At 47.4% G+C, this 137,546-nt stretch overlaps 9 protein-coding genes and 1 non-coding gene across 20 annotated transcripts in view; 5 read left to right on the plus strand and 5 right to left on the minus strand.

The window, feature by feature from the left end:
- Pfk (ATP-dependent 6-phosphofructokinase) overlaps positions 1 to 8,075 on the minus strand; it is a 55,564-nt gene extending 47,489 nt beyond the window's left edge. For all 4 annotated transcript variants that reach the window (XM_077702571.1, XM_077702570.1, XM_077702573.1 and 1 more), the window contains exons 1-5: positions 7,777 to 8,075; positions 5,340 to 5,491; positions 3,788 to 3,977; positions 2,613 to 2,778; positions 128 to 172 (exon numbers count right to left, since the gene is read on the minus strand). In XM_077702571.1, coding sequence (XP_077558697.1) covers positions 128 to 172; positions 2,613 to 2,778; positions 3,788 to 3,977; positions 5,340 to 5,491; positions 7,777 to 7,900 — 677 coding nt within the window. In that variant the 5' untranslated portion in view covers positions 7,901 to 8,075. The remainder of the gene's footprint in view (positions 1 to 127; positions 173 to 2,612; positions 2,779 to 3,787; positions 3,978 to 5,339; positions 5,492 to 7,776) is intronic.
- Positions 8,076 to 8,382: 307 nt separating this feature from the next.
- Rpl19 (ribosomal protein L19) lies at positions 8,383 to 11,042 on the plus strand. Its single transcript, XM_077702565.1, has 5 exons — positions 8,383 to 8,500; positions 8,756 to 8,862; positions 9,586 to 9,829; positions 10,200 to 10,310; positions 10,858 to 11,042. Exons 1-5 carry the CDS (start codon positions 8,496 to 8,498, stop codon positions 10,985 to 10,987), a joined length of 597 nt encoding a protein of 198 aa, XP_077558691.1. The 5' UTR covers positions 8,383 to 8,495; the 3' UTR covers positions 10,988 to 11,042.
- Positions 11,043 to 11,183: 141 nt separating this feature from the next.
- LOC144174106 (glycoprotein 3-alpha-L-fucosyltransferase A-like) lies at positions 11,184 to 37,412 on the plus strand. Of its 3 annotated transcripts, none has more exons than XM_077702562.1 (8): positions 11,184 to 13,145; positions 18,142 to 18,380; positions 19,221 to 19,450; positions 21,033 to 21,077; positions 27,547 to 27,832; positions 31,668 to 31,851; positions 33,453 to 33,607; positions 35,502 to 37,412. In XM_077702562.1, the coding sequence occupies exons 2-8, from the start codon at positions 18,169 to 18,171 to the stop codon at positions 35,851 to 35,853; spliced, it is 1,464 nt and encodes a 487-aa protein (XP_077558688.1). In that variant the 5' UTR covers positions 11,184 to 13,145; positions 18,142 to 18,168; the 3' UTR covers positions 35,854 to 37,412. The 3 variants fall into 3 exon arrangements, with proteins under 3 accessions (XP_077558688.1, XP_077558689.1, XP_077558687.1); XM_077702563.1 differs by lacking the exon at positions 11,184 to 13,145 and adding an exon at positions 16,751 to 17,913; XM_077702561.1 differs by lacking the exon at positions 11,184 to 13,145 and having other exon boundaries at positions 16,751 to 18,380.
- Positions 37,413 to 37,862: 450 nt separating this feature from the next.
- On the minus strand, positions 37,863 to 49,369 carry LOC144174107 (glutamine amidotransferase-like class 1 domain-containing protein 1). Its single transcript, XM_077702564.1, has 7 exons — positions 49,145 to 49,369; positions 48,529 to 48,605; positions 47,999 to 48,104; positions 47,114 to 47,221; positions 45,364 to 45,458; positions 43,957 to 44,050; positions 37,863 to 38,631 (listed from the first exon to the last, which is right to left on the minus strand). The coding sequence occupies exons 1-7, from the start codon at positions 49,197 to 49,199 to the stop codon at positions 38,486 to 38,488; spliced, it is 681 nt and encodes a 226-aa protein (XP_077558690.1). The 5' UTR covers positions 49,200 to 49,369; the 3' UTR covers positions 37,863 to 38,485.
- A 2,598-nt stretch (positions 49,370 to 51,967) lies between these two features.
- Positions 51,968 to 55,109, plus strand: LOC144174110 (uncharacterized). 2 transcript variants are annotated; one of them, XM_077702566.1, is made up of 4 exons: positions 51,968 to 52,117; positions 53,540 to 53,624; positions 53,752 to 53,845; positions 54,598 to 55,109. In XM_077702566.1, the coding sequence occupies exons 1-4, from the start codon at positions 52,062 to 52,064 to the stop codon at positions 54,768 to 54,770; spliced, it is 408 nt and encodes a 135-aa protein (XP_077558692.1). In that variant the 5' UTR covers positions 51,968 to 52,061; the 3' UTR covers positions 54,771 to 55,109. The 2 variants fall into 2 exon arrangements, with proteins under 2 accessions (XP_077558692.1, XP_077558693.1); XM_077702567.1 differs by lacking the exon at positions 51,968 to 52,117 and adding an exon at positions 52,129 to 52,273.
- A 5,715-nt stretch (positions 55,110 to 60,824) lies between these two features.
- On the minus strand, positions 60,825 to 66,682 carry LOC144174111 (glycerol-3-phosphate phosphatase-like). Its single transcript, XM_077702568.1, has 8 exons — positions 66,519 to 66,682; positions 66,285 to 66,352; positions 66,129 to 66,221; positions 65,918 to 66,055; positions 65,755 to 65,817; positions 65,206 to 65,356; positions 62,881 to 63,025; positions 60,825 to 61,280 (listed from the first exon to the last, which is right to left on the minus strand). Exons 1-8 carry the CDS (start codon positions 66,610 to 66,612, stop codon positions 61,109 to 61,111), a joined length of 924 nt encoding a protein of 307 aa, XP_077558694.1. The 5' UTR covers positions 66,613 to 66,682; the 3' UTR covers positions 60,825 to 61,108.
- A 3,692-nt stretch (positions 66,683 to 70,374) lies between these two features.
- Positions 70,375 to 85,789, minus strand: LOC144174115 (nucleosome assembly protein 1-like 1-A). Of its 5 annotated transcripts, none has more exons than XM_077702580.1 (13): positions 85,673 to 85,789; positions 84,603 to 84,633; positions 81,398 to 81,492; positions 80,766 to 80,865; positions 79,334 to 79,475; positions 77,030 to 77,119; positions 76,909 to 76,960; positions 76,746 to 76,819; positions 73,518 to 73,589; positions 73,273 to 73,412; positions 71,914 to 72,196; positions 71,291 to 71,389; positions 70,375 to 70,610 (listed from the first exon to the last, which is right to left on the minus strand). In XM_077702580.1, the coding sequence occupies exons 2-13, from the start codon at positions 84,617 to 84,619 to the stop codon at positions 70,566 to 70,568; spliced, it is 1,209 nt and encodes a 402-aa protein (XP_077558706.1). In that variant the 5' UTR covers positions 84,620 to 84,633; positions 85,673 to 85,789; the 3' UTR covers positions 70,375 to 70,565. The 5 variants fall into 5 exon arrangements, with proteins under 5 accessions (XP_077558706.1, XP_077558710.1, XP_077558708.1 ...); XM_077702584.1 differs by having other exon boundaries at positions 70,375 to 70,633; XM_077702582.1 differs by having other exon boundaries at positions 81,422 to 81,492; positions 85,673 to 85,788.
- Positions 85,790 to 86,656: 867 nt separating this feature from the next.
- On the minus strand, positions 86,657 to 107,281 carry Ostdelta (oligosaccharide transferase delta subunit). The gene is made up of 18 exons (XM_077702585.1): positions 107,132 to 107,281; positions 104,322 to 104,521; positions 102,818 to 102,910; positions 102,505 to 102,613; positions 100,988 to 101,051; positions 100,243 to 100,357; positions 99,460 to 99,549; positions 99,024 to 99,131; positions 98,468 to 98,664; positions 98,260 to 98,377; positions 96,970 to 97,061; positions 93,959 to 94,163; positions 92,945 to 93,049; positions 90,741 to 90,824; positions 89,650 to 89,745; positions 88,519 to 88,594; positions 88,295 to 88,442; positions 86,657 to 87,022 (listed from the first exon to the last, which is right to left on the minus strand). Exons 1-17 carry the CDS (start codon positions 107,151 to 107,153, stop codon positions 88,309 to 88,311), a joined length of 1,908 nt encoding a protein of 635 aa, XP_077558711.1. The 5' UTR covers positions 107,154 to 107,281; the 3' UTR covers positions 86,657 to 87,022; positions 88,295 to 88,308.
- Positions 107,282 to 107,356: 75 nt separating this feature from the next.
- On the plus strand, positions 107,357 to 110,701 carry LOC144174117 (protein N-lysine methyltransferase METTL21D-like). Its single transcript, XM_077702586.1, has 4 exons — positions 107,357 to 107,735; positions 108,046 to 108,229; positions 109,270 to 109,389; positions 110,543 to 110,701. The coding sequence occupies exons 1-4, from the start codon at positions 107,503 to 107,505 to the stop codon at positions 110,648 to 110,650; spliced, it is 645 nt and encodes a 214-aa protein (XP_077558712.1). The 5' UTR covers positions 107,357 to 107,502; the 3' UTR covers positions 110,651 to 110,701.
- Trnad-guc (transfer RNA aspartic acid (anticodon GUC)) lies at positions 107,788 to 107,859 on the plus strand. The gene has a single exon. It is a non-coding gene; the product is annotated as a tRNA-Asp (tRNA).
- Positions 110,702 to 137,546: the final 26,845 nt, after the last annotated feature.

Below are 137,546 nucleotides of genomic sequence, written 5' to 3' on the forward strand. Positions count from 1 at the left end.
AGCAAGCTGAACTGGAGACTTTACAGTTCTGCAAACAAAATTTCCATACAGCAAGCACAGAACAGTGACCATAGGTAGTGTTTATGCATATAGCCGTGAAAATGAGAAAATGATCCACAACACTTACCCACAGTGTCGCCCCATAACCTCAAGAATGAAGGTTCGTCGGTGGCTAGACGATAGGAAGAGCAAAATGAGAATTACACACGCTTTACTGAAGCTCAAAAGACACATTGCACAAATGGATTGTAAAAGGCCTTTGTGCTGTTGAGAAAATTATCTCGAAGCATTTGGTACAGTGGTGCAGTTTTTGTGCAGATAAAAGGAAGTTTATCATGAACAAAATCCCAAGGATTGCATAAGAGCTTTAATAAAGATCACAACAAAACAATGCTAAGCAGCTGAAAGTTGTAAGCTAAACAAGAGGTGCTTTACGTGGCTAAGCTTATAAGTATTGACGAACACTTTGGTATAAAAAGACACTCGTAGAATTTGGCTTTCAAACTTTGTAGATTACGCCGCCACGATAACGTTGGCACGTTTATATCTTGAGGCCATTTTGTGCCCGCAGCAGCTTCTAATTATCAACATCCTTTTCAGATGCAGTTTTCTTTATCTACTCAAACAAAAAATGTTAATTTTTCTGAACTTTGTATATATATATATATGTTCCTGATTGCAGGCAAGAAGTTTCAGCCCCCTTAGTTCCATATTGTTTCAACTAGACCCATTTAATCTATTCACACCCTTTGTGAAGATGCACCTGAGGGATGTAGAGTTCTCCATTTTTTTGGGGGCAGTACAGGCTAATCAACTCTACGAAAAGGAGAAAACATGTACGAACTCAGTTAAAATGCCTCCTAGGCTACAATACTTTCTTCCTACATTTCATGGCTCCACAGAATGACCCTATAAAGTTAAAAGAACTAATACAGAAGCACACTTTGGGCCCAAACATTTTTTCTTGCTCTTATAAATAAGTAAAACGTTTGATGCAGATAACTGTGCAGACAACATCTAATCTGATGCAATTACTTCACCCCTGTAATTTGCCATCTTCACTTTTGGTGGCTCCATAATCTAAGGCAGGAGTCGGCAACCTCCTGCAGCCCGCGAGCAATATTATGCGGCCCCTGGAATGGCATCAGAACCCCCCGCTTTCCTCGTCGCTTGCTATGTGAAGGCCAACATGACAGTTTTGACCTCGAATGGGGTTAGACAGGAACAAAGACACATGGCTTCCAGCAGGAGAAGTTCGCTCTTTGCCTGCAAAGACCCCTCCCCCCAATTCGATCTGCCATCCTGCCCCTGCCTTGTTGGGATCAGGCTATAGGTGACTGGTAAAAAGTGCAAAGCCTCGTGGGTACATTGTCTGCTCCCACGGAGCCCCACCACTTCCGGTTCGAGAGCTGTCCTGGCCTCCCGTACGCCGGCGGCTTTCATGCGCGTGTGTGCGTGTTGTTTACTTGTTTACACCGAAAAGAAAACGCTCATGCATCGCGCATTCAATGAATAACAACGATTAATCCTACTAGGGGCTTCCCTGAAAGGTACACACTCTGTGACAAATAAACAGCACACACACACGCGTGTGAAAGCCGCCGGCGTATGGGACGGAGTGAGTGAAGGTCTTTTATTAACACAAGGAGGGCCCAGGGGCCGGAAGGGGGAGAAGGGGGAAAGGGGAGGGAAGAGGTGGTCACGAGGTGATGTTCATTTGAAGATCCTGGAGAGGAATAGTCAGTTCCTGAATGCACACATAGGGGTGGTAGACCCCAGCTAAACTACTCTTGCGAGGCCACTCTCGAGAGCGAAGCGCCCAAGGGCAGCAAGGAAATCGGGGTCGCTGAGTGTCGTGGGGGGTATCTCGCTTGGATTGGGTAGGGCATTCAACAGGATGGGGCGGAAGGATTGGTACGCAGAGCAGTGCCAAATAAGGTGGGTCAGGTTTGCTATTGTAGCTGTCTTGCAATATGGGCAGTAGGGCGGAGGATCGCCGTTCGGGTGGTGCCATTTGCGTGTTATGTGGGGAGTCAATGCAGCGTTCGCGCGAAATTTGTTAATAAAAACTTCGGCAGGACGAGTTAGGGATGGGGCGTTATGCAGGAAACCTACAGGAGTGGCAGCGGCAAGGCGGTTGTGCCTAGCCTGCCGAGCGTGATCCAGCTGTTGCCTGAGGGAGAGCGGGGGAGCAGGGCTGTCAACCAGTGGAGGAGTTACTCGAAGACTCTCCTGCACTGCCTCATGGGCAGCCTGGTTGCCAGAACCCTGAGCCATGTGTCCCGGTATCCACGCAACACGTACAGAGGTACCATTGCGAGCAAGCAGACTAATCATATGTTGTATCTGATGAAACAAAGGGTGATCGGAGAAGGGTTTCGGACGGAAGGAGAAATCTTGAACCGGAAGTGGCGGTAGCAGACGACGTACCGATGAGCCTTTGTGCTTCTCACCGGTCACCTATTCAGCCCTATGCCTGAAAGGGTTGCCAGCCCCTGGTCTAACGCACTGCACCACTGAGCACAAGGACGCTGTGGGGTATCCTGTACATAGCCCAGGGACACTAAGATTCCAAGCGCAGAGCCCCAGTGCCAGCACAACAGCGCGCTGACCTGGACGCAGTGGTGACGATGGCATCGACGGCCTCCATGATGCGGTGCAAGGCCGTGTCCGTGCCGATGGTCATGTCGGTGCCACAGAAGTCATTGTCGATGGAGCCCACCATGCCGACAATGTTCAGGTGGCTGCACTTGTCCTTCTGATCCTGGGTGATCTTTCCTGCACAGGGCAGCAGGGGGAAGGTGGGGGGGGGAAGCATCCCTTATGTGGGACCCTAGAACAAACCAATTGCCTTTGATGCTCTAGTTTGCAACATGCAACTTACCACAGGTAGAAAAAAAAAAAAACAGTTGGCTTTGCTGGCGAGTGGGTGTCATCTTTGCGCCCCGATACCCTATGGACGACATTACACTACATGAAGCTGTCATAGTGTAGTTTTTTTAAGGAGTTCATGAGGACAACATACTTACCTTGATTCCTTTGAACAAATGGGCAGCCCATAATCCCTACAATCCTGTTCGACAGGAAGCACTGCTGCTGTCAATGAGGGACTAGTGCTTAAAGGGCAGATTTCAAACCACCTGCTCGCTGTGCCATAACCCAACATGCCAAGGGCCCTGTGATGTACTTGGGGGAGCCACCAGAAATGGGCTGCCCTGACGCCATTGTAGGGGGTGGGGGGAATATGTTTGAAATTTCTGACCAAACCTAGTAAACGTTAACAGAGCTTTTCATCAAATAATACACAACATCCGTCAAGTAATGGCATAGCAGAGAGGGAGAGAGAGAAACGTTTATTGGCTGAAAAGACTAGCTAGGACTTGGTCCTTGCCAGTCCGAAGTAGTACGTAGGTCTCCTCAGTGGCGATGCTTTCTGATCGTAGTCAAGCCTCTTTTGCACGTGTTCTGGAGTCTAACTTAGACTATGTCATCTGAAGACCTCAAATGGCTCAAGTATTCTCCATTTATCCTTAATCCTGTGTTTTCCAATCGTGACTAATTGCAACACTCAACTACTGGCCCTGCATTAAAATAAACTGTTCCAAGCCTGACAGAAACAACACCCAGCAACAACAGCTACTTTCACTTTTGATGTCACACAAAGCTCAAAACTGCGAGGGTGTAGCGAGCCAGTTATTTGCCCCTCCACCATTTTTTTAAATGGAAATACGTAGTGCACACTGTCAACAGCTGGGGAGAAAAAGTTGGACCTTGCGGACCCCCTCACCCTCCTTGAGCAGCTCCTCAAGCAGGGACGCCCACTCCTGGCGGAAAAGGTTGGCTCCAGTCAGGGAGCCGTCACCGCCAATGATAACCAGGTTGGTGATGCCGTTCTGGATGAGGTTGCAAGCAGCCTTCAGGCGACCCTCTCGCTTGCGAAATTCACTGCAGCGGGCACTGCCAATCACAGTGCCTCCCTGCGTTGTAGGGAATGGAGGGAGTAATAGGCCACACTCAAGGGAGGAGCAGAATCACCCAGTCGCCAGAGTGGAGCTCTGACAGAGAAACGTTGGTTACGACTGCAACACACACACGCAGCTTGTATAATGAGAAAGGTGGTATTCAAACACAATGGCGTCTGTTTTACCCAAGGAAGGCTGGTTTTTGCAGAAAACAAACATACAGAAAGTAGTCTTGCCTGCTGCTCAGACATTGAGGTGTTCAACACAGGAAGCACTTGTCAATCAACATTTCCAAATTGCAGCAAAGAATGCAGTACTATTACTTGCTTTGGAGGAACACACTGCACGTGGCTCTTCAATACAATGGAAACAGCTGTCAAAGGCCCCACCTCATTTGTCTAAGTGGATAGGCAGCAAGTTTATCTTGTTTTTGTAGCCCAGACTTAAAGTTCAATGATGTAATTGCCATATACCCATACAAGTGCATGCTATTTTGACTAGCATGCAAGGAAAGAAACCAATTTGGTGTCACTTTCCTCCCCTTTGCCGGACATTTTGTGGCTGTGCTGCTTCCATTTCAATTGGATGGGATTAGTTCTCATGCTTACATGCCCGTGAACACCTTTCTTGATGCACAGCATAGAGATGGAATAATAAGGATTGAGTGAAGGAAAAAGAAAAAGGAGATGAAGCGAACCCATGCTCTTTGCATCCATAAGCAAAGACACAAACTACCTGGCATCGCAGCAGTGCAAAAAATGCACAACAAATTGAACTACATTCATTTGAACTGCACATACTACATTTTATCCTAATTGCAGCAAGAGAGTGTAATTTCCAGGAGAGACAGTCCAGTCTCTCCAGTAAGAATTTCCAGTCAGGCATTCTCTTCAACAATAACTAATAGTCTAAACTTATGGTACAGAGGTTAATTAGTACTTAGCAATGGTTTTCAACAGGACTCAAATGACAAACATGACTGCTACTGGTGGGTTGCTACGATTGCTACAAGACACAGCAATTCTTGCAGCCCAAAGTAGGCCTTAAAAAAAAATGCACCTGTAAATTTCAGTGCCAGTGCTACGTAGTTTTTGCATGACACGCGGTAAAGTTTCACTAGCTGGATTTTCACACAGCTGCCTCGTTTGTTTTGTGCATTGATAACACATCAACTGCCTGGCAGTGCACACAATCTATGCCTTTGTATCATTCAGTGTATCGTTCGTAACGTTCAGTGTATCATAGTGCACATTTATTGGGCCAACCCGGTGCTGGTCACCCTTGCAAAGACTCTTTTTTCACAGGTCTACTTCTACGTGCTGGTGTTTCTGCAGCACCTAGCAGCCTTTGGATAGCGTGCACGGGGAGGCCGCTTGCCTTGTGGATGATTCCCGAGACGCTGACCCAGGAGGCCTCCTTGATGTACTCGCCCCCGTCCACCATGCCCTGGTAGCCCTCCCGGATGAAGAACACCCGGGCGCCCAGGTACAGGCCCATGCGCACCACAGCACGCACGGCCGCATTCATGCCTGCAGGAGGAACGGGGGGACACGAAGATCAGCAATGGCAGAGGACTGCATGCGCGACACTGAAGATTCCTCCTCTTAATAAGTACACGCAGTACTAATTGACAGAAATATGCATTGCCATTGTTGGATTCTGCCAGGCAAATTATTTTCTAAAGCTGTACAGCCTGGGCGATAGTTAGACCAGCGCTGGTTAATGCTAAATGCAGCTTGGCATCACCCCCCCTCCCCCCAGAAAGGTTTTTTTAAAAGCAAAGCAAATCAAGTAGATAATAAAAAGGAAGCGAATACAAAATTAAATATGAGAAAAATTGGAAGTCCTTATAGCATCCATTACAGCACTATTCAGCTACGCAATGGCAGAATTCGGTAAAAAAGGAGTGGTGTTTTTGAAAAGGCATGGCGCCTTATATTTTTATCAAGAAGAGTGGTATCAAAGTTCTCGCTAGCATAACAGAATGAGGCGCAGGATCCTCATTTGGGATGGCACGCAAACCAAAATCTTTACAAGCCCCCGGCAGCAATGCAAGCAGCACTGAAAAAGGATTCACTATGCATGCCCACAAAACTAAGAGGACAACACACCTATTAAGGCTAACACCTTAACAATAATATGGCCTATTCCCTTTGCAGCAGATGCTGCGAAGCAGTAGCCCAATAACCTTTTTTTTTTTAAAGGAAACACGATTGCTGCACACGAGCAATAAAAAATATGGGGCAGAAAAGCTGTTTAGCTCTATTTAAAATTACAGCAATGACATTTTCTTGTTCCTTTTTTGCTTCAGAGGAAAAAAATCAGGCAGTTTTGTTTGCAACAGCCGTTTGGCCTTGCGGGCCTATGATTGGCAATGACAGCAAGTGAGGCTGTTATTCCTTGCATAGCCACTTCAATAATCAGTGCATCGTATACTGTCTATAAAAATGACCTTGGAGCAAAATAACGTGCCAATGGGACTCTGCCTCGCTCAGCTCTTGGGGCGTATGTCCCCCTGCAGTGGAACTAAGAATGTACAAGTCATACTACTTGATTCTAGTGAATAAAGTGGCCAGAGTACGGCTTTCGAGCGCCTCAGCTCTGCTTTCAACCCGGTAAACAGAAACTGCATATATCCACGAAAGGCCATTAAAGTTCAGCGTTACTTCCTCGTTTGCTCAGAGGTGAACATGCGGCATGTAATGTAATGAATCAAAACCATATCACGAAAAAAATGCATGTGAAAGAGGAAACTGAACTATCATATCATGTGAGAGCTTACTCCGTGCAAGGTTTTCCTTTTTTTTTTTAATTTAAACGAACCCACTGCGATGTGAAAACAGTCACCGTACACTGGAAAAAAAAAAAAAAAGAAGAAGAAAGAACGATGCTCTTTGCCCATTGTGGCGCGATAAGGCAGGGGCGACTGACAGATGCCGCACACAGACGCCAAGAGGACGAAAGCCAAAACGGGACGCCCGACAAATTTGGAAGCGCTGTAGAGTGCCAAAAGGTCACTTGCAAGGTGATTCCTGTCAGTGGGAGGCCGGGTGGCGATTATGGCACAAGTGAGCTCTCCTGGAAGTATTGTAATTGCATTCTTCTGGTGCGACTGACCCCCAGCCTCGAGTCGCGTGTTTACATATGCAACAGGGGGGAGGGGCGCGTCCCAGATAAAACAAAAACTGTGGTGTGTTGCCAAGATTGCGGCCAAGATTGTTGGACTCGCGCGCGTCGTCTGCTAGTGCCGCCCCTTGCTTGTCTCGGACGTTTGTACATCATGTAAAACTAAACTTAATACGCAAGAAATAGAAACGTAACAGCACGCACTGCACACAAGACTTGGAGGTTTAAATATGACGCGAAGGTTTGACCGAGTACCGCGCGGTTTTTCTCTCGGGCAAATAATACAATCGCTGTCAACCCGAGTGTTCTGAGTAGTCATCGGGCTTCTCGAGCGCAAGGACAGGGTCGCGTTGTCAATAAATCGCTACAATTCTGGATGTCTAGCTTCGTCCATTGTGTAAAAACGAATTCTGGCAGGTTACGTCATTTTCACATCTTTCCCAATAAGCGTTTGTAGGGCGAGTTATTGCCCGAATCCTAGCGTGCATCGTCAATGTAACAAAGTACAGCAAATGGCTCCTTCCATGGATTACGTACGCGAGCGCTACGATTAGAGCGCAAATTCGCGCGGTACGCGGCGAGCATCACGTAGCTCAATCGATGGGATTCCATTGTGTAACATTCCAAGCAGGTTCCCTGCAACATCACGTTTTCTATGGAAAAACAGAGTGACAGAAGGCCGAGTTACCTTGCGAGTCACCGCCGCTGGTGAAAACACCGATCACTTTTCCTTTTTGCGATCCTTTGGCCACCCGAGTATCGCGAACGGGGACCGCTGTATCGGCAGAGCAAGTGCTCCCGACCTGGGACATCTTTGCCGGTTATGGGAGCTCTGCCGCTCCTAACTGGCCGGAAGATGCGAGCAACCCGAGACAGGAATACAGGAGAGACGATAGGCAACCGTATTCTTCGCTCGAAATGCCCCCTTCGACCTTCACTACATCGACTACATTCGTTCCTCCGCAGCGGCGACCGCTGCTTTCGGAATCGCTCGCGCGGTGATGATGATACTCGTTGAAGTAATAAACTAAATTTTTTATAATAATAACATTACCATTAGATGTGTTTCAAAAAGTTTTTGCTTTTCACTAAATTTTGAAACTTTGTAAGCCACGTAAAAAAATAACTGGTATTTCTTTTTTGTGAAACTGCAGCATCGTAGCGTAGCGGAGGAATACCAAAAACAGCATTTTGAAGTATTTGGTTTGTTGAATAATTGAAATAAAATCTTGACTTCTCACAAACTGGTTTAGCTAATGGCGTTATTTATTAAGCTTAATACTTGCAGGACTGTTTATAAAGTAACTATGTCACAACAACCTAAGAACTATATCTTGCGCGGAAGCAGAACTTTCCGCTCAAGCCGATGCTCCTTCCTTTTAGGCTACGCGTGGTTCGGCAGAAAGCATGAGGTAACTTGTCTCTGAATTTTGGCATTTGCAACATGTGTTCGCCGTCTCTGATTTACCTACAGTGTGCTTTGTAGTTAATAGTATCATATGTTTCTATTAGCGTTTCGTATAATGGTTTCATCTGAGCTGCCGCTGTTATGTTGCCGCATAGTAGCATGCGCACGATGTGGCACGAGGCCTAGTTGCCAGCCCTTGCTCTGTGATGGTGTCAGTCGAAAACGGGTAACAAGAACGGGCTTCATCCTTTACTTGCAGTACGCTACGCTTACAGAAGCGGCTGGCCGCTGCCGTCCTCAAATGCGGTCGCAAGAAAGTTTGGCTCGACCCCAACGAGACCAATGAGATCGCCAACTCCAATTCCCGTGAGTGCCGGTCTGCCTACTCGCCTTAGCTTTAGTTGCCGCCTCATTCTTAGTATTGCCGGTCATCGTAAAAAATGTCGGGGGTTTAATTTTTACCAGGTTGGGTTGTAACTTTTACCGGCCCTGACGAAGTAGATGCATGATAGGCGGGGGGTGTGCGTTCCCTTTTGTCTGTTACTACAACCATTGGAAAAGTTAGCAGGAGCTGTAGTGCGTACGGCACATGCGGTTGGATAACTTGGTGCTTCACGTGTGGCAGGTGTCACGCGTGCACCGTCGTTCGCTCACCTGGAATCTAGCGCATAAAATATTTCGAAAATTCTGACGAAGAACGGTTCGAACGAATGCGGAAGACTCAAATCCGGTAAAACTTGAGAGAAATGCAACAGTGTGCACTACTTTTGGGCGAAATCTGTGAAGCATTGCACTTGCTAAGACTGTGGACACTGTTGCGACAATGTTGGCACAACCTGTGGGTAGCCACCACGTTGGGTCACTGAGCCCTGCTGAGCCCATTTGCTGTTGCTAAATTTTGGAGCCCAGATGTGCTGACATCATGAGACGTATCATAACGCCGTTGTTTGCTCCAACTCATTTTTTGCATTCTTAATGGTGTTGATAGCATCTTGGGCCCAACCGTCTCAACTGGTTCTTCAATGCAAGCACCTAAAGAAACTCGAGAGGAGCTGGCCGTCCCTTACTAAGTGGAGCAATGCGTTGCAGGCCAGAACATCCGCAAGCTCATCAAGGATGGCCTCATCATCCGCAAGCCTGTGGCCGTGCACTCGCGCGCCCGTGTCCGCAAAAACCAAGAGGCTCGGCGCAAGGGCCGGCACTGCGGCCCCGGCAAGAGGAAGGGTACGGCCAATGCCCGCATGCCTCGCAAGGTCATCTGGATTCGCCGCATGAGGGTCCTCCGACGGCTCTTGAAGAAGTACCGGGAGGCCAAGAAGATTGACAAGCACCTGTGAGTAGCGTTGGGGCAATGAAGTGCACTATCGCAGTGGGTCGTGGGCATTTGAAGCATAAAATGGGCAAACATGTCCAATAGATGTACCATCTGCTAGTAATTGGATAGGTGCAACCACTCATTGTGGTTTGTAAGCTCAAGAAGCGTGGAGCTGTACCACTGTGCCATATTTCCTACAGGTGCTGCAATTTGCCAGATCCTCACAAATGATGCTGCACGTACAAATTGGTTATTTTTAGAAGGGAGGATTTAGGTATTTTAGTCTCGTCTTGCAGAAGCAGGGGGTTGTTGGTGCAATGTGGGCGCTTCTGAGGTGGAGTTGTCCTATTGGAGCTCGAACCAATGGCCTACTGTGTGTTTTGTTCAGGTACCACGACCTGTACCTCAAGGCAAAGGGAAACGTGTTCAAGAACAAGCGTGTCCTCATGGAGTACATCCACAAGAAGAAGGCCGAGAAGACCAGGAATAAGCAGCTCAAGTGGGTCTCCCCTTCCCTTTTTCTCACCTTTCATGGGCCATGCACATTGCTCAGTAATAGTGTGGCTTCGTCCAAGATTTCGTGCCAAACCTTTTATCTCTCTGGGGCCTTTTTTCTTTCAAACTTTCGTCAAATACCTCACTTGACAAATGCAACAGTTCATGGAAAGTTGTGGAAAACTTTCAAGCGTAAATTTTACAAAAGGTAGCCTAAAATAGCGCAGCTTCTCCTCTCTTAGCCTGTTAATAAAGCCATGAGATTCCCTGTCATGCTGGGCTCAGCAGTGAAGAGCTTGTGTGAGCTTGCTGCAGAGCAGGCTGTGTGCATTGTTTTGGGAGTATTTGACCAGGTCTGGCGGTCCAGCCGACAAGCTGAAAAGTTTCTTGTATGCTTTGTTCAGTCAGGGGAAACTAAAGAAGCTCAGGTAAAAGTGGCTGCTTGACGTTCTTTGTTATTATTATTAGCTGGGCTGCCTATTGGAGGGAAAATGCTGTGAAGGTGGCCGACAGTGGCTTACGGCGGTGTGGTCTTCTTTTCGTGCTCACAGCGACCAAGCGGAGGCCAGGAGGCTGAAGGTGCGCGAGGCCCGCAACCGCCGTGCCGAGAGGATACAGCAGAAGAAGGCCGAGATGCTGCTCTCTCTGCAGAAGGAAGAGGCTGCCGCTGCCAAGAAGTGAACGGCGGCTGCTTGCGTGGAGGAAAAATAAATGTGCGGACTCTTCTTCTTCTACACTTCTTCCCCTGTGTCGTGTGGGGCTGCAGCCACATGTTACGTGTGGCTGTTTCGCAACTTCTATACCATTTTCCAGTGCCAGTCCGCTTAAAATGGGCAGGCACACCTCCAAAGATCTGTAGTCAAACTGCGCCCTATACATTCTCGTCATTCGTCGACCCAACCCTCCGCTCCTACTTTTCATATTAAGTCCACGACGATTCCTGTTGCTGCCTGCCTGGTAGCCATGTGCCCACAGCGTAGCCGATGTCAAACGCGTTTTCTCTTCCCTTAGCAAGCTTATGTGCGTGTATAACATGCTGCGAGCGATAAAATGCATCACCACTAGAAAGTAGCTGTAGTCCCACTGATGTAACAAGTTGTCCATTCCTTGAAACTAGGTTTTAAGGTGCCCTTGTCTGGTCAGCAACCTTGTTCAGTGTGTTCATGCAGCATTGCTTTATCTAGTTCTGCTAGGCTTTCCACAGGATTGTGTGTGAAAGGTGACTGTTGTGAAGCAAGTCAAAATATAAGAAGTATCAAAGCGCAGCACAAGATGAGGGACAGACACGCAGAGCGGCTGCTCAGCACGAGGACGCGGGTTCGATTCCCGGCTGTGGCGGCCGCTTTTCTGATGGAGGTGAAAAGCAAAAACGCCCATGTGTGCAAGATTTCGGCGCACGTTAAAGATCCCCAGGTGGTCAAAATTAATCCGGAGCCCTCCACTACGGCACACCTCATCGCCTGCGTTGCGTTGGCACGTTAAACCCTACAATCAGTCGAACACACAGACCGCTCAGAATATAAGCATGGTTATTTTGTTATGATGGATGGGATAACCTACTAAAGTTGCACTGTTACCAAGTAGGATTGATGTGACTTTTTTTGTGGGGCAAAATTTCTTTGCCAGGCAGTGGGGGTGTGGCTCATCTTCAAGTGGAGTAGTTGGTCCTACCCACGGAGTGGTCCTACCAAAGCTGAACAGGTGGTTTAGAATGAAAAGGGGAAAAAAGCTGTGCTTGTAGCTTGGCAGAGTTACTTTTATACTACTATGTACTCTATGTAACTTGGTACCGGCAATGAACAGAATCGCTGTTTTAACGTGAAATGTTAATGGGCTGCTCATTCAGCACTCCCGTAACGACGGCAGCGTCAGCGATACTCTGCAGGGCCACGGAAGCGGTAGGTTGAGGTAACGGGTGCGCGTTGCTGCGGACGCCGTGGTTGCTAGGGCTCGCTCGCTGCACGCTGGGGGTGAGCACGTAATTCGAAATATCATAAATTGGCGTGGCGCTGCTCATGAAGTGACGGGCTATGTTACGTTCAACCTCCCTCCCTCCCTCCGTGTTATTTGCCGACGGTAAAGCTAAAGAAAACACGACTGGCACATTCCCTTTCCTAATTTTGGCATCTAAAACATCGGTCCACCATGCATCGGTCACACCCTGATTAGGTGCAGAGCTTCTTGCCCAATCCTCTGCGCGGGTGTGTGCCGTGTTCTGAGGCAACCAACTTGCGTATGAAAGACTTCATCACTGCGCGGTTGAAGCAAAAGCACAGGCCCACACGTACATCGTACAGTGTACGCGCTCGCATGTAGACATTTCTCAGTCTGTAATAATTTTGCTATGCGATTTCACTCACGCCCCACATTTCGAAAGTGCAAGTGTTGGGTACAGCTAGAGCATTCATGTAGGTAGAGCCGGCTACCGCGCTCGTTAATTAGTTTTGGGGAGCAGTATACGAGCAAGTGGCGAAGGCGGCACGGAAGAGAGCGCTTGCAAATTGACTCTCGGTCAGGCCGACAAGCTTTTTTCACCAACCCCTTTATCCTCCCCCTCGCCACAACTTCCCCTTTCCATCGCGCTGCTTTGACGGCAAGTTCTTAGCCGGCTGCTTAGATGCAAGCTGTTACGAACAGCTCTGTTTTACGCCTCGTTAGCACACATTCATGGCGCCAGTTTCGCGCGTGGCGACAGCTGTTTTACGCGTTTTCTATAGCTCAAAAAGAAAAAAAAAGAACAAGAGCGAGAGAAAGAAGGGGGGGCTCAGCACGCTTGGGGCAGTGAGGCTGGCTGACTTGATGTGCTTCGCGGGTTTCTGACCACTGCCGAGCCGAATGAGTAAGTACGCGTGTATTGTTGCGCCATGGTTAACGAACAGGGCATGATGGGAAGAGCAGGATTTTTTTTTTTTCGCTTGCTGTATACACCCGCATTCGCATATTACACGCACGGTTCCGCAATAACTAGAATACGAGCTTTCGTTTCCGGAAAACAAATGATACAGACGTGCGAAACCTGCGGCGAAAATGTCGTTTTTCCGGGATCAGTAATGGTGACGTGACATAGTATTTTGAGAAACGTAATTATACACCAATCATTCAAATACGCAAGATACCGATACTTGTCCAAGTAAAAAAGAAAAAGAAAGTTGCACAAACGGGGGCAAAAACGACCCCTTTAAAGCTCTGACAATTTGACTCGATGAAAGGATTCCTGCATGTTCCTTAATTAGTGTGAAGTAATTAATATTATATATGAATTCGGAACCAACTGAATGTGTGCTGTAACATCCGAAATTTATAGTTCGTTCAGAAGTGGAGTATGGTTTAGGAATCTGTGTTTCGTGTGTGTTCGTGACATAGTCGTGCCCGTCGCTCGCTGTCATCTACAAAAAAAAAAGCAAGCAGTACAAAAATGGCCGCGTATCTGTCTGCTTCGCTGCTCGTCGAGCGGCGATTGTCTCCTGCCAGCCCGGCCGTGTTAAACCCTTTCCTCTTTCTCCACAATTTTCACGCGTTCGCACCGCCCGTTGGGACCTTTTATTTCCATAGTTCCTGGCACAACTCTAAAATCCCCACTCTTTTTGGTGTGTGTGTGTGTGTTTATCTCACCTCTCTCCAACGCCATTTTTATCGCGTTTTTCAATTTACCACCGCAAAAACCAATTCTACGTCTATTTTCAGTCGAAAGATGGCTGGCTGTATTTTAGGTACTTCTGTTCTGCCTTAAACATGCCTAATGTTTTTGTTTGCCGAACGAACAATGTACGACGCATGCCAACAGTCGTAGTAGTTGTACTTCTTGATCAAGCGTTATGTAAGCTTTTCGCAAGCAACTGAATTCGAAGTCTTCATGCACGTATCAACAAATTATGTTCAAATGCGGCCTATTCCCTCCGCACGTAACACAGAAATGGGCAAAGCACTCCACCACGCACGCGATGCCCTACTGCAACGCTGACACGAAATCGGATCTCGAACACCTACGTGAGCGTATCCCACACTTCGACAAACGTCGCCCAGAAAGCCTACGGAACACCAATCCAGACACTCTACACCACAAGGCATGCCCTGAATTAGACGAAGCGTTATTACGGGGTCTGGATTAAATAGTCTAGCTTGAGGAAAAGCACTAAGGGCAGCACGTACTTTAGCGGCCGGATTTGGACATTACACGAATCGAGGCTATATGTATCTTGCACGCTAGTTTTCATGTCTAAGCAAAAGCGCGACACATTATCTAAGAAAAAAGCGCGACCTCATCGGTAGGTTCAAAATCGGCGATTGGCTGATCCTGTCGCCAAGAAAATGATAAATATCAGCTGGTTACAATGACTGCCGGAAACGTTCAAAGAGAGAATAAAACTTTATTTAGTTTCCAACTGGAATTACTAGGCATCGCGGCTAAAAGCCCCTGTGCAACTTTCAGAAGAAAAAATATTGAAAACATTCGCGCATGGGACATGAACCTGTCATTTTTTGGTCTGATTGGCTGGGGAGCTTGGATTCTGTTTGTAAGAGTATCTAGACGCTTCCATTACTCTTTTGGGTTGCAACTTGCAAGGGAGTCATTAGAGAGTTTTAGCAGGTCCGTTCCGTCGCGTACATAGCTAGCGTGTTGACCGGGACCCGTCTGGGCACTTGGGCATTTGTCACGATAGGGGGATTAGTTCCGCTGGCCTGCCTTCGCCATGCCCGCGCCTCCTCGCCCTTCCGCGCACGCAGGCGCAGACCGGCCCCGGTAAACCCGGTAACAACGTAACGAACGGAACGGACGGACTGTGAAAACTCTCTATTGATCTAACAGGTACTGGTAGTACGCAACCTTCGATGACGCAAAGGTTTTGCGCAACCTGGTCTCTCAGAGGTTTATACCAAAGTAAATCTTAAGGCGTTCTGTTAAAAAAAACTAATTCATTTCCACGTAGACCGGTTGGTAGACCGAAAAGCTCTAATAAGATCTCTGGACGGACGGCACGTGCGTGAAACCAGGCTTCCATTGTGTCAAAGCGGTTCCATTGTGTAAAAATCGCGAAAAAACGGTTCTAGATAATAGATAAGACAGTACACACATAGATCGTGAAGAAGGAGTACAAAGTTTACCTTTATCTCATAAACCACTTATCGGTACACATTTAGATCGTTCGTATACAGATAGTCGCATGGGTTCGTACGTTCTGCGTTTGCGATTTGGGTCTTTGGAGGTCTGACGCATTTTTTTAAGATGAAGTTTATTACAAAAAAGGAGTACAAACATATTAGTATGCAGACGAAGGTCCCAGAGTCAATTGACTGAAAGGGGACCCTCGATTATAAATACAGCAAACGATTTGCGCCAAAGCAGCAAATTGGCGAAATAGCTGAAAAAATGAATATGCAGTATAAAAAACACAAGAAATAAGCATTTTACGTACATACACTCAGAAACATAGCTCTAATTGTAGGTATCTAATATAAAAAGTGGTACATGACACAAAGGAAGCAAAGGCACATGGGAACAGAATAAAACAAAACAAGATCCTAATTACAGCAAAACAAATCCTCTAAGGTTTTTTTTTTCAAAGCAAGCAAAGGATGGGGATGATTTGACAGTTGTAGGCAAATTATTCCAAAATTTAACAGCTGCGAAACAGCCTCAATACCGAGGTGGATGGCACCCTAACCGAGGTTCCTTTACAAACCCTGGTTGCCCAGTTTGCCACCGCAGTGACGCGATCGCCGACCTTCACTACTTGCTGTGGTCGTGCCTCGCCTTGACGCCGACGAGACTGCGGCACCTTGCGGCGACGGGCCTCCGCGTAGACGACGCCTCCGCATACGCCGCATGGATTCATGGGCGCCATCATCGTTCACTCCTTGACTTCATCCGCGAAGCGAACATTTTCATTTTCATGTAATCACCATCAACTCATACCCTCGTATATATGCCCTGTGGCAGTAACGATCGATTGGACGCACTTTCAGCGAAGGTTGGGCTTCTTTAGGAAGTGATGGCGAATTTTAGAGGAAAGTGCACGAGAAAACGAGCTTCTAGCCGCCGAAGTTGTCCGCAACTTCTCGTCTCAATTCCAAACCTCTATTTTGTGAAGTTTCTCCTGCACATAACTTTTTCGTGGATGTGTAACACTACTGACATTCATCATCATCATCAACCTACTTAGGTCCACTGCAGGACGAAGGTCTCTCCCATTGACCACTGCCTAGGCTTTAATCCACTGCGTGCCCGGACCAGATCAGGCATTCCATTATATATCATCTGTTGCCGTTCTGTCCTGCCCGCACGCCCTCCCTGAGGCGGGTTTGTATTTTTCTTCAACCACCCACACAAGAGGTTCCGCCTCATTACTGACTCGCACGTCGCTCTCCGGAAACTGAATGGGATCTTCACGTTCATTAACTCCACGGCAACCAACAGTCTCAACACAGTACGCAAAAGGATACGCAAAAGGAGACCTGGGTACGTTTCTGGAGCAGGGGGCAACCACACGGAGCACAAGGCTGTCCGGGAGCGCCCACTAAATCACTCCATGACTATCGACACCGTTCCAGCACTATCTGACCAACCGAATGCAACTCAACCACACAACAGAAATATACTGAACAAGATCGAGGGAAGACCCCATGGCACGCACAGATTGACCTGGACCCCCCGCCACGAGGGATTGGCGGGGAACGAAGCGGCTAACAGCACTGCCCGAGAATTGACGAACCGGGCGCTTTTGACGTACCGCCGCTTTTCACCCCACTTCCCAACGGCTATGGGGAAAGACTGGAAGCACTCGGGGCAGCCAGGGCACTCTACCCGCCTCCTCACAAAAAGCTAAGCGCAATGGAAGCCACCTCCTGGAGACCGATTCAAACGAATACTTATCCAAACCTCCACAGGTGTAGATAGCCTCATTTACCCCAAAAATACCGACCACAATGTCCAACCTGCAGCAGCACTCCCACACTATACCACATCACATGGAAGTGCAACAGCAATTGGCGTGAAGACACAACACCAGAGAAAAAACTTGAGCTATGGGAGGCAGCCCTGGCCAGCTCGAGCCTTGAAGACCAGCTCCATCTTGTCAACCTGGCCCGGAAGAAGGCCAGACTCAGTGGAGTCCTGGACTAGGGACCCCACCCATCAACGCCACCAAAAGTCTTGTTTTCCAATAAAAGTTTGTTCCTCCTCCTCCTCGATCATTGGGACCATCGGGTGTATTAGGGATAACCACCAGCTATTAGAACAGATCACGGATTTCGCTTTAACAGATGGTATCAATAAGATTGTTTAATGGCTGACCGACGACTCTTTTCCAGCAATAAATGAACACCAGTGGGTTTCCTCAAAGTCATTCAGTCATTCAAACCTTGCTTATTGGTCTATCCCAGGCTGATTGCGTATGTACTTTTCTACGATGAGCATCATCATCATCATCGCTCGTTCCAGCGCGCGCTCGAACGGCTTCATTTTGTTCTTCACACCCCAATTGTACGTATTCTCCGCGCCTCCCCCTGCCTCACCTCGTGGTTTAAGGAAACGAACCGGCCAATTAACCTGCTTCTGAACGGCACTTCACAGCTAGACAAAGCACACCTCGACGGCGTCTCGTGACAGCGTAAGTGTCCCCTCACTTTTTTTTTTTTGTTTGGGCTTTAAGAACACACGCGGGGTGGACAGAGAAATGAAACGTTCTGCCAACGCTTATTAGCAGCCAACAGACTGTCGGTGCATGTCTCTAATGCAAATTTAATTACCCAAGCGCGTACATTTCATTCGCTAGTATCATGCAAAAACGCCGCTAAACGGCGTGCCAAATTTTGAATTGTCTGCTCGCATGCGAAAGGGAGCGAAGGCCACGTTGAACGGCATCATGGTGACGCTGCTGGGCCGAGGGACGCGGTCCGTGCGGGCCCTGCACCGCTACATCGTGGTCGTGGTCGCGGCCAGTTGCGCCACGCTGCTCGCCTTCCAGGTGAAGCTGGCGGTCGATGAGCGCACGCGGCTGCCCCCGTGGAAGCAGCCAGGAGGACGCGAGAGCAGGGCCGAAAGGCACCAGAGGATAATGGAACGCCAGATCTTCAGGTTGGTGCTGCATACAGCGGGACGAAGCTGAGGCACTGCCATTGCAGTGCTTCCACAGTCCACGAAAAGCTATGTACGGGGGAAACCCCGTAGAGCGACATCCAAATAGAATGAGGAACTGGGACGAGTTGTCGACAGCTTTGACTAGTCAAGTAAAGCGCTTTTTAGACGTTGAGAGAGAGAGAGAGAGAGAGAGAGAGAGAGAGAGTAAATATTTTATTCGTCGAGCAGAGAGAAGAAAAGACTCCCAGCCCTTTCAGGAGAAAACAACCCACCGGATGAAATAAACTGACAACTGCCGTCTTTACTTGTGGACAGTACGTGCAAGTTGAAGTTAAAGATGGGGCTTGAGGCACGTTACAGTTTATGGCACCGCAACACCGACTCAACGTCAAAATCGTATCACGTAAGAACAAAGATGTCACTCAGCTTTCTCGACTCTGGGCAAGCAATGAATCAAGCATGCTAACCAGCAATCAAGCACGAAGGCAGACAGGTGACAGGGAGATTCCGGCAGGCTGATGATGAAAACTTTTATTGAGTAGAGTGGATGGTGTTACGGCCGCTCGCCGGTGGGAGGATAGGAATCCTTGCGCTCAAGCCGACAGGCGCGCCCCGGCTGGCAACCAGGCTTCTCTGGTCGTCAATGTTCGGGCTGATCAGCAGGCTGGTCAGCAGGACAGAAACGGAAGTCCTGGAGGTATCCGGTGGAGTCAAGTTTTAGGCGTCTGAGCCGGTGCAAACAGTGAAGTGGGCGATGAACAGGTATAGGGAACGTGCACACATGCGTGATGCTAGGAAACAACCTGCCGCATGGCTGCGGCGCACCTTCGCATGCAGGGACAACGAGGAGGCCGACCACCGGCACGACGAACTCCCTGTTGTTGCAGGCCCGGCGAGCGGCAAGCTGCCGTGGTTCTTCTCCAACGGCACAGAGTGGCCACGGCCGTCCAGCAGACTCTCCAGGCTGCCCAACTTGTGGCCGGACCCGCAGGCGCGCCACGACGACCGCATTGTGGCGCAACTCATGTACCTGCCTCCCGGGTACAAGGGCCAACTCAAGAGCACTAGTGAGTCATAGCCATTGACACCATTTAATTGTTCGCCCGAAGCTCGAGGATCTTGAACAGTAGAATGAGTTTGTGCTGTAGAACACAGTGGTGGTGGCGGTGATTATTAAGAAAGCAGGGAAGAGAAAAAAAACTGGGGATATTGTTGAACTCAACGGGGAGTTCACCCTCATACAACACAGTCCAGGGAAGGGAAGGGGGGTTTCAAAGGATCGGACGAGAGAAAGAGACGGAAGGAGGAGGTGAGTGGGGGACAGTTTATGTCGTGTTCTCGTCCAGGGCTCGACGGCTCACAAACGATGCACTAGTCCTGTCACAACCAGGAAGTTGAGGAGGTGCTAGAAGGCTTCCCGTCGGAAGGCGTCCGGTCCTGTTGGGAACAGGAAGTCTTCCAGCTAGTGGCTTGGTGCACCGAGTCGACAGCCCCCGCCCCCCCCCCCCCCCCTTTCCCTTTCAGCAGTTACACAAACGATGCGAGGAGAGACGAAAACTGAATATGGCCCTGTTAGTTACAGCGTTATTACTCCAGACGGGGAGCTAGAACTGTTGGTAGCGCTCACGACTGCTTCGGAGGAGAATGAAATGACGTTCAAGTGAAATGGAGAAAGGGCCGGCGTATTGGTCATCGTCGTGTTAGGTGCACTGTTCTTTGGTAACGCCATCACAACAGTGAAGCACGCCCAATTTCCCCTTCATTTTCGTGGCGAAAAGCTTCGGTTACACACAATGTGTTGCAGGTGGAAGCATGGTACGTTTTCTTTTCCCTCGGGAAATCACACATCGTCCGATTTATTGCGATTCCTTGTTTGCTTCACTGATTGATTGATCGAGTCATTGACTGACCGTAGCGCACCCTCCTTGCCGTTTGCCGTGCCTCTTTAAACTACAGATGAATCGTCACGTACTTGGAGAAGGCACAAAGCCAAGTGACTAAAGCATAGGCGACGGCTACGGGGTGGGGGTGGGGGGAGTTCGAGAGTGTCAGAAGAGGAGGGTGTCAATCTAATGTCGCACACCAGGACCTTACTCAACTTCCTGGTCGTGACAGGACTAGTGCAGCGTTTGTAGCCGTCGAGCCATGGACTTGACAAACGCGACATAGACTGTCCCCCACCCTCCTCCCGCCCTCCTCTTTCTTCCCTATCTTCCTATTCTTTAAAAACCCACTTCCCTTCCCTGGACTGGGTTGTATGAGGGTGAACTCCCCGTTGGGTTCAAATATCCCCAGTTCTTTACTCTTCCCTTTCTGAAACCACCACCCCCACCACCACCACCAGGATCGCCTTAAAACCTGTTCCAATGGTTTTTCGCAAGGACTGTGCGCTGTCGGGGAGTTAACTTGAAAGAGGAGCGTTTCAAACTCGGCTGTGATGCAATAAAACAAGAACAAAGCATTAAGACGCCGCAGACAAGATCTCCAAGTGTTGTGCCGAGCAGTTGAAGCGTAATGTCGTAGCAATGTCTTAGCTACGTCGCAGCATCGTCGTATTGCATAATCGGATCAGATAACGCCGTTTTTCGCCTTATTCCGCATAGCAAGTGGCAAGTGATGAACTCAGTGGTTATTATTTTTATTTTACAGACACTACTTACACACCGGACAAAAGCATTGCCAATGTTTCGAAAGGTAAGTTCACGTGGTCACTGGCGATAATTGGCTTCGTCCGCATTACGAATGTTTGGAAAGGTACGTCGATGCAGTTAGTGCGCAAATTTTGTAGTGTGAGCTACACTGACCGAGGTTGAGCAGTTTCGCGTGGCTCCTGGCGAGCCGTGCTGCGCATGCGCGAGGAGCAGTGACGTTTCACGGCGTACAGCTGGCGCGACTGGATTGGATTAAATTCGATTGGCTTGAAAATCGTTTTAGCAGTAGTAAGCATGATAATCAGCTAATCCTAGACAACCAGGAAACCTAAGAATAACCAGCTGAACCTTAGCTCACGCTACGTATATCCTGGCATAGCCGAGCTAAGCCACTGCTAATTTATCATCCGGTACTAGTTCTTTCATCATTTGTTTTGTAACTACGTGACCACGCATAGTATCCCATATTGTATCATGTCACACCTTCAGCGGTGAGACGGATATGTCCTGCGGCGTTTTGTAGTTTGGTGCAAAAGAAATAACAGGAATGAGGTGTTTCAACCGCCTACCCAGCTAGGTCAGATCTGCGCGGCATACTTGCAAGAGGCCGCCGTCTCCGTGGCATTACCTAATAATGTGCACACAAGTGAAATGATTCTAAAGCATCGTGCTTTGCAGCAAATATGCTTAATTCAAGTGGGCCACATCCTTTGGGAAATATGCGCAACCTCGGAATATTGTTTTTAACAGCACTGCCCCTAAAATATTCCGAGTTTGGTCAGTTGGTGCATGGTCTTTCTTTAGGAATATACGCATGCATTATGCCAACACAATGCAAAAGTAAATAAAATAGGAAGTACACATTTTGACAAATACAATAATTATTTTTAATCTAACATTCGTTAAGTACTACGCACCGTCACGAATCAGCTGTGATGTGCTGCCTCGTGTTTCCCGAAATACGACGGTCCGTTTGTGGGGCGGAACAGCAATCAAGTAAAGGAAAGTTTGACATCCACCTAAATGCAGCCATACGGCTACAAAGGAAAGCTATACAGCTTTCTCAGAAACTTCGCAGTTGAAGAAAAATTCGTCCTGGTCCAGGATTCGAACCCGGGACAGCTGCTTAACCGGAGCAGACGCTCTACCAACTGAGCTAACCAGGAGGCTAGTCGTTAGTAGCGCGAAAGCGAATTGATCAACAACTCGAAGTGAAGGACAGGTGTTAATCGACCAGATTTTAGGGGAAATCCCCAAGGTGGAGTAAGTTTCTGTAAAGGAAAGTTTGACATCCACCTAAATGCAACCATACGGCTACAGAGGAACGCTATACAGCTTTCTCAGAAACTTCGCAGTTGAAGAAAAATTCGTCCTGGTCCAGGACGAATTTTCCTTTACAGAAACTTACTCCACCTTGGGGATTTCCCCTAAAATCTGGTCGATTAGCAATCAAGTGTAAGGTACCTGTATGTGCTCCCTAAAGTACCTCCTAAGAGAAAATGGTAGCTGGTCCCAGCTGGTTAATGGTTAAGTTCCCAGCTGGGCCCAGGTGGTCTTAGCTGGTCCCAGCTGGAACCAGCTGCTCCCAGCTGGGAATTTAACCATAAACCAGCTGGGACCAGTTACATTTTCTCCTGGGCTGTATGTGCTCCGCTAAGGGAACTATATACGGGAACTCTAATTAAGTGGTTGTTAAAAAAAAAAAGCGGGTAGCTTTTTTCTATACTCGGTTACAACTCAAGAACGGCACCACCTCATGTAGTGTATCACTCCGCCAAAGCGCCGGACCCGTGACGTCAGCGCGCGCGTTTTGAAAGGGGTTTGCTATGAATGCGTGATATCGTCTGCCTTGTCTCACGCAGTTTGTTTGTTGTCACTGGAGTCGTTTATAAGCATATTAAGTCCAAAAAAATCACGGGAACGGCTCACGCCATGTTCAAAATATTCCCAGTAACGCCCTACTTGCGCCGCGCGGAGAAACATCCGGCTAGTGTGATAAGGCACAGCGGCAACTTCTGGAATAACAGATAAGGTGATAGAAACCAAACAAATACCAGAGGACTGGTTAGAAAGTAGGATGAATTTAATATATAAAGGCAGAGGAGACAAAGCCAGTATTGATTCATACAGACCACTAGACCACTCACAGTAACGTCAGTGGTGTATAGATTCGTAATGCAGGCGATAAAATCAGAAATTCAAGCATGGATGGAAGAAAATGAAATACTTGGGGAACTGCAGAATGGATTTAGACAAGACAGGCGACTGGATGACAATCTGTTCGTGATAACGCAATGCATTGAAATTGCGAAAACACAGAAGAGACCACTATGGATTACGTTCTTGGACATTAAAGGGGCATATGACAACGTAAACAGAGAACGGCTGTGGAGAATGCTGAAACTCCAGGGATTAGATGACGAGTTAGTACAGTTCCTTATAGCAATCTATAAAGACAATAGAGTGCACCTTACTTGGGAAGGACAGAAATGCGCCCAGCAGGTCAACATCCATCGGGGACTGAAACAGGGATGCCCTTTGAGCCCAATACTGTTCATGCTTTACATGGCAGGGTTAGAAAAGAAACTGGAAGAAAGTCTAGTAGGGTTTAGCCTAACCCATATGCTGCAAGGCGAAGTGGTACAACAGCATATTCCGGGAATGTTATACGCAGACGACATTGTTCTTTTAGCTGATAACCAAACCGATATGCAGCGGCTAATAAATATTTGCGGCCAGGAAGCCACTGACCTCGGATTAAATTTCAGTGCAGAAAAATCAGGAATAATGGTTTTCAATGACGCTACCACCGACGTAGTGTCTATCCAGCAAGGCGAATTACCTAGAGTGAAGGAATATAAATATTTGGGAGTGTGGATAAACGAAGGGGATAACTACTTAAGTACTCACGAGGAGCAACTTAAGGTTAAGGGAAAGCGAAACGCAGCTATAATGAAGCATAGAGCTCTGTGGGGGTATAACAAATATGAAGTAGTAAGAGGAATGTGGAAAGGAGTAATGGTTCCGGGTCTCACGTTTGCGAATGCTGTACTCTGCTTAAAATCAGACGTTCTATCAGGCCTTGAAGTAAACCAGAGAACGGTAGGACGTTTGGCCTTAGGCGCGCATGGAAAAACAACTAACGAAACAGTTCAGGGAGATATGGGCTGGGCGTCGTTTGAAGTTAGAGAAGCTCAGAGCAAAATATGCTTTGAGATGAGGTTGAGGGCAATGGATCAACGAAGGTGGGCAGCTAAGGTATTTAGGTACCTATACTTGAAAAGCGTGGACACGCAGTGTTTAAGAAGGACTAGAAGGCTAACGATGAAATACGGAAAGAACAGTGGGGAATCCAAAACAGCCAAGGTAACCAAAAAAGAGGCAAGGCAGATTGAAACGAATAAATGGAGAGAAAAAATGGAAGCTAAAACGTCGTTAGAGATGTACAGGGCTGAGAAGATGAACATCAGAAAGGAAAATTTCTACGATAATTCCCAGGGCAGTGCTTTGCTTTTTGAGGCTAGAGCAGGTTGCCTGCGAACTAAGAGTTTTGTGGGGAAGTATTCACAAAATGATGGGGTATGCGCGGTCTGCGGAAAAGAAACAGAAACTATGCGGCACATCGTGTTAGAATGTGAGGGTATCCATCCAAATCTACATGAAGGGAATATTGGGCTTTCAGAAGCCCTAGGATTTAAGGGTATCACAGAGGAAGTTAACTTCAAGGCTGTCGAGGGGACGAAAAGAAGATTAGAATGCTGGTGGACGAAAAGCAGAGAGGGGAATATTGCCTAAGACAGTTACCACCTGTAACAGGAAAAAAAAAGTATTTTGTGCCTAATAAGTTTTTTGTGCCTGCCCTAAGCAGCGCTAGTATTGAACCAAAAGTGTAAAACATAGGTATATTAGTCCTTTTTGGTCAGATGACATGTCATCACCCCGATACAAAGGAGAAACCAATAGAAATCATCATCATCATCATCATCATGGTGCCGAGCCGGAGGCCTCAGCCCATGGAGGAAAGAAAAGGTCCTTCAGCCGCTGCCCGGGAAATCAGGCTTTACCCCGGGCCAAGCGCTGGTCAGCCCGCATTCCAACCACTCTGGGCAGTGGGATCCGGATGGTCAGGGCATTCTCATACAAAGTGATGGATGGTACTGGGCGTGTGGAATTTCGGGCAGTCGTACGGGTATGTCGTAATTGAGGACGGTGTTCCGTGCGTTTGAATCTGGCGCCATAGGTGGAGAGGGTGAGAAGGACAGAGTAGCTTTTGGCGGTAGCGGTACAGCTGGCGGAGCTAGGACGTCTGTGTGTCCAGACAACAAGAGAACAAATGAAGAATTGGCGCAGCTTGCAGTATTGGTGCAAGGCTGGAGAAACAGCCGAGCTGCGCGCGCCCCTCTCCCTTCGTCGGAGACCCGGCTGTTGCGCGTACCCCTTCACTTCCCCCTTGGGCCTGATAAGGTGTCGGCACCCCACGCCAGACAGTTTCGGGCCCTTTTCTCTCCCTCTTGCCCCCTCCCGTAAAACCTCATCGCATCGCATCGCGTACCTCGCATGGATTTCCGAACTGGTCGCTGAAAGTTCTCCTGTCCGCAGCCTCTCACTCTCCCAAAGTGGACCGCGTTAGCATGCGCTTCGCGAACTCGGCGTCTGTAGCGCGCCCCACTCCAGGCGTGAATGACGTGACGTGTCCAGGGCTTCAATCAACCCGAGCTCGACACATGGGGCCCACAGGACATCACCCAGGCCGACCTCCCGATATTCATCGGTGGGCGCACGGCCCACTTTACAAGAAACTGTTGGAATTCATTTCCGAAACTGGACTCTATAGTTTTCTGTAGTGCGCCCGCCTCACGTTGTGTGTCTTTCTTTCTTTCCTTTTTTTTTTGCTTTCCTTCTTTGTTGTTCCCCTGTCCTGTTTTGTCTATTGTTTTCCTGTTACCTATGCCCTGTGGCGAAATGGCGCAAAAAAAAAAAAAAAAACACGCGAGAGATCACGCCACGAACGCTGAGCAGAGTGTTCTCGAAGGTCGAGCTGGCTGACGCCGGTCGCTCCTCATGAGACGCATTCTCACGTGCGCTCGATCGAAGCAAGGCTTTTATAATCTCGTCGAGCGGTTTCGCCGTCGCGGTATTTTCGACCTTCATTTGACCGCAGCTGCGCCGTACCGTTGGCAATGTATCACGTGACCTGCCAGGCCGAACTCCGCCGACGGCCGCGTTCGCCCAATAATAATAATAATAAAAACGCCCGCATTCGCCACTGCCATCTTGAAACATACGCTCTCCGCAGCCGGTTCGGGCCTGATCACGCGACTCGCCGCGTGCATGCGAGCTTGGCCATGAATGAGAGCGAGGCCGGGCCGTGTCTCTGAGCGTTGCACGGAAGCCTAGGCTTTAAATCGGCGTCGCCGGCAAGCGGCGTCTAACGATTCCGCGGATATCGCCTGGCGAGCCGTTCGGCTCGGAAAACGCCGGAAGTAGTACCACAACCGCAAACGAAGCCAGGAAGCAAGGCTTTGGAAGAATAGTATAATAATTACAGCTAAATCAGAGGTTAACAAGGTGTGACCATGACTTAATCAGGCTAAGCCAAGCTTTCGCTTTGCGTATCCAGGGTTAGCTGGGCTAAGCCGCAGCCATTTTTTTTCTGGTAACACTATACGGCAGGGCTAAAAGGTTAAACAGTTCTGCTGTTAAAAATGTGCCTGGATATGTAGTGACAAGTGTTGACAAAAAATTTCAGGTGGAGGTGACCAGCATCATTGGTTTGGCATAGGGGTCAGAGGTCATGCACACACATCTGAAGCGACGACAAAACGTAAAACTGGGCAACTTTGTATGGAAGTCGCCTGGAATAATCTGAAACACAGTACGAGAACGACAAAATGCAGACGAAAGGGAGAAGTGTTATAATATTTAAGAAAAACATGTGCACGCACATGCACACACACTCACTCTTGCACTCTCTCTCTCTGCAGGGATCAGTAATGCGCAAGTGCCAAAGCATAAGAACAACCACATTCAGGAACCAGGAACCTTTTGCCTTTTCGATAACACCCGTATAGAGTTAAACCTGTGTTAGTATTTGAGAATGTGCTGCGCCGAGCTTTGCATTATGACTGCCTCTTTGGATGTTCTCCCAACATCGTCATAACTTATGATGGAGTAGGACTAGCGAAACCTGCCCCTTTCATTACTCGGGGATGGTAGCATTGTTTCCCTTCGAGCAAAGATTGAGTTTTGTTCTTTGGACCACCTTTCAGCTGAAGCTAATTTGCATTTTGCCTTTGTGGTATTTATACCTGAGTGCAAAGTTTATGTGTAGTGAGGGCTAACTGCGTTAACATTTAATTAAAAAGTATCACTGAAGGCTGACAGTTGTAACCAAAATGAGACACTGAAGTGTCCTCATGCCAACAGCTATGCACCAATGGGAATGGGCTGTATATAAACCACTATGGCCTTCCACCCACTGAGCCCCAACAAACATGTGGATGCATATGCAGATGCGGACCTGAAGACAATAGTGCTTCAGGGCAGCTGGTATGACTTCTTTAGTGGCCGCACCCTGTTCCTGCGGGACCGCTGCCCTGTGGACAAGTGCCGCGTGTATCAGGACTCGGGTAGCATCAACATTGCCGACGCTGTAATCTTCAAGGATTCCTTCAACAACAGGATCGGCTTGACGGCTAAGCCCAAAGGACAAGTGTGGATCCTGTACCTGCTCGAGAACCCGCAACACACGCTCGTTGCGGATGACAATAACAACATCGACTGGACTGCCACCTATCGGTATAGACGCATTCATTACGTTTGCACTACTGGCATGCACTTCATGCATCACGGGCACACCTAAGCTTTCTCGTATGATTTCAGAATGCATGAGCATCACTTCTCAAGTTTCTTGGGGGTATTTGGTCGTCCATATCTCTGGGTGGGCATATACGTTGGTGTAGCTGCCAATGGGAACCGGTGAGTGAGCTATGATCATCCTCTGATGGCTGCTGCCATCGTCATTGGCCAGTCCCCTATGGGTACGTGAGAATTGTTGGCTGGTACGCTGATGTCGCAGACAAATGGGAATTGGTGAATCAGCTGCGAACTTGTGATGGCTGCTGGCAAATTCTTCTCAGCGATTGTGTTGTGGCCCAGCGTTAACACCAGTTTACCTTGATATTGGGCCTAACAGCACTCAAGATTACATCAAACTTATTGCACGTCAACCTGCGGCTACCATTTTGACGCGAGGCCTTAAAGCATAAAATTAGGAGTAACGCCAGGCATTACATGTCTAGGCCGCTGCATACATCGTTTGTAGCGACATAACGCATCGGGCCAATGGGAGTTTTGATCACAGGTTTCTGGCTACACATAGCTATTAAAAATTTTGATGATGTGTTCTGGCAGTGGGAATCTCAGACTGTTTTTTTGCCAACTGAACTAAGTAATGTGTGAGTGATGCCCACACATTAAAAGTACTATAGTCATATTGCAACACCATTTGTGTTGCTAAATTCTCGTGATATAAAAGGTGTGAGGGTTTGCGGGAGGGTTTGCGGGAGGGTTTGCGGGAGGGTTTGTACCCCCAAACCCCCACTTGGCTACATCCTGGTGAACAATGAAGGCTTTAAAAAACCGACAGGCTCCATAGCACTCCTATCATGTGTTGCGTTTCAATACCTCATGTTCAAACTGTCTACCTTAAGCCAGCTTGTGTCATCTAGTGATTCGCCAACGAAGCAGCACCCAAACACGTGCACAGCTCCATGTCTTTGTACTCCAGGTTGAGACTAGAGGCACAGGCCTTTTCTTTGTGTTGTACGCCTCAAGTACGTTGCTCCCCAGTAAAAACAAGAAAAAAATCCAACATTTGCCCACACTATTTGCAGCATTTCATCTTAATAAAAACAAATTACGACACAACTACATTGTGTTAGATAACGACAATACCAGCGATTATGAAACTTTATTTTTTGTTCCCCATGTAGAGAAACTTTTGCCTATGAGGTACTGGCAAATTGTTTAATGCGCCGACTTTACTCAGGCAATGAGGTGCACCATAGTGGAGGGCTTTGGATTAATTTTGACCACCTGGGGATCTTTAACGTGCTCCGAAATCTCAAACACACAGGCGCTTTTGCTTTTCGCCTCCATCAGAAAAGCGTGTACTGGTAAAAAGCACATTACCGGGAGAAAGAATCAGCCAAGAAACCACATTACTGTATGGCAAATTAAAATACATCAATTGAGCTAATTACTTGCAGATAGCTGTTGGGTCATCAGAAGCTTGATCCCTTCTCAATTCTGCCAGGGGCATACTGTTATCTCACTCTTGTTGGAAGCCACATGGCAGGCACTCGCTTGCAATAGATATATAAGGTGGGTTCAAAACTACGCAGTGAACTTCTCTAATTTCGCTTTCAACAGTAAGCAGGAGGCTAGAACACAGCAGGTCGAGAAAGATTACAGCAACGTCTCCATTACGTCTCCATCTTGATGTTGATTGGCTAACAGGCCATTCACAGACTACTTGTCCAGCATGTCATGATGCTGAAGCGGCAACAACACTGTGGCTATAAACCCTTGATGCTGATTGGCTAAAAGGCCGGCCCACATGCTGTCCTGTGCTACCAACTAACACCGAGTTCCTCATATATGAGCTCTCAGTGCAAATGCTGATGCCTTAGCACTTGCCCAGTGCAAATACTGATCGTAGACAAATAGTATTCTGATGCTAGGAAACTGTGGGAAGAGTACTGGACTCAAATTTGGCCTTGCCCACAACATATCTATGGCTTCGTAATCTTAGAATGGCAGATTTGGCATGTTTACATGGCGTTATTGCTTTAAAAAAGTTAGCATTAACTGCTCAAAATGTTGCAGGTTCCTCCTGCGTAGAATCATTTGTTGAGGGTGCAATAGTGGCGCCGTCTGCTGCAGCTATAGGCATGCACAATGGTCAGCCAGACACAGGAAAAGTTATGATGGGCTATAACCACACAAATTTTAAGGTTGGACCAACGAAAATCATGACCAAGCAGGTGATGAGACCTTTTGAACAGTACATGGCGATATCTTTTACGGTAAGTAATCGGTGCACAATTTTAGTTGCTACGAGTCGCCGACCATTGGAACAATCAGTTCCGAATGCCCACAAGGTTTCTCACCAGAATGAGCTGCACTGTGTGTTAACGGAATGAGTGGTTAATGGAGTGGTCCTTGATAATACAGTCAAAATTCAATTTAATGGGATCCCGATCTTATGAATTTCCCGATCTAAGGAACACATTCGGATTCCCCCGCAGGTGCCCATACAGCTCAATGCTTTTATGAGCTCGGACTTGCGAAACAGATTCAGTGCCACTCCCGATTTAACGAAGTATTTCAATTTCCACAAGCCCTCAGCATGAGCAAGAAGAAAAAAATCCCGCCCAGTTCCTCGAACAGCTTTGTCAGCCTAACGAAGTGGGAGCAGATCTGGGCTTCCCCGACTACCTGAGCGCCGATGCAGACACAGATGCCGACATGGCGGAGGTTTTAAACGATGAAGAAATCGTACAGTTAGTTTCCGGCACACAAGAGGTGTCAGAGGATGCTGACGACCCGGAAACTGCTGAAGCTCATGTGTGCCCGCTCCAGGATAGGTGATGGGCACTACTGACTTGCTTGCGTGCTACGAAAAAGTCTGTCCACGCAACGCTAACGAAGCGCATGCAGGCAAAAATCACAAGCCTTTTTTTGCCAGGAAATAAATTAGTTTCCCCCAGTACCCCCTGCATTTTATTATTAGTTTTGCCGCGGTCTTCTGGCGCATTGCTAAATTATTGGCAGGTGACTGCAGCGGCGGCCGAAATTACAATGTCATGGTAGCTGCCGGGGTGCACTTCCCTTTAGACAGAATTCATGGGATAAAGTGGTTGTAAAATTACACTCCCGATTTTATGAAGTTGATGATTTAACGAAGTTTTTTGTGGTTTCCGGTGACTGTTCGATTGGGTTTTACCTGTAGTAGCATATGTGAAATGCATACCTACATAAACACCGTTAATGCAAAGAGACTGACCGAATTTATATTCTATAAACAGTACCTACAGTTCCTTCTTTTTTTCTTGTCATGCACCGTGAGATTGTAAACTGGGAGAAGTCAATAATTCGGGCAGGGTGGTGTATAGGTGATGGCAAGTGCAAGCAGAAACTTCTCAGATAAGGCAAATGATCGCTGGCCCTTTCACTATGTAGCTTGCATGTGTACGTTGCTAATCAGTAACTTGAAGGTGCTGCGTGACTGTCAAGACACTGTGGCACATGAACCTGCAAAAGGCCTTCAAAAACATAGTGCACCAGCGACATCTTAGTTTGTTTGTGTAGAAGTACAACTTAGTGTCCTAAATAAAAGTTGAGTATGAAGTAAAAAGGTTCATTTTTTTTTAATGCTGTTTTGGTCCCTCTGCACATGAAAAAATGCAGCGCTCGTTCAAATTTAGTTCAGAGTTTTCGTTTATTTCATCTCTTCATGTGAATGCAAGCAACTGCTCAACTGCTGGTAAACCTTTTCTCATTTTAACTTCAATTGGAAGGAACGACGTGTGTACAAGTTAATTTTCTACATATTCTTGTTGTGCAACAGGAAGGACTCGGACATTGTGACACCGTATGAGAAGTTCGTGCTCTTTGACCCACTGGTAAAAAGTATCAAGCGTGACCGTGATTACGCATCGGGCAAGACCAAGATGGTGGCCTGGTTCGTCTCCAACTGCTACACCACCAACAACCGGCTGCAGTACGGCGAAGAACTTCAGAAGCACGTGCAAGTACGCAGAGCTCACCACAATCTTCCTTTTCGTCCGGGCCATATGTGCATATTTGGGAGCTTTTGCTATGGGAAAGGAAAAACAAGACAACGGGTAGGCAAAACATAAATCTCGAAGTCATATTTACAAGTGCACAAGCGAAAATTTTGCCTCTTTGAAACCCAATTTTCTTGTAGTCTACCTGAAAGAGTTGATGACTGATTGATTGTAGGGTTTAATGCGCCGACGGAACACAGGCGATAAGGCGTGCCGTAGTGGAGGGCTCCGGATTATTTGGACCACCAGGGGGGATCTTTAACGTGCGCCAAAATCTTGTACACACGGGCGTTTCCGCTTTTCACCTCCATCAGAAAAGCAAAGTCTACCTGAAAGGACTAGAAGGCGCAAAACACTGTGCCTGAAATATGCACCAGCTTGGTCTAAACGGCCGGCAAAAATCAGCAATAGGGAAACTGAAAATAAGAAAACACGGCGATTAGGGCCAGTTCTCCAGCTGCTTGGCCGTAACTGGGCTGATTGAGATGTCACTTCCGTTACGCGGCTGTTAGCGCGCTATGCAGGCACATGTGGCACTGTCTGTTACAAAGCAATTTTAAACGTTTGTAATTGCTTAACTAGGCATTTCACAGCCATGTTTCAGCTGCTTTGGTAGTATCTACTGCACACTCGGAATAAATTAGCCATTTTTCGGTCCACTTGGCTTCTTTTTGGATCTTAGTCCTCCTTGTATTTAGGATTAAGATGCTTTATCGTTCCCATTTACGAGCTGTATGCACGTAGCCACAACCTGGGTTCTTGAAGTAATGGTGTTGCAGATAGAATGAGGGTGTTTCCTGGCAGCTGACTGCTCTTGGCAGGTCATGGACACTGGAGCCGCGGCCCAGGGGTTAGAAACAAGGTCTCCCTCACTTTGGGTTTTTACAGCGGCACTGACTGGCCACCCTCCCAAAGTGTACAACACATAAACATACACATAAATACAGTAGAAACTGGAAGGGAACATGGCCGCCTTGATAGTTGAAGTGGTAGAGCATTAGACATACCTGAAGGTTGCAGGTCTGGAGAGAGATAAAGAGAATTATCTAAAGTAGTAAATTATCTAAAATAACTTACTGCTTCATAATTACTGGCACGATGCATACACGAAATCATAGGTTGTTCTGAAACATAAGAATTGTGAAACAGTGTATATCAATATATACTATTCGTCACTTAGTGACACTTAACTTGGTAGTAACAGCTTGTGCATTAGCCGATCAGCCCCTTCGCCAAATACATGATCTGAGCTTTATAGGGTAGCAAGGTATAACATTTATGTTCCAAAGCATTTTCGCATATGACTGAGAGCACGTAGCTGTCGGGGAGAAGCCAGGGGGTAAGAAGGTACATTCTCGACAGACAGGTGGACTTACAGCAAACGGATATGTAGGGATTCGAAACACCTGGTGTTATAAACACTACTGAATACAAAATTTATTTGCGCACAGCTAACAATGGCAGTACCAGAGTTCGCATGTCAGGGCTTTCTGCATACTACTTGATTTCCGCTTGGTCGCAAGTAGGATTCGGCTTTGCTTATAGCAGGCGATGGCATCCCGCAGGTCGACATCTACGGCGATTGTGGGACATTGCAATGTTCGCGATACGAAAGCGAGAAGTGCTACCAGATGCTGGAGAGCGACTACATGTTCTACCTGGCCTTCGAGAATGCCAACTGCAGGGACTATATAACCGAGAAATTCTTCAATGCCCTGCGGTATGTACACCCTTGACATAGTCACGAGCATGCATCAGTTGTTGCGATCTTGCTTAATTATACTTTGTGTTCAAGTATGTTGATTGAAATTCAAAAACCTGATAAAGAAGTCTACTGAATTAGTTTTGTTTAACTCAAATTTAGCAGAAAAATGCTCCCCCCCCCCTTTTTTTTTTCCACTGCTAGAGGCATGGGTGGGGGGTAGGTTAGTGCACTAGCACTGCACATGCAATATCTGCACTTACTCTGTGCACACTTTGTAGTGCAGAAAAAACACAGAAATGTCCATAATCATTTTCGTAACATTGATCCTCTCCAATCCTTTCTTCTGGTTGAGAAGTTTGTAGCCTCCGTGCTGACGATCAAGACGGGTTGGAAAAAAAAAGCACACAGAAGATTATGCAAGCTAATTTCAGAATTTTGGAGTGTGCCTTCCAAATGGCAAAAGCTGAGAAGACATTATTCTCCCGTAAAGGTGTATTAAAATCAGATTCATTAATATGACTTGATCAGTAGTGGAATGTGTGGTTGCTGTCCCAGCTCAATATCTCACCCACATGTGTGTGTGAAAGTGCATATCTTCATTCCTGTTCCGGTTTGATTAATACATGCCACTTTTATGCCTGTCACCGTTTGTCTCTTACGAAAACACTACAGCTAGAACATTATTCACCGAAAAAAAAAAAAGCGAAAACATGTTCAACTAATATTCATTATCAAAAACCAAAAATATACATTCAAAATAAAAAAAAAACAATAGAGGTAGGCCAAATTTTTTCAGAATAATAAGTGAAAATGCTGAACACTTATATTGGATGCTGCAATTATTATATGGTATCTGTCCTCTTATGTTTTTTGTGACTAATAAGATGGAATAATGAAAATAATGAGTGAACACATAACTCGTCCCAGCTGTTCCTCATACAGAAAGAGCTCACATCAACCGTATTTCCCGAGACAACTCTGCTCTGGTCTTTCCATCCACCTCTGCCTCCTATGAGAACAGGAATCGCCGCAAGCCTCGAAAACAGCACGAACTTAGACGCACAAAATGACAGAACACACGACCGATTTCGTCTAACTTCCAACGAATTTTCACCATCAACTCGCACAGACTGGAGCCAGCCAGAAGAATGACCCTGCATGGTCTGTTCTAAAGATCACGGCTGTTATCTTACTGCTACGAGGGGTCATCCACTGTGAGAAGCGGGTAATTTCGACAATTGAGACGTGTGAAAATGTATTTCACCATGTACATGTCTGTTTGGCACCGCGCAAATACAGTAAGAGCTCGTTAATTCGAACTCGAGGGGGACCATAAAATTGTTCGAATTAAGCAGAGTTCGAATTACCGGGTGGGCGCCAGAATGAATGGAACTTGCACCACACGGCGCGGGCAGAACACAAAGAAGCCACCTCTGGACTCGTCATCGTGAATTAGGCGCTACTACACGCTTGTGGCGGGCAATCTCGTAAATAATAACGGCATGCGCCGGAGCACTGCACCCTCTGTAGAAGCAAAATAAGCTGGTGCAAATAAGCTCAGTGCCTGCTGTTTTTCTGTTGCGTTGTTTTGCATCTCTAGTAAATTTGGCTTAATTTGGATTTGCAACACATTGTAATCACTCTGGGCCGACTGCTTCTGCGAGGAGCGATAGAAACCAGGGGATCATAGTTCGAATTAACCGTTCTAGGCACCGATGCGTTCAAATCATCGGCAGTTTTCCCCCATTTAAATACTATACAGAGCTGTGCCGGGACAAGGGCGTAAGTTTGAATTAACCGGAAGTTCGAATGGACCGAGTTCAAATTAATAAGCTTTTAGTGTGCCATATTCTACGCGATAGCATCGAAACCACACTGACCTTTGCCCTTGCTCCTCTAACGCGCACAGCCACAACGTTGTCCCGATAGTGATGGGTGCGCCCCGCGAGGACTACCTGGCCGCGGCACCCTACCACTCGTACATCCACGTGGACGACTTTGCGTCCCCCAAGCACCTGGCCGAGTACCTGCTGCTGCTGCGCCAGAACCGGACGCTGTACAACGAGTACTTCCTCTGGAAGGGCACTGGCGAGTTCATCAACACGTACTTCTGGTGCCGGCTGTGCGCCATGCTCCACGCTCCCCCTCCGCCCTCCAACACCAGTCGCCGTGCTCTGGGGGGAGTCTACAATTGGTGGACAAACAACATGTGCAATAACACGCGCGGCAGCAGAAACTCAACGCATCTCGGCCTCGAATGATGGCATCCTCTCCGCCCCTCCACACATCAGGCTCGCATTGTTTTGCACCCTCAGTTCCCTGCACCCCCGTCTTGTTCCTAACAGTGCCCATTTCTCGTATTTGTTCCGACATGTTTGCTCGTCACAAAAGTCTACTTTTCGTTTGCTCCAATTAAGCAATTAGGCTTCACATAATTTGCTTCGTTGCCTTTGTACTGCGCACTGCTTCACAGCTTGAACTGCCCCCATACTTCCCATTGAATTTACCTTACTTTTTTTTTTCTTTGCAAGAGAGTGCTCTTTGGTTAAAGAGTTATTTTTAAAATGTAGATGCGCGGCCATATCGTGCAGGAAGGGGTGAAGAGACTGGCACTGGGTGCTGCCCCACATCCACTGCTGGAGAAACTCGGTGCCTTATATTGACCGCTCCATCTCTTCGCCTGTTTGCCCTGTATAAGATAATGGCGCAGAAGCAGCGTGATTCGGTTTTTGAATGCTCCAAACGTGTACGAACATTTCATAGACATAAAGAGCCATGTGAATATGCGATGCATGTACCCATTGCAATCTGCACTTAGGGGAGCTGCTTATTATTTATAGCAGGGCACACTGCAATGCCCAGCAAACGGTTTCACTCATAGCCCGCATAGAATGGGAATGCGAGGTTTGACAAAGGCAGCTTCGAAACATGCGCCGACTCTTCATGTATAACACCATCACTTTATGAACAAATATACTGTATTAGATTCCAACTCTCTCTGTGTCAATGTTGAGTTCGCCACAGCAGGAAGACAGATCGACTGACAGCGGACAAGAAATGACAGTTTTGAAGTCTGACTGTGTGTGCAGTCACAGCAATAGTGTATACCTTGAAAATGAATGCAGTTTTTGAAGGGGAGAGTTCATAAATTAGCCACCAAATATGGAAATAGTACGTGCAGCAGTGCCACTGATGCGTGTTCACATGATAACCTTTGACTCATGTAAGCAGCACACACCACTGTTTATGCTTTATAAACATAGCTCGAAGTTCTTGCATGCCAGATGTTTCAGTACTGTAACCAGGTGAGAGGGGAAAAAAAAAAATGTGTGGATCCTTTTAAAATGTTTTAAGTGCGATGAGCATTGTAAGCACTAATTGCCTCTTGCATGAGAAGGCGATAAACAACCTTATTCGCAATAAATGAAGGTATTTTTAGGGGAAAAGTTAAACCTTGACTCAGACTTGAGTAAAAGTGGCCTGTGCCTTTTAGTGTCGCATACCTACTAGACATGGGCCTACCACCAAACATCACTGTAATGGAAGTTTTGGAAAGATAAACTTTAAAAGCATCAATGCAAGGCTAAGGGTGACAGCGATGTATGCCTTCACAAGATAGGTGGGCAAGCTTTAACCGAATATTCCGTGAAATAATGCCTTGTCTTGTCTGAACTGTAAAGATGAACCTATCTCCAAACATAGTTTGGTCTCGTGGGTTTTCGTCTGTACTAAAATGATGTTTTAGTTATGGGGATTAGCCTAGAGCACGAAGCAAGAACATGACACGAGCGGAAATTGCGCTTCTTTGGGCGGCCAGATAACTTCACAAGCACTTCGCCAAGGTAAAAGATAGCACCATCTGTCGCGCAAGAAGAAACTGCGTAGCCCACCCGCGATCGGCATTCCACTATACAGCCCTGGAATGAACCGAGGCTGCTATTATTTCTTCCATCAGATGCCACTACCCTCTCCTTCGCCGTCGCAGCTGCGCAGTTTTGTAGTGCCTGTTGGTTTTCATTGTGGCATTATCTAGTCGCTCCCCCATACCAGCGGCAGTGGGCCGTTTCCCCTACTGCATATTCTTGCTTCGTGGCGTACAGCCACTAGTTTAGCGTATGCTCATTCACAACAAGGAATGCAGATAAAGCTTGGGAGCAGAGGGTGTAGCTCTAAGCTTGAGAGACCAAGGTTTGGGGTAGCCCATGTAGGTGCTCTTTCAATTGTTGGGATCCGCTTACCTGATAAGCAATCAACACACACGTGACACGAGTAGAGTTGTAAAAAATATATTAGTGCATTTTGCATGTACAAATAGTGGGCAGCAGAGGGTCTAAAGAAGCGAACAGAATAAAAGTCGGACACGAGTCACAGGTAGCACTCGTCTCAGAGGCAGAAGGAGGAGACAATGGGCCAATGCAGTTCCTCTACAACTACCAAGAGAGAAGCATGGCTCTACACACGCCTATACTAAAAAAAAAAAAAAAAAAAAAAGGCACATAAGAAGTTCTCTTAAACTTTTATATTTGCATCCCTTCATAGGTTTGCACTTCACATAAAATGCCTTCACACCGGCTCCTATGACAAATTCGCTTGGTGGGACACCTAAGGAGTGACAATCAGATGCATTCCCTGTTGTTCGTACTAGTAGCACCAGTTCTCGTAAAAGCAGAGCATCTGTGATGGAGTAAACAAAAAGCTCGCAAACGGACCTGGTGAATCGAAACCGGCAGGGGCAAAACTTCTGCTTTTTGCCTCTCTCCAACAGCCTGGCGAACCATTTGCGTTCTCTCTCTGGTGACTGTAGAAAACTCAATGGGCAAGATTAGCTTCAGAAGCACGGAGGGGGAAGCAGTGGGCAGTGTGTGGGCAGAGTGTGAAGGACTTTGCCGGTCTTCACTGGTGCCGGTCTTTGCGTGTGGCCGCCTGCTTCTGGTTGCACAGCAGCACCAGGTTCTGCACGGCGGTCAGCGTCGACTGCTCGTTCTGGCCGGTCACCAGGTGACGGTCCACGACGACGTGCACTTCGTCGGGGTCACTCGCTGCAAGTGTGGCAGTGCGTTGCAGTTTGCTACATTCACCAATAATCTTGACCAAACATGCGAACACACTGAATGTGCTGGAATGGAAGCTTCTTTCTGGAGTGAGTAATTTGGTATTACTTCAATCCAATGCAAGCCTTTTGCATTGCAAGTGCAATGCAAAAGGCTAGCGGAAAATGACTAGCTAACACGGACCACAACAAAAAAAGACAAATATTTCTGCAGGTAAATGTGAATTCATCTAAAAATTGGCTAGTGGGGGAACCAAGGTCTGCTTATGTGTTTTGAATGTGAAAGCCTTATGGCAATGGGAATAGATAAATTGGTTGTGAGCCTCTGCAACTGTCATTCTAGCGGCCAATTTATGGCCAATCTCCTTGACAGGGTAGAATGTGACCAGTCCAAGGCCTCAAGCCTGTACAAGGCCTCAAACCTGTACTTCACAGAACCACAGTGAAGTACCATTAGGGGAGGCCATAATACTTTTGCACTATGCCTGGCCATCAAGAACGGAGCACCTCCTGCCACATTTCTCGCAATGCACGGGATGACTACGGTCCTCCACTAAGCTTTTCTTTTCCCCCACGGTGCGAGCGAATGTAAAGACTTAGCTTGCAAGAAACAGCCCAGTGCTGAGGATGCATCTCAGGTGAGGGCTAAAACTCTGCCACGAGTTTCATCTCCCATTCCTATCTTGGCCACTTGGCGTTGACTGCGAACACCTTCGAGCGTCGTCACAACATGTGTTTGGGAGGTCCCACACAAATGGCTGTGTGCACTACTGTTTATTGCGTTCTTTTACCGATGAACTTACTGCGCTGCCGAACGTACAACAGGTGCTTGGTAAATGCGTTGAGAGCTAGCACGGTGGCCCATCCTCTCGGCTGGGCTAGATCAACGTTACTAGAATAAACTCAGTTTCAAAGCTTTGCTGGAGAGCCGCGAGAACTACAGGTGCTGTAGTCGAGTCTTGCGTTACTCTTGATGCGTCGTCTGCTACGGCGGTGGGCCTGCGCAAATGTACCGTGGTGGCTTTCTAGTAGTGCTATTGCTAAACTTAAACATTCATCACCTCTCCAGTCGACAAGCTTAAACATCTTCATCCTTCCAGTCGACGTTCCGTATCATATTTGTGCGCTGCTTAAGTGGATATACATACGGTCGTCTGCATGCATTGACCCGCATGCGTTGCTCATTGATTGGCTAAGAATCGACCGCCGGCCTATATTTGAGCTGTCAGGATTGCGTTTTACATCCGTGTACTGGAGTTTCTAAGCGAGTGAGCATTGTAAGCGTAGTTTTTATAACTACCACACCGTCTTATCTAGAACAAGAACGACCCAACACGTTTGTAAAAGCAGTGCCATTATGCCCATGCAGCAATACGACAGCTTTTGCGAATTTCTGTCAGTGCGAGGTCCCGTTAACCAGCTTCCGATGTAGAGTTCCTAGGATCAACTTTCATGTGTGGCGGGCTGGTCTCACCTCTTCCGGCATTTGTGCTGTTTGTGGTGCATATGAACACTAGATTACCAAAGATGCAAGTTCGCCTTGCAGTTCAGACACTCAGTTCATATGTGACAGACCCACTCGACTTTTGCAAGTTCACGGGAAAGCATCAATCTGCAATTTAAAGGAGCCATGAAGAGAAAATACAACTTCGTTTAATTTGAAAGAACCAGGAATCAGTATCTCACTCAGCTCCATTACAGCCACCAAATATGTTTTTTAACGAAAAAAAAGCAAGAAGTATTTAAAAACTTTCAAATTTCGCGCCACGGTGACGTGTTATGAGCAAGAATGACGTCATATGGGCCAACAATAAAACATAATTTTCAGTGCCTTAAATGCGCGTTAGCATTCAAGTGATGCGGTCAAATGGAACTAGAGGCCCCATTACAGACGTCCAGTTATGTGTCGTCGCGACAGGTGAGTTAGGTGGCCGCCAATCGCACAAACAAGGTTCCGTGACGTCATAGAAAAGTTGCTGGAAATTGGCTAGGGGGTCGCGACTGCTTCACACGTTTTCTTTAATATCTCCGTTATTTATTCGAAGATTGCGATGATATTGGTATCATTGTTATCGGGACTAAGCAGTCTTTCTAACAAACCCAACTTGTATATTCTCTTCATGGCTCCTTTAAAGGTGCACATGCTATGCCTGAATTCACCGCACCAGTCCAAAGCCTCAAACCTCAAGCCTCTGACCACCTTGTTAATGTCCTGAACTCAGCAATCCGTTCAGCTGATCATACAAGGCACCTCAGCAAAAGACGAATGAGGCTTCAAAGAGGACTTTTGAAAAGGCTGAATCGTGCACAACGGGACTCAAGGATGCACAAGGAAAACCAGTGGTTGAGGGCCTCAAGAAAGCTGTATTTCTGGACTCCTTATAGGTATGCACGGTGGCATGGCTCCTTTTGATAGGCTTGTGGCAACAGGGAGGCTGCAGAATTTGCTCATGCACAAGACATCTCAAGACCACCTGGAAAGACTTTTCGGTTGCACAAAAGGAAAGGCTGTCTATCACGACAACCCTACTGCCTGCCAATGGGGCTGCACAAGGCAGTTGTGTACGCAATTGCATATTAGCCGTACACGATTAAATATGAGCGAATACGCATTCAGCCGTTTGTGGGTGTATACGCAAAAAAAAAAAAAAAAAAACATACGATAAAAGAGCAACAAATCACGAGAACTGCTTGATTCATCACAACCCAGGCTATCAGGCAACTATACGAAGGGCGCGCACGCACTTAAAAACCGCAAAAAAATACAAATGCATACTAGCTAGCCAGCTTGCTTCAATGCTGGTTCTCATCTGTCGCTTACAGATTTTAAGAATTAATGTCAGCTGTGTTGTTCACTGTCATGAATGCGAGTTTTAACAGCGAATTAGTTGAGCAAATCATTTGTGTATGGTATCCACAGTTTTTTAAGTACCAAGAAAACGCCGAGCGTTCGTGCATGCGTGCCTGGAGCGCATGTTCGTCAAGCTAAGCATAGCATTTAGGGAGATTGGCCAACAATGGCCACAAAACAACTCTAGCGTTTGCCGTAGTGTGGCAAAACTTGCTTGGAACGAGAAAGACATGTCATAGTGTACGCCCCTTGTTCATTCGTCCTCTTGTGATAGTACGCTTGCTCTCTGCACCATAGAAAAGCCGCGACTTGAATGTCAAAGCTGCTGTAGGTGATCATTAACTCCACATGGCCCGGCCTATACAGATAGTTTGCACGGCCAACAACGAAGAGGCCACTCTGCTTTAAGAGACTCGGCGTGCAAAGCATCCGCTAGCGACGACAAGTCGCGCTTGCAGAGGCGTACGAAAGCGTCGACCAAAACAACAAGCTCACTCTGGCCTTGCTCAACATAAAGTAATTGAAATGCCATACTGGCAACGTCAACCACACACCGCAGCGATGCTAAAACTCAACTTTGTGCCCGTCAATGATCGCCTACAACAGCTTTGCCATTCAAGTCTTGCACGTGAGTGCAAGCTTCCCTGAAATTTTTTTATGGCTGATTTTTTTCGGGGTGTGGTGAAGCCTGATTTTTGTATAGCTTGTATTCAGTGGCAAGATACAAATGCAGGCAACCATGTAAGTGCGCTGTCACTGGTTTCATCCGTGGTATGGCGGTACTTGTCCGTGCTAAGCACGATTTGGGTTGGACGTTCCAAACTCTACCCCACCGAATGCAAAGTAATGCTTGGAGTCCAATGTGAGTGTGATTACACCACTGTTGAGAATCAGGTTGAAACGTAGCAGACGAAGCACACTGGTGTTTTTTTTTCTTCGGCATGTGGGTGCAGTGGCACAAGCCGGCGCCATGTGCGTGGCACATTGTCCATGTCCGTGGCAGATTCCAGTGTTGCCAAGCGAAGAAATTGACAACTGAACTTTTTAATGAATACCGCCTATACAGGTTGGCAATCTTCTTCGACAAAACGTAAATGTGGTTGCCGAGTGGATCGCAGTCTAACAGATGAGGCTCCAACTCACAAAATAATGCTTGTTCAAACACTATTGTCAACACCTCTACTAGTATAAGGTGCTCACTACTATTGCCCTCAAGTGGCACCATGGCCTCAGGTGGCGCCATGGCATCACTGGACACGGTGCCACCTATGAGTTACGTCACTGATAGGACGCCGCATTATGTTGCATCTGCTAGAACACATTTCCTGTGCTTATGCAACCGCGTTTTTTTTTGTTGTGGCCACCGTCTGCCCCCTCCTTGTGGTTTTGATGCAAAGTACACAAAAAAGTGGTCTACAGACCGAACTTTTCCCGGCAAGCAATCAGCAACTCACTTGTCCCGGGCGACACCGCCACGTCTAGGTAGTTGCTACCACTATGACCCACAGCTCGTATGCAGCCAGCTAACGCCAAGGACGATGCAACTTATGGTTGGTGTAACATTTCGTAACAAGTTGCTTTAACAAGTTGCTGTAACATTTCGTGCGCTGCTCTCGATTGACATCCGTCGCGAAAACTTGTGTTGTAAATAGTGTAAAGCATGGGTACTGTTTTTCTATAACGCCTATTTTGTGAAAAGGAGAAAACATGACTACTGTTTTTCTACGACGCTTTTGTATGTCCCGTAAGTGCACTTCTTTGCACATATAGAGGCACTGCTTTCACAAACACGTTGGGTCGTTTTGTTGGAGATACGATGGTGCAATAGTTATAAAAATTACATTAAAAATGCTCATTTGCTTAGAAACACCTCTACACGAAAATTAAATGTGATGTACACAGCTCAAATATAGGCCGAACGTCAATTCTTAGCCAACCAACACATGCAGATCAATGCATTCAGACGAACTTTTGCGGGAACATCAACTGGAAGGGTAATAAATGTTTAAATTTCGCAATAGCCCTACTAGAAAGACACCGCGGCATGCCACCGCCATAGCACACGACGCGCCGAGAGTAGAGCAAGACTTGACTGCAGCGCCGCAACTTCTTGTGACCGCCGTTCGGACCACCCTTATCCACTGGCGAAGATGCAGAGCTCCGAAACTGAGTTTATTCTAGCAACGTAGGACTAGATTTCCACAAGAACCCCACCTACAACATGCTCTTCTCTTGCAGGAAGGAACATCTCCTCAGTACCATTGTGCTTGACATAACGATCGTTACCACTTCCTTACACCTTGGGTACTGTACAAAAGTGCAGAGCCTCCATGTCACCTCACCTGGGAACCTTAGTAATATTCCTCTCCTCCACCTCCAACTTTGTTCTTTTGGCACCTGGCTACTGCTGAGTGAACTAAACAACTGAGAGGCAATCGAGCCATGCGTGTGCACGCTACTCACAGCTGTACAGGGCCCCCCGATCCTTGATGACATCCTCTGGGATTACAGGAAGGTTGGCAAAGTCAGGGCTCCGGGCAAGCTCAAACACGGAAACCTGCATTCAGGCGCATCCACACAACAGCGCATGAAGTGGGATTTGTGTAGCACTACGTCGTATTGCCGTTCTGAAGAGAAGAGAGTGGAAGATGGGGCAAGAGATTGTTAAAAGTGGAAAGATCTACAGAAGTGGGCTCCGCAGACCGTTATTCTATAGACCCTACTCAATGCTGCATAATACCTAGCTAGTAGTTTGAGCCCGGGCAAAAGACACTGAATCCAGGAATTTTGAAATCGGTGTTGTGGTGAACCAGTGGCATTACCCGTCAGAAATTAGTCAGTTCTGGGGGATTTTTTTCGTTCACCAACACTTACAGTGAGAAGTTTCTGTAAACATCCCAGCACTTTTTTTTTCACTTTGTTCCTTTACTTGGGTACACTGCAATCCACTTACAATGAAAGCTCAATAATTCGGATCTCCAGGGAGTAAAAAAAACTACGAATTATCCAAGTGTCGAATTATCGAATGAACAAGAAAAACAGCACATTTGCAATTCTGTTATGTGTACCCCATACTTTGCAAAGAAGTCAGGCGATGATAGTTTGTCATTTGGTGGATAGCTGGGCAGAAAAAAACAAGTTTTAGGACTTGCGACAATTCGTGCAGAGCAAGTGTTGCACGGAGCATCATAGCAGGTTTCTTCCACAACAGAAAGAACATCCGCAGTGGTGTGTAGCCAGTAAACAGCCAGGCACTGCTGGCTTTTTATTGGCTGCGATGTATACTCGCATCGTCCCCACCGCTAGAGGAGGAGAGCGGACGTGGAGCACAGGTAAATTTGTGTCGCAATAATGAAGGTCCATGGCCACGGAGAAATGTACATTTTCCAAGGGAAGGAGTAGGAGTGCCAACTTATTTGAATTTCTGAATTAATTGGGGCAGAATCAAGAAGGTTTTACTCTACAACGATACCAGATATAATAATGTATTGCTTAAAACAATCAAATTTCCTGTTGCCCCGTGTAAAAATAAACCACACATAATGATACAATTTTACAAAAATTTTGCCTGCACATACAGACCTTCCCTACTTTTCTCCCTGGAGGTGCAGCTATTCTTTCTTTTAATGAGAAGAGCAGTGCTGTGTTTAGTGTACTGTATTTCCACATGTTTTCAGCTCATATACTTTCTAATGAAATGAGAGAAATGACATACGTGTGCATCTCCTTTCGGGGAGGGAAAAAAAAAAAGAGACACTGAAAGGGTTAAGAGTGGATGACAATTGTGACATGATCCCAACAACAAATTTGCACAGGAGGCAAGCACGGCATGAGACAATGACCTGGTTAATGCAGACAGCCAGGACTCACAGCGGTTAAGGTGCACCGGCGAAAGCTCCACACCTCGGCATCATCCACCGCCGAGAAAAGGCCAGCGACACCCATTCCAATGGCACAAATTGGCTCTGGCAAGGAAAGAAGGCAAAAGAAAGGGACCAGTTGATGGCTGTAACAGCCGGCTGACCCATGGCAAACTTGGCAGTGAATTGACTGTAAAGAAACAGTGCATTGCTATGTGTGTTTGTACATTTACAGCCTGTGCATGCAAAAATCAGCCATGACTAATAGCAATTGTGGCTGAGGCGTAAGTGGACAAAGAAATTCGAGCTGGTGCTTCCTGCTGATAACAGCTTCGAAGGAAAAAAAATGCGTCCGCGCAAGTGAGGCTTGGGTAGCCTCAAAACGCAGACAGCCACACAAAGAATTTTGCAACATGGGCAGATATGTTTACAGTTTAGCGTTGCTGTATATGTTTAAATGTTGCCTGTGAAACGGACTAAACATTACCCATTTCAAACAAGTTGGGCTGAAGTTTATGCACATTAGTCGCAACAACATTGTAAGTGCCCAAGATTAAGTTTGTTTTTTAGTAGCACACCTGCTAAACCTGCATGCAGAATCCTGAATTTGGGAAACAACCATGAGGAGAATGGGGGTGAGGGGGAACAGAGGAGCATTGGTACCACCTCCCCATCCTCTTTTTCTGTCTGTAGTTCACAAATAACAGCAGACCAATGCAGGTACCCTTGGTATGCAACTCCAAGGCAACACTCATTTTCGCATCAACTTCGCCCACCATGGCTGCTTCAATGCTTGCATGCACAAACTTGTTTGGGTGAAATTCAACAGTAGTGCTCATCAACGCGTGCAGGTACCCAGGCAACACCAACGACATCTCAAGAGGCCTTTCGCATTGTTTTCTAAGCAACCAGAACACTACCCATGTAAGGATTATTTCTTTCTCTGACATTCCAAGGGATGTATTTGTAAAACCGAAAAATACAACACTAGTTTGAACTCACACAAAGTTGAGGGGCACGTAAAATACACAATAGCAATACGGTGACCACTGGAGGCATACGTAGGTGCCCGGTAAGATAGGGATGATGCCCTTTGTAGCAAAATGAGAAGCGGGATCATGATGAGAGGCACCATCATCCCTCCTCCCACCAATGTGATGGAAAAGGCATTCCATTTCGGCCCTCCTCCCGACTGCTGAGAGAAATAGAGTGAGGAGCTTAACTATGAGATGCAGACACACTTCACCCCATCCCTCATTAAAGTAAGAAAAAAAATAAGCCGGCTTTAATGACCTCGCTCTTGATTCAAGATGGAGGTGCACAAAAAAGCAGCAGGGACACTTCCAGCAGTTCTAAACAATTGTTTAACTTGGCAATAAATGGCTGCACATACAGCAAGAAGTCAACATATCTCGCATTATGAGAGTGGGCAGACAGACGTGGACCGGAGCCAAGAAAACGGGAAATGAAACCCGAGTGACAAGCACCACAAATGTTGCCTCCGAACCACAAACAGCTAGCCAACCGCATCCGTCTCAAGATGAACCTGCACTCACCCCCGTAACGCCGCACACCGACTGCAACAACACTGACATCAATCGCCAGCAGTTTTTAAATCTTCGATAACTTCGTACAGCGACGTGTTTTCAACTGCCTCCGTGAAACGCAGCAGACACAACACATGCCATCCGCCAGAGCTTGGCTGTGGCTTTTCAAAGAGAAATGAAGACAGGGGTACGTGCTTCCAGAGTGGTACTCACTCTTCTCCTGAATGAAGTGCCTGAGGATGTGAGCCAGGTCTTTGTTCTCACACAGGTCGTGAGCTGCTCCCGGGCTGTGCGGCAGGATCAGGCATGAGTACCGGTTGGCTGCGTAAAAACCGGCGATAGCATCATCAAACAGGGCGCCTCCTCCTAATTAAATCACGTTTGAGATACAGGCTGAAACGACGATAGCTATGCAATGACAAGGCCTCAACAAGAGCACAAACATTCCTCACTTGCTCCTGAGCTTTCGTCTAGGTGTTTCAGGACTTCATAGGCCCTAACTCGACCAATAATGCCATCCACGACAACTTTTGGGGCCATAACAAAGAACGGAAAGCTGAGCTGGTTGGAGCAGATTGCTACTTAAAGTGTAAAAAGACGTAACGTAAGCAATCATCATTGCGACGCAACAGCTGGTGAAATGCTCTTCAAGTTCAGGCAGTCACGGCATGCACAAAAAGTATTTTGTAAATGACACCCTTAAAATTTCCACTGTGATTTCTTCATTTCATAATATGCACTGTACCGTTCATGCGGCAGTCTTGTGTTACCCAGTGCTCAGACGTATCGAACCACTGACAAAGTAAAGCTGAAGTAGTTTTGGGAGGTTAGAAGTACAGTTTCTTGCAGAGCCTCATATCATCTTCTGTGCAAGCCTTTGGTCTTTGAGTGGGGCTCTTTGATTTAGTTTTGGACTCACGGCGGTCTCCCCAAGAAGCAGTCCAGAATTCATTTTTCCCATAAACCTCTATGGCTTTGGGAAATCCTTGGGCTACCCGCAGTGGGTCCAAGACTAAATCGAAGAGCTCCAGTAGCTCCAAGGCCCGGCCATACCAGCCAAAGGGATTCCAGGGAAAAAATGAGTAAACACTTTCTTACGATCCACGGTTTGAAGACCGATAGGAATTGCAAAGACTTTCGCACGAAAGTCATTCAGCCAGCGTCTGCTTTGTTCATCCTGATTAACAAATTCCAAGGGGCGGCCCTGAAAAAAAGAAAAAAAGTACCACGCACTCTAGCAAATGCATCATTCAGCTCTGCCTATCCCGCAGCATGCAAACACACACTGTACGCGTTTTGTCGAATCCTAAAAGCCAAAAAGTAAGCTAAAACACTGCTCATAGCAAAAAGTAATAGAAAGAAATGAGTACAATTTGTTTGCATCTATCATTGTCTGAAAAACTATTTCATAGATTTGATGCACCCCGAACATTTTTTTTCTCCTTGTCGGTCTGCTGCTAAGGCGTAGGTAAGTTGTGCTGTGTGGTATAACGCCACTGCAATAATGAGGTTAACCGTCAGTGGCGAACTCGTTCGCGCCATGCGCGATGACATCAGTAAACAACGTCCAAAATCAGATAACAGCTGGTTCCTTAAAGGCGCAAAAGATTGCAAGCTCCCGCACTTACCCCTGGCGTTGCTATTTGCACCGTGAATGTGCTGTGCAGCAAGGTGAAAGTCTGAATAAACGACGGTGCTGAGTTTCCTACGGCAAAAAAAGGAAACAGAACCGCAAAGGTGACGACAGTGCCGCAAGCGTGACGGCTGAAATAACGTTTATTTTTTCAAACTATAAACCGCGAGTATAGCAATGCGTTATCTGGCGAAATGCCCGGCATTGCCTCTTGCCCACGCAAATACGCGCAGATAAAAATTTAAACCACAGCGCATGCTGACAGGCGCAGTAGTGCGGCCGCGCGCAAGCAAAAAATAGGTTAGAGTTCACGCCGAGTTCATCGAAGGCGCGTTCAAACTTCGCAGCAGCGATAGCGGCATGACCCGCCATCACATCCGCGCGGAAACTCGGGTGAACCCCAAGTTCGGACGGTTCTGAGCACAAAAACGGTTCGCAATGCCGGCAGTCTGCGAAGCACATACGAATCGAAAGATATCGTCTGCCGTTTTAGGCCTAGGCAGAGAAGCCCACTCCCCCTCTACGCATCGTCGTCTGCCCCCGTTCAAGTAGGCCGCGTCCACGTCAAGGTGAGAAACGTTCGCATCGCGAGGACAAGAACGAGCACTCACCCTCCTTTGAGCCGCTCAAGACGATGAGGCAGCTTAAGCGTGGTGCCGTGGACATGGTGCAGTCCAAGTCATAGTATTTTTGCGGGTAAATGGGAATATGCGCGCCGCAAAAACCGCAAAGCGCGGCTCCGTTGGCGGCGGGTTCAATGCACTCGCTCCCAGGGTTGACGGCAGAGCCAGCGGCGGCACCGGCGCTAACCGCTATCGCAGAACTCCAAGTACTACAATCGCACGTAACGAAAGCGAAGGTTTCCGGCCGCTGACGGAAAATTTTGCAGTGTTCTGCGCACGACTTTTCTGTTTCTATTTTAAAGTGACGCATGATATTCGCATTGTTCGCGTAAGGAAATAAGTGGAATTTTTCAGTCGTGAACAAAAATCAGTTTTAACCATGGAGGAAAAAAAAGCTTAGGAGAGGCCCCCAGCTATCCCCGCGCATTGGCAAAAGTGTGGAGGAAGTCACGTGTTTTCGGCGGCCATTGTAAGTCGCGTTAGCAACGGCGTCCTAGCAACAGCCCGCCCGCCGTTCGCCAGTCATGGAGGAAAGGCAGCGCCTGCCTTGTCGTCCGATTGCGAAGATTGCTGCTTCGCTTTGCTGCGCTGTGGTCTCGCGGAACTCGAAAAGGATGCTGCGAGTTGCGACAGCTGCGCCGATGTGAATATGTCATTTAATTTCTACTTGCAAGTGCACCTTAATAGTACCGCGTCAAGCTATTGCTCCGGTCGCGATCACGACGCGCCTATTGAAGTGCAGATATCGTGAACGCGCCGTCCCGTCGTACGCGCGGACACCCGTCTGGTAGATTTTCGGGAAGTGATACACAGTGTGCAGTACGTAGGCGACTTGCAACCGAACGATTCGCAACTCAATTTTTTGGTTATCGCCGCCGCAATATATAGTTTGCTAGGCCGGCAATGCGCGGCAGTACTTTGCAACTGTTACAAGGTAGATTCCCAGTTGATATAATTCCATCGTCCTATTACCGTAGTAGGTGTCCGTCTGTTGACTGGAAGAGTGCTGGATCTGGAATCTGGATCTTTTTGTGGTCTCGCTCTGGATTTCGCTTTTCAACGCTTCATACTGCGAGGTTAGTGTATGAACGTTTTCAACTGATATCACCTTGAATTTATTGACACTGAGACAAGTTGAAACTTGGCGAAAAAAAGTTTATTGACGCCACCCACCCTGTCATTTTTTTTACTCAATAAAACGTTTTGCCTCCTCCTCCTGCTCCTCCTCCTCCTCCTTCGCAAAAAATTCAATCGAAGGCACGCGAACAACGGTAAAAACATTCCACAATTTTTTAGCGTGAAATCTGCATGAAGTACTGCTTACCTATATATATAGAACGGCCGTTTAATTGACTAGTCATCTCTGGGATTGCCAGTGAAACTGCAACGCAAACTTGGGCACTTTCCAGTCCGGTAGCCGCACGGCGTTCGCCCACTGTTTGCGGCGTTCTCCATCGCTTGATAACCTATAAACGGCGGCGATTGCAAACAAAGGATGAATGCACACCAATGTACAGCAATACTTGTCAGTGGAATGATGCACTAACCGGTGGAAAGTGACGCCCAATTCCTTGGGTACCGATCGCGACTTGCAGCCTGGCACCGAGCATTGCGGCATTGTTAGAGCGAGCTGCTTCGCAAACCTGCTGCGGCCACACTGAAGACGTGTAACAGTGTAACCGCGCGTTTAGGTTCACGGTCACGCGCTGCAAAACGGCCTTCTACCTGCCTATCAGCTGATTTCCGCCGACTCGGCGCTGGCAGATGCAGACGACAAGAGAGGCGATACAGGACGGAGGAGGCGGAGAAGGTGCACCGAGAGAGAGAGGCAAAAGGAGTCCGCCAATGGCATTGAGGGCCAATGGTCCGCCATTCGACTTACAGAAATGGCGTTTCCGGCTGCGCTGGGTGTGACGTCAGGGCCTCTCCTAAGCTTTTCTTTCCTCCATGGTTTTAACGCAGAGTTAGTAGTATAGAGCAACGCGCGATTTTTATAACTGTTATTGTCGTATTTTAATCTTGCGAACGTTGTATTTGCTTCCATAACGCCGCACCCGGATTGCGGGTGTGAACAAGCATAGATTTCCGCAGAATAATAATTTAACCAAACATTTCTCACTTTATTCAAGGACGCCAAAGAGCGCGGGAAAGCGCTCAGGCAACGTGCATGATTTATCTGTGCAGTGTAGCCGAGAGCGATAGGGGTGCTTGGGTCCGTAGGTGGCCGGTAGTTTTCCATGCGCGTATCGGCTCGTTACGAAACGGATGCGCGAGCGACTCGGCCGAATCTAAAGAAAGCATGAAAGAAAGTTGGCGGATGAAAGAGGAAAGGTGTCGTAGTGAGCGGCGGTGAGGTCGTGAGGCGTCCGTCGCCGGTGACGAGGCAAAAGGGACCGGCCACGTGACGTTCGAACCAGCGGGAGAGCGCGCGGCTTCCATCTATGCGTGCGGCTGGGAGTGAGCGCAACAGCTAAAAAAGTTTCGCAAGCAACAGGAACCGGCAGATGTTCCCGTGCTGGTACTGGTCGTGCTTATTCTGCGTGTTCCGCAAAGCACGCGCCGGATGGAACGAAAAGATGAGAAGGCAAAGGACAGGGAAGAAAAAACGAGGAGGACAGGAAAGCGCGAGGGCACACGTCGAGAAAGACGCTGGAGAAGAGAGAACAAGCTTGGGGAGGGGAAAAAATAGAGAGCGAGGAGAGATAAAAAAACTCGCCGTGCCCCAAGGGCATTTCTAAAGAAATAAGTACTCAGGTCGCGCGAACGAAACAAGAGCAAAGAAAAAGGAGCAAGAGAGGGCGCGCGTTCCGCATCCCCGTCCGCTTTCACTCTTTTTCTCTACGAAGCCCAGCGCTTGTAATTCATAGCGGAGCGTTTGGCGCGAAGCCTTCTGAGCGCTGATTGGATGGCCGAGGTTACCGGCTCGTCGCTCATTGGATTCCGTCGACCACGTGGACCCAGGTATAAAAGCTTTGTCCCGCCATTTTGTGAAGCATTCAAGTGACTTGTGTGGTGCGCGTGCCGACGTTGCTTCGCCGCTTTGATTTAGTGTGCCTCGTTTTGGGTTATTTATTTCGAAATACCTGCGAAAATGCCCGCCACACGCTCCAGGCCCAGGTAAGTCATCACCTAGACAATGTTTATTCAAATTTCCGTGATATTTTGGCGACTTTGCGCGTAAAAAGACGTAATTTGCCGTGGAGCCGGTGCGACCTAGATCTAGGCCTAACGCCGGGACAAAGTGCTTTGTCGATTCGTGGCTCCTATACTGTTTCTGTACCTGTTGCAGTGCTGATTAAAGTGTTGTTTTGCGCTGTAAGCAAGGTGTAATGAATCTGTTGCGCTCTGCACTGCGCGCGGCTTGACCCATTTATCTCGCCCCGGCAGAGCGGCAAGGGTGAGGATATCCGCGGAGCAACTTCGTTGGTTCCGTTTGCATGGCGCTGGAAGTACTGCCTAGCGTTCGCAACGTTCGCGCTACGAACAGCGCAGTTTGCGTGGCGAAGCCCTCAGCCACCGATAAAGCGAAGGCCGGTCATGCATTCGCCGCGCGCCGTGGAACGACGAGACCACGCGCCACTGCGCGCACACCGGTTTAGCTCGTCTGCGACGCCGACCTATTGTTTCTGCTGGCGTTGCTGACGTTTGCAGCTCGCAAGTGTTGCACGCAGACAGGTTTCGGCATGCCCTTTTTCCGCGGCAGCTGCTGCACGCGATTCCTTTCCCCCCTTCCCTCCTAGTGACGGGGCATCTTTATGGAGCAGACGGAACGTGGTGCCGGCGCTCGCTCGCTAAGCCTCGCCGATCGGCTCCGCAGCGGCGGCTATTGCGGTTTTTTTGGCGCGAAGTCCGACTGCGAGTCGACGGGCGCTTCCTCTCTTCGCGCCGGCCTGTTCCCGCTTCAAGGCGCAAGTGTTCACGTTCGAGAGTGAGGGGGTGCTTGGCCGTTAGCCGCTACGGAAGCGGCGCCGCGGGAGGGAAAATTTTGAAACCCATATTGGCCATCTCCGTGAGTTTTTTATTTTCGTTTGTCGGAAGTGCGTGACAGGCGCTCTCCGCTACCTCGTTTTCTCTTATCCGCGCCGGCTAACCTGCGTCTGCGCGTGCTGTTCCCTCTCCCTCCTCCTCGTGGTTTACTTTTAGGCGGGCCGTCCGGCGTGCGCCGCGTTCGCGTCTGGCCTTGAGGTAGTCTGCGCCGTCTACCACGTGCTGTGTCGGCGTTTTTTTTTTTCCTCTCTACATGATAGCCGGCACGTTCGCCGTAATCGACTCTGATGTGAGGGTTGTTGAGGCCGTTTTCACTTTCGAGGCGCATTTTGTGCTTGCGAGTGCGCCACGTTTCTTTCGCTTCTGATTTTTGCTGTTTTTCCACACGTCTTGCAGCACCGAGCAGGCTGAGGTTGCTGAGGAGGTGAAGAAGGACGTCGAGGCGTCTCCTGTGAAAGAGAAGGTGGCCGACGCCAAGGCGGTACGTGCATTGTTTGTGTAATTACTTAGTGTGTCATTGTGGCAGCATTGGTGGTTGACTATTGCATCGCTGGCTTTATGGAAAGTGCTGTCCAGACAGACAACCGTGGTGTTGGTATGCCTTCCAGGAGGAGAAGCCCGCAGAGGAGAAGGCTGACGGCAAGGAGTCCGAAGCCAAGGAGGAAGCCGAGAAGAAAGAGGAGGCCCCAAAGGCAAACGGGGGTGAGTTCTGGCTTTCTGATTTGGTGAAGAGTTGGTGTTCCCATTCATTTTGTCATCGGTACATTTTCCCACATGAAAACTGCATTGGAAGTTAGCCGTGATTAGAGGATTTTTGTTTGAGGGTGCATCTTGAGCCCCACTGATTACAGCTATGAGAAGGATGTGCTGCTCCAATTGCGTCCATCTGAAATTGCACCACGCTCATTCGTGGTGCAAAAGAGTTTGCAGTGTGTTAGCCTTGTCATCTATAGGCCCCACTGCCAGTCTACCATAGCAAAAAACCAGTGGGACTACATTTGTCATAGTTCTTTACTATCTGCAAGCATGTATGTCGCTGGCTGGTATGATCATAATAGGTTTAAAAGAACGTCTTAACTGTGAGAGTGGATGAAAAGGTTACAGAAAGAGGCGAGGCCACTTTTGATTTTGCTATGGCTTTTCACAAGGATGGAGACATTAAATTTTGCACCTGCTTGGATTGTGTTCAGGGACCATTGCAGTTCGTCGCATTTTGTATGCTTCTCCAAAAGTGCAAGGAGAAATACTCGTGGCTGGCCATACAACTCAATGTTTCCTCCCTGTTCTGGGATCATTGCATAACAGGAATGCTGTGAATTTTTCCCCTCTGTATGTGTTCATTCATTGTGCCTTAAACTTGCTCCTTGGCATGTGCCGTTCAGTTTTGAATGGACGGTTTGTGGCATTTTTGGTGTGTGCTGGCCAGTTTCCAAGACTGCCTCATCTTATCACAGCTGCGGAAGCCACAGCTGAGGCCGACGGCAAGGACGACTCTGAGAAGGCGGAGAAGCACAAGCTGGAGGATGCTGTGGACGGCACCCCCGAGAAGAAGGCCAAGGTAGAGGAGAGCAGCAAGAAAGAGGACGCCGCCAAGGAGGCAGCGCCCACAGAGGAAGCGGCTGCATGAACAGCCCCGCCACCGCTGCAGGGGCGGCCACGGCAGCGCTGCTGCCCCCACCCTCCCTTCCCTACGCACATTTACGAAGGGGCGCACGAGCCCCCGAGACTGCTGCTGCTAAGTTATGTTGGGACTGATGTACAAAAGCATCTGTGCGTCTTGTATTCTCCTCCCACATGTTCCCCCATCTCTCTCCTCCCGCTGTTGAATTTTTTTCCCTTTCCGTTGTTAATTTCATCTTTCTGGACATAAGACACCACACACTGTCATTTGTTGTGAAGAACTTAATATAGTTGATTGTACAGTTTGTCAGGTTTTTCAAAGAATAAATTTTTTTTCTCATCGTCAGTTTTGTTGTTTGTCTGTTGGTGCAGTTGTGGGCACACGTCGTGCTAAAAGCAGAGGTGTGTGCCCTGTACTGCAAGTGAAGACGTGGTGCATGTACTCTGACCGTTACGTGTGTGCAGCAGGATGCGGTGAATATTTGCTACAATGTAGTGCAATATCCAAAAACTATTTGCACAGTGAATCAAGTGTTCAGGAGCAGTGCAAATCACTTGTATGTCTGCCAAAACAGCTTGCTTTAGAAATAGTAAAAACTGAATGGGATTTGCCCACCGTGCCACGTTAGCTTTATACTATTTGGTTGTACAATCTTGTGTTGTGGCAGCCATGTTGATGACATGAGTGCTTGGCCATCATCTGTATTCCTAATCATGTGGGAGGGAGGCAGCAAAGGATGCTACTAATGTGAAAGAAAGTGGGGGCAATGGGCAAGTCAACAGCCTGTTTTGGTAGCACAGTTCAGTCCTCCTATGGCTAGGTACATATGCATTACCATGATGGCTTGGTGGCTGCCCCTCTGTACTAGGGGGTGGTGCCCTAGTCTGGTTCCAGTATTTTCAGAACTGGCATCAGTTTTAGCCTTCCACTTAAAACCCAGCTTCTGCACTCTTCTCTTCGGTGAGCTTTACTTCTGCTAAGGCATCCTGTTCAGAGCAAACATCACTGACCCGGTAAACCACAGTACAAGTCTGGGTACGTTCCTTGCAGGATTTACAGGTCTGAATAATGGTTCAACTTATCACATGGAAACCCTCCACTCCCCATTCGATGCATGCACTGTTAGGCTGTGGGTTGGCTATACAGGCGTAAAGTAAAGGGAACGCATGGTGGTTGGGTCACGTCGGGTAAACTGTCGAGTTCTGTCTATAAACGATTGGTTTCTGGGAAAGGTGTCAGCCCCTTCCTGTCGTCGGGCAACGGCCAAGAGTGTGTAGTAGTGTCCTGTGCCAGCTTGTTGATGTGGTGCTTAATTACTGAGCAAAACAGCCGTTCCGTTGCCAAGTACTGGCTTGAGAATGTTTCAAGTGGAAAGGTTGATTACTTGGCACAAGTCATTAGCAGCTGCAGCAAGAGCTATCCATGAGAGTGCACGTCGTGCTCTGCTGCTGGCACACAAGTGCAGATTGAATGCAGGAAAGCGAGAACTTGTGCGGTTAATGTTCTCTCGCGAAACTTTTCACTGTAGTCGGGGTAATATGTATGAACAAATCTTGAGTTCTAGTGTGCCGACGCCTCATATGGAGACTGTTTGAGGACAATTGGTGTGCTTTGTGTAATGCTCAACAGCATTTGCCTGTAATTTTTTCTCCAATTGCAGTTTTCGTAATGCAGATTGTGACCAAAATGTCTTTAGAGGTACAGCCGTAGCTATGATTGGATTGGACTGGAAAACGTTTTTTGTTGTCGCATTGAGTGCGGCCATTGGCGGTGGGTGGACATCCTGGTCTGGTAGTCCATGTTGTGCTGCTGCAGCTCGGGTGCGTGTCACAAGAAACTCCTGATCCGCGAGCTGGCCACTGCGCAAGGGTGTGTGGGTGTGCACATCCAAATTGAATGAGTTGTATTTGGGGCAGTATGATCCGGTAGGGGAAATCCAATGGACGAAGGTGTGGTTGTGGTAAGTATCGGTCTGGAGTTGTCGCCAAATGTGTGTGCCGGCCGCACCTAGGGATGGATGTGGGGGCGGTAGGGCCCTGCGGGAAGCTCAGTAGTGATGGAGTAGTAGTTTTGTTCCTCGAATTTTTGTTTTTGTTTTTTTATTATAGGGAACACGGAATCAATAAAGGACTGGAGTTTGTCTTCCCCTTCTGGGAATGCCCAGTGGGTAAGGTTGCAGGCAATGGCACGCACCACCTCATTCCCAGTTATGCATGCATGGGCTGGGATCCATACGATGAGAGTCTGTGGCAATTCTGGTCGTTTTAAGAACGACCAGAATAAGAACGGCCCGTTCACACTTGCGATGAAGCGACGCGACGAAGGCGAAAGCGATCGCCACCCTTGCTGTTCACACTTGCACACGACATCGAGCGACGGGCGACGACTATTTTTTGCTTTTCTTGTTATTGTCTCGCGCTCGGAGTGAGACTTCACGGGAGCTTCGCCGCTTGTGGAGACACAGCATCCGGGTGCTTTGGCAGGATATGACGTCAGGAAGTCTCGCCTCCTGCTTCCGCTTCAAAAGCGACGGCGCGACGGAGGCGACAAAATTTGGTCAAGACCGATCGCTTTCGTCGCGCGACGAAAGCGATGAAAGGCGGCGAAAGCGACAGAAATTTCCGTCGCTTTCATCGCTTTCGTCGCTAGTGTGAACGGGCCTTTAGAGGATGGTAGTTGCAAGGCCGGCGATGTTCCCTGTTGCAAATCATCGCCAGGCTGCACGTTTCCGAACACTTCGCTGCACAGAGCATCTGCGTGACGTGTGAGGTGACTGCCCGTGCTATTCTTTCGAGCGCCTGCTAAAAGGAACCCACCGTTCGGGCTCAGCGACCTCGATGTAGAATACTGAGTACTGGCGCTGAGGGCTTGGGTTCGAGCCCCAGCAGGTCAATCTTCATTTTTTTACAAACTTAATTTTTTTCAAACAAAGTGAAAAACGTGGCGCAAACTAGACGGGACAAGAGAGACAAGAAACACAGATACAGGCGCCAACTTCCAACTGTTTATTCACCAGAAACCACACGTATTTAAATACGATATATCAACAACATGAATAACAAAACCATGTATAATCAAAATGACAAAAGTAAAAAGGGCCATAAACACGCAAGATCAAGTGCCGAGAATGCATACATGATAACTGCAAACGTGCGCAGGAGTGCGAAAAACAGGGCGTGCGCACATAGTCCAAGCACAAACCCAGCAGCAAAGAGAGGAGAGCAGCGTTACGTGCCAATCTACACGTTGTCTTTTAAGAAAGACACCTCTTTATCACTTAACGCCAGTGATGGCGTGCTGACGCACTTTTCACCAGCTCTTTTTATCAATACCGCCTCGATGATCTCCCTTTCGGTCTTGTTTTTTGCTCGCCTTAAAAAGGTCGTCTCATTCAGTAATGGCTCACACCCACAGCGCTTGCAATGGTCTGCCAGGTGCCCACCCATGTTGCTGCTGACGGCCAACCGGTGCTCTCTCGCACGTTCATTAAAGCAACGTCCCGTTTGTCCAATGTATACCCTTTCGCACTTCAAGGGGATACTGTATACGACGTTTTTTACACACTGGGTGTAGCGTGTGTCGTGCTTCTTCGAGCATGTTTCCGGTGGCTTCTTAGTCATCATGGGGCAAACCTTGGCCAGCTTGCACGGGGCGGAACACACAATTCGCACATTATACCTTGCGGCAACCTTTTTTACATTGTGCGAGAGCCGGTGAATGTAGGGTATAACGTGCGTTCTCATTTTTTCTTTCTGCTCCTGCAGTTTTTTCCCGTGCTTTAGCTTCTGCAGGGTGCTTTCACAGACACTTGTAATGACCGTGGGAGGATATCGAGCGGCTTCCAAGCGGCTAATCTGATTGCGAAAACCTGCAAACAGATTGTGCTCGCAAGATTTCGTTAAGGCCGAATTAATGCATGTGGTAGCTAATACCGAGGCGGTATTGATAAAAAGAGCTGGTGAAAAGTGCGTCAGCACGCCATCACTGGCGTTAAGTGATAAAGAGGTGTCTTTCTTAAAAGACAACGTGTAGATTGGCACGTAACGCTGCCCTCCTCTCTTTGCTGCTGGGTTTGTGCTTGGACTATGTGCGCACGCCCTGTTTTTCGCACTCCTGCGCACGTTTGCAGTTATCATGTATGCATTCTCGGCACTTGATCTTGCGTGTTTATGGCCCTTTTTACTTTTGTCATTTTGATTATACATGGTTTTGTTATTCATGTTGTTGATATATCGTATATAAATACGTGTGGTTTCTGGTGAATAAACAGTTGGAAGTTGGCGCCTGTATCTGTGTTTCTTGTCTCTCTTGTCCCGTCTAGTTTGCGCCACGTTTTTAACTTTGTTTGAACTATGTACCAACTAGCTCAGCAACAAGTTTTGTTAATTTTTTTCCAAACTTAAATATATCTAAGTGTTGTTTTGTTTATAAAGGTGATTTGGTATGTTTTAGGTCACTTTAGGGTTAGGGCGCAGCCAGTCGCCATGTTTAATTACCGTACTGCAGGGGCGTAGCCGGAAATTTTTTTTTGGAGGGGGTTATAATTTATTGGAAGGGGGAAGTTTTGACGAAAGGAACGATGAGCCTCGCTTACGTGCTGCCTGGAAAAACTTCGGAGGGGGTTCGAACACCAAAGCCCCCCCTCTGGCTACGTACGTACCTGCCGTACTGCATCGCGAGAACAGACATGTCATGTGGGTGCTCTGTGCAGCGAAGCACTTGGAAATATGCCGACAAGCTGTCTGAGGGTCAGTGGAGAGGTAACAGTCTTATCAAGCGCACTCGCTTAATCACGCCAGCATACCAGGGGCTTGCGGCAGTTCTCAAAGATTCAATACAGTCAACAAAAGCTCGAAAGAATTCGTGATAGAAAGCTGTAGAGCAGTGCCACAGCATCGAAAAGGATATTAAAATAAGGGAAATACGTGGAGGGGGAAGGGGAGGGGAACTAGTAGGGTGCAATGCTTTTTTTAACGAGAGTGCACGCTCTATAGCAACTCCTGGAAAGAGGTAATCAAATCCAGCACTGAGCCATCAATGCAGTGGTCAGTGCAACCACTGACACAGAAGGCAGTGCAACAGACAAGCCACTGGCTTTCCCAAAGAACTGCAAAGGTCCAAATAGGTTTCATTGTCTTCTGTACATTCACATTTAGTCTATATCTGTAGTGTTCCTCTGTGTTGTCAATTTGCACAATTGTATAACTCCTCTTTTTTTTACCCTTTGTGTTTGATATATGGTCTTTGTTGACATCCCATTTGTGTTGTATATATGTACCACGTTAACCTTCTTGCCTATCCCCCTATTCCTATGTACTCTTCGTTCCCTATCCCACTTTTCCTACACCAGCAGGCGTCCCGGTGTCCACCCCTAGGCGAGATAATTGATGCCTGTTGGTGGATCCTCCCTTTCCAATTATCAATAAATACATACATAGGTTGCCAAGAGCCTGCCACGGTGGGTCAGTGGCTAAGGTACTGTGCTGTTGAGCCAAGATCACGGTTGGATCCCAGCCGGGGTGTCCTTTTTCTGATGGAGGCAAAAAGCGAAAACGCCCGCATGTCGAGATTTTGGCATTTGTTGGCGATGTCCAGGTGGTCAAAATTAATCCAGAGCCCTCCACTGCAGTGCACCTCAAAGCCCATGTGTAACTTCAGCGCATTAAACTAACAATCAATCATGTTGCCAAGGGCGGCTAGCTGTTGCTCTGCTTGAATTACCACAACAAAGGTTGCTGCTATTCCTTGCATATTGTCTTCATTGCGCGTATATCAATGACAACAGAAACGAACTTGCGAGTGGTGTTGAGCAACCAACATAACGGTGGACTGCTGGGCCTTGCTGCCCACAAGACTGGAATGGTCAGCCTGCACGCCCGAGCCTGACACTGGCTCTGGGCCAGGATGTCTGAGGAATGTTCTTCGCATAAACAAGACACACAGTTGGTTCAGCACTGGAAAAAGCAGTGGATGCTGATCAACACCCAGTTCACCTGGTGATCGCTGGCACACCACAACTGTTACAGAGTGACAAAAACAATGAACACCACAACAACGGTAGACCACTTGTACACCTTTATGACAAGAAGGAACAACGCAAGGGTTAACACGTAAATTTTCAGTGTGTGTATTCCCCCCCTCCCCTATGTAATACCCTCCATGAGGGCCCTTAGGGGTACTATGAAATAAATAAATAATAAAAAAACATCACACGCTACCTATCCACAGAAACGATAGGATGAGAAGTAGCGGCGAGGAGTTTGTGCCTAACACGTCACATGCTTTTCTTAGTTAATAAACCCCTTGTCTGACTAAGAGTCGCATCACATGCCCGTGGACACCTGTCATGTGAGCATGTCCACGATGTCACCGAGCTTGGGCAGGTAAAAGTCGGGCACCTCGTCGTGCCTGCCCTCGGCCACTAGCTTGCGGACGTCGTCCAGCGTGTGAATGCCAGAGCCGACAAGCAGCGTCTTCATGCCAGCTCGGCGGCCCATGAGAATGTCGGTTTCCAACCTGCAGCCCAGCGGAGCGTAGCGTGCATTTAATGGGAATGCTTCGAGGGATCTACAGGCACTCTCTTGGTTTCTTGTTGAGCATCGGAAGTGTGCTTTCTGCCTCAGCCCAAGTGAATCATCTTTCTGCACTTTGTGGTGCCTTTCTAAAGTTGCACTGGAGAGTTATCTGTGTAATATAATGCCAATCACAATATTATGTGAACTGCGGCTTTGTAAGGATTTTACACAAGTGAGAACCTGCAGAAATGCTGCCGCACACAGGGCTTCTAATTGCGAGCATCGAAAGTAGAAACACACACACAACATATGACAAAATGTAATTGCTTTAGCGTAAATTTATATTTTTTCATCATTGAAATTGATTTTAAGGACATCATCGTTTCTCGTAAAATAACCTTGCTATGTCCTTGTGATCTTTTTTCGTTTTCTGTTCCTCCCTTCAAAGAAATATTTTGTCACGTTTCATGCGATGCATATTTGTTTATGTTGATACGTATTTGCATGTGTGCTTATATATGCTCCAAATTGTGGGGACGCCATGACTGGTGCAGGGCCCAAGCAATGACCTGTAACGTTTTCTTTGCTATGTCAACTGACGAGGCCATACAGTCAATAAAACTACGGACAGGACTCGCCGAACTGTGCCCTTGTGCAATGGAACCATTCCCATACCTCAAAATGAAGACTTCCACAGGTCTTAACAAATGCGCTGAATAACACAGTTTGTCAGCTCATACTGTTCTCTTGTGCTTATGAATAGTATTACCTACAGCCACACGAATAGGACCCAAACGGTCTAGCTACAGCAATCAATCACAACTTCTTTTGTGGTTGTCTTTTATGCACTCCCAAAGTTAGGCCTGAAATAAATTTCAATGATTCGTCCGAACAGTTCGTTAGTTTAATAATCACTACTGGGTGCGACATCGCAGGGCTGAGGAATTAACTATATGCTATACTTGACAAAACCACAGCTTTAAGGTAACACTGAACTTGAGTGCATTTCTTTGCAAGCTTACAAAAGCCGTTTACTAGTTCATGCTATAAAAAAAAATCAGTGCTTTGAAACGTCATGATCACTTTAAGAATGCTGTTGCAAGCTGTCGCAAACAGCTTGCAATTTAAAGGCTAGGAAAAAGATAACGTGGCGTACCCAAATATTTCCACAGATATCAAGATTTTCCAGGTGGTGAACACCGGGCCTTTCTTCTGGATTTGGGAGTGTGAAATGAATGGATGGACTACCACACCATGAATGGCAGCCAGCGTTCGCTCAAACTTACAAGCGCTTAAGATTTTAATCACAAGTTAATTGCTTCAATTGAGTGCTATTTCGCACAATTTGTAGATGGATGTGTATGCAATACGTTGCCATTTCGCAGCACTTTGCAATAACCAGCTATTGGGAAAAGCTAGTTTAAAATGTGCACGTGTGTTAAATCTGGGCATACCTTCTACAAGGGCACAATACGACACCCAGGAAACACACACACAAAAAAAGGCCGCTATTGTTGAGAGGCACCCAACCACCTGTCAAGTATCTCAAAGACGAAAAAAAAGGGGTGCAAACCTAATTATCTTGGACTGGGTAAAATTACCTGTCTCCAATCATGAGTGTCTTTTCCGATACCAGGTCTGGGCAGCGGTACCTGATGCAATCAGTCATGTAGTGTTCCGGCTTTCCGAGTACTATTGGCTTTCGCAGAGCAGCTGTTGAGACTGCCGCCAGCATAGAGCCCGACCCTGTGAAACAGAAAGTATAAATGTGACTTTTTTTCGCCCCATTTTATAATACTTTTTTTCAGGGCTGAAAAAGAGTGGCAGCATTTAGTTTGAACACTTGGGCATGCACGACTGCTATGTTGACCGCAGTCAAATCGCATGACAATTTATTTTGAAAAATAAAGTTAATAATAAAAGACAAGAAACTTCCTGGCCAAGAATTTCAATTAACTGCACTGTGGCCTTCAGCAAAAAAAGTAGGTTGTATCCATACGAGCCATGCGGTTGACACAAACTAGAATTTAATGATCTTTTTATTGTCCGTCGTATCATCTATGACATGTTTCTAGATAGCTCTGAAAGGTTTGAAGATGGTCTGCCTGGTTTCAGTCGGTTTTAAATAGTACACAATATTCCTTAATTTAAAGGAAGCTTGAACAAAAGAAAACTAACAAATACATTCAACTGGAAGTGACGATAGAAGACGTGGAAAGGCCGATTCAAAGTGGCTCCTTTTACACCAAATATCAGCCATAACAATATAGAAAAGACTATGTTTTAGGTGCTGTCTGCAACATGTGTAGGCTGGCACAAATGTGCGTATAGTTTGCAAACAATTCTGGGGAGAATGTTCAGCATCCTGGCATATCACCAGTGTCCAATGTTCATCACCATATCATGCATATCACCAGTGTGCATTACGCTTTTTCAGTTTCATAATTCTACAAGTTCATTCGATGCAGAGAAATTTTGAAAATTTTGTCAATTTGAGTTTGAATTACCGAAGTTGGACTAACATACAAGATCAACAAGCAACCGTGAAAACTAACCAAAACAGCCAGGCATTGAATAATTACCGTGCTTTGTAGTGACTTGCAACATGAGCAATCACTGTTATACAAGTGATTACATTAGCGATAATCTTAATTTTCCAACCAATAGTAAAATGAAGAGTAGAATAATATGCTCGTGAATTGCAGTGTCAATATTTGTGGTGTAACTTCTATCCTTACACCATCACTAGCCTATTCCAGACATCAACAGCATTTACCCTGTTAAGCCATCAAGTTTTCTTAGCTACAGTACTTTATGTGTAGAGTAACTTTTTTAATACACAATGTAATCAGTGCTGAAATCATACCAGAGGCCCAGTTGGCAACTGCACATTGGGCCTACTTACATCAAAGAACAAAAATTACCTACCTTAAACGACAATGATACATACTTACATCTCGCTTATTTACACTGCCACATGTATGAAGCAATACAAACATGGCATATCACACTGCTGTCTACTTGTGAACAATGCCGAACAAAAATGCCTGCAAAATAGTAGTCGATGATAGGGTAGTTCGATCGAGGAATCATGTTTGGTGCAAGCAGGGTGAATATTGGTAAGCACTTACACAATCACGACACTAATGGCCAGTGAAGCGGTGTAACGTATGATAAACAGCTCATGAGATTTTCTCAGGATCCACTCTTTCTGCACATGCTGCTGCTCCATGGCGCAACAGTGACACTACAAGTGGAGGTATTATCAGAAGTGGATGTAAGTGACACCACTCCCTGTCAAAATGTCAGTTATGATTACAGTGTGATTATGATAAATGATTATGATTAATCATAACTGACTTCCTGTGTCAGTTATGATTATGGCGTCGCATCTGCTGTCACGCATAAATTGCTGTAGCCCAGAAAGTTTGATGGCTGAGTGAGATAAATAGAGTTTATGTAACATAAAGAGCCAATTTTTAAGTCCAAGACCTCAGAGCACCACTAACCTACTTTATTTGGCTCCGTACAAACTCTAAGTTTTGTTTTCCACGTGTGAAGTTTCCACTACACTTTTCTTTTCCGGCAGTGTAATCAGAAAGAGGGGGGCATGTAATGCATCGGGTATTAATGAATACACCCTACAGTTGGCTTTGCTGTCAAGTTGGACAGCTATACAGCTGCAGCCATTTAAAACTGTGCAAGATGCATGGACAGCCTCTCAATTATACATGAGGTTGGCACCGTGCTGCATGCAGCTACAAGCCCTTTCTTTGCCATTGCTGACAAAATTGCACAAAAAATAATAATACGATTCTGTTACAGCTTTGCCGAAAAACAGCATGCAGATTATTGATTTCGTGCTAGCATCCTGTGTGGCTGCAGGCTTCAAAAGATGTAATATAGTAGGAAACATGCCTACTCACCAGGCACGACAATGTTCTTGTTTGGGCACGGGTACGTCTCATCCCTGTTAGTTGCAAGGAAGAGGCAATTCTCGTCCTTCAGGTATGAGGCAGCCTTGAGGCACTTGTTGAAGCTGATGTGCTCATCGAACCCGCACACGACAGCCTTCACCTGCAGTGTTAACGGCAATGCATTATTAGGGGGGAGAGGAAAGCCACTCTGGAGGCAGAAAGACTTGTTATGTGGTTACAAGAGTTATAAATAAAGTAATGCAATATCATATGCGATCCAATGAAAGAACAAACAGGTCACATGTGAGTAGTTACGACATACGTAATATGCAGCTTTTACTGATAGTCAAGTGCATCTGCTCTTAGCCCATCAAGTAATATTATGCGGAGCAGCATACTGATAGAAAATAATATACTGAGTACATTTGGCTAAGCAGCTGTTCATGTTTTTTGTTCTTTTGGTCGACTGAGGTACTGGTGAACTTGTTTAGCATATATTTCACCCAAGCTTTGGAAATGAGCCATTATTTGTGAAAGATTAGAAAAAGTAGAACATACGCCCGTCTCCAACTTGACCTCCTCGAGGCACCATTTCAGCCAATCTGGGCCCGTCGTGTCAGGCTGCAAGAGAGATGAAAAAACAACTATGCACGGCCTATGCTGGCAAATTTAAGAAAGATGATAAAACGTCTGCATGCATAGCAAACGCAACTATACGCACCCCGATCGGCAGTGTCGCAAATCCCCCTTCTTCGAGCTCGCTACGGAAACCGTCGCTACCAACCAGATATATTTTGCCGGTGAAATTATGTTGCCTCAGGTAGAGCACCACGCAGTACGGCGTCGTATATATTTCGTCCTGTTAGAGAAACAATTTGCACGTGGGATTCAAAATGTGTGCGGGAGGGTGCTTAACGTGCTCTGAGCCTCACAATGTGCGCTTCAAAGTTGAGCTTCTTCATTTTGTCCAAGTACCCGTGCCGCGACTTGGAGCTGTTGTTGGTGACGAAGCGCACTTTCTTTCCCTGGAAGGCAATTCAGGATGTCGCAACAAATGCTACGAACGACGCTTAAACTGATGAATTTACCATTTTGCGAAATAATGATAGCGCTTCAGACGAGCCAGGGATAGGATTGTTTGCTTCCCACAGAACGCCTGCAAGACAAAAACCGGGCGAGGAACATCGCTTCGAATGAATGAACGAAACCTGGGGAACGCTGGAGGAAAGGAGACCGGCCAAGGACACCGGTGACATACTGCAAGCACACCTTGTAAATTACATCCATCACAAATAAATATAACACACGTTCATTGTACTTACCATCACAGTCACTTAGGAAATATGTAGTTGAATTCATGAGCTCATTCTTAGCGATTTCCTTCGTAAGCAGACGACACCGGCCGAGATCAGCCATTTTGTTTCGACCTTCACCGACTTCACGTGACCACGAAACAAGTGATGGTGATCGCGAGAAAAAAACTGCCTCTTTGTAATGCAGAAACACTCGTGGCATAACCGCTATAAAAAAAAGCATGGAGTTTCTTTGTATAAAACTCAATGGCATAAAGTACAAGTGATAAAGCTAGATAAATTGATATAGTGCCAGTGACGCATTTTCAGTTGCGGGCGTTCACGGGCGATATCCCGCCTTTTTGCGACGAAAAATTGGACCTTTTTCCAGTACCGGTCCCTCTAGCGGCCGCCACGGCGAACTAAAAGTGGCAGTAAGGCACACCCCCAAGAAAGTTTGGCTTTCGGAGAACTCGTGCACAAAATATCCTGGTCCTGCTGCCCCTCCCGCACCGACCCGTCACCCGCACCTTTCACATGAATGCCACGGTACGGTAGCAGGCGAACGTTCTCGTGACTAATCTGCCGTGTTCGAAGCGCCCCCCCCCCCCCTTTTTTTTTTCATTTTCGTAACCCCCTCACTGGCAGCCATGTGCTGGCAGCGTGGTCAGTCTCAAGTGTCTTCGCCCCTTTTCTTAGAAAGCCATTATTGTATGCACGTACGATCCCACCACGAGGAGTCCAAAGAGAGAGAAAAAAAGAAAACGTGCAGATTATAGCCGCTCCCTAAGCAGAAAACCGAGGGGCGTGCTTTTGTTTATTTTGCCCGAGGCGACTGCCAAGAATGGCGGACCGGCAGCCCGCGCATGCGCAGATCGCTACTGGAAAAAGGTCCATTCTTCACCCTCAAGGAGAGTACATATTACTTGCGCCTCTAGCGCTGCCCGCTAGTGCCGCTAGCCACAAAGGCATTGGACAGCGTGGGTAAGATTTAGCGGTCGCCAAATTTGAAACCTGGAGCATGGGCATGAAGAGGCGGATAGAGGCTTTTGGAAGGTATTACGGCGCCCGTTCAATTCAGCCTGCACCTCTTGAACCAGTTCACAGCAGCTCAGTGTTGGTTCCGCGGCTTCCGCCATTCTGCAGAACCAGACCTGCACTGCCTGCACTTTCTTCGTCTGCTTCTGCACTTCCTCGGCGTGGAATACAGGCCAAGCCATAAACTCTTCCGCCGCCGTCAGTGGATCGAACGGCACACTCCAGGGTCACCAGGGGTCCCAAGTCAGGGGTTTATGCAGAATTTCGATTTTTTTTTTTTTTTGGGGGGGGGGGGGGGGGTGTCGGTGGAATGTTTGGGGGGGTGTTGTATAAATCCCTAGGCAGGGTGCTTGTGGTTGTGGAATCTTTTTGGAGGGGTGTCGAAGTCCTTCTGGGGGGGTGTTAGGGGGGTGTGTATAAATCCCTGTCCCAAGTGTTCTAGTTCACTATACCAGGGGGCCGCGAACTGTTGCACGAGCTGGAGCTAATAAAGCGAATGGCAAAAGACTACACTACTGGTTCGTAGTTTTTGTAAGCTAGTGAGAAACTCCTGAGGAAGGTGGTTCAAAACCCCCTCTGGCTTATCGTGATCTGCTTTTATGCATGTTTCTATTAGCTGTGCTGGAGCGAAGACTCAAACCATTGCTGATGAAATAGCGAGTTTGCTTACTCGCTGGTGGACATTAATAAAACCAGACGATCCAGAATCTTGCAGAGAAAGAGAGCGAAATCTATTAGAGGATAGCAGAGAGGTCTGCCGGCATGCACTGTCGCCTACATGCTAGTACTCTGCGGGGATGGGGTCAGGAAAGTCACAATTAACAGGGACGGACTGACAACTTACCACGACATTGTCAGTCATTACCGCCTCGCCCGCCGCAAATACCCCCCTGCCCATTCTCAGCTCACCCACGCGCAGGAACGCACATGGCGACTCCTCCAGACTCACACTCTCCCTTGCCGAGCGGTGCTTCACCACATCCACCCCTCCCACAATTGTCCTGCCTGTGGCACACACTCCACTGTACCCCACGCCATGTGGGGCTGCCCTTTAGACCCTTTCCCTCTAATTTCCTCCGACGAGCAGTGGGAGGGGGCGCTGGGTAGCCCTTTCCTAGGGACACAACTAGAGTGAACTAGAATAACTCTAACACAACTCTCCCTCGTGGACGGGGCTACGCTAGCCGCCGCCATGCTGGAGCCAGTGGCCACTCCGTCCCCTTAAACCTACGTAAATAATAAAGTTTTCTCTCTCTCTCTGTGCAAGGTCGTTTCTCGCTACTCGCTTGACTGTATGTAGGTCACTCCAGTAAGATATGCTTGGTGCTGTTTCCGGTGGACTGCAGCTGTCGCACTAAGGGTTCGAGGTTAGGCCAAGGTGATATCAGTATAGGCATTTTGGAGAGCTACATTGATACATAATCGATGCAACGAAGTCTCTAGCCAACATGGAACTTGCTCCGGTAACCTCATTGCCAAAGCAGGGTCAACATGATGCAGGAAGATGTGCTGGTTTCCCAGGAAGGAGCTTCTTTTCCTGAAAACAAGCTCCTTTGCTAGTTTCGAGGCATCGTGAAGAAAATGTTCCTCACGTTTCAGTCGCAATACTTTTTTGGCAGCCTCATCTGCATTTTTGTTGCCTATGATGCCGCAGTGTGCAGGGATCCACTGTAGCATCATGAGGTGCCCGGCGACGAAGACGAGATTATTCAGGTAGGAAACATCACAGGATATATGTTCATGAATGCTGAAGCAGCTGGCACATCGAAGTTTGTAGCGCTGTCTTCAAACCTGTATAGATAACCCACAGCTGGCTGCTGGCATGAAGCTCAGCCATTGCAGTTGTGGATGACGATGTGCACTCAAGACTGTAAATATGGCATGGGAGTGCTTGGCCAGTTGATGAAATGGAGATCGTTCACGGCACAGCTTGTAAGCCTGCTCAGATTCTCTTGATCTTGTGCTGTCATACAGAACTTCGCATTCATGTCCACTTACACTTCACGAGCCAGCCCAGTTCAAAATGTGGGCAATAGCAGGCAAAGACGTCGTTGAACACTGTATCCTTATCGTTTATGAAGCAAGTTATTTTTGATTGTTTAAATGCCTTAATTATGACCCCAGATTTGCCTTAAAAAAAATGCACTTCCCTTACTTCATCACTAAGAATGCTTGCAAGCCAACTTTTAGATGCTGCGAAATGCAGTTCCAAGTCATTACCATCTAAGCTGAACATAAGACAGCTTCACTAAAAAAAAAAAAAACACTTCCACACAATTTGACATCCTTTCTTGATGTGTACAGACTGCTTCAAATTCAAAACTCGAACTGATTGTGGGGGGGTTTAACATGCAGACACTTCACAAGCAACGAGGTGCGGCATAGTGCAGGGCTCTGGATTAATTTAGACCACCTGGGGATCCAACGTGCGCCAAAATCTCGAACACACGGGCGTTTTTGCTTTTCGCCTCATACAAAACAATTTCAGCACTGCCTTGCTACTGGGAAGAGTCAAACAGACACAACAGGCGAGTGGGTTAACTTAGCACAGAGAGAACAAGCACCTCCCCGATATTAAGGAGCAGAGTTCTAGTTACTGTCCCATCAAATGTCTAAGGCCAGCACAAGTATCCCACCAAAAACTGACCCACTCAATTTGAAACAACCCTACCAGGGTACTGCTCGCCTTGTAAAAATTCTTTCATATATGGACATGTGCTCATACTAGAAAATTGCAGCTTTGTTTCTTTCAACAGAAACTGCTCTGCCGCAGAGGAACCACAATTCAGAGTCATGTTGACCAAAACATTTATTGCATGCTGCTGCTGAAAATGCCATGACCAGAGAGAGCATTTGTAAACAAAGTTTATTCTCAATTTGGTTGCGATAGACGTGCAACAACATGTAAATTGATGGGCACAAAAAAGACCGCTTCAGAAAGGAAACTTATTTTAGTAACAGTCTCAAACCTCAGCTGACATACAGAGACGGAAGTCGGGGTACGTGTGTCTTAAAAAAGGGTTTTAAGCCACATCTAGATTACTGCTGCTTGCACTCCGCTGGAGGATCCCCTTTCTTGGTGCTCTGTGAAGCAAAAGACATCACAACTGAAAACAAAACAGCACACGAATCAAACTCAAGCCTGCTGCTGCTGCTGCATCGGGATACGGGAGCACAAGCCATGCACCTAGAATGCAAGCCAATCCGTTAGGAGCCGCTACAGTGCACAAGCCGCTTTGCAGTGGAGAAGGACACACCTGACAAACAGCTCGCTAGGTGGTCGGTGCCACCGCGTTGAACTCGAACAGGCAGTTAATTTATACAGTTATACACTCTACAACACTGCAGCAGGCAGTGAGCTAGCTCAGGTCTTAATATGCAAGATGAATCGTGCTTGCTAAACAAGTCACTGTGCTTTCTTAGAAAGGGCTTCGGAAATGCAAAGAGCACCCATGCAAAAATGCCACTACTCTAATGAAAAGAATACTTGGGCATTCTAGGGCATACTTTGGACACCTTTTCGAGTGAAGTGTGATCACGTGAAATCCTTACATTATGCTACAGCCGTCACCTCCTAAAACAAAAACATGCCAGCTTGGGATCTAACAGCAACGCTTTGTGGTCAGAGCACAGCATGCACGTCGCACACGATGCCAGAACTCAAATGGCAATTTTGAAAACAACCAAGAGTGGATCCAGGATTTAATGTTTGCAACTACGTGGAACAAACAGTCCTATGAAAGAGTGATGCATCAGAAAAGTACCTTGGGCACAAAATCCGGGTCGTTCTCATCATCCTCGTCATAAAACTCGTTCTGGTCGTCATCTTCCTCATCATCCACATCTTCCTCATCTTCATCATACTAAGGGAGAATTTAAAAACATCAGAAACTGAAGTCCAGTGGATGCCGAGCACTAAAACATCTGCCACACAGATGCCCAACATGTGCCTGTAACTAAGGAAGAACACAGCAAGGAAATATGCCCTCTTCCCAAACTCAAGTTTACAGGCACGTCACACGGACATCTCGTAGTGGTGCAAACTTTACACTGACACAAAGCAGATACATCACAACATGTTCAAGAACCACTACAAATTGGCACAATTGATTCTACATATCACATACTTTACGACGGAAATGTAAAGCAGCTGAAGAAATGTTTGGTGCAACCGTGAAGGTTCCAGAAAATACTTGCGAGTAGCGCATGGTAATGACAACTTAGGCACGCGCAACATTCTTCCGACGATGCATGGACACCTGCCGACACTCCTTGTCACGGCATCTAGCATCTACAACAGATTTATGCTCGCGTACTCTCTCAAATCCCCCTCAATCAAAGCCCACAATGCGGACAAGGTCAGTGCTCTCCTTGGAAGGGGCCTCACCTCGTCGTCCTGGACGGCCTCGCCTGTGAAGTAGAGCACGGCGCGGGGCACGACCCGCTCCTTGAGCACGTGGCCGATCTCAAAGTCGGCGGCCAGCAGGGCCTGGGTGTCCTCGTCCACCTGCTCACCGGGCACCTCGCTCGGGGGTGCAAAGAAGTTGAAGAAGGAGTCCTTCTGCACCGTCTTGGTCACAAAGCGCACCGTGCCCTTGCTCTTGTGCTTCTGCTTCTTCTTTAGTGTCTTCACCGTCACATTCTTGCCCTTCTTCCACTCAATCGTGCACCTGCAATGGCACCAAAATAAAGGGCAGGGGGGAGGGGGCCCTTGCAGTGAGCATTGCGCTCCTCCCACTGACAGTTAAGACGCGTCCTAAACCCTAGCTCGTGGCGACAGCACTTGGATAAGGTAAACAAGCTGCTGGCAATGTGCAATTGCCGCAACAAAGCTATGCCAATATGATTACAGTGGCCTGCCTGGTTAATTTTCAAATCTCTAAGAAAAATTACTGCATATAAAAAAAATCAGGAAATTGCATCTGTGTCAGCAGCAATGTGTGCATGTAGTAATTACTGCCACAGACAGCGCAAGCATGGCAGCAAAATGAGAACAGCACGCTTCATTTTGCACTGTTTATATGGGCAGAAGAGGCCAACTGCTGCAGCCTAACCACCTGACGCAGTGCAGAAGTAGTGGTGTAGCACAGGCATACCGTGACAGGTCACTGATTACACGACACATAGCAAGTGGAAAAATGCACCGAGCTTCTTCACTTCCATCATTTCAAGGACCATTTCTGCGCTTTCTTTTTGCCATGTGGTCAACTGTTCCCCACAACACAGGGATGTACTGGTCAGCTTAGCACACCTCCGTATTAGAGTTTTTCAAGTGGAGAGCTCAAAATACCACATGTATAGAACATTGAGCACTTTTTGACCAAAAAATTAGTAAGAAATTACCAAAATTTCACGTTACAAGGTCCTATGAGAAGAGCTAAATGACAGTTGCTCTTTAGCTGCACTGCTGGTCCCTAAGCAATCTTGACGAGGATGGTGCAGGCCCACAAAGCAGTGCCGCACACCCACTTGGGATGACAACAGCTGAGCATGCTGCATTGCTATCACATTTATTCTCCGCATGCAAAAAGGCTGAATATTACAAGTGTGTAGATTAAAAGTAAGACAACAGCTTAAAGATCAGGGTCTCGCCCTAATGCAAACGATTCTCCGATCCGCAGCTCAAAATAAACAGAAGTGCACACGCGAGGTTCAACTTGCAATACAAGGCATGTGACAATAGCATCCTTCTCAAACCAAATACTGCAGCGTTAAAAACGGTACTGCCAACGCAGCTGGCACTTACCCCTTGCAGCCGACAATGTCTGGTCCTTCGAAGGAGAGAGGATCACTGTCGTCCACTTCACACTTGATCTCGTACGTTTTTGTGAGCACCGTGTTACTGAAGAACTCGTTGGGCTCAAAGTGAAACTCCAGCACAAAACCCTGCAAGACCACGGGGCAAACACGAGGATAAACTCAACTGGACTGTTTTCTAAAAGATACAACACCAGGCTTTAGCGATTATCTTTGGCCTGTGCACAGACATACCAATGGTCCTGGAGGTTCCATGTTGCGGACCTTGATGTCTATCAGATGCTTCAAGATCTCTTCGTCGTGCTCCTGGAAGAGTTGTGAAGAACAACCATTTGAGTGCACGTAACGTCAAGAGTGGCTCGTATGTGCCTATGCAAATTAACCGGCAACCTCCGGAATCAAGTACACCCGTGGTGAATTTGGGCTAGCATAGTTCCTCCATACGTACGCCCTCAGTGGCCACAACCGATGAAATGGCACTGTAATTTACTACCTATAACATGTTGGCCAGTTTTCATTCACGCATTACATTTTATGGGCTAGTACAGGCTGTCCAAGCAGTCAAAAGCCACTCAACATGAAAGCTGTCAGGAGTGCAGAGCAGTGATTTGCCACAACGGGCTGTGGCGCCATTATCTGCTCACTGCTACGACGCAATGCAATTTAAATTTCCCACCTTCGCAGTGCTCGCGCTCCCCATGCCTGACACTGCGCAAGCGGGAGTTCTGTTCTTTTTGTGCTTGCTTTTCCTCCTGCATGTGCCGGCGTTGCACTGCCACTTTATGTTGCTTACAGTCTTAAAAACCAACCCAGCAAGCGCTCCCAGGGGTGAGACAGCTTAATCAGATTTGGGAGCAGTTTTTGGAGCAGCGAAATCTTGATTTTGGAGCAGAAGTACCTTGAGTTGGAGCAGAATGACGACATTTATTACATCAGCTTAGGATCCTAAAAATCAAATTTTTGGCAACTCGGGGGAAGGGGTGCACTTTTTAATGGGTTTTTAACGTACATAACACCGAAACAGCCTTTCAATGAAGTTTTTTCTACTAGAGTATCACAAGGCACGAACTGAACTACCTTTTTACAAGCCATTTATAAATTCTTAGGCTCTATGCATAGGTAGCATGGAGTGCCGTTGAAAACATCGAATCGAAAAGCTAAGCAATCGTACGGCATTTTCATTATCATGTGAATGCCGAAATTATTTTTGTAATCCCAGACTCTGCTTTACACACAATTGTAGAGGCATGGCAAAAGTTGCGCAAAGCGAGGCGACAATCTCGCACCCCACAAGCCTTCCCATTTCAATCCCCAAGGTGCGCTTTCACTACGATCGCAATTTGAACAACGTTGGTATGTTTAGCCACCTCCCTCTTGGCATTAAATTTCACTTCAGATAGATAAACCATTCTTACTAGCGTGAAATAATAGCCCGTTCCGCTATCGGCCACTGCTTGAACATTTTGCGGCGATCTAGCCTGCGCTGCAATTTCTGCAGTGTCGATCGTCCCATATCCGCTACTTGCAAGCTTGCTGTCAAAGGCAGAAATAACACAGCATTTTATTATAACACCGCAATGAGTCCGAAATTTCCCTTCAAGCACGCACCGCGCCTCGCCCTTTAGGCCGAAACAAGGCGAATTCACGGGCCTCACGTTTTTGATGGATTCCCGTTCTTCGAGTCACGCAACTTCCTTCAACAGATCAAACGACTAAATGTAAACCCAGCCGCCCCCATAACCAAAACCACAGTGGAAATCGGGGAAGAGCACTCTGCCTGAACCACGAGCAACTGCTTTGCCCGACGGCCATGTTTTCCAATGTTCCCCACACCAAGATGGCGGCGCCCAGTAATGTCGTTCCGGAGATACGCCGCCCCGAAAATTGCCGTTTTTTTAATCAATTTTCACCAGTAGTTTGTCGCCTGAGTACACATACGTATTTTTTTCTACAAGACTTTGCAATTTTAAGTTTTCCATGGAAAAACTTGTGCAACCCGACGTGGTGACCTTCGTGAAAACTATCTTGGGGACAATTTTATGCGTTTTTTTTTATTGAATGATGAATCAATTAAACCTTTACAAACAGTATCACTTTGGGGGTGCTGGAAAATTATGTTGTCAGTAAGCCTTTTTCCCCACTGAAACTGGCGGGAGCGTTAAAATCCTTGGCTCTCAGACTGTTTTGGAGCAGTTTAGCGCAATTTTCTCAATTTTCAAGCTTTTGGAGCAGCCTGGCGCAGGGAAGCAAATTTGTATCAAAAGTGCGCAATATGCGCAGCTGTCTCACCCCTGCGCTCCTAACTAAATGAATGCAGGTGCTGCCAGTCAATTACGTATATTTTGCCTCAAATGTACCTACAGTTAGCTTTGCACTGAACGGGGAAAAGTATGACAAGCGCCAGCGGTTAACAAGTTTCGAACGCTTATGACTATATAAACCGCTTGGCTTTCGAAGCCTCTCGGTTACGCCGCGACGACGGAACCCCGCGTGGCTCTACTAGGGTCGAGCAAGCGAGCTACGACTTTAGGCGAGCCCCGAAAGTGCTTTGCACTTAAAGAGAATTTACATGGAATGAATTGGTTGGAACAAGCTACGATTTAGTTGTAACCACGATGCCGACATCCTAGAAAGCACAGGCGAAAGCGGGTGCAACAAGGGAAGCAACGACGACCCTTTCTTTGCCCACATCCTCCAATGTCATTACACTCTCTAGTCCGGCACTTTATCGCAGCCTTGGCTACTACTGTGGCTCTTTATTGACCAGCACAAAAAAAGCAAGAAATGGGCAGGATCCTTCAGACAATGTGGAGAAGTGGAGGCAGCAAAGTGGCACAAGCGCAAGATTTACGAGTATTCCATATGAAAGCGAGGCAGCTTCAGCAATGGGCCCCATCGATTATCAGTCTCTGACCATCCGCAGACTGCCTGGGACGCGATCTGGCACTCGATTTTCCCACGTATTCTTACAAAGCCTCCAGCCTGAGGGCAGTCCCCGAAATGCACGCGGACTATCCAGGACTGGTTAATACAGGATGCCCAATAAAATTTCTTTGCAATAAAATGGTACATGCTTTTATGATGTCCCAATTCCTTAGATTGTTTATCAAATTACCCCTTATATCAAACCAATAGGAGTCTTTTTGCGGGTTCAATACAAGGGATATCTAACCACAGCACACCACCAGGTTGCAATGTGGACGAGATGTAGGACCCGTAAAGGAGCCGGAAGATTCCACACACTGGAACCCGGCACGGAGTGGGTCCTTTTATGTACCTGTCAGTTTCTGAGAAAATTGGACATTGGAAGGTCCAACCACCAAGTGTCTGCAGGCAGGACTGTATAAGCAGCAATTATGAAGTTTCCAAAACACAGATGCCCATCAGCTTTTGTATGAGAATAGCTCAAATAGTGCACTTTGTGTGAAGGACTCACGAGCCCCCCCTTAGAGCAGTCCTCACCTGAATCATGTCTACGACAAGGTCCAGGTTTTTCAGCGCAGTGAGCCAGAACTCGGGAATTCCCGCCACCGCCTCTGGAGGAGCCACAGACAGATTGGACCACATTAGGGTTTGGAAAGGGGGATGCACCTCTACGATGCCTCTTAGTAAGAGGACAGCCTACCTTCCTTCTTTTCATCCCCCTTCTCATTGATGTCTGCCTTCTTCACACCTTCCTGCAGAGGGGGAGGAACAAGACCGATAAAGGCGGCTGCCCCAAAGCCATGCCACGCAACAGCACTCACTGTAATTTCGTCTTCCTCTTTCTCGGAGTCTGTGGCAAAGTCACACTCTTCGTCAGTGGGCTCCACCTTGCCCATTGTGATTAGGTGCCTCTGCAAGACAGTGCACACGGTCACAACAGAAACACCACTATTACACTATTACTTAAAAAACAAATTATATAAAAAAAGAGGCAGGGGCAAAATATCTGCATTTTTTTGCTGCCACTGAAAGATGTGAAATACACAACTGCATGCAGCACTATTCAGTGCACACCTTACTGCACAGATGCGAGGCTGAATGTAACCCGAAACAACCCATTCCCGTTTGCTTTCTCTTTCAACCCGTTCCCAAAACACCCTTCCCGTTTCAACCCGCTCCCAAAACGCCTGCCTCAAATAGTTCAGGTAAGTTTCTGAGCCCGCCGAGCGCTTTTAGGCCTCCAAAATTGTGGTGGGCAAGGTAGTGTAGGTTAGAGTAATGACTACAACATATTTTACTCATTTCTTGCCTAAATATTTAGCGCGGCGGCAAGGTCTATTTTACCTTGACTAACTACTCTGCAGATGGCACCACCAACACATTTTCTTTTTAAAGCTCTACAGGCTATGGCTACAGTATTCTCAAAACTACAATTTTGTGAATGCTTCTTCGAAAAGTGAAATACTCGAGTAACTTTAACGAAAGCCAATACATATATGGGCAACATAATTATGCGCGATTTGCTTTGAGACAAATTTATCAGATGTTTCTACTTGTGCAGCAGCGGCCGGAATATGCAAACCGTGAACAGTGTCCTAAACGTGTCCCACCGTTTTCAGTGGCAAACTGAAACTCCAGCTCCCAGTAAACGGTGACGCAAACACGATAACGGTATGTTAAAACTCTCCAATGACCATTCTTTTACAGACATTTGCATGTAAAGTGACCATTAGCCACACATTAATAAAATTGATCGTACCACCCATAATAGTTACAGCTTTCATAAATTAAGTTTTTTTCTGTAGTAAGATTTGGTAATTATATTTCGAGAGATCTTTTTCCTGCGTAGAAAAAAACAGTAGCCCTGTACTACTCCTAATAAATTAATAGTTGCATTTGTTAAAACAAACTTCATTCTCGGCAAGAGCTACGAATGGTACAAACTGGCACTGGGACCGCAGACAGGTTCTATTTTGTTAATTCTCGTCCTTTCTCTTTTGTGTGTGTGCCACATATAAGTGCATGTGCATTCGTACATGCAACCATAGGGAATGGAACCATCACCGCTGCCGCGGAGTACGCATGCGAGCAACACATTCCAGACCGCTCGACCAACGCAGAAGCAGACAGAAGGGCGTGGTCTCGGCAGTAATTCAACGCCGTACCAGGTCGGACCTAATTAATGCAGCAACCAATGTGTTTTTTTATTTGGCGCTGCGTACCGTTGAACGGACCATTGCAAAAAGGTTGCAGGTTAATAGGGAGTCTGCATATTTTGGCTCCGCAAGCCGTAATATTACGGTGAAATACGTCCGACGTAACTTAAATTTAATGTTAAGGTTACGGCGGACGCGAGCAATTTTCGACTTTCGGCTGCGCTGGCTGCAACTCAAAACAAGACGTTAAAACAAAGTCGGACGCAACTGTAATTTCAAAAATTGCACGCTTCGGTCCGAGTAGAAACTGGGTTCGTTATTCCGGGGAGGGACTAAATAGGAAAATACGAAACGGGAAGGGCGTTTTGTACCGGGTTGAACCGGCATGGAACAAACGAGAAGGTTCAAACTGGAACATACGGGAAATGGCGAAAAAGGAAGGTCATTTTGTGCTGGGTCGACATGGGAGGGAACAAGCAGGAAGGATGAAATAGGAACGGGTCCAAACGGGAGCCTCCTGTGAGGCTGCACGAACTTGCAAGACTAGCACTCTGCCGGGTAAAACTGACAAGCATGTTGCATTTATACAGTAGAGAAGACTGGGAAGGGAGGAAAAATGTGGGGAGCATAACAGGACTGAGATGTCCGATGGGACCCCAGTACGGAGAAGCATCCCTTTTAATGTCCCTGCGCTTTCTAAGGAAATTGAACAGCTCGAGGAGCTCAATTTCCAAGTGTCCACAGGTTTTCAAACATCCGTCATTTGCAGATTGTACACTGAATACTGTAGGAAACAGTAAAAAAAGTAAAAAAAAAAAAAAAAGTCTAAGTGGAATACAAACATAGCCATTAGAGGACTTGAAATATCTCCCCGAATTAATTGGGGAAGGGTGGGCCTTTCACCTAGCATCAACATTGAAGTTCTTTCAGGCACTGCGGAGCTGGCAGAGGGGACAACGGGGTGCGCACCTTGTCGTAGAAGGGCTGGTACAGTTTGGCGTACTTGCACTCGAGCGCATAGACCTCCATGTGGAACTGGGCCTCCACCTTGGCACACTCCACGTGCAGCTTCTTGAGGGCCTTGATGCGCCGCTTCACACAGGCCGGCAGGCTGCACAGAGCAGCAGCAGGCCATTCACCACTGTTCACGCCCCTCCCCCTCTGAACCACCAATAGCTTGCCATGCAATCGACATGTGGGACCCGTAAAGGAGCCGGAAGATTCCACACTCTGAAACCCAGCACGGAGTGGGTCCCTTCATGTACCTGTCAGTTTCTGAGAAAATTGGACATTGGAAGGTCCAACCACCAAGTGTCTGCAGGATGAATGCGCACACAATTGCGAGGGCGGCAGTTCGTCTTCACAACTACCATTGCGAGACGTTACTTTAGGATGAAAGCTGCACAAATATTGTACCCGCAGTACACATGACCAGGTCAGAATGCAAAGAAATCTGTCTACTGCTATATTGTGATCACCCACTTCCTAAACATAATTAGCCTTGCAATGAACCAAAAAGTAGTTTTATCTGCCCGTCATTGCTTATCCTATTAAATCTAGCGGAACCTCACAAGTTCCGTGCATTCTTGAAGAGATGAACTGCACATTCAGGTTATACCTGACTAGAATCAGACAATTATCCTCCACAATGAGCTCTCAATGTTCAATGATAAAATGCATTTTAAGTACCCAGAATTTTACACTTTGACCATACACGGCCTGACTAAAGTTGAAGGCACTTTCATTGCAAGAGCCACAGAGATGGGGACACTGCCTTATCAAGCATGTACTTGTTTTGTCCACCAGCCAGCTTGCACATGCAAGCCGGTGATGTCACATTGCCTTGAAGGGTACCACGCCCCTCCCACCCTAGCCATTTAGCTCAAATGCGTTGTACGCTTCATTTGAAGTATATCCCCCCCCCGGACTACCTTTTACTGCAATTATCACACTGCAAAAGAGGCCCTTGAAGCACAATTATAAAAGGGGCCCCCATAAGTGTTCCAGTAATACAGCTGCAGACACCAAATGTGCACTCATTGTTCTCAACAGATGTGAAGCCCAAGATTGTCACATCTCTCAAATTTCATTCAGACCCATCTAAGAAATCGTCCAGGAAGTCGAGCAAAAGCATCCAAACAGATTAAAATCTGTTTCATTATCTCTTGGTCAGAGACTATCGCTACTGTTGGCCCTTTTCAAAATTTGCACAGCATTGCAGGTCTGCTGCGCATAAATTGGCATAACTTATTTTTTTTTCGCTGCACCATAACTGTGCAGAATCGTTAAAACCCGCCGTGCACAATTCCCATCCACCTTGTGCTTCAATACCCTTCCACTGTGCCAGCACCACACTGCCTGCAGTATACATCGAGTGCAAGCAGCAGAGCAACTTGCTCACCTTTCAATGTATGTAGAGGGTGCACCCACAATGGCACCGAGTTTTGATTGCAGAGCTGCCAGCACCTTGGGATCCTTCATCATCTCCGCCGTCAACCGGGCTGCCAACACACAGAAAGCCCCCAATGAGAACCATCAAGGCAGCAGAAGAGCTCGTCGCACAACTCAGTCCGTCAAATCGCACGCACGTATATGGAGCATCAAAACATTAGCAAAGCAGTTTAGCCCTCGAGCAAGAAATGGTAAATATCGTGCAAGAACGTGCAGTTTCCAAACAAGGCCGTGCAGCCTGGGTGCAAGACATCTCAGCAGGGGCGGCCGGAAATAGTACAAGCAGTTTCCACTGGTCAGCTGTTTAGATGATTGTTTCGCACACACGTAATACCAGAAACAGGCGACACTTGTGCAGATGCAAATTGCCAGCAAGCGTTCCAGCACACTACATGTGATGCAGTAAATGGGTGCAGGCTTGTACAATGCACACCGAGGCGCTGCATATACTACCTGCAGTGATTTGAAAAAAGTGGGTGGGTGGGGAACATGCCTGGAATGTGAAGGAGGGTGTTACTGCTAGCCATTCTCTCACTGGTTTTCACACGTGCACAGCTGTGATCTGGCTGTGGTGTATCTTACCCGTTTGCGATGCAGACAGCTCACCTCCTTTCTTCTTGTCGGTCTCCTCCACATCCTCAATGTCTGCGTCATTGCCCTCACCAGATTGAAGGTCCCTAGAGAGACATTCACTATCAGAAATTTCCGCAACATCTTGCAGAACACTTTGTGCACCCAATTCCTCTCTGCTTTAGAAGCATTAAACGCACTGAGCAAGAAAATCTGCAACGTATGAAGTCTACAAAAGGCTCTCGAATTTCGATCAGCCGAGATGCGTTACGTGGCCCTACAGAGCACACTTTGAACTACTGGCGCCACAGCAGGAAGAGGGATGCAGGTATGCACAGGGTCGGCCATTAGGTTTAAAGAGGCCATGAAGACAAAACACAAGTTTGGTTTATTCGAAATATTGCCTCAATAAAACAGCACAGACAACAGTTAATGTGAACTTCACTCAAATAAGTTCCCTCATTGGGAAAATAGAACGGCCATGCGGCCCACTAGCTCATTTCCTACACATAACCTATTATGTAATATGGGCAGCTGCGGGATTAACTGAAGCGGCAAAAGCAAATGCAAGTTAGGCAGGGTTTATAAGCTCATAGAAGAAGCTGTCTGCACTTCAATCTAATGCACATTTTTTTTTAAAAAACTAAGAATGGCGAGGTAAACAACAGAAGTTGCGAACAAACATGTAAACAAAGAAGCACCAGTGCTTACTGTACACAGTATGCCGGTAAACCTCAGCGGTTCCCAGCAGTACCATGGCGCCATCTGGGAGGATGAATGGTAAATGAGGCAAAGACATTTGTCTGTTTGCTGCAGCCCTAGTCCCGGTACTAACAATAGTTTTAAGTACCGTACTTACCCGATTCTAACGTGCACCTTTTTTTCACAAAAATAGGGCGAAAAAACGCATGCGCGTTAGAATCTGATACGAAACCGAAACAGCTGAAATTTTGTTCCACCCATCACCATCTCAAGATGGCGCCAAAGCTTTTAGCAACAATTTGTCGGATCTAGGCGCCTAGGCTTTTCTTTCAGCGTTCACACAAATCGTCAAATTATTCCACTTGCGTGCTTTATAACAGCAATGGCAGCAGCGGCAACGAAGGTGCGCCGCTTCACCGGCTTACGAGTGGCTCCCACGCGTTCACAACAAGCGGTTGGCTGAAGCGTATGCCTCTGGAGAAGCTCGCGGGATGGGCATGCGAGGCTTGGGCCACGATCCTATCGAACATGGTTGAACGTTCGTTCAGACGTGTGGCATCGCGAACGCGCTTGACGGCACCAATGACGAGATGTTGCGGTCAGCGGAAGGCGACAAGGAGCGAGATGAGTTAGATTAATTTGGGGAATAAATCGCCCGCTTCTCTCGCATTCGTTTTTCTTGCTCACAAAGTTCCTTGCGCGTTACAAACAGAGGTGCAAGTTTTTTCGGTTTTTTGCCTCGTAAAATCGGGTGCACGTTAGAATCGGGTAATTATGGTACCTGCTTTGGATACATCATCACTAATGTGGAAAAACACGATTCAGCATAAGAATTGAAATTTTGGCTAAACTGTACAATTTCTTGAATAAAGCATCGTTTTCTGCCAGAAAAGTGCTGTGGCACTATAAAACACGAAATCTTCCAAATGAAACAAGTTTCTATTTTGTCTTCATGGCCCCTTTTAACACTACGCTCCGAGACCTCGAAGTCGACTCGTACGCGCAGCTTCATTTACAGTGGAGTGATGTTGCAACACTTCGTTCGACTCAACGTTAACGCGACTTAACGCCAGGCCTAATAAGGGCTATTGCCCCAACCTTTTTACACTACGAGAGAAAAAAAGTCGCAGCAGAAAAAGGACTAGGACACGATTTCAGCACCCGCTGAGCTTTGCACTCCCTCCACTGCCTCGCCCCGCAGTCACCAGCGAGCCAAGGTGCTCTGCATGGGTAACACCGCTTTCATTGTAGGCACTGCCGCCAAGGTGCCAAGGAACTAGGCAGTGGCCACAATACCAACAGATCTATTCAGCAATTGGACATTTTTGCCTTCACGTTTGCTACATCATAAAATGTGTGCTTAGGCGCCTTCGTGGTTTATATAACCTGCATCAAAAACACGCGCCACAGCCAGGAATCAAATACACAACATGGCGCTCAGCAGCACAACACCCCAGAAGATAAGTCGTGGCACCTACACATTTGTGTTTCCAAGAAGGAGACATGGGAGCCAATTAAAGCAAATCTGGTGACACCTTGGCCATTCTCAGCTGGCAATATTAAACACCAAGAACACACGGGCCAATTAGCAAAGCAAAGAACAGAACACAGAAAAGTGTTGCACATTACTTTGCATCACAAACAGTGACAAAACCGAGTGCTTGTGGCCCGGTTAACCACACCAATTTGGGGCTGCTGCCAACCGCAGCAAGACACTCCTTGCCAGGGCAGAGCACCAATAAAAACACGAGGATGCAGATACAAGAACCTAAATTAAACAAACAGTGCAGGAAAATAAAAAAACCGCAACCACGTGACATGATAGAGTAAACTGACACGAAAATTGCTTTGTCTTTTGCGAGCTTCAGCTCAGTGGTACACGAATAATAATGAAAAACTAGAATGTAATCTTCCGTCGAATGCACACTAAAAAACGAGACTAATCTTCCACCGAATGCACACATTTTGTCTGGCGCGAGCAACTTGCGCAATTGTCCGCCTTTCCACGTGATGGTCAATCTAGATAGTTACGAGCTTCCAGCAACCTTGCCGATTTCAGCTGAATCACGGAGGCAAAAAATACCACCCAATTTTGGCCAGCAAGGGTACCTGAAGCTTCGCAGTCGCCTCGCAGGCATGCCATCGAGGCATGCTCACGCCAAGAGATGAGTGGCACCTATCAGACGCCGACGCGTTCAGCCCAAATTCGCAACGAAAACAAAAAACAAAACAAAAAAACGAAAGCGCCGCACAAACAGCTCGAACGTTTGCGTTCGAAACCTTCTCGCGGTCCGAGAAATTACAAAAGCGGTAAAAAAAAATTTGCCGCCGAGCTTGGACACGCCCAGTTCTTTACCGAACGTTAAAGCGGCGCCGTGTTCGAGAAACCAGATGTAAAAAAGCGTGGCGGGCACGCGGACAGTGCGTTGGCCTCACAATAGCCCCAACAAAAAGCAGCGAACATCTTATTCTTTGTTCCGTACAGCGTCGCTTGAGAAAAAGGAACTGGACTCACCGAGCAGGCTCTGCCATTGTGAAAATAAGTTCTGGAAAAAAGAAAGGTAAGAGCGACACAGTGGACACCAGGAAGTTCGGGAGGAAGACAGCTGCCTCCTCGCATGCCGTCAAGACAGTCTTTGACGGCACACGTCAAAGAGCATAAAGTCTTTTAGTTTAATTTTTTTTTACCGACAAGAATTAACCCAGCAGCAGCTGCGTTTTTTCCCCCTCATGGAATTATTATATGAAAAGAAGTACTGCCAAACTACTCAGTACTACTCTGAACAGCCGAATCGAAGCGTTCAGCTATAAATCGTGGAGCGCCGCTGTGACGTAACTTGGCACAGACAGCAGCAAGGGTTGCGTCCGCTACTCGCCGGCCCGACGACAAGCGGCGGAGGAGCCGTTCCAGAATCCTGTCACTCCTGAGGCAGGGTCTTCTTTATTTATAAGAGGCGATAACCGCGGCGACACTTGCCCGACAAGCACAAAGCGAGAAACGCCGTTGCGGCCGATAGCCCCGCGTCTCCACCGGAAAGTGAAGGCACGCTTACGACGTAACTCCACGTGGTGAAAGTGGTAGTTAGGCCCACAAATTTCTGCGCGCTAAAGGCGATCGCGCCTCCATGAACTAGCAACTAGGCTGGACGAAACGTTTAACAACCGACTGAGCAAAAGCCTGGGACGCATGGATGCACGCTCACGAGCCGAAATTGGCCCATGAATGGACCGCAAGAAAAACCCTCGCGAGCGCGGAAGGTAACCGCTCGGAACCAAAATCTACGAATATGTCCTCACATATTAACTGAATGAAGGGGGGATATGAGTAGTAAGATGTGAAAATGCACATGGTTTAAAAGAGACGAGTAGACGGCGAATGGACACGGCCAAATGTTCGCTTTGTAAAGCGATTTACCGCGCATAGTTAGGGTTCGCTCCACTGAGCTAAGCAACATGAACGATTTAAATATGCTAACGATGCTACTTACTACGTGCGAAAAAATAGTTTGCGCTGGCAAAGGTGAAAGCACAGAAGCGCCTGAAACGATTAAAAGATGCAGGGAAACCACTGTCGGCGGAACTTACATTGTCGGCGCAGGCACTACAAAAGACGGCCACCCTCGTCGAGATTAAAAGGAGACCACGAGGGGAAATGGCGGTATTTTAACTGCCGAGCCATTGGTTCTATTTCAGCAAAACGTCTCGAAGAAGCAAACAATATCTAATAACCATAAGATAAAAACAAAAAAGTATTATTAACCATATATTATTCGCTGCGAAGACAAAAAACAATTGTAGTTTAATTCGGGTTTTGCACGAGCTGGTCACATGGTGCACTGTCAACGCAATAACGTGACGTCATGGATCTCCGTTTTTCGTCTGCTGGGACTTCTTACTGCGACGTGCTGCTTTTCATCACATTTAAGCGTAAACAGCGTGCTAATTTGTGCTCAGTGTTGTGCATTTGCCCACAATTGCACCTCTAATCCCAGACGGCGTCCACTTTAGTTTTTTTAATTTTTTCTGCTCCCTTTTCTTGTGTGTAAGTAGTTTCGCCTGCACTGACCAGGCCAGTAAGCAGCGATTACATGGCTAACCTTTCGTCATAAAGAGAGCCTACAAGTTTTCTCGCAAGCCCTGAAACTTCAAATACCCTGCGAGGACGTGATTAGTTTTTGAACTACCCTGCCAATTGCACGATTCTTAAATTTAGCAGCGATTTCAGCAGTACACCCGATTCTGACGCGTTCCACCCCAAGTAGGTTGGGCTGTTGATTTAATTTCGTTAAAAATAACTATATTTGCTCCACCACTCGTCTGCAACTGATCAGACGGAATTCCTCAATAGCACTAACCTGGGAAGTTCTCAGATGATTCAAGTCGAAAGTAGCCTGTTTGGTTTAGTGAAGTCCCTGGGTGGTATTCACATTTAACAAAGCTGCAAACAGACCTGCAAGTGCTTGCCGTTTTCAGCATTCTGGTACTTACAAGATTACCATGGTCCAGCTTGAAACAGGTGCCTTGCGATTTACAGGCACCAAGCAGACAACGCAAGAAACAGACAAAGCATACCTTTCAAAAAATTTTATTACAGGACTTCACCACTGCAACAAGTGCAATTCATACAAAAAGAAAACAGCTTTATTACCGAAGGAGTTCCTAACACATTCAAAACAGGAAAAAAGGAAAACGCAACTGCTCGCGAACTTTTTAAATGTCCCAGTTGCATACTATACAAAACAAAAAAGTAGCAACGCCATACATTCATGAAAAAGACCCATGGAATGAAAATGTTCTTGCACGCACAACACGCATCTCAACAGTCCCGCCTGCCAGTGAAGAGCAAAAAATTATGTTGCAAAAAATAAAATAAACAAAATAATGGAATGAGGCATTGCTTGTCCCATCTCGCTGATGACGTCTTGCACAGATGACCTGCGGAGAACAAACAAAATAAAAATCAAGGTTGCATCGACTGGCTTCGAAGGAATTTCAACAAGCCAACTGCACAAGTCTGACACGTGCATTACTGCTGCTGCAGTTTCACAAAGAGGTTTGTGCGAAGTACTTTTTTGGCAAGTGTGCCCACTCTGTCACAAATACACAGAGGCTACATCGGGGCAACACGCAATGCAATCCAATCCAATCCAATCCCAAGGCAAAGAACCAGCTTACAAATGACATGGGGGTATTTCCCATAGAAGGCAATCAAATGCACGAGTGCTTTGTTCTTACAGGGACGACAACCACATATAGGTATACCGTTCATGGCAACAGCAGTTGTTTATGAACAAGATAATTCCAAAAGTGCAAAAACAGTTATCGCACCTATAAATTCCTCCTTGCTATGTTTTGTGGCTTCAGGAAATTGGCAAAGCTTGTTCAACATGTTTCACGAGGCGAAATCAAGATTGAGACCTTTTATAGTAAAAAACATATCTCGGAACTTCTACAATGCCTGTTTTAACAGAACATAAACCACAGGCAGTAAACATGATTAAATAGATTGCCTGACAACTACAGGCAATAATCATCGCTTTGCTTTAAATTTCACTAAAATGTGTTTCTTTGGTTTAAAAGAAAAGTGCAGTCAAAAAAGTTGTGAGGATCGCTGTATGAAGGTGCAATGGCTGAGCTACTGCTCCTTCATATTGCTTCCGCATGCATACATATATAACATGGCAAAGATAACTTTTGGGTTAAATATTTTGGTTTTGAAGAAGTTTACTCGGAAATAAATTTTTTGCATTGATTTTATTTCCAGCCAAGAAGTCCAAAGAGTGCACCTGCAAAATATTACACCTGCATCTAAAGTACTGCCCTCTCATGGCCTCTAAGTGACTATTTTCACCAGAGTTTCTCAGCTTCTGGTCTTGTTTTCTCAAAAACATTTTTTTTTGTCCAAAGAGTCAGCTGTAGGGCACAATAGCCTGAGATGTCTGCATAATTTTCACTGCATTGGAAAGCTTACAAGCTAGGTAGCGCGAAAAAATCACAAAATTATAACTTTGGTTTTGCAAGTCCCTGTTTCATGCAGTTTCTTTATTCAAAATTTCAGTGTTTCCCAGCCTAGTATATGATACGATTATAGCATTGCAGCTATGGTACACTTGTGGACTCACTGGTCACTCTAGAGCCCAACGCAATGCAGTGTTCCAGCGTTTATTCAGTAGGCCATACGAGTATGGCCAGACTTGTGGAGCTCACCTGGCAACCTCGCTTCACTTCTTCTGCGTGAGCCGCGTGAGCATGCCGTGGCCGGAGATGAAGGTGACCGCACCCAGGCCAGCCAGGTACTTGAGAGTGGTGAACATGGTCAGCCGCAGCCAGAAGCAGTAGAACAGGCCAAAGATGGCTGCGCATGAAAGGGGCCCCAGTCAGCCCTCCTTCCACGGGCACCAAAGAGTGCACCACCCCTCACACAAACTCACCTGCCATGCCCAGGTGGAACATGATGGTGCTTAAACTGAAGGGGAAGTTGGACAGGTTCACTCCGATGCGTGCCCACTGGAAGGAGAAAGAACCGGGATCAGGAACACTGATGGGTGCACATCCAAGACACCGTCCCTTGCAAGGAGATCTCTCCTCTAAGCTCACAGCCCCATGGGAAGCAGATCGCCACCAATGCGGGAGGTGGGATGACTTGCCACCGTCCATCTTGTGGATGGCGATTATGCTCTTCACTCAACCCCTCGCATTAGACAGCGCGAGATGTGATGTTGCGTCATATGTACGCGCAAACGTTGTGCCTGGAGCAAGGTGTCAGCCACAATCTACAATAAAAAGATGAGCAAGCTGCTGAGATGATGTTTACTGGGATGTGTTGCTCAATATCTGGAAGCAGCAAGCTCTCACGAATGTGGAGGGCGAGCAGCGATTTCAACTGTAGGAACAAGCAGAAATGTCCTGCTGTAAGGCTCAAAATGCCTGCTGCCATTTCCAACTGCACTTGCAGATGTAAACACTCCGGTAGCACTCGAACACAAGGCGCCGGAAGTAAGGTTTTACGGCACGCAAAATTCTGTACTAAGATTATGCCCCCCGTATCTCCAGGCACCAAGCAGAAAGGTTGTCATACACCCACGATTCCGAACTGATCATTGTTTATTAAGCAACTTTTGGACACAGGTACAAGCGTGAAGCAGGGGAAAGCACAATGCAAGACGTCCCCTTACAGTCACTGACTATGGGACCTTTCTCTGTATACCTTGCATACATTATGCACATTTTGCACAAATAAACCATTTCTGCTTTCTGAAAGCTACCCTGCTTTTCAAGGACGGTAAAATCAGTTTGCAATTTCAGATTTCAGTAGCCAAAGACTGCTGCCAAATTTGTTGCCAAATTTATGCCAAACTAAGATGACCGCGGCACTAAAATCTCAGATTGCACACCTCAAATCGCAAAGGAGTGCCTTACCAGTTTTCTAGCCTTACACAATGGCTCCCTTCAATTTCACAGCACGGATGTGAGACAAACATGCAGGGTCAAAGATGCCTTTCGTGGACCCTGTAGGTACAGAACTTCTGCAAGAGGGAAGGGAGGGCACGTATTATACGTACCAGCACAATCAGCAGCAGCAGGGGAGCCAGGACCAGGCCGCAGAAGGCGTTGGACAGGAACGCTGGCGGACGCTTCTCCTGCTCCCTGAACAGATGCTGAAACACACCACGCACTCGGGTTATCACCCTGCCGCGGCACCGAGGGAGTGCAAAATGCAAATGACAACGATGGGGGGCACGAAAGAAGATTGCTGGCTTCTTTAGTCCATCTACCGATGCCACCCACCAACAGAGTCTACAACACATGCAGATTAAAAAAACGTTCCGCTGGTTTGGAGGACTGGACACCCGCCAACACCCTCCCTCACAGGGAAACCCCTCTTTTCACATAGCCCAGTTAAAAGACATGTGCACGGTTTTTGTGGAGGGCTGCACCCATAGATTGGTGCAGGAAACATTCCGCAGTCGGCGGTTTTGCAAATGATGTTTTCTCTCCCTCTCCCACTCTGCTTGGAGATGCACGGTTGGCGGTGGTCATCAGGAGTGTTTTGTCCTTGCGGCCGTGACATCAGCGTCTGAGCCGTAACGAAGTGCTCTGCCCCCTCGTAAGCTGAAGTTTCATCATTTTGTTGGTTTATTACCTCTACCTCTCAGACAAGGAAGTTTTGTTTCACTATCAAAGCATTGAAGTCCTTTACAGTGCATAAATACTGCGTGCAAGTTTTGAGACACTGTTACGTGGTTTGTAAGGTTTAGTAGAGTTGCGCTGCTGAGCACAAGGTCGCGGGTTCGATTCCCGGCCGCGGCGGCCGCTTTTCTGATGGAGGCGAAAAGCAAAAACGCCCGTGTGTACGAGGTTTCGGCGCACGATGAAGATCCCCAGGTGGTCAAAATTAATCTGGAGCCCTCCACTACGGCGCGCCTCATCGCCTGCGTTGCGTCGGCGCGTTAAACCCTACAATAAATCAAAATCAATCAAGGTTTAGTAGAGTTCTTGCTACAGCATAACTAGTCGAGAGGTCCCCCAAGATACCGCACGCTATGCACACGGCTGCCAAAGTGCACAAGCAAATGGCCGAAGACAAGCCTGGTCCAGAAAGAAGATGAAGAAAAAAAAAAGGGGGGCAGTAAATCCAGCAAAGATTGCCTACCTTGATTTCTGGCTTTGGAGCGTGTACATCGACGGTGGGCTTTGGAGGAGTTGGGTTTGGTGGGAAACTCAGCTGGAGGGACGCCTGTGAAATGCACCGAAAGAGAAAATGGAGAGGTTGACATAAAGCACTTCTTCATTGCAACACCATCTTTTAGCACTAGTAATTACGCCTTATTCCGCTCCCCACCAACTGGCACAAATTTTCAACCTTGAGCAAACTGAAACTCGCCTTTGTATGGCTGCACAAGAAGAAACAATAGCCCCAAACAGCAAGTACAAGATTCAACATACAGTAAAGCCAGTGTTATGTTTTAAATCTTGTTTGAAGAAGTTCCAGTATGGTCTGAGGTCTCACAACGGGCATGTGGAATCCTTGAGACACACTGTGCTGGCCTCAGACAGGATACTACAAAGCTGTGCCTGGTATTGCATATTTCTGGCTCGCACTTGAGCTGTCCTGACGTTCAGAAGCGTGGGCAAGCATTAACTGCAACTTTATCGCAACAGTCGTACACCCTTAATGTTATGCAAGAGGAACAGGTAAACTATTAGGTTTACTCAATGTTTCCTTTGGCAGCACCAAACCAAAGTACTATTAACACAGGTTCGTGCTTAAGAGTAAAATGACCTAATGTGTAGAGATGCACTGTGGCAACGACCCACAGCGGCCTGGAATCATTTTTGAGTGCTCTCAGGCGGTAGGTTTGCTGGTTCCCAGTCGGAATGGCTTCAGGGTTGCTCACGAAAAGCTACCGGGCTTCTCAATACGTGGGTTACAGGAGCAAAGGTAGCGACAATCTCTCGCACACCGGACAAACTGCAGGATACTTCGGGGCTCCACTCCCTGGTTCACACATGCGGTTTTCTTTCTGCTGCTCCACTGGCCACCCTTTAATGGACAAGGAACACACTTAGGTGTCCCTAGCCACCAAGTAATGCAGCTCTGGCAATTAATTTGTATCCTGCACACTGCACCAAAGTTTAAAATGACAGACGACTGGTTTTTGCCTAGTATATTTTCTGTATCATGAATGACAGTGTACCACTTAAACCACCTTAACCCGAAACGTTTTTGCTAATACAGTAGTGTCCTAGAAGTTTTCAAATCGGAATTTTTAGGTCTACCAGCCACATGTGTCCTGCCAAAAGGATTGCTGGCAACCACAGCAGTGAGCCGTGCGGCAACATTCCTTTAATTAACTGCACGCGAGATCAAAAGAGGTCTAAAAACTTGCCCCCGGCTAAAACAAGAATAATGTGCAACCTTTCTTATTCCATCATGAAGTTTTTAAATAACGCGTTGAAATCGATGATATTGTTGGGACATGTACGGTAGTGTCACGTTTAAACACTACGTGGCCACCTTTCAGACTTCAGAAATTTTAGTGCAAGATTTAAATTATTTTCGTCCAGCTTACTTAGAAATTCCTTGCAGTACTCCAGTATATAAAACGTTGGCTTTCATACGAGCTAGAGGACATGCACTCCACAAAAATAAGTTGTCTGTCCCTTTAAGGTATAATGCTAAATGAACTCGCCTAACTAAGGCAATGTGCTTGCGTTAGACTAAGCTTCAGAAGTGCACAGCAGACCTTTAGAGGCAAGCCTGGCTGCTATTTTTTTTTTTTTTTAAGTTTAAAGGATTAAAGTTCTGTGACAAAACATCAAAACGTTTTCATAACCATAACTGAAGACCGTCAGTCTTGAAGAGTAATGAGCAATAACTCCACTGGTCCGGAGGAGCAAATTATTTGATGTGTACGATTTCAAAGACACGTGGTGGTACTGTGGCAGCTTCAAGCTTGCCAATACACTGCGAAGCAACTAACACGGTCGTATGGCATCGGAAGCGGGGCAGTCATACAAAGAGTGACGCGAACACGGAAGTCCTAAGTGGCCCTCGAGCAACGTGGTATAAACAGGAGAGTTCTGGACATGGATGCGTAGCCCACCCCGAGAAAACTGCTGATGGTGATAAAAAGAGTATGTACTGCCCTCTCGTGCAAGCAGTGCAAGGTACCACAATGTCGTTTTAATAGATTTTTCCTTTTTTTGGAAAATCCGTAAAATTTCAGGCAAGGTTCGTAAAATCATAAGATGGGTCGAAATTCATACATTTTAGGGAAAATTTGGAAGAGTTGGCACGTATGCATTGGGCAACCTGTTTCCAAAGTGGGGACCCACAGCCCGTGGCCAACTTACCAGGTTCCACTTCAGAGGGTTGGCTATCACAGCGTCACCAATGATGAGCGACAGCTCGTACTTTCCAGAGAGGTAGCCCATGTCCTTGGCCTTCTGGAACAGGTCCTGGAAGCAGCCAGCGACAGCAAAGGGTTACACAGTGAAAGCAGCCTAAGAGGAGAGCAAGGGCATCAGGTGAGAACAACGAGAGTAAGTGAGAATGAGAATGAAGTCCACTGAATGGGAGTTTCCAAGGTGCAAGCACAAATGACTGCTTGGTGATAGGAATGCCTTGGTGATGACTGAACTCATCAATTGAACAAATGGCCCCACGTAGACGAATAAATTATTTGACCAGATTCACCATGCCAGAATGAATCGATACGCACTGGGTCAGTACGCTGTCGTGTTAACAGTGTTTCGTTTACTTTTTAACACCTTGAAGCTACAGTGAAATAAAAGCTACACCAGGCTACGAGGTACACAGCAGTGGAAGACTACAGAATAATTTACCCCACCTGGGGATCATTAACGTGCCCTGAAATGTTGACACACATTTCCGGTTTTTGCCTCAATCACAAAAGTGGCCACCAGAGCAAGGTTCGAGCCCCCATCTTTGTGCTCCCCAAATGTTTTGAACGCCCAAGAACATCCTTTCAAGAACATCACCTTCTTTCTAGCACATCAATTGTGTCTTTTTTTTTCCTTACTTGCCCCAGGAAGTATGTTCATGCAGCTTAGCCTTGCCAAGAACACCTTTAGCACAAAACAACGTTGCACCATTTGCTGAGAGATTACCACATTCATGATATACCCCAAATCCATTACACTCTATGGTATGGTATTTAGCAAACTGAGTGCACACATCCTTCCTACATTTTTTTTTTTTCCATTCTTCGCTATTGCCCAAAGGCCTGCCAAATCACAAAGCAAGGATAGCTGGCAGTGTTGTGACAGACAGACTCAAGTCACTCTTCAAGGAAGACCCTCAAAGGAACACGCGACGGACAAAGGAAAAGAGCAGCCCTTGGTTACCAGGTCAAAGCGGTAAATGACGTTGGGATCGGGCTCAGCCAGGAACAGGATCTCCCGCTTGGTCTCCACATGGTAGAGGTGCACGAAGGCCTGGTGTGCCGACATGACGTCCCCGTTGTAGACGTCCTTCAGCGAGAACTTCATCACCAGCTTCTGGTGGTGGTCCGCCTCCATGGTCTCGCCCAGCTTGCTGCGGAACGCCACCCTGATGATGGGAGGGGGGGCGTGGGAAGGGAAGAGTTCAGCCGGCAATTCTGTTGCAGACACAAGAGTCCGACTGCAACACTCAGCGGAAGCATATCTGATTCAAGAATTCTGGCAGGTGTGTCTGCCAACAGAGAGGGCTACATGCTCCCGTCACAAGATCAAGTTTGCAGTGATTTAGCGATATTCTTTCATTTTTGCCGGTTAATACTAATTATCATAGACATGTGTGCTTGTTGGCAAGCATGTACAGTGGAATCTCGTTGATACGATTCTGTGCAATACATTTTCGGGCTAATACGTTCTTATTTTGATTTCTGGACAACATCTCATAGAAATAATTCATTTTCGTGCATTTAATACAACAACATTTTTGCCCAAAATTGGATAATACGACCGCGAAAGCGGATCTTGATCGACATTTCTAGAAATCTTACATTTATTCTTCAGCATACTAGCCATTCTAACGAGCCACAATCTGCATGTTGCAAAGACGCTTTGGCCGCGGCAGCACTGGTTTTGTGGCAAGAACATCACTGCCAGGCACGGCCACTTTGTCCAGTGAAGACGATACATCAGGTGATGCACTGCACCATCTAACAAAACGTATCATAATCAAGGAAGAAAGTGCGCAATGCTCTCGGCAGGTGCGACTACCCTTCCCGACTTCTCACCATGCTCTGCGGTTCTGAGACTATTTTTTGTTCTCCTCCGGTGTGCAGTGGTGCTGCCAGGATTGTGAAAATATCGAGGAAACGCAAGGCACTCAGTTTAAAAGCAAAACTGGAAATTGTGCGCAAATTCGAACAGAACCCGAAGAGGAAGCGCGTGGACTTGGCACGCGAGCTCGGTTTGCCAGTGTTAGCACTCAACCCTATTGCCGGTCGGAGAAAGGAACTTAAAAAGAAGCCGCAAGTTTTTGGCCCCGGTGTGAAGCAAACGCGAGGTGCGAAGCATGAGCAAATAAAAAACATCCTGCTTACATTGTTTAAGAAAGTTAAAGCGGCAGGAGTGAACATCAACGGGCCAGTCCTATGTGAAAAAGTTGAGAGCATTATGCTCTCCTGGGACATTGAAGATTTCAAAGCATCCGGCGGCTAGTTTCACCGATTTAAGGCACGACACGGCTCGTCGTACAAAACAGTGTCCGGTAAAGCGAAAAATACTGGCAGCTTCTTTTTTTTTACATTTCAGAAGAATTTACTTTTACACGTTGAAAGAATGAAAGTGCAGCACAAATTGACCAGCTACTTCCCTATTGATAAATAAAAGTTTGGTTTGGTTTGAGGGAAGGGAAAGGAAAAGAAGTGCACTGGAGATATTTTTGAGCTCGGCAGGGAGCTCACCTGTGTACAACCCAGTGCAGGGGAAGGGAAGTAGAGGGGGAGGGAAAGGATAAAGCAGTGTGTTGGAGAGGGAGAGAATGAGACAAGGAGAGGAGAAAGTTTTTGATGGAGTATGAATGTTTTCTTCCTTTTTTTAACCTCTTTGGATACGCAATATTTCACACAAGTCTAATTATCTTCCAGTTCCTGTGAAGAATTTATTAACGATATTTCACTATATACGATGTCTTCCCCATTAAAAACCTGTTGTGATTTTTCATGTTACATCCCGTGTTTTCCGCATGGTGTTATAAAACACAGCTTTACCAAATCTCCCCCTTCGAAAACCTCACTTCGAAACGTGCCTTGCTGGCAATACTACTTGTCAGCAGTCAATTACATCAGCAACATTGCCAGCACGGTGAACTAGCACCGACAGAAACTCAGAACCACCAATCGGGCAACAAGTCACACATCCCTTCATGTTTTATCCGATAGCAATTTGAGTAAGCTGTAAGTATTCAAGCGGGCTGCCTAATGTTCAAGGGAAGTTCCATAAACTGAACCGCTTCCTGGATTACCAAATGTCATTTGCAGCAGCACTTCACATGTGCAAAGCAAAACGAAGCAACACCTGCAGAGAGAAATGAGCCGTAATTTTATGCTCGTGATTAGTATTGACACCGCTGTGGGTGCTTTGACAGCATGTTTTGCAAGCACAGCCGTGTTTGTGCTCGACATCTTCACTAGAAAATCAGGGAGTAAAAGCTTTTAAACCTTTCGGCCTTGGTGTCTGATATTTAGAACATTAACCAAAATACTTCTAGCAATTTGAGAACAAAACCAAATCAGCTAGTTTTCTGGCAAATAGTTCTTTAAGGATGCCTCCTTCGATAGATATCACCATTGTTCGTTTTTAGCTACAGCTGAACGCTAGAGAGAGGAAGGCATTGCAGTGAAGTCTAAACTGATGTCGAGGTGACCCCAAGGACCAAATTGTAGGTTGATTACATGGCTGTAACTCAAAAAAATACTTTCAATAGCAGCTTTACCCTGTGTGTGTGAGCTCTGAGGTTTTCAAAATTTAGGAAAACAAGCAGAAATTTTTTTTTTGTTGGAATATAATATTTTAATTGCCTAATGACCTAATTAGATGTTGTGCCTCTAAATCGTTAATTACTGGCATTGCAAGACCAGCTTTTCGTTTGTAAGCTTATGGGATCTAAATAATAAGGAAAGCACACACAAAAGAGCTTTTTGCTAGAAATAAATGCAGGGCTGAAATGGTTAAGTGATGCTCAGGAGCAGTATGGCCCAACCACCATGACATGTCAAGGGTTTATGCAGGCCACAGTCAAATGAAGCATGCAACATGAGCTGTCATGCACTGCACTGTTCAAATTTCCCCGCACTGGAGCAGGAAAGCCCCAGAGCAGGAGGGCAGACGAAACGCAAGGCAAGTGAGAAAAGCTGGCCACTCACTCGGTCATCTTGGGAGCTGCTGTCTGATCTCGGTCGGCAGTACCCAGCTCGAGTCCAATGACCTCCACGTCAGTCAGCACTTTAACAGCAATCTGGAAAGAAATGGTTCAAGGAACTTTCACACTCGTGTGTAAGAATTGTGTGCAGAGGTATAAAGCTAGGAAGTAGACGCCTGTGTGTGCGTGCACATGCATGTTTATATATTGAATTTACATGCCCAATCAACGCATTTTTTTACCCCCAAAAAATCAAGGTACATTATTAAGGGTGCCTTAATTATGCGAGCTAAGCATTCCTTTTTTTTTTCTTCTTCTTCTTCTGCTGAGATTTCAGTTTTTCATCCCCTTGCGTATGGCGAGAGCCACTTTTCTGGTGTATTCTGCGAATTTCCCACCGCTAGGAAATGAAGGTGCGCAGATTTCCGGACAGTGCTCACTCATGAATTCACTGACAGAAGACCTTTGAAGATAAACAGCTTCAATGGTGCATTAGCTCCAAAACCAGGAATGGAATTGCTAAATTATGGATCTGAAGGCTTTCTCATTGCAAAGATATCCAAACTAGCCCGCCGGAAGTTTGAAAGCATGCATGCATATATTATACATAACAGGAACTTTTCTTCTGAGAAAGTGCACTATAGCACAAATGATGTGGTTACAGATCCTAGATTTCTGGCCCTATTTTACACATTTCCAGAGCTCATTAGGTGGATTTCAGGCAAAGAAGTCCTAATATTGCTGGAAAATACACAGATGCCGAACTGACATTTTACTAGCAGGCAATGTGCGCTCATATTATTGTTTTTTTTTTCCTTGCAGAGATTCAGGCACTACAACTTCTATAAAGAAATATGGAGTTGCGATAGTTTACCAGCATGAAAAATGATCGAATGTGCTGGCTTTTATATCGACATGACCCAGAACAATGACGCGGCTGCACAACCAGTGTCGGATTAAGCAAACGTGTGGAATGCGACAGCCTGTCAGATTCCTGAATTGTCTTCACTGGCTACCAAGACACTCTAAAACACTTCTTTCAAACCCAACTTTCATCAACAATATGAAAATGTTTTGGCAAGCGCTATATGTTATGGATGACAGTGAACGTATGCGAGCCCACGCCCACAGTGTTCACACGCAACTGGTTAAACGCTAAAGTATCCCTACCAAGTTTTCTCTTTTGGCAGAGGAAATAGCGAAAAGGCCGCTCCTGACGCAGTATTCCTGAAGTAACACTTTGTCAGGCCAGTTGTTGCAACCGCAGAGAAGCATTTCGGGGGCCCCTGCTCACCTCAGCATTGTCGTTTCCCACGAGGCGGGCGTCGGCCTTGACAGGGACAGCGTTGAGGGAAAGCTTGTAGAAGCCTCGGCGCGGCTTACTCGAGATGAAGTTGTACACGTACAGGGACCTGAGCACAAGAGGAAGGGGGCTCCTGTGTAGCCATGCTTCAGACTCATACCCATATATTCCCCGCAGGAATTTTGACAGGGGCACTCACGAGTCCTCCTTGGAAGGGGCGAAGGGCTTCCTCTCCAGCACTGTCTGGTTGTCCCGCAGCCGGGTGGCCTTGTTGAGCAGCACGCTCAGGGGCCCCAGGGGGGTGCCCAGCACGTCGGCCACTTGCACCACCACCGTCGGGGCCGCCTTGCTCAGCGCACTCGAGCCCGACACGCTCATTGCCACCGGCACGTGGAACTGCGACCACAGCAGCACGCAAGCAGCATGTAGGCCTACCAAACAAGCTACATCATTCAAAAATCCGGACACGTTTTCAATTCCTAATTAGAAAGACGGGGGTGGGGGGGGGGAGGGTATCACTAGCAAGTACACACCCTAGGCTGTCGCTTCAAAAGAAAATGATGTCCAGCTGCAACACAAGGCTCCCACAGTTTGGGAGAGCCAAACCAGTTATTTCATAAAGGGCCCTGCACCAGCCACACCTTTCGGGGTGTGCTACAGCAAACCTGAACTGTGTTACGGGTGACTGCAGTAGGGGATGCGGAGTGTGCGTGTGAACAAAAAGGCTGGGTAGTGTCGGCCCCGTTCCCAATTACCGAGTTGGTCGAGAGCAGCTTCAGCACGTCGTACAAGAGGGCGGCTCCCTTCACCGGCTGCACATTCTTGCGAGACAGCAGGTAGTTGGCAAACTTCAGCACTTGCTCCTGAAACAAGTGGCACAAGGGGCACATTAGGCAAGAAGCGGCGCAACCATTTCGCTTCTTTTTTCGTTTTGTTTCAGTGATCATCTGTGCATGCGCGCACGTAAACAAAGGATGAAAACTACAGATGTCACATTCACCCCAAAGAAAGCAATCAGTGACAATTAACAGTGGGATGGACCACCTGCACCTGTAATGCGATTTTGCATAGCAGAGTGGCTGCGCCAATTCTAACCTATTCAGGTAAGCAACAAGAGACGACCAAATCGAAATGGGCTCCTTAAATGAGGCAGGGGTAGCAGCAGAAGACGAAAGCAGGCCACCCACACACCTTGGTGACGGCGGGTGCCTTCTTGGATGCTTCGGCAAGCCTGTACACTCCACTCAGGATGGTAGCAGTCACGCTGAGGCCACCTTCAAACTGGGCACAAGAGAGAGAGAATGGCATAAGGTGGTGGAAAATAAGATTCAGCGATTTGTGCACCGAAACTTCCCCTCCATTAGTCCTTTTAGCTCTAAAATTGTGTTCAGTACCAAATTGCCGGGTTTTCAGTTTCCCCAATTCCACAAGGCAGTTCTGCGATTCCTGCTGATCTTGTAAAACCAAGTACCAAATGTAAGATACTTTTCAATCTGCAATTTTGTAAGCTTTTTAAAGAGACAAGGGATAGATGGTGTTCTCCAAAGCATAAAGAAACACTTGCTGGCTACATGACATGTGTCGAACCCATATAGGCACCACTGACCTCAAGACACAAGACAATGGCCCAGGTCAATACTCCTGCTCTTTGTAACAATGTTCTCAATGCTCTGTGGTACAGAAAAAAAAAAAAGCGGTATGCAAAGGTAGTCTTAGATGTGCATAGCATAAACACAAAATTTCGTCTTTCCAAGGCCACTGGTATACAGCTGAGCCACGATTTAACGAAATCACTGCTCCCTGCGAACTATGTTCTAATATGGGAACTCCGCAAAACATTGAAAGCACTATGTTTATTGGAATCGAGGGGGGAATCCGAGTGTGCCCATTAATTTGAACAATTCGCAAAATCGGGTTTCGTAAACTCGCAGTTCCATTCAGCAAGCCAGTGCAGCGAGTTAACATGGGACCCACCTGAAGCAGATCGCCGCCAACTTCATCCGCCTGCACGATAGCGTCTTCAATGCGGTCGGTGAAGGGGGTCAGGTTGCCACCCAGGACTGACGCCACGTGGAAAGCATAGCCCAGGCTGCACACCACCGCAGCATGAGAGAAAAGAAAGGTGTGAAGTAGTACTACCAACACAGGCACATGTACGGTTGCAAACACAACTCCTGTCAACAGCACATATGGTCGGCCAGGAATTGTTCATGGAAATCAAAACAGCACAGTTATCTATAGCTCTCAACATGTTTTATCGCTGCAGTGAAACTTAAGTTAGCCATTGGGTATAACGACCAGGCACAAGGGGCCCACCCCAAATTGGACGTCTACGGGCATTTTAGTGTGATCCGAGGGTTAACTGCAGATTGTGTTTTTTGTTGTTACTATAAGTGGCACTGCAGATGTACCACTTTTTCTCATTTTTCATCTCTTTGTGGAGGGCCCGTATGAGAAACATTCGAATATAAATGATGCTCATGCACTGCCTACTCACAATAAAAATTATTTGGATCGCCATGAATTATGGGACCTGTATAATTACCGTAGTCATCCAAAAATCACAGACGCTTCATGCCAACAAAGAATGCGATTGATGACACAGTATGTCGGGACCAAAGCTGTTCCAAAACAGCCAGCGAATAAGGGGAAGCACACATTGCACGGCATTTTCATATTTTCGTCGACTGTGGGATCAACAGGGAGGCAACTTGCTTACTTGAGCATGTTGTCATCTTTCTTAAGGGCAGCAAGTAGCAGCTGGCTGACCTTTGCAGAGTCCACTGAAACGCAGAGGTAGAATTTAAAAAGCACAAGCAAGTTAACAGCAACATGCCCAGATTATGGGTCAACATGGGAAGAAAGTGTTTCAACAAGGGATCAATAGTCTCCACATCTATCTAAATGCCCAGCATAGGTCAGGGCTGTATTATAGATGTGAACTTCTATTAAATGTCAACTTCCTGCAAAATACTTTTCCAGGTTAGCACAAGATTTTTCTAGATTAGCATAAGCCCACTTGTATAGATAACACAAAATCCCTAGGATTGTAAGCTCTCTCTTGAAGTGCATGCGTGTGCATGCACTCAAACACTACATAAGAAACTGCGGGCATGTGAGATAGTCACACACTCAGAAGTGCTTCCAATGATCCTTTAAGGGGGGACACTGGTCTTAAAACAACTTCTTTTAATTTTCATGTGAACTCTGTGAAACTTGTCAGTCTTGCTGCTTTTTTCCCACTGATTTCAAATATGCCAGTATTTTTTCAGTTGGTCAATTAGTTTCCAAGATAATTAGAGGTAATTAGCCATTTTTTCCCCCACAATTAGCAAAACAGTGTTGGTCACAAAACTGTAATCTTTATATTTTCCATTACTATGAACCCTGCTGAATGCAATATAGCAAACAGTTTTTTGATGCACCGCTTGGAACTAATTTTACAGCTCATTAAACTTCGGTGTTTGAAATGGGCACCGAAAATGGTTCCTTGCCACTGGTGCCACCGAAGTTTAATGAGCCGTAAAATTCGTTCCAAGCGGTGCATCAAAAAACTGCTTCCATTATTGCATTGAGTAGGGTTCATAGTATTGGAAAATATAAAGATTACAGTTTTGTGACCAACACTGTTTTGTTAATTGTGGGGGCAAAATGGCTAATTATCTCTAATTATCTTGGGAACTAATTGACCAACTGAAAAAATACTGGCATATTTGAAATCAGTGGGAAAAAAGCAGCAAGACTGACACGTTTCACAGAGTTTACTTGAAAATAAAATAAGTTGTTTTAAGACCAGTGTCCCCCCTTAATTAAGCTTCGTTACACAATGTCATAACGAGCTGTATTGGCAACTTTTTTTACAACTATACTGCGTACTCCAAGTAGAAAGCCCACTGAACACTTAGCACAAAACCCCACGGCCATTTTTGCTTGTAGCTAGCAAGCATCACTGCCCTGCATCAGCAAGCGAAATGTCAGGCATTAGTAACTCATCACGTTACCTTGTCGCATCACTCGCTGATATCCCTCCTTGTGGTTAGTCTGTAGAACTTTGGTAGAAAGCGCACCACTGTCCTGCCTACTTCTTTTATGCACGCCTTTGTTCTCTTCTTGCCTATCTTTTTGCTAAAATCTCAGGCAAATGAGCAGGTTCTTAGTTGTGTAAACCAAATCAAGAGTAGGCAGTATGCATAGGCTTACCAAAACAAGTTCATAAAGAAACAAAAAAACACAAACCTGCAACTCCAAGAGCCTTGAGTCCCATAACAGCATGGTAAAGCTGAACAACTGATGAATCTTCTTTAAGGGCGGCCTGCAATGTGGCTTTGCCTTCCGGAATGTCCAGCTAAAAAATTGGGGGAAAAAAAAAATCCACTCAATATCCCAAGCACATCAGCAACAGAAGGAAAGGGTAAGAAACGGACATGTATAAGCAAGCATGGAATGCAATACAGTGCACACCTATTCCCAGAAAAAAAAAAAAGCAGCTGACACGAGTTAAAAAAACAAAAACCATAAGAATTTAGCTGCAGCACAATAGCCAACTCACGGGGCAGTTTCCAAGCGCTTTGCTCCCAGACGCCGCATGGTAAAGAGACTCCAAGTTCTTTTGGTCAACAGTTTTGAGGACTTTGCAGTAATCCTGAAATGCAAAGGGAGATGGTACAGTTGCCTGCAGCAATCCACTATGCAAAGCTGCTCAAGGCATATCTTTTCCATCGCAATACTTGCTCGACACGCAAACAGAGAGCCGTCATATGCAACAATGCCACGAATTGCCCACTCCATTTCAATGATCACATACACCTGCTCTCCTGTGGTGTCAAAGAGTCCATTGTAGGCCCTAATGCTGCCCAGCAAGCAATTAATCTCATTGCAGTATAATATTCTCAGCGCACCGGTTCTGCAGATGTCACAGCAATGCATGCTGCTAGGAGTACCTCTTCAAACAAACAATCTCTCACAGATGAAGGCAATATAAGGAATCACCAATGCCCCCACAGACCTATATGTTGATGTGCAGTGCATGGGGCTCTTACTGGTTCGCTATTCATTCCAACCCAACTGCACATACATGCTGTGTGGAGAACGTTTTAGGTTGCACAAAAACCAACGGACATGAAAATACAGCAGCGGTGATGTCAATACAATCGTACCACAGTTCTTTTGAAGAGGAACTGCCTCTGATCAAAGGCAGGCGATGGCTTGAGAGAAAGGTGCTACAAGACAACTAGTGGCTTTATAGGGTCGAAACAGGCAGTTACAAGGCAACAGTTTCAATCTTTAGTATACACAGTGCTGTCTGCAAGTTGATATCCAGCCTGCTGCATGCTGGATGGTCTTCATCAGCGTTTTCGTTGGGCTGTAGAGTACACTAATCTGCACATTACACCCCTGCTGCACAACCTGTACATTTTGTTTTCGCACAACTTTTAAGCCCATTCCAAGTGTGGCTACATTTCGATGTGTCTGCATTGTTGGGACTTGTCAATGGTTGTATTTTGTGCTTGAAGTGGTGAAAAAGCTTCAGATCACCCTTGGACACACAGAATGAACACCAGACAAACTCGGGATGAAACCCTCATTAGCAAATACCACAGGCCAAAAAAATCCTGCATTCAATTTGTGCTTAGATCTTCAAAATAACAAAATCTGCAAACATAACTGATCATGATTATCACCCCGGGGGTGTTTCGAAAGCCTTTAACAATTTCGAAATAATGATTACCACGTAACAGCTTAGCCTCAAAGTTGTACTACTGCTTGTATGCTGAAGTGAAAAATTTAAAACCTGACCTAGGTTTCTAAATGTGCGAATACACCACCTTCAAAAATATCCTTACTACGTACCACTCAGCCTTGAAGCAGTACTGTGTGTACACTGAACTGAAAAACTAAAACTCTGAGCTAGGTTTCCAAATGCGTGAACGCAACAGCACCGTGTGCACATTTTATTCCCAATTAGAAAAAAGCCCCAAGAATATGTTTGGCTGCTCGTCATATTGCCAAGGATGCCATGCATAAGGTCTCCAGCATTATCACACGTGACCTACCTGTGGGTTTGCAATCTTCTCACCCAAGAGGCTCAAGCCGTAGGCTGCATAGTGTGCCGATGGCAGGTCGGCCAGTGCCTTGGGCGATGTGAAGAGGCTCTTCAGGCGAGCTTTGTCCTCGGCCCCAAAGTACGTGGACAGAGTCAGGGCACTGCATAGCTGGGCCCCTAGCACCACTGCCAGCAGAAACCTGGCTAAGGCTGCAAACGAGAACACAGTTGCTGCTGCTGCACGGGACTCACTCACACTGCACACGACTGTGACTGTTTCCTCGAATCATATAGCTGAAAAGCAAGTAAAATTGCCACTGTTTCTTTTCTTTAACTTAAGCACTGCCCCTTAAAGGAGTACTGACACGAAATTTTTATGTTACGTTTTTTTCGCTGCTATGCGTGCCTACCAGCCCACTAATCATAGAATGACAGATTAGACGGTCGAGCGCAGCGTAAACATTCATTTACGGCGTCGTTTATTCGTGCCAGTTTCGGTTTCGACTGAAAAACACCGAGCGGCCGCCATGACAGCATGTATAACATGACGTCACCATTCTTGCCGTATCGCTGCCTCTCTGGAAGCGCGTGCGAGCGAGCGCACGCGCGCGCGCCCAGACCGGCCGAGGTTTTCGCCGTCCCCAAAGGCCCGGGCAGCATGACGTCAGTCGCAAAACCATGACGTGTACACACGCCCCAGCAGCGCGCGCCAACCACAGCCAGCGCGTCGGCTTCGTCACGGGAGCCCCGACGTCGACAGTTTGGGGCACGTAGCAGATGATGTCACGTCGACCCGCTCTGGCCTTTCTCGTGCGGGCGAAGATTAAAATGGATTTTAAATATGTTTCGCTGAACGGTTGCTGTTGAAACTTGCTGGGAGATATCTCCTGATAAAAAGGAAGCGTTTTACATAGTTATCTAAGCTTTGAAATTTCGTGTCAGTACTCCTTTAAAGTATGCCAATTTGTTTTCATAACACACAGACTGCAGCATTGACTTTGCCGCAGCAAGATAACGAATAGATGGCTAGTGCAACGGCGATTGAACGTAAAGAGCTTCTTTGTACCTTTTTAAAGCAAAGCTTTCTACCTCGACCAGCCAACAGTTCCCTTGTAGTATGCGTGACAAGAAACTCCCAACACATCTGCGGAGGGGGAGGGCGGTTTTCACTCATGGAGTACAGTGTAGATGACGCGGCGCATGGTTACCCAGAGTTCCCCGCGCGCAGGTGCCTGCTTGCACCGGCGGGCACGTCGGAGGGATGGCTTTGTTGTTTGCTTTAGAGACGGTTGCTTTGCGCCTGTTTTGGCGCAGCTGCACGTCTATTGAGCGCTTCCTTCACGCAGCTTGATTAACTTGTTCGATAGCACCTCCTGGGTAACCCGGACCTAACGGAATTAAGTGGTCGTATGGCAAAGATAAGGATTGGTTTACAGGGCGGGAAAACAAAATGTTGAGACTACATACAGACATCGGGCCGCTAGAGAAACTCTACCTTTTGTGCACTGCTTACCACGAATGGGACTCCGTTTTCGAGACTGGTGAATACCAATTCGGTTGTGGTTTAAGAGGCATTACAAAAGGCGAAATGAGCAACTGGTACTGATAAACAGTGATTATGAAAGTTCCCTCAGCTTTCTCGCAATTCTCAAACTTACTAAACTAAGTAGTTTAAATCGGTATAAATTGGAATCACTAAGCTCACATGCCGAACTGTTTCGGTGTCTGCGCTTGTGTCGCGCGGTGGTGTAGCCCCTAGCTAGACCATCAGGATGGCTAAGGTTCCGCTGTCTCACCCTTACAAAGACACTCCTCTCCGTTTTCTTTCTGCCGACACTGCTGCATTCGGAACAACACTCCGCGAATTCCAGGTAACGGCTGGCGGAATCTCTGGTTTTAATTTTCGTAGAGCCACATATTTGAATTCAAAGGACGTCGCATGGGCAATTGTTGTGGGTGTCGTTTAAAGCTTTGCTTTCCAACCCCCTTCACAGCATGGAGTGAAGCCAATTTCGTTTTTTGTTCTGTTTTTATATACACGTGAATATAGCCTTCAATATATCTGCAGAGGGACTCGCTTAGTTGTAGCTAACTTATTTCCGCGAATTTCAGCGCATTCGAACTGCACAGATATAAATATTGGAAATTACATTTCTTTAATAGTCGGCAAAGCTTTCAAACTTGGACACAAGCTAAATCCCGCTGTTCGTAAGGTGCCGAAAAGTTACTGCGGTTTTAGTAATAATACTAAACTCTACATTGGCAGCAACCTATGCCGACCGAATAAGAACGCGGGGCTTCGCTTGAAACCGGCTCCGTAAACAGGTCTTTAATTCTCGAATAGTAAACAACTGTGGAACTTGGCAAGCACTTAAAGTGTCAAGTGTTAAAGTACTGTTAAAAAAATAACATTGGCGTGTCGTATGCGCTATTTTGATTTGGAATAAGAAAAAGCTTGAAAACCTTGTCGAGTAGTAGAACAAATGCGACGGAAGGAGATGCGCCGCTAAAGACATATCACAGCTAGGCAGATACAACACATCCAATTTGGTTGCACCCCTTGTAATGATTTCTGTAAAAAAAATTTTCGACGGTAAGGGTGTATTTCCTAACAATGCCGAAATTTGTGCGCACGGAGTGAACAGAGGTCTCGCCTCCGTACGCCACGTGTCAATACCGGTAAAAACACCTTATCGCCGACCGGCACACGCTCGTAACTATTACAGTACACGTCCTCTATTACCCATGATTACACTCCATTGCTATAAAACTTACTAGGCATGTTTACATGAACAAGATTGCGGTTTGAAACGAACTTACATTGCCACTCGCCTCGCCTCATCGTTGACTGAAAACCGAAGAGACCCCTTGCGTTGGTTTATGTTGATACAGCAACAGCACACGTATTTTACACGTCAGCTGTTTCAGCCCTAACCGCGGAGCCGTAGCCGTGGCGGGCCATTCCCCATCTTATCGCATGAAACATCAAACGCTCACAACTTTTTCAAAAAATCGTTATAAATTCTGGTAATGATACACAAAACTCTGAGTACAATTAGCTACACGTTTACGGTTTTAACACTTGTCGAAGCGTATGTGTGCTAGCAACCGCGCGAAGTCTGGTTCCGCGTTCTCGCACAGAGCGCGCCTAGAAATATTTATTTTCTTTAGTGTCATTTAACCGGTGCATCATGAGTTCTAATCAGACTTTTGTTCGCGTCGTGCACTTGGATTCCATAGATGCCGAACTTTCGATACATCAGTGGACTGAAGGAGATGTGGGATGCGTCGTGTGGGACGGTGCCCTCGTTTTAGGTAAATACATCGACCACAGGAACTGCACCGGCGAGTGGGACGCCAAGAAGAGTGTTTTAGAGCTGGGCGCAGGCACGGGCATTGTCGGCATCATCACAGCGGCTTTCGGGTGAGCGATTGTATAGAGTTTTTATAAGCGGGTTAACTCTGAAGAAACCAGTTCCTCGTTAGTATAGTGGTCAGTATCCCCGCCTGTCACGCGGGAGACCGGGGTTCGATTCCCCGACGGGGAGCGTTGTTTTTTTTTTTTTTCATTTAGGAAGGTAATTTGCTTAGGCTTGTGGAATAAACGTTTTTGTGGGATATCAATTTAAGGAACCTGGATAGCTTCCTTTGGAGTACAAAAAGTAGGCAAGTTTTGGCGCATTTTTTTTCCTTCAACAACTTTCTACATATTGTCGTCAATTATTTCATCGCAGGAACAACGTCGTGGTGACCGACCTCCCGCAATTCATGCCTTTGTTAGACAAAAACATTGACGAGAATCGCGACCGTTTGAAGGGCGAGGCACGCGTCCGGACCCTGGAGTGGGGCACACCGTTGGATGCTGACTTCGCCTTTCCTGATGTCGTCCTGATCAGCGAGTGTGTATATTACGACAAGGTAACCACGTTTCGCTCCTTTCACGCAAACCACAAGCCAGGTGCATTGTTTCCGGTGTGCTTGGACAAAATACGTGGCCAATTAGGTTTTTATTCTGATCCTTTTCGTGACATATCCTTCTGCAAATCGCGACCTCCACTCCTTCCATTCTGAGTGGATGGTAAAGGAAGAATGGAAGCCGTTGAAAGTTATATTCAGGACCTCCGGTCGTATTTCTGCAATAAGGAGCCATCATGACCTGCTTCGAGTTTAAAAGCTATGTCATTCGCTTTAAATGCATTAGTATTTCGTTATTTCAGATGAGACTGTGGAAATAACGCTTACGCCCTGTCTGACAACTCCCGCTCAATAGTTTATACAATTTTTGAAAAGATTGCTCCAAAACTCTTTCTTATAAAGTTCAAGCGAAACTCTCACAAGTACGACAACACAAATGTACGTCCGGCACCTTCCCAGCATGTTATCAGAAGCGGTGCCACCAGTTAATGGCATCCGCGTTTTGGCATAGGCGTTCAGTCAGCTTGCTAGTGAGTGTGCATACTTGGCGTAATTTTACTGGTACCGGTGCGCGACCTTTGATACGAACGTCACATTACCTGGTCATTGGACACGGGGTAGATGGATATTCGCCCATAATGTTATCGCATTCTGCCGCCAAGTTTTCCAGCCCGTTCTACACGGTGCGAATATCGCCTGCGAATCCGCAGCGGCGGTGCCGCTCGTGCGGCAAAGCGATTTGTTCTCGTTGCTGTGGCAAATTGACAAATGTTTGGAACAGTCGAACATCTGTGAACGTAAGATCGTTTTTCCGCACAAGCGACGAGCATGCGAATTCGCAGGCGACATTCGCACCGTGTACAGAACGTGCTAAAAATGGCCGTTGCCCTGGCCCCTCCATATTTATATACTATGTAGCCCAGTTCTCTCCACCCGCCCATACGGTCAGTCCGCACGTATTGACCGTAAATTGAAATGAATTCAAAGGTTGTCTATCTGCTCATATGTGCTGGCATACAGGTTGGGCATGGCTACTCTTGCAGGCAGTGGAGCCGTTGTTGAAGACCATGGTAGCTGTGTGCGGTCCGAGTACCGAAGTTCTCCTGTCGTACGAAGATCGGGAGAGCGAAGCCAACGCCATGGCACTTCGACGATTTCTGGAGGCACGTATCGGCTGCTAAGTTTATAACTTGCTATAAGGGTGCAGCGGGACGGTTATTACCGTAACCACTGGCAGATTACTTGGCACAGTTGCATTAGCCATTCTTCATTATTGGCGCCACAACATATCGTGTTACTTTTGCATGCTTGTGTGCATATGTAACACTTATTGCAACGGTACTTCGGTCATGATCGCTGGTATAGTATTGTTGCCTTCTTTTCTACTGTCATAAAATCAACATTAGGACCGTCGGCTGAAGGCAGAAATGCGGGAAATTCAAATCGAGGTTTTGCGGGACGGAGCGACGCCTGGTCCCTGGGCCATGAGGGTAGTGGAGGGCTAAGTATGAACAGGCGCCGTCGGAAATCAAATCTGCGACCTTGTTGTGCCCACAACGCCTTAGCCAAGAGCGAGTGCGCTCACGTGAACGCAAACTAAGAGGCATTCGATAAATTCCTGTTTGGTGGCTTCAGTAATAAGTTTCAGTAATAATAGACCTGGGCCGTGTCGCGAAGTTGCTATTTTATCCTCGTGATAGAAGTTTGGGCTTCTTTTTAATGTATGCCGCTGCGGCTGTTATTCATATCCTTGCCGACTGTTGTAAACGAGAATTCTTCCCGCTTCCTTCGGGGCGCTCCGGCTTTGCTGCGGAGCACTACATTGCAAGTTCGGCACCGGAAGTCTGAATGTCTGTTAGTTTAGAACAGCATCGAAATTTCTGGCAAGACTGCATCAATACACACTATTTGGTGCACACATTCGGCGGTTTAAACTAATTTGTATTTTACCGCTACTGCGAAACGCGCATCCGGCTTTTGGAGACTCGTAAACGCTCCTCCCGCCCCATCACCTTCACCCATCGCCCACTTGACCCACTCAGCATAAAACGATATATGTACCGTCAGTAAGTGTTTTTATCTTCCACGTTGGCTTCGTTGTGTGGTATCGCTCATGTCAAGTACAAGGAGACCAGCCCAAACGTTTTTTTAATCGTAAGCCGCTTGCAAATGGCCAATTGGAAGAACCTGATGAGAATTTATTCAACAGGAATCCCGCTGATATATTTGTAGAGCGACCGCGGTGTTTTCTTGTGTCAGAAATCAAGCCTACTGTTGCCCCCTCCTTCCACCCCCACCCTTTTTGTCGCCGCTCAGGGTTGCCGGGAACATTTCCTGGTCGAAGAAGTGCCTCAGCATCATCAGCATCCAGACTTCTCCAGCCACGACATTCACATTCTGAAAATGAAGCCGATCGAGCGGTAAAAAATAAAGTGGGCAGCTTGGCAGAAATTTAATAAACACGTATTTCACACCTGCAATGTTCTGCGTCGCGATTGTGATGTTTGTCGTGCAAGTGTGAGTCGTCGTGAAGCACTGCGAACCGGTTGCAAGGTGCCACATTGCACGTACCCCTACGGAGGCGGAACGAACACGAATGATCTGCACGAGCGCACAGTAACGACTGCGTACTTCTGAGACACATAAGACCCTTGGAGCAAAAAGATTAAACACATTGGGCGGGGCGACATAGCGGAGGAGATAATGAAACAATAAACGTCGAATCATTCTGGTGATGTCCGTTTAAAACCGCGTATAGTCGCGGGATTTTTGTAGCGTGAACTGCACAGGCCGAGGTTGAGCAGTTTCACTGGACTCCTGGAGAACCGTGCTGCGCGTGCGCGAGTAGCAGTGACGTCTCACGGCACACACCTGGCGCGCCAGAGCCCCCGCCGCCCATAGCCGCCGCCGCCGCGACTGGATTGGATTGGAAATCGTTTTAGCAGAACTAAGCATTATAATCAGCTAATCCGAGTCAACCAGGAAACCTAAGAATAACCAGCTGAACCTTAGCTCACGCTATGCGTATATCCTGGCATAGCCGAGCTAAGCCACTGCTAATTTTTCATCCGGTACTGGTTCTTTCATCATTTTTAACGGGACAGAATAAGAAATTTACGGGTTTTTTAAGCAGCTTTCGGTGCATGAACATATAAATTTGTTTTTTAGTTTGTTTTTATTTTGATTTGTTTTTGGACAGGGTCTAGAGGATTTATTCTTTTAAAGACGGGATCTGCGCGCTTTCCTCGATCCACTTTCATTTGCTTGCTTTTCTTGTAAATGTTATTTGATTTGATTATTCTATTACTTAAATACGTTCTTTTAACCTTTTTTTCTGAGTAGCGCAGTTTTTTTTTCACCAAAGTACCCAATGTGAGCTTCAGAGATGCCGATAAGCTGCGATCCAACGTCGCTCATATTCGGGGACGCTGCTTTGGCGTGTATGATTGCTGCGGAGAATATTTCTTACGCACTAAGCGCTCTCACATGCTGTTAAACAAAGTAAACACCTAACTTATAAATGAGAATGAGATTGTTTAACACTGCAGTTCGAAAAATATTCTCAGTCGGAATAGTAAAATTAAAATGTTTTGTAACTCAATGTAATAAACAAAACTCAATGTTTTGTTTATTACAAAACCCAATTAAGGTCTCTTAAAAACCCGTCTGCACCACCTGCCGTTTTCACGGCGGCACTCAAATAAGGACTGATTAACTGTAGTGGGTGCTATTATTCCCCGTACCAAACAAGAAGGCGTAGCGCAGCGCACGCTGCCCGTTACGCTAAAACACTTCATTGGCGGAGTTCAGTCGCACTGCGTTGAATTAAGCCTTGAAATGCAGTTATGTAAGGCAACAGGGCATTATGCGCTGGAACTAATGAAACGTTGGATGTGGTGGCGCATTGGATGTACTGGCCGAAATTGGATGTAATGGCACCACAGCTTTGGACGAAGTTGCTCAATGGATGTAATGTCACACTGGATGTAATGGCATGTTGGACGCAGTGGCCAAAATTGGATGTTTCTGCTTGTTGGATGCAATGGCACGATGGATGTGCTGGCGCGTTGGATGTAACGGCACGAAATTGGATGTTTCTGCTCGTTGGATGTAATGGCACGATGGATGTGCTGGCCCCAAGCGCCCACCCAGGGCGCCTAACTCACCGCGAAGGAAGCGACAAAAGGCGCCGGGGCCTTGCGGTTCCACTTGCCGAGACGGGAGAAGGGAATGTCCCATCAGGACCCTCTCACGGCGAGTTAGGTGCCCTCAGTGGGCGCAGTGTTGACAACATTGTAGCCTCCACAGTGGTGCACCTAGCTTGTGGTATGAACTATAGTTGTTGACGAAGACCGCGAAAAATAGCAGTCGAGGTAGCACAACGTCTTCTGTATAAGTATTGATATATAATAATATTCCACTTACAACAAAGGCATGGGCATTGATCAATAAGATCACTGCCAGTAATTACTGACAATCGCATTGGTCCTGCATTGGTTCAACCGCCAAATACGTTGGATGGTCAGCATTCGGGTCGTTACAGAAACATTAATAGACGGCAAGAAAATAATATAATGGAATATCCATCGGTGGGGAGCACTGTTAGTACTCCGCCTCCATGAAAAACTACGGCTCCTGTGAACGAAAATCGAAGTTGCGACATGAAGCACTAGTTAGACTCGAACCATTGAGTAGTGTTTTCTGATTTTCTGGGCCCTAGCCTCCTTCTCCCACGACATCATTAATGAATGTACAAACAGCAATTCTGAACTGAAAAGCTTCTTTTTTTCTCTTATAAGAGTGACCCCTGAGTACAGTCGCACAATAATGTCGTAGGGGTGCTTTTCTGCTAAAATATGTACACTGCTATCCTCGTTGTCTGCCTGCAAGCGGTGTTTGCATCCCGTCAAGTTTGTTATCTTCTTTGCTCTGTTTAAGCTCCTTTCTTTTCTTGTTTCGCCGTATGCTGGTAAAGATATTTTGCGCGATTTTGAATTATAGATGTTTTATTCTGCCAATAATTTTCTCAAATTTGCCTGACAATACCTTTGAGTGCCTTTGAATATTTTGGTTACTGCTCGCGTGCTGCGTACCATAATGCACAGAATGGAGGCATGATAGAAGGACTCGAGGATAAAGGGAGCTGCTTTCGTCTACCCAATGTTTGCAGGTAAACTCTGCATTTATGCTTCCCACTCCAGCGCTTTTTTATGACTGGCCGCCGAAGAAGCAGGTGTCCTCGGCGGAGAGCCGTAAAGCTGCCAGAAACGCGCACGCGTCAGGTTCGCACGCAGGCCGCAAAGTTCACCTGTCTTGCTTACCGCGGATGACTGGTTCTGACAAACGGGCGGAGCCTAAAGATGCGCACCCAAGGAGGCATCCGTACACACGGTGTAAGCAATTGGTGACAAGCCGGGAAAATCGAGCTCCTGTTGGCATTTGGGTCAGCACACCGAGGCGCTTTGATATGTGGGATTTCGTTTTTGTTTCCACCCGACCTGTGCGTGTTTTTTTTTTTTTTTTTTGTGGGGGGGGGAGGCAGTATGACGCTTTGTGTGGCGAGGATGGATGGCATCACGAGGGCAACAGCCGCCGACTGTGCGCTTCGCTTTCGGTGCGGTTCTTTTTTAAAGTTTATATATTTTTGTAGCGTGAGCTACACTGACCGAGGTTAAACTGTTTCGCGTGGCTCCTGGAGAGCCACGCGAGGTTGAGCAGTGTCGCGTGGCTCCTGGGGAGCCGTGCTGCGCATGCGCGAGGAGCAGACTCACGCGGCGCACAGAACGTTGCTCGCTGCTCGGCGTCTCTCACCCACGCGCTCAGCGTCTTCGCCGACCTCCGTTCCGCACGTGGCGGCCCGGTCCACTTTACGATCATGCGAGGGGTGGCCGAGCGTGGAAACGAAGGCTCGTGAGTCGCAGCAACACAGGCGTGCGCCTGTGGAACCAGCTTAGTTCTGGGGCGAAGACGCTGCGCCGGAGCCGCTTGATAAATATACATGTGTCATATAATGCGTATACCGTGTGTGTGTCATTGAAAAATCAGTAAGCATGATAAGATAATCCTGGACAACCAGGAAAGCTGAGAATAACCACCTGAACCTTAGCTCACGCTACGTATATCCTGGCATAGCCGAGCTAAGCCACTGCGAATTTTTTCGTGGGCACCCTAAACGCTGAAAGGTCTGAATGTCTGCCTCCCTATGTGCGTATGTGTGTGCGTGCATTATTACCTGTCGTCTTGCCTTCTAGATTTTGGTTAGTTAAGGTGGGCGAGTATACCAACGTTCCTGGGAACTGCTTAGCCCTACTTTTATGGGAGGCTTTGCCACAAGAGGCGTAGTAGGGCAGAGCACGCTTTTCAGGAGGCAAGTAATTTGGGCAGTCACTGCTGGGCCACTGGGTCGAAGGTTGCCCACGGTTGGGGACTTACCAGTTACCAGAGCCCGTCGGTTGGCCTTTGGGCCTTCTAGGTCATGACCCGTGGGTAAGCATGGTACGCGATCCCGGACCTTTGAATGGTCATCCACCAGTAACCCATGACCCACAAATTACCATTGAGCCACCAATGGCTCACTCGGGGGTTACGGTAGGTCACGTGACCCACAAGTGGGTCCCCACCAATAACCCGTGACCCCAAAATTACTGGTGAACAAACTTCCAAGCTGGCGGGCTAGAATGCGCCCCCCGGCAAATCCACTCTCCTCACCCTCTGCGCCCGCACTCACAAAAAACGAACGGACACAATCCCCGATCCAAAGTTAATAGTACGCAGCATCTTCCATCTCTTTTATCAGGACCCAACATCTCCACATCTGCATACTTGCCCTCGGCACCTTCAACACCGAAGCGGCTCTCAAATTTTCACTCCACCACGCGTCATAACCCAACTCACGCACCCCATTCGCGTAGGCAACCAGCTCTCGAAACCACAGAAAAAGAAAGCCAGCAACGCACTTCATTCGCCAGGCCTTCGCACTCACCGTGGGCCTACCCCGCTCCACGTCCACGCGGAATCTGCTAACACTGGGAGCACACAACACTTGCGGAGAATTTCACACACCATCGCCGCTCTTAAACCGCCCGCCTTAAAGGAGTACTGACACGAAATTTTCGTGTTACGTTTTTTTCGCTGCAGTGCGTTCCTACCAGCCCACTAATCATAAAATGACAGATTAGACAGTCGAGCGCAGCGTAAACATTCATTTACGGCGTCGTTTATTCGTGTTAGTTTCGGTTTCGACAAAACGAACGCCGAGCGGGCGCCATGACAGGAGGTATCACGTGACGTCACCATTCTTGCCGTATCGCTGCCGCTCTGGAAGCGCGCGCGAGCGAGCGCACGCGCGCGCCCACACCGGCCGAGGTCTTCGCCGTCCCCACAGGCCCGGGCAGCATGACGTCAGTCTCAAAACCATGACGTGTACACACGCCCGAGCAGCCCGCGCCAACCACAGCCAGCGCGTCGGCTTCGTCACGGGAGCCCCGACGTCGGCAGTTTGGGGCAAGTAGCAGATGATGTAATGTCGGTCCGCTCTGGGCTTTCTCGTGCGGGCGAAGATTAAAATGAATTTTAAATATGTTTCGCTGAACGGTTGCTGTTGAAACTTGCTGGGAGATATCTCCTGATAAAAAGGAAGCGTTTTACATAGTTATCTCAGCTTTGAAATTTCGTGTCAGTACTCCTTTAAAGGGGCCATGCAGACAAAACATAGGTTTGGTTCATTCGAAAGATTGCCTCGTTAGAATCATACTGACACCACTTTTAGCGTAAATTTTGCTCAAATAAGCTACATAATTAGGAAAAAATAATGCCCATGCGACCCACTAGCTCGTTTCCCGCAACATAACCTATGATGTCATATGTGCCAGCTCTGCGATTGGCTGAGGCCGGCAAAAGCAAATGCAAATTAGGCAGGGCTTAGAAGCTGGCCGAACAAGCTGTTTGCGCTTATATTTGGGGCACATTCTTTTTATAGCAGCGAGAATGGTGGGGTCAACAGCGGAAGTTACGAACGTACACGTAAACATAGAAGTACCGATAAGTACAGCTGTTGGTACTGCGCGCACTATGCATGCTTGCTTTAGCTGCAGACCACCGTGACGCTTTGGGTTGCCTCAGACGACACTGGCCGACTGGCGTAAGCGACGGTGTCTTACGCGACCGTATTTGTAGAGGGAACCCCATGTTTCACGAAGCGATGATTTTCTACCTTAACAAAAACATGCCAAGTACAAATACCGTCAAAAGCAAACCACACGCTGAAAACAGCCCGCCGCGGTAACGTGGCGCCATCTAGGTTGACTAACATTAAACAAGGCTACGCAGCACACCAAGTTTAGCTTGAAGACCTGTTGTTCTGATAGACGTCAGAAAACACGATGTGGCGGGAGGATCAAAATTTTACCTCGAATTGATTAATTTCTGAGTGAATGAGGCATCGTTTGCTTCCGGACAAGTAAAACATGAAATCTTTCGAATAAAACAAACTTGTATTTTGTCTGCACTGCCCCTTTTAAGGGACCATGAAGACAAAACACAAGTTTGTTAAATCGAAAAATGTCTTCGTTGGGATAAATACTCCCGCCACATACTCACCAGCTACTTTTCCGTACCAAAGTTATTACTTCGGTACGCTTGGGCCAATGACTGAGGCCGAAAAAATTAAACACAAATCAGACAGGGATTATAAGCTTGTACAACAAAATATGGGCTTGAATATGGCCAGTTTTACAGCAGCAAAATTGTAGGGCAGATAATACAACCATGATAATCAAATTATAATACTCACAACCATAATAATTATCGTCGGTTTACTTATTACTTATGTCCACTGCAGGACGAAGGCCTCTCCCATTGACCTACAACCGCTCCTTTCCCCACCTGCCTGGGTCGAATCTTTGCCTGCGTGTTAATGGCCTCCCCCAGTTTTTGTGCCCGTCTCTCCGTATCCACTCTTACCACTCTTACCCTTGTGACCCACCGGCTGTCGTTTAGTCTCATTACATTCCCTGCCCAAGTCCATTTTTTTTCGTTACTTGCACTATATCTTCTACACAAGTTTGCTCCCTGGTCCAGGAAGCTTGTTTCCGGTCTCTGAGCGTTACTCCTATCACCCTTCGTTCCATGGCCCGTTGAGCCGTTTAGTAAGGGGTCAAGTTTCCGCCCCATATGTCATCACCAGCAGCATGCACGTATTGGTTAACTAACCCGAAACATGCACGCACCACGTACGGAACAGCCGCTGGCAGAAGTCTACGTCATAGTCACTCCTCCTCATCCAACTCTGCTGCACTGCAGGTACCCCAATCAGTGCCCTGCCGCATGTAGATTCTGCCCTCAACCGTGTACCCTAGTGGTGTGCGCTCTTAGCCCTGTCCTCCCACCTACGTGCACTCTCCTTCGCCTCCCTGAGCTGTGGGAGAGCCTCACGACCAGCGCCGACTTGGATGCCTAGCAACTTCTGGTGTCCAGGGCGGAGAGAGCACGGTCGTCCCGTGGTCGTCCGGGAATGAGGGACCACTCCCAAATCCCCCAGCTCTAAATAAAGGTGTCCTAAAAAAATAAGCGTGGCATGCAAAATTTATCGTTTGACACCACGTAAAGCGTTTTCAAACTTGACCATATTACCAAAGAACGTGTATATATATATATATATATATATATATATATATATATATATATATATATATATATATATAGCGCACAAGAAAACACCCTTTAATGTAAACCCCACATCAGCATTGACCGGAACCACAGTGTAGTTGTAGCTCAAAAGAAAACTATTTAAAAGCAATTCGGTAGCATCGGCAGTTGAGGGTCCGTTTCTAGCAACCGCGAAGATGGAGATCTCGGTACGGCGGAACGGTATTGTCCAGCTGTGGCTCAGTTCTCACAGGCAGCATGGAGGAGAACAAAATGCGCTTGGAAATACACAAAGTTTGGCCCTCATCCGCCACTGTGAAATTGTTGAATTTGCACTTTCGCCTAAATTAAACAACACACGCCGTCTGCTTAAAACATTGCCACCTTTTTTCCTTTCCACCGAAATAAGCTTAACAGAGCCATCTCTCCGTTTCCCTCTTCACGCATATTTTCAGTGGTCAGAACAGATGGCACTGCTTCTGAGGATTAAGCGGGTCTCCTGGGGCACACTTGAACGCTTCGGCGAACTCTGGCACATACTGCAGAGCTAGGTTGCACACGGCGTCCCCATCGCTGTGAACACCGCCTTCGCATATTGTGTAGCAATATGCCATGAACAGCGTTTGCAGACCGGTGTATTGTTCGAACCCGGGCAAAGGAAGCTCGGAACTATAGTTTGCGCGCTTGTACGCGTCTACAAGAGCTCCGAGCCCCAGGACTGAGGCCGCGTAGTACATCGCGGTGTCATTTGCGGCGAATGGGCCCTCCTGCAAGCAGTTGAGCATAGGCTTCACTCGGGACGCGCTCGCGGAGAGGTAAGAGTTAAGAAACCTGTCCCCGATGGCAGCGGCCACCTCGAATCCAAAGCCTCCGTAATTAACAGACGGAGGCAGCTCCACATCAAATAGCGGAAACGACAGACTGTAAGGCAGCAGCTGGAAATCTTGTTCATTCCGAACGTAAATGCTGTAACTCAAGGAGTTGATCGCCTGCAGCATACGATCGACCTCCGCCGTGGTTTTAACGAGAACCGAATTTCGCCAGTTGCTTGCGAAGGAGGAACTCTTCATGTCGTGTTTTGAGGCACTTCCGTTCCCCGGGTTTTCTCTTTCGCGCTCGAATCCCCGAAACACCGTCGTCAATGAGGTCCAGTTGCCGAGTACATTTATTTTCTCGTCAAAGTGCTTCCACCTGGAAAGACGGCGGAAGAAGCTTTTTCTCAAGTTCAGCGTGAGCTCTTTGGCCACTGTCTCGGCTCTTCCATGGAGAACTTCGTTGTTGTACCTCGCGAAAGGGGCTTCCCTAGAAAAGAATACCGCTCTGCTGAGGCAGAAGGCTCCGTAATAGACTTCCGCTCTTCTCACGTCTCGGTCGTAATAATTTAGAACAAGGTCCCTGTTCGAGTACAGGGCAGCAACCTGGACTGTGCACCATGAGAGGAACGAGTGAAAAGTGTCTTCGCCATGCGCCAGCCACAGGTTGAACAACGCTCTCGAAAAGTTGGTCTTGGTGATCCAAAACCGAAGAGGCGTGGGCAGGCTCAGATTAAAAGTGATCGACAGTTTCGCACAGCGAGTCTCGAAATCACTTGCGCCATTCGGAATGATTTCAGTTATGTTATACGAAGACCAATCAGAATAACTGTCAATTTTCCAGATCTTTGTCAGCATGTCACAATCGTAGGCAGACACGTTCTCATAACTTACGCCATCGGAAGTGTCATTTTCCCTGAATGATTTTTTCAGGAAATCGAAGTACATGTAGTTGCGTTGTCTCGCGGATTCCCCTTCGGGGCAGGAGTACTGGATGGGTAGAAACGGTAGGGAGTTGCCGGGGCTCAGAGCCAGATGAGCCACCTCCCCAAAAAGCTTCACGTCGACGTGCAGTAAAGCATCCCAGCCCAGCTTGAGCGAAGTGTAGAACAGCGTGTGCAGGGCGTCGGCCAATCGGGAGGGCCGCGGCCACACTATGCCGGCGTCGAGCAGCGCCTCCTTGACGGCCGGCAGCTGGTCGCTCTTGCCCAGTAACACCTCCCGGCAACTGCGGTACAAAGCGGCGGCCTGCTGCTCTTCGTTCTGTCCCGTGGCCGGCACGTGGACGGCCCGCAGAACCGTGGTCAACCTGCCCAGCACGTCGCCGCCAAACTGCTCCTCCCAGACGCTCAGTTGGTGGTGCTGCCGCCAGCCGTCGCAGACGAAGCTTGTGAAGCTACGGCATGGGTTCACAGACTTGTTGACGGAACCGCGCAGGCGCTCAGAGTAGGTGCGACAGGCGTACGTTGGACAGGCAACCAGTGCCTGCGGACTAGGCCAGGCAATCTTGATCACCACGAACGCCACTATAGCCACGAACAAGAAGACTAGGAGTGAGAGCAGGACGCAGCGCTGTCTCCGTGTCCGGTTCGCAGGGTCCTGGTTTTCAAAATTAAAGAAAAAAAAAAACGCTTTTAGAAGTTTTTTTCCCCAAACCAATATGCGTGGGCCTGCGAAACAAACCAGACAGATAGAGCATAACAAATGGCAAATCCTGTTCTTGTCATTTCTTTTTGAGGTGTCGTTTCATGACTAACGTCATCATCATGGAGCCACTCGTGTCCGCTATAAGGCGAATGCCTCTTCTAAGACTTCTTTCTCATATCTAGAACCATCCGTAATAATTACTTTCTCCCTCTGTTCTTATGTCGATCAATCAAGTTTTCTGTAACCCACTACTTGAAGCGCTGTTTCCCGGCAGTACACTAGAGAAGCACACTAGAGAAGGCGCGGCGAATTTTCCCAGCGTTCCCCGCGCAGGAGTGCCTGCTCTCCAACGGCGGCGGCGGGGGTACGCCTTTGTCGTCTGCTTCAGCGATGGTTGTTTTGGGCCTGTTTTGCTGCAGCTTCGCGTCCATTGCGCGGTGCCTTCGCACGGCTTGATTAACTTGTTCGACAGCCCGCACCAGACGGAATTACGTGGTCGAACGGTAAACATACTTTAAGGATTGGTTTGCAAGGCCGGAAAACAAAATCTACAAACCACATACAGGCATCTGGCCGCTACAGAAACTCTACCTTTTGTGCACTACTTGCCCCGAATGGGACTCCGTTTTCTAAATTGGTGATTGCCAATTCGGTTGTGTTTTACGAGGTATTACAAAAGGCGAAAGGAGCAACTGGTTCTGTTTGATAGTTCAGCTTTCTTGCAATTGTAAAATTTACTAAACTAACTAGTTTAAATCGGTATAAAGGGAATTTCTAAGCACACATGCCGAATTGTTTCGGTGTCTGCACTTGTGTTGCGTTGAGGTGTAGCCCCAAGCTAGCACATCAAGATGGCTAGGTTCCGCTGCCTCCCCCTTCGAAAGGCGCTCCTCTCGGTTTTCTTTGTCCGGACCCACAACCGGGCTACAGGGGCGGCGTCCGACGCTGCTGCGGCGTTCGGGACGCCTCCCCCGCGAATTCCAGGTAACGGCTGGCAGAATTTCCGGTTTTACTCTTTTTAGAGCCACGTGTGTGAATTCAAGTGACGTTGCATGGGCAATTGTTGTGGGTGTCGTTTAAAGCTCTGCTGTCCAACCACCTTCACAGCGGTGATTGGAGCCATTTTTTTTTTTTTTTCGGACGCGCGCTCCCCACACTTGCCCATCTGCTCCTTGCCTCCTCGTCACTTTGGCCGGAATTCTTGGCCTAGAAGTTTTATTTTTTTCCTCTCCATCCCCAGTTTGCTCCACCAAATTCTGAGCGACTCCAAGCACAGATGGAAGTAAAACTTAAAGGGGCCATGAAGACAAAACACGTTTGGTTCATTCAAAAGATTGCCTCGTTAGAATCGTACTGACACCACTTTTAACGTAAACTTCGCTCAAATAAGCTACACAATTAGGAAAAAAGGAATGGCCATGCGACCCAATCGCTCATTTCCCGCTACAGAGCCTATGATGACATTCCAGCGAGCTCTGCGATTGGCGGAGGCCGGCAGAAGCAAACACAATTTAGGCAGAGCTTATAAGCTTGCCGAACGAGCTATTTGCGCTTGAATGTAGTGCACACTTTCTTTAAAGCAGTAAGAATGGTTGGACAAGCAGTGAAAGTTACGAAAGCACACGTAAACATAGAAGTAGTACCGATGCTGTTGGTACAGCGCGCACTATTTTTGGTTTAGCTGCAGAGGACTGTGGGGCTTTGGGGTAGTCAGACGACACTGGCCGATTGACGCAAACAACGATTTCTTACGTGACCGTATTTTTCGAGCGGGCACTATGTTTCACGAAACAATTATTTTCTCCCTGAACAAAAACAAGCCAGGTTCAAATACGGTCAAAAACAAACCAGAGGCAGAAAACGGCTTGTCACGGTGCGGTGGCGCCATCTATAGGTTCACTAACCGTAAACAAGGCTTTTCAATCGGCTGCAGAGCTGTCGGTTCCCGTGATGTCATTGCAGACCACGAAAACGCCCGATTTAACGGGAAAATCAAAATTTTAACTTCAAGTGATTAATTTCTCAGTGAATAAAATATCGTTTGCTAAAAAAACTAAAAACACGAAATCTTTCTAATAAAACAAACCTGTATTATGTCTTCATGGCCCCTTTAAGCAGCTCTGCTGTTAAAAGTGACCGGTGTCTTTCCATGGTTTTCAGAGAAAGAGGGTGGAAGAGCGGTGGAAAGGAAGCGGAGCGTGATTCATGCAGTTGCCAGTCTCGTAGCCAACACAGCGACAATCGGCCATGCGCAATGAGGGGGGTTGTCAAACCGGGGTGGCCGCGCATCGTGCAACCTCTTGTACGTGTTGACGTGCAGTATAAAATAAAGTGGGAAGCGAATGCACGGCCGGCTGGGCGGACAAAGAGGATGGAGTGGAAACAGCGAAATGCCGATAGTTCATACCACAAGCTACGTGCAGCACTGCGGAGGCTACATTGTTGTTAACATGCAGTGCGCCCACTCAGGGCGCCTAGCTCACCGCGAAGGAAGCGAGAAAAGGATCCGGGGCCTTGCGGTTGCACCTGCCGAGTGGGGAGAGGGAAATATTCTTTCAGGTCACCCTTCATGGTGAATTCAGTGGGCGGACTGTTGAAAACAATGTAGCCTCCGTAGTGCTGCACCTAGCTTGTGGTATGAACTAGAGTCTTCTGAACAACAAAACAAGTGATGGGTGGCAAAGCCGCAGCTATGCCGGTAAAGATGACCACTGGGACAGGATAGCAGCGCAAATCACATTCCACACGGTGCGCGGGTGCGCGGACACGGCTATAAGTAAAGTGCGGGAAACTCCCCATTGCGGGATTAAGAAACATCAGCAGAGGGTGCACATCAGGCAGATCTTCCAAGTTTTACGAAGATCCACACTGAAGTCTCAGCGACGCAACGCATCTTCCACCCGAGTTTTTTGCCTAGTCCAAGATGCTCGGGGAGGCGGCTCTTGTTGTTAAAGGAGCCATGAAGACAAAATACAACTTCGTTTAATTTGAAAGAACTAGGATTCAGTATCTCACTCAGCTCCATTACAGCCACAAAAGATGTTTTTTAACGAAAAAAAAAGCAAGAAGTATTTGAAAACTTTCAAATTTCGCGCCACAGTGACGTGTTATGAGCAAGAATGACGTCACACGGGCCAACAATAAAACATAATTTTCAGTGCGTTAACTGCACGTTAGCATTCGAGTGATGCGGTCAAATGGAACTAGAGGCCCCATTACAGACGTCCAGTCATGTGTCGTCGCGACAGGTGAGTTAGGCGGGCGCCAATCACACAAACAAGGTTCCGTGACGTCATAGAAAAGTTGCGGGAAATTGGCTAGGGGGTCGCGACTGCTTCACACGTTTTCTTTAATATCTCTGTTATTTGTTCGAAGATTGCGATGATATTGGTATCATTGTTATCGGGACTAAGCAGTCTTTCTAATAAACCCGACTTGTATTTTGTCTTCATGGCTCCTTTAAGGACTGCGATGGTGGTGCTGTGGCGGGTTTAGGACTGCGCTATGTCGGTATAGGGGTGTTGGGATCGGAGCCGTAGCGTTTTTCGAGGAATTGGACGCGGGCGTTGCGGCGGCCTTGGTTGTAGCCCAAAACTTTATTATTTTGCCTAAGCGTGTGAGAAGTTTTTTTATCATCTAAAAGAACTTTCAACATCACAAATATGAAGTCAGAAAAAAATGTTGGTTCATGAGGACGGACACTAGGGCACACTGGGCACTGGCTGCCCATGTATCACTTGAACAAGAAAGCTACCCTCATGAGCATGATTTATGGTTGAAGTGAAGAGAATGACGTAAAGTTTGTGTTGCTATCATTTGTAATAACAACGAAATTGCACAATTTGGCTTACCTGTCACTAGCCCATTGAGCCACCCGGGCTCGATGCCAGTTGACACGCGTAAACAATATTTTTTTAGCACATGGAAGAACGTGCTGCTCTCTCCTTTAATTTTTGGAGGTCCTGGATTCTTTGTCTGGCAATAGATGGTGTTAAATGTTGAAAAAACCATAAAGTGCGAGAGAAAAAAATATTGTTCGAGTTGTTGCTCCTGAACAACACTGGGCATCAAAGGGATATGTAGCCCACGATTCATTATTCGTGCGTGCGAGCCTTTATGCATGTCTGTTTAGGCCCAGTTTTGATATTTTCGTATTTAATTTCGATGGAGGGGGACACACCCCTACGATGGAGCGCTTGGAGTATGGTGTTGCGGGGAGGGGGGGGGGGTGGCAGGACAACTAAGGCGAGCGATGGCTGATGGTGAAGCGTTGTATTCACATGACGTTGCGATACAATCTATTTACAAGCAGCCACGATTGCTCGAGCTGTGTCCGTGCTACCCACTGCTTCGTCTTCGTCGGTGTGGGCCTCCTGGAGCTATGCGCCAGCGTCCACTTCTGCTTGCCGTAATAATAGTGCAGATTTCGGGGCCCATAACGATCCCCAGGCGGTTTAAAGTACAGTCCTTCACTTTGGCGCACCTCAAAGGGCAGGTACGTGTCCGCGCATAAAAGCTCAAAATTTTAGTTGTCAAGAAACAAGATGCAAGCAGATGAAATAGACGGATCTCGTTCATTTGATTTGGTTGAGTAGTTAAAGGAGTACTGACGAGAAATTTTCGTGTTACGCTTTTTTCAATGCTATGGGTGCCTATTAGCCCACTAATCATAGAATGGCACATTAGACGGTCGATCGCAGCGTGACCGATCATTTACGGCGTCGTTTATTCGTGTCAGTTTCGGTTTCGACGAAACGAACACCGAGCTGTCGCCATGACAGGAGGTAGCACATGTCGTCAGCATTCTTGTCACTTGCGCGAGCGAGCGCACGCGCTCGCCCAGACCGGCCAAGGTCTTCACTAGGGTATACTCGGTTACAACTTAAGAACGGCACCACTTCATGTAGTGTATCACTCCGCCAAAGCGCCGGACCTGTGATGTCAGTGCGCGCGCGTTTTGAAAGGGGTTCGCTGCGAATGCGTTATATCGTCTGCCTTGTCTCACGCAGTTTGTTTGTCGTCACTGGAGTCGTTTATAAGCATATTAAGTCCAAAAAATCACGGCAGCGGCACACACCATGTTCAACATATTCCCAGTAACGCCCTCCTTGCGCCGCGCGGAGAAACATCCGGCTACGGTGATAAGGCACAGCGGTAACTTCACCATCCCCGCGCTATGGTCCCTAGAAATAGACCATACCCGCGCGCCCGAGCAGCATGGCGTCAGTCCCAAAGTCATGACGTTTACACATGGTGTAGCAGCGCGCGCCAACCGCTGCCAGCGCGTCGGCTACGTCACGGGAGCCTCGACGTCGGCAGTTTGGGCCGGGGCAAGTATCAGATGATGTCATGCCGGCCCGCTCTGGGCTTTCTCGTGCGGGCAGAGATTAAAATGGATTTAAAATATGTTACACTGAACGGGTACTGTTGAAACTTGCTGGGAGGTATCTCCTGATAAAAGGAAGTATTTTACATAGTTATCCAAGCTTTTAAGGGTCGTATCTCTGGCCGGAATTGCACATAAACCGTTGGGCTGAGAAGAGAAATAGGGCGCGAAAGTACAAGCTACCTTGAAATTGCGATAAAGTATAAAATTTTGACGACAATCTGGCGTTATTTCGTGGGACCTTTCAGAGAGTATACTTCGTTGTGCGTACAGATCTTGAATAATGCGCAATGCACACGATCACTTGCAAGGCGCAGCCCCGGCGGTCAACTCACCTGCGCAGCTGGGGGGGTCCGTGAGAAAAGGAGATTCTTGGGCGCCGGGTACGACTCGTGCAGAAGAAGGTCCGTGCCCGCGAAAGAAGGGGCTCTGCTAGAGGCCTCCGACCCCACCGAGGACTTGCGGAGGGGAGAGGCCACACCTGAGGGCGCCCCGCTAGAAGTCGCCGAAGGCCGTGTCGACCAGTGCGGGGATTCGCACTGCAGCAGAGCGCCTCTGGCTGTGACCGGAGGCGAGGTGGAGGCCGTTGACGGCCGAGGCGGGAGGCTACCCCTGGGGTCGATGCTGCCGTGCGTGGCCGCGGGGTAGCGCGACTGTACGGCGACGCCTCGGTGTGCAGCTCCTGGTGACGTGACTGCGGGATTTCCAACACCTGCCAACGAAGCATTTTTGGTCGCCTACACGCATTTATCGACGTTTTGACGTTTCGCCGCTCCTTCGTTTGGGACTATATTCTAAGCTCGGAAAACCCCCTGATGCAGACGTTGCGGGAAAGCATGAAATCAATCAGTAAGGTTATATAGTTAGTTGTAAAAACCAGACCCCTACAGACGAGTCTGTTACCCTCGAATAGCCAGGATAGTAAAAAAAAAATATCTACCCGCGCAAACAAGCGGAAGCATTGCGAATGGTGAGCAATCTTTCCTGTACCAGTCAATTGAAATATTAAATAAATTAGGAGAAAAATTAAACTTCGACGCCAGTGAAGTTACGTTTAAAAAACAGGACAAAGAAGTGTTACTTAAGCAAAACGCTCTCAATACTGATATATAATTAAGGGTTCGAAGTATATGTCTACATGTTCCCCTAAAGGTAGAAATTAAAAACAATAACAAACAAAAATATATTAATACTTAATTGTAGCATAGTAGTGTAACTGATGAAAGTTCATGCGTACGAATTACTGCGTTTATGTGTAGTGTAACTGATGAAAGTTCATGCGTACGAATTACTGCGTTTATGTGTACATTGTGACCCCTTTGTGAATTTGAGACCTATGTTTTGTGTAATACATAAGAAGTGTAAATGACTGTTTTGTGCTATTTCTCTATTACGATTTGCTATCATGCTTAAATTTGTGAACAGACGTGTTGTTATGTACGCTGTAAATCGGGTGGCTGAGGTCTCTGTCAGGCCACGTTCGCCTTTAGTCTCAGCGTCCCCTTGGTTTTTGCCACAAAATAAAAATCAAATAAAATCAAATGTAAAAAAAAGTCGGTGTCTTTCCATTCTGTGAAGCAGGATGACCAGCAAAGCTGTGGTGCGGAGCGTAGACGTGAGCGACAATACGTTTTGACCGGGTCGTAGTTAAGGAGTGCACGAAGCAATGCACGCTTGAGAATACTTCCAACTTTGGCGAACTAGAGGTTTATTCCGGTTGAAAGACATGGCGCTCTCCGTTTATTTCCTGTAAAAGTCCATGTATTGATAGCAGGCGAGAATTCCACAATATTTAAAACCTCACTGTGAACCGTGTAACTTTGGAAAGTAAATGAAAATCGGCGTAATGTTAGAGTCGTCTTAGCGGCTTATTGTCACATAATTTGTTTTGGGATAGTTGCAATAAAATAATAATTAGAAGCGCTTTCTATAGTCATACTCCCTCCTCAGAGGGACGTGAATCACTGTACAACACTCAATGTTGGAAAGTAAATCTCCCTAAGACCAAGCTCACAACGATCCCGTTAACCCTTTCAGCCCTGAATTTTTTCTTTCTACTGAAAAATTTATTTCTATGTGTTTTCTCTAATATTTGTACCCTATTAGTTTACAAACAAAAAATTGAGCTTGTGATGCATGTGATTAGCGATCTACAGGCATGACAACTAATTAGGTCATTAGGCAATTAAAATTTTAAAGTCGAGTAGAAAAAATATTTTTGCTTGTTTTCCTAAATTTTGGAAAGAACTTCACCCACATACAAAAATTGAAGCTGGTAGTGCAAATATTTTTCGATTGACAGCCATGTAATCTAACTATGACTTCAGTCCTTGGAGTCACCCTGACCTCAATTTGGTCTTCACTGCAATGGTTCCTCTTTCATGTGTTCAGCTATAGCAAAAAACGAACAATAGTTATATCAATCGGAAGGGGCATCCTTAAAGAACTATTTCCCAGAAAACTATGTTTTCGTTTTGTTCTTAAATTGCTAGAAGACTTTTGGTTAATGTCCTAAATATAGGACACCAGGGCCGAAAGCCGGCTTCGCCTCTACACACAAATGCATTGCTTGGAAGAAATTTATGCAAAAAAAGATGTCGTATATTAAAATATAAAGACCCTAGGTCACTTTTTTTTTAGTTTTTACATACCTTGAAAATATGGCTCAGTTTTACGATCCCACGCATTTGAATGGGCGCCACAATGTGGCGCTACGCTCGCGTGCGATTCTTGTCTACATCGCTATGGTGCCGGAGACGATCTGCTGGAACCTAGCCGTAGACAGCTTTGCTGTAAGCAACAGCCAAATATAGATTGAGATTATGGGGCTTAACGCGTCGAAGCGACACCTGGGCTGGGAGGCGCGCCGAAGCGGAGGGCTTCGGATTGATTTCGACCGCCTGAGGACCTTTAACGTGCGTCGAAATCTCGACCACGGGCGTTTCTGTTTTTCGCCTCCACCTGAAAAAGCAACCACAGCGCCCGTAACTTAAACCGCGTCTTTGGGCTCAGCAGCACAACGCCTTAGCCACTGAGCCACCGCGACGGGTAAACAGCCAAAATCACGTAACAAACGTCTACCATCTTGCACCTTACACTCCAGTTACGTCACCAGCGACGCCATCACTCATGCACGAAAAGCGAAATTACATCACTGGCTGCGACGCGTTCCATTGCGTGTGCTTCCATTGTGCTAGGCAACGCCCGGTCAAGCGCATCGGCTGAAGAAGCGCGCGCTGCTAAGCAACGCCTGAGGCGTGGCAGTAAGTTAAAGTAGCGCTATGGAGTCTTGAGGGGGACTCACCTTTCCTATGCTGCGTACTACTTCATCACCCACGGACTTAAAAACCACCGTGCACCATTGGGGAAAGCTTTATCAATCACACACATCAATGTTCACCACGTCCTGGATTGCCTATTTTAGAGATGTCACTTCTGTACAGAAAAAAAAAAAAAAATCTCTGGCTTGCTGGACATTTAGTCAGCTCGTTCACGTTGTGCGCGGCGCAAGACGCGTGCTGCACGCGATAAAACAACCAGTATGTGTACTTCTTTGGCAGTAAGCGCGACAAGACATGCGCATACCCGTGCATTTGCCACACCCTTGTAAAATTGCGCTGTGTCCTTATAGAAAGAAGAAACAAAAGAATTACGATTGATTGATTGATTGATTGTGGGGGTTTAACGCGCCGACGCAACGCAGGCGATGAGGCGCGCCGTAGTGGAGGGCTCCGGATTAATTTTGACCACCTGGGGATCTTTATCTTGCTTGGTAACAGCGCAAATAAAACAGGACACAAAAGAAAGAAGGAACGGACACAGCGCTGTGTCCGTTCCTTCTTTCTTTTGTGTCCTGTTTTATTTGCGCTGTTACCAAGCAAGACAATGTACCAACTCGCCCAGTCGTCTGTTTTGGGGATCTTTAACGTGCGCCGAAATCTCGTACACACGGGCGTTTTTTCTTTTCGCCTCCATCAGAAAAGCGGCCGCCGCGGCCGGTAATCGAACCCGCGACCTCGTGCTCAGCAGCGCAACGCCCCACTGAGCCACCGCGGCGGAAACAAAACAATTACGCTGCGCCCGAGCCGTGCGCTATCGCTAATACATTACCGGGGACGTATTTCACACTCGGAAGCGCGCATTCTTCTCGTACCTTTCCGAAAATAAATACCATTTTTGGACAGTCGTTGCTTGTACTGTATTGCTCATTTTACGTATCATTTAAAATACGTTTCTGTGGATGCGTAAGAGTGTTTCGGAGGGATTTCTCAGTAAAATCAAGCAGTTGTGAGTTTGCGCCTGTCCTGTGGCATTTTGTGTGTCCTTTTCATGTATCCCATTTTCAAATGCCGACATGCATCAGCTTGTTCAGAAATGGGTTTCACTCAGCATAACCAAATGCCTAATATGGTCACGTCATAATCTCTTAAGGTGGACCTAAGTTTAAAGAAGGAGGAAAAATCGCGTAATATAATGCACGTTGTTGCCCACATGTGTTGACAGTGTGTGCCGTGACTCGCTGGATTTTTTATTTTTCCCACAATGCTCGCGCTTTCAATACAGTTCTGAAAAAGGCGATCCACAATTCCTGAACAATCTCGGGCAAAAATTGGGTTAATCAGTTTTGAAAATACCGGCGTCTACTCATTGAAGTAGTGCTTTTTCATCGCTACACACGACGCCGAGCATACTTTTAATTGAAAGTAATACTGATAACCAACGTTTGGCTTTTCGCGTTACATGCGTCCTATTCTCACTGCACTTAAAAAAAAAAAAAAACGAAATGCAGTGAAAACATTTATCCGTGCCTTTTTTTTAGCCAATGCCAAAAGAAAAGCGAGTTTCAGTTTACAACACGAAGTTGTTACCGGGAACCCGTTGCGCTGTTTCGTAACGAGAAATAAAAAGGGAACGTTTTACACATCTGCGACAGGGCGAGGAAGGAAGGAAGGAAGGAAGAAAGACTGTTGAATGCCTGCAACAGACATAGTGTGTACACTGCGCCCGGACGTAGCCACTCGTCGATCCCGACGTCACCCCTACTCGGACCACCCCTTCTCTACTCGCTACGGGGATGGACGCCGCTGCCCCGTAATGGAGGGCGTCGCCCCGCAGCTTTCGCTCCTGTGCTGCTTTTCGTGGGCCGTCAGGACCTGCTAGACGGCTGATAGTTGGGTGTCCTTGTCACAACTGCGCAGGGCAACTTCATTTGCCATCTTTATGGTTCGCAAGCGACATTACGCAAGAATGCAAACACATCTCGAGGCACCTGTTAGATTTTAAAAGGAACGCAAATGGGCAACAGTGCATGCTCCCGCTACAGAAAATCTGAGCTCACTGTGAGGTCCCAGAAGCTGGGTTTACCCACTGTAAACCTGCTTGTCACTTTGCAAGTCTAGCTAAACATGAGGTGTTGATTGTACTGCGCGCGTTAAAAATTTAATTCACAAGTTCACTTGCGACGAAAGCCTTAAATAAGCGATCCGACACCGTTTTTCATCAAACTTGCCTTCAGAGTCGCTAAAATTTCATTTAATTAAAGCTGCACGCACAAGACCTGTTAGAACGGTTGGATTTATATCTCTGCGCTGGTTGGAATTCAGTAATTTTATGTCGCCCTTCGAACACAAAAAAAAATATTGTAAGCTCTTATAAAAGATGTCGGGGCAGTTAAGTGGTGTTACCATTTCAGGGCATTCCACAAATGAAAGAATGTGTCATGCTACCTGTGAAAGCGATTGAAACTGCTGCTGTAAACTTAGTTTCGGAGATCGAGGCTTCCTGATTTGTTTCTATTTATGCTTTTATTGAAGGCTCAAAGCCATAGTCTGGAAAGATGGAGCTTGCTACAAGCCACGGCGTACAAGTTCATTGTCATTATTGCGGCCGTTATGAGGTTCCCCATGGGTCGCCGGTTTTTCGGCGTAGTAATGAAAACTTATTGCAGCTTCCGTGCTATAAGTTGAACGCTGAGGAACCGAACTACAGCGTACCACTCTTGTCTGCGCCTTTCGTGCACACATACGGCGCGAGAAAGGCACGAAGCGCGCCCACAGTGTGCATTCTCCCAGGCCGCTCACCGGAGCATCCACACTTAGCTGCGCGACGCTGTCACCACCTACATGTCGATCTCGCGGTGAATATGCACGGGGCTTCTGTGGCGCCGCCTCCCCCTCCCACTTTCCTCCTCCGTTCTGCTCTGTCTTCGGTGTTTCCTTCGTTCGCTCGGTTACGAGGCCGCCAAAGCCGCCGAACCACAGTAGCGGACACTTAGTTGCTGCGGACTAAAATTGTGCAATGCCTATCCTGTGGACCAGATCGCAACGGTGATGTGCAGCATTATTCTTTGAACTAGACCTCACAGTAATGGGTTTTACAGGCGACTCTCGTTAATCGAAAGTGGCTTAAATAGAATTTTCGGTTAATTGCGGACTTGCTGGTTCGGACCCGGCAAATTTACATCCAATTTATTAGAAGGGTTAATTGGAAGTTATTTCGAGTAAAAAGCGTCGAGGTGACCGTCATCTCTCGATAAAATTCAAAGATTTTAAGCGCCAAAAACACCGCCCTGCTCTGCACTATATGTCAGCGTCAGCGCAACTGGGGCGGCGCACCGTCGTAAAGCGGCAGGTATACGTATTGCTTGTATTCACTCGCGAGGCGCGCATGCAGGCACTGACCGTGTGAGTGCGCCGTCACTGGTTACGTCGGGCTCCGCGGGATGGCGGTACTTATCCGTGCTAAGTAGAGTTCCTGTATATAGCTCCCGCAGGGAGCTAAGAGTTGCGCGACCCTTTTCCACGCGCCGCCGTGATTGCGACACTCCGGTTATCCATGCCGCGCAGAGAAGCCCCCACTACGGCTGCGCCGCAGCCGCCGACGCGGGCGGCACTACAGGAATCCAGCGTAGCCGCCGTAAGGCGCCGCCGACCGAAGCGCCCCCACCGCGCGTCGGCCGCCGTCGGAAGCGTATCAGCGAGGCTCCTTCACTCGCGACGGGCGGCTTTCCCGCAGCGGTCCGGATAACAAAGATGGCGGTCGGTCGCGCAACTCTTAGCTCCCTGCGGGAGCTATATACAGGAACTCTAGTGCTAAGCACATGACTGTGTTGCACGTTACAAACTGTACCTCACAAAACGCAAAGTGTTGCCTCGTGTCAACTGTGAGTGCGATTAATAGCATCTCTGTTGATACCACCGTTGAGAATCGGGTTGAAACGGAGCAAACGACGCGTGCCGGTATTTTTTTTTTTACCGCGGCGTGCGCGTGCAGTGGCCCAAGCCGCGCAATTTCCGTGGCGCATCGGCCATGTCCGTGGCCGTTTGCAGTGTTGCCAAGCGAAGAAATCGACAGCTAAACTTTTCAACGAATACCACCCATACATAGCTTACGAACAGCCTGCAAAGACGACCGACAAAGGTGAAGAAGTCGACAGGATAAACGCTCGTCCGGTCTGTTTTCGGGTCATTAAGCTTGTTTGTTGCACACGGCTCCATGTAATCAGTCCACGTGGTGGGCTCTTCAGGTTTCGAATTCAGCGATAAGTCTGAACTATCCGGGCAGACCGTGTCGTTCGAACTGCCCACTAAAGTCGAGATTCTAAACAAAATCAAGAAGGGAGACGAGTTGCGGACTAATGGCAATGCTGTTATTGTGATTTCTGTTTAATTGGAAGTTAGGTTCATTCTAATGTTTGTGCGGTCCCCCTGGACTCCGTATTTACGGGAGCCGACTGTATTATGTACACCGTACCACGGTATAGTTCAGCGTTATTCGTCTAAAATCACCTAGAAGATACCAAACCACCCTTACTAAAAAAAGATACTGCGTAGGACTGACGCAAGAGAACATTTCACAGAAAAATGTCAAAAAGAAAACTCTCAGAACTACTGAGGCTCGAACGCAGACTGTTAACGTCAAAACCTGACATTTACCCATACGCCACGGAAGTCGACGAGCGCGGCCATTTTAGCCCCGGTGGTCTGTACCACAGAGTAGAGCTAAACATTATTTCTGGTCCCCAGAGTAGGCGTAGCGATGAAATTGGGGTGGACCTATTACCTGGAGCGTCCTGCTGTTTTTCGACCGTGGTCGTCATTGTGACGGGGGTTGCCGTGCCGGTGGGGGTTGCGGACATCGAGCTCGCCGGGCTCCGCGGCGAATGGCAGCTGCCGGCGTCCGGGGACTCCGGCTCCCGCTTACGGCTGCGACGCTGGAGCGTGCGAGTTTTCGGTTTCTTGCCGCTTGCCCCAGCGGGCGCGCCCGTGGTGGCCTTGTGGCGCCGTCGCCGAGTGCTGGAGATCCGACTGGCGGCTTTTTTCTGCTCCATGTGGGCGGCAGAGGAACGGGTGTGCGTGAAGACTTGTCGCCAAGAATGGAACGCTTGACTGAGAGCGAGCGCCGTTGTTGTTGTTGTTGTTGTTGTTGTTCCTGGCGATATGGCTCGTACCCACGTGGGGGATTGGCCAGGAATCGGGCGTGAGAAGGGCTAATGCGCCCGCTTAAAACACCGGAAACTAATACACCTCTCTATTTATACGCAGAAAGAGAAAAAATGGAATTGGTTGAAAGTTATAGGTGGATTTTTTATTAGAACTGAGCTTTTTGGAGCGGAAAAAATACACGCCAGAATCAACGCTAACAGGGCAGGCGCCTGGACTCGGAAACGTATGCATGAATGGCTGCAGCCACCCCTCGGTGACAATATCCCAGTGATGTGGCCCCAAAAGATATAGTAGAACGGGCATGGAAATAGGCAGGCCAATTCGTCGTAATGGCGTGGCAAGATGACGTTGCCTCATCATAGCAAAACCGCGGCAATGCAATAGAAAGTGCTCTAAAGTCTCCTGATCACCGCAGACAGCACATCGGGAGGAGGAGGCTAGACCAGCCCGGTGCATATAAAAGTTGAGTTGGGGGACTCGGCATCTGAAGGTAGTCATTGTGACTTCGCATTGTCGAGATTCACAAAACCGGGTATTCCAATTATGTTTTAAATGTACATAATCTTCAAAATTAGTGATGATTCCTTCCTGCGCTCCTGCTAGGCGTTGGTAGGTACGAAACCTTGCTCCTGCTACAATGAAGGGAATAGGGCATAGGTCAACTGGAGGGCCATCTAACGACGATCGCGCCAAGGAATCCGCCTGTTCATTAAGCTGTAACCCTTTGTGACCTGGAACCCAAATGAGGCAGATGTCCCGCAAATGGGAAGGCACAAGGGAGTTGAATGTACGAATAAGAGCGGAATTTTCGGATGAAGAAAGAGCTGAACAAACCGATAAAGAGTCAGTAATTATTGCTACGTTAAAGTACTGCGGAGGTACGTCTTTTAAGGCCAGAACTATCGCAAGGAATTCGGCTTGAAATATTGGTGTGTAGTCAGGCAAACGCAGCGAGACTGACCAGTTAAGGTGTGGACTAAAAATTCCCACACCTGCTCGCTCCTCACGCTGGGATGCATCTGTTGCAACTATTGCATAATCCTTAAAGCTTGCCAAATGGTCGTGGAGTATTCCTGTTAAAAATCGCGAAGTAAGCATTTTAGCGTTGCTGGGGAAAATATTATGGAAAGTTAAAAGCGCAGGAGGAACGTCACAGGGCATTGTCAGTACTGTGGCCGATCGAATGCGCGAGCAGTGCGTGCAGCGCGAGCTTCCTGTGGTCTCCAGGCGGCCGTGGGCAATGGCTGCCTTTGAATGCGATGAAAACGATGCCGGTGATGATGGTTTTACTGCGTGAGCAATAGGCGAGTCATGCGAATGGCGAAGACGACGATGGTTGAACGCGAGGCTTTCTCCTGATGGCCAATTCCACGTGGCGAGTATGTGCTACTTTGAACGTACGCACCACTTTTCTAGAATATCCACAGCAGCTCTCGGGTGGGCACTCCGTAGGCCTAATGTTTGGGTTTGGGGTGTGCGGCGCGAATCGGTACCTGCTGCTTGGCGTTCCCTTCGACCATGTCGAACTGGAGCAATTGGATAGACGCCGGCGTCATAACGCGTCAGACCCAGGTTCAATTCTGGCCACGGGAAGCGTTTTTTTTTTTCACTTCGAAGACCCACGACCATTCGATTGATTGATTGTGGGGGTTTAACGCGCCGACGCAACGCAGGCGTCGTTGTGGAGGGCTCCGGATTAATTTTGACCACCTGGTGATCTTTATTGGCGCCGAAATCTAGTACACAAGGGCATTCTTGCTTTTTGCCTCCATCAGAAAAGCGGCCGCCGCGGCCGGGAATCGAACCCGCGACCTCGTGCTAAGCAACGCAACGCCTTAGCCACTGAACCACCGCGGCTGGTACCCACGATCATTCATCATCATCGTCCGCGAAATATGGCTTACCTGTTGGGTATATTGGTGTACAATGGAATCAGTGAGGGACGCTAAAGCTTCGCTTTAAAATGTTAGCGTCACTTTGCAGAGCCGCGTCGTTCTGTCAAGAAAGCGTGCAGAACGACAGAGAAGATCGCAGAACGACAGAGCTGTCTGTGAGAGAGAAGAGCGAAGCGTTAGCAACGGTGCCCAAATTAACCACCTCCGGCGCCTCCCCATTACCCTGCAGTGGGAGACGCTGCTGCCCAGCTCCCTCCTTCGCGATCAGCTCCTTCTGGTTGAGAGAGCGGCAGCAACCGGGACGGCGCACGGCTACCTGTAAGAAGACTCCACTCCCACAAGGCACTGCTCAGTAAAGACGATCACTCGCTTTCAAAATGATATCGGCGCGCCACTTGTCTCTGTGCCGTCTCGAAGAGTCTCATAACTCCCGCCACCACTTATTGTACGAGCTGTGAAACGGAATCTGTCGCCAGTACACGCCTTGTTGGGAACCGGGGTAGCGTGCGTGGTCGAAGTGGACCGTGGTTGATATGGTGCCGGGGCAGTCATGGTGACGAAGTTGAAGGAGAAGAAAACTTTATGTATGAGTATTTACATGAGCCATATGGTCTGGCACGACCACCACATCTCGATCTCAGAGAACAGGCAGTGCGCCCCTGCGCGCGAGAGATTAAATAGGTACGTTGGGTCCGTCCCCTTTCACCCTTTCTCTCGGCTGACGTCAGGACGCACCAATGACAAAATTCGTGGCTCTGAGAGTGACGTCCACACACGCACACACCGAGGGACACGCTCCTCTTTTGCGCAGGTGGGCGTTAGCTTGCTTCCGCCGTGGCAATAGGCCTCCTGCGCTGCACAGGGGGCGCTGCGCAAGCGGCTTCCGGGCAGTACTTCCGGGTAGTACAAAGCTGCACGGGTCCCATAGGATCCCGTGTAGACAGAAGCAAAATGAGCTCGATGCTCCCGATTGTTTTCCTACATGGTCATCAGCCCATCCCCGACACGTCCGATCGCTTCCGGCGATTAACTTGGCATTAGGGGAAAAAGCTTTGCAGCGCTAAATACGTTTACAGCACCGACGAAAGTGCCGGGACGGTGACGGCGCTGTGCCACTCGCAGGTTCACTGATCGATGGTCGTATGAAGAGAAACGTCAAGTGAAACTTCTATTTAAACTAATATAGGTGGCAAGGACTTTTCAACAACAGCCGATAAAAAAAGAAGAGTGACGCAGTCGGCGATGGTGGTGGTGGTGAAACTTTATTTCCAAAAAGGGTCCTGAAGGACACCTGACCGGTGTCAAGGTGTAGAGGGCATCTCCCACGTCGGGACGGGGAGCCCGAGACTCTCCGCCGCTACGCGGGCCTTCTGGACAGCCCAGAGTTGATCGTTAAGTTCACTGCTCCTGAGAGCACTGTCCCACTTGACCTTATCCTCCAGATAGGAGGCTTGCGTAGCACAACCACACAACATATGACCCAAGTTCACA

Source organism: Haemaphysalis longicornis, unplaced genomic scaffold (genome assembly GCF_048455015.1).
Source record: "Haemaphysalis longicornis isolate Haplotype H1 unplaced genomic scaffold, Haemaphysalis longicornis Haplotype H1 scaffold_3, whole genome shotgun sequence".
NCBI lineage: Eukaryota > Metazoa > Arthropoda > Arachnida > Ixodida > Ixodidae > Haemaphysalis > Haemaphysalis longicornis.

What these genes read in the sequence shown, in the direction of transcription:
- Ostdelta (XM_077702585.1), bottom strand. Translation starts at nt 107,153, where the DNA reads ATGAGGCGAGGCGAGTGGCAAT. An exon ending in GAGGCGAGGCGAGTGGCAAT is followed by an intron (nt 104,522 to 107,131) that starts GTAAGTTCGTTT and finishes TCTCGTTTGCAG; the next exon opens with CCTTAGCCAGGTTTCTGCTG. An exon ending in TGCTGCTGCTGATTGTGCTG is followed by an intron (nt 88,595 to 89,649) that starts GTACGTATAATA and finishes TTCTCCTTCCAG; the next exon opens with TGGGCACGCATCGGAGTGAA.
- LOC144174115 (XM_077702580.1), bottom strand. An exon ending in TTGTCGTAGACATGATTCAG is followed by an intron (nt 73,590 to 76,745) that starts GTGAGGACTGCT and finishes CAACTCTTCCAG; the next exon opens with GAGCACGACGAAGAGATCTT. An exon ending in GACATTGTCGGCTGCAAGGG is followed by an intron (nt 72,197 to 73,272) that starts GTAAGTGCCAGC and finishes GTGCCATTGCAG; the next exon opens with GTGCACGATTGAGTGGAAGA.
- LOC144174110 (XM_077702566.1), top strand. Translation starts at nt 52,062, where the DNA reads ATGGCCGAGGTTACCGGCTCGTCGCTCATTGGATTCCGTCGACCACGT. An exon ending in CGTCGACCACGTGGACCCAG is followed by an intron (nt 52,118 to 53,539) that starts GTATAAAAGCTT and finishes CACGTCTTGCAG; the next exon opens with CACCGAGCAGGCTGAGGTTG. An exon ending in GGCCCCAAAGGCAAACGGGG is followed by an intron (nt 53,846 to 54,597) that starts GTGAGTTCTGGC and finishes ATCTTATCACAG; the next exon opens with CTGCGGAAGCCACAGCTGAG.
- LOC144174107 (XM_077702564.1), bottom strand. Translation starts at nt 49,199, where the DNA reads ATGTCCACGGCACCACGCTTAAGCTGCCTCATCGTCTTGAGCGGCTCA. An exon ending in CTTGAGCGGCTCAAAGGAGG is followed by an intron (nt 48,606 to 49,144) that starts GTGAGTGCTCGT and finishes TTTTTGCCGTAG; the next exon opens with GAAACTCAGCACCGTCGTTT. An exon ending in GCCGGTGCACCTTAACCGCT is followed by an intron (nt 44,051 to 45,363) that starts GTGAGTCCTGGC and finishes GCCTGAATGCAG; the next exon opens with GTTTCCGTGTTTGAGCTTGC.
- LOC144174117 (XM_077702586.1), top strand. Translation starts at nt 107,503, where the DNA reads ATGAGTTCTAATCAGACTTTTGTTCGCGTCGTGCACTTGGATTCCATA. An exon ending in ATCATCACAGCGGCTTTCGG is followed by an intron (nt 107,736 to 108,045) that starts GTGAGCGATTGT and finishes ATTTCATCGCAG; the next exon opens with GAACAACGTCGTGGTGACCG. An exon ending in AGTGTGTATATTACGACAAG is followed by an intron (nt 108,230 to 109,269) that starts GTAACCACGTTT and finishes CTACTCTTGCAG; the next exon opens with GCAGTGGAGCCGTTGTTGAA.
- LOC144174111 (XM_077702568.1), bottom strand. Translation starts at nt 66,612, where the DNA reads ATGGCTGATCTCGGCCGGTGTCGTCTGCTTACGAAGGAAATCGCTAAG. An exon ending in TTTCCTAAGTGACTGTGATG is followed by an intron (nt 66,353 to 66,518) that starts GTAAGTACAATG and finishes TTTGTCTTGCAG; the next exon opens with GCGTTCTGTGGGAAGCAAAC. An exon ending in TATCATTATTTCGCAAAATG is followed by an intron (nt 66,222 to 66,284) that starts GTAAATTCATCA and finishes ATTGCCTTCCAG; the next exon opens with GGAAAGAAAGTGCGCTTCGT.
- Rpl19 (XM_077702565.1), top strand. An exon ending in GATCGCCAACTCCAATTCCC is followed by an intron (nt 8,863 to 9,585) that starts GTGAGTGCCGGT and finishes AATGCGTTGCAG; the next exon opens with GCCAGAACATCCGCAAGCTC. An exon ending in AAGAAGATTGACAAGCACCT is followed by an intron (nt 9,830 to 10,199) that starts GTGAGTAGCGTT and finishes TGTTTTGTTCAG; the next exon opens with GTACCACGACCTGTACCTCA.
- LOC144174106 (XM_077702561.1), top strand. Translation starts at nt 18,133, where the DNA reads ATGCGAAAGGGAGCGAAGGCCACGTTGAACGGCATCATGGTGACGCTG. An exon ending in ATGGAACGCCAGATCTTCAG is followed by an intron (nt 18,381 to 19,220) that starts GTTGGTGCTGCA and finishes CTTCGCATGCAG; the next exon opens with GGACAACGAGGAGGCCGACC. An exon ending in AACTTCAGAAGCACGTGCAA is followed by an intron (nt 31,852 to 33,452) that starts GTACGCAGAGCT and finishes GGCATCCCGCAG; the next exon opens with GTCGACATCTACGGCGATTG.